The 110,525-nt window shown below is 38.9% G+C and overlaps 4 protein-coding genes across 11 annotated transcripts; 1 reads left to right on the forward strand and 3 right to left on the reverse strand.

Moving 5' to 3' along the window:
• Window positions 1-594: 594 nt before the first annotated feature.
• On the reverse strand, window positions 595-25,125 carry LOC111568090 (solute carrier family 2, facilitated glucose transporter member 1-like). 3 transcript variants are annotated; one of them, XM_023269565.3, is made up of 13 exons: window positions 24,975-25,125; window positions 24,701-24,762; window positions 22,570-23,093; window positions 22,193-22,296; window positions 16,035-16,136; window positions 14,593-14,753; window positions 12,288-12,528; window positions 11,147-11,309; window positions 9,322-9,509; window positions 8,634-8,738; window positions 8,443-8,541; window positions 6,970-7,173; window positions 595-5,836 (listed from the first exon to the last, which is right to left on the reverse strand). In XM_023269565.3, the coding sequence occupies exons 4-13, from the start codon at window positions 22,202-22,204 to the stop codon at window positions 5,492-5,494; spliced, it is 1,620 nt and encodes a 539-aa protein (XP_023125333.2). In that variant the 5' UTR covers window positions 22,205-22,296; window positions 22,570-23,093; window positions 24,701-24,762; window positions 24,975-25,125; the 3' UTR covers window positions 595-5,491. The 3 variants fall into 3 exon arrangements, with proteins under 3 accessions (XP_023125333.2, XP_054873915.1, XP_035803728.2); XM_055017940.1 differs by having other exon boundaries at window positions 22,476-23,093; XM_035947835.2 differs by lacking the exons at window positions 22,193-22,296; window positions 22,570-23,093; window positions 24,701-24,762; window positions 24,975-25,125 and adding an exon at window positions 20,423-20,441.
• Window positions 25,126-25,150: 25 nt separating this feature from the next.
• On the reverse strand, window positions 25,151-31,303 carry LOC111568112 (cytochrome c oxidase subunit 6B1-like). The gene is made up of 4 exons (XM_035947836.2): window positions 31,159-31,303; window positions 29,570-29,695; window positions 26,995-27,095; window positions 25,151-25,307 (listed from the first exon to the last, which is right to left on the reverse strand). Exons 2-4 carry the CDS (start codon window positions 29,673-29,675, stop codon window positions 25,254-25,256), a joined length of 261 nt encoding a protein of 86 aa, XP_035803729.1. The 5' UTR covers window positions 29,676-29,695; window positions 31,159-31,303; the 3' UTR covers window positions 25,151-25,253.
• A 10,531-nt stretch (window positions 31,304-41,834) lies between these two features.
• On the reverse strand, window positions 41,835-67,653 carry LOC111568098 (GATA zinc finger domain-containing protein 14-like). 3 transcript variants are annotated; one of them, XR_004847264.2, is made up of 7 exons: window positions 67,554-67,653; window positions 54,725-56,014; window positions 49,191-50,034; window positions 47,355-47,605; window positions 45,119-45,298; window positions 42,774-44,016; window positions 41,835-42,692 (listed from the first exon to the last, which is right to left on the reverse strand). XR_004847264.2 is itself a non-coding variant. In XM_023269579.3 (6 exons), the coding sequence occupies exons 2-6, from the start codon at window positions 55,550-55,552 to the stop codon at window positions 43,786-43,788; spliced, it is 2,313 nt and encodes a 770-aa protein (XP_023125347.2). In that variant the 5' UTR covers window positions 55,553-56,014; window positions 67,554-67,653; the 3' UTR covers window positions 41,835-43,785. The 3 variants fall into 3 exon arrangements, 2 of the variants coding, with proteins under 2 accessions (XP_023125347.2, XP_035803718.1); XM_023269579.3 differs by having other exon boundaries at window positions 41,835-43,995; XM_035947825.2 differs by having other exon boundaries at window positions 41,835-44,016.
• A 19,961-nt stretch (window positions 67,654-87,614) lies between these two features.
• Window positions 87,615-109,538, forward strand: LOC111568113 (voltage-dependent calcium channel gamma-6 subunit-like). Of its 4 annotated transcripts, none has more exons than XM_023269596.3 (7): window positions 87,615-87,742; window positions 95,247-95,910; window positions 97,180-97,290; window positions 97,547-97,655; window positions 101,080-101,154; window positions 105,892-106,029; window positions 106,994-109,538. In XM_023269596.3, exons 2-7 carry the CDS (start codon window positions 95,701-95,703, stop codon window positions 107,212-107,214), a joined length of 864 nt encoding a protein of 287 aa, XP_023125364.1. In that variant the 5' UTR covers window positions 87,615-87,742; window positions 95,247-95,700; the 3' UTR covers window positions 107,215-109,538. The 4 variants fall into 4 exon arrangements, with proteins under 4 accessions (XP_023125364.1, XP_023125366.1, XP_023125365.1 ...); XM_023269598.3 differs by having other exon boundaries at window positions 87,661-87,742; window positions 95,732-95,910; XM_023269597.3 differs by lacking the exon at window positions 87,615-87,742 and adding an exon at window positions 87,958-88,232.
• The last annotated feature ends 987 nt before the right edge of the window (window positions 109,539-110,525 follow it).

Here is a 110,525-nt window from a genome sequence, read left to right on the forward strand (position 1 = left end):
TTGGGTAATACTAGCCAAAGTGAAGGCGACCTTTCCAGCATAGTCTGAAATTTGAATCGGAGGAGCAAAGATTTTGTTTTAAAATGACACAATAAAGACATTTATCACATCAAGTTTATTACTGACTTTGACCTTTGTCCTTTTTATCTTTTGTTACATTTTTAAAAAAGGAAAAGGAAATACTTTTTTGTTCAGCACTTCAGAATTTCAGTATACTTTCAAAAACTTGTAGGATCTTTTTTTAAAAGAAGGACAAAATCTGCAAAGCTGAAGCTAAAATATTCTAATTTTTAGTCCCACATATATGCAAAGTTCCAAAAAACCTGGAGCCATAGTTTCCCACAATGCCTTGTAACATCTTGGTTAAAACTTGGTAAATACACACGTCTTTTAAACTCAGTGTCTCCAGTTTGGAACAGCTTTCTGTATACATCTGCATATTTATTTAAGACTCCACAGGGACAAGAGATATGTTTGGAACAACTGACGTATCATTTCTAAGGTGATGGTTAATATTCACTGCAAATCTTTTCTTCCTGATCAGTGAAACGTGTCCTAAATTCACATAAATGGGGGAATAATCCATTCACACTGTTTGTAGTTACATGATGAATATTTTATTCAACAACATTTTATCAGCTATGTACAGTACAAAGAAAAGTCAGCTGGGGTGCATCACTGCTGTGGCACAGAGAAATGTTAAAAATCACAGATATTCCTGCAGAATCGCCTCCTCAGTTTATTTCTAAACTGATTAACTTTGCAATTAAAGCCCCCCAAACATCATGGAAATTGATTTAGGCTTATTTTCGCTGCCCCTGAAACAGCAAAACATACAGATGGTGGCTGTTATGACTCCAGTCGCTGCACTTTAATCACAATAATTCACCTTAATTCAAACATACAAACTGCAGATGTCAATGAAATGCACTAGGAAGCCCTGGAAAATTCTCCCTTTTTCTCTTTTTCTCACTGATTTGAGTTACTTCAAGATAAAAAAAAATCTCAGTGTTTCAGGCTGAATGACCCGATGTGTGATTTCTGACACGTCTCCCACAGCGAAGCAAAGGGAAGCTTTCTCACAAACACACACACTGATTAACAGTCTAAACATGAGTGAGGCACGAAGAGCTGACTTACAGTACATGATACTCAGAGATCTATTTACACAGCAGGAACACAGAAACACAGACAGAACAAAAGACAGCAGTACAAGCACATTAATATCATTATAACATCCAAATCTGTGACATTTTATCATCAACTCCAAAGCTGCTGATTCGATACAGTTTGGATTTTTTACTGAGAAACCTGTAAGTAAAAAAAGGCAGCAGCGTTATCATTGAAATTTGTATTTAAAGATGTAAATTTCAGCTGCAGTCGGGTCGAAATTTGTCAGTAAAAATGCACCCGTTTGGAATTTACTCCACGACTGTTGCTAGGTAACGCGACCCGGTAGTAACAGATGCTAGCGGTTGCCACGGCAATGTCATCACAGCCAATTTTCCTGAATTTTACAAACTCAACAACTACAATCTGACGAGGCACACAGATGAAAACACACGGCAGCGACTGAGAGAAATGAAAGAGAACAGTGACGTTCAGACAGAAAACCACCATGTGCACCCCAACACACAAAGTAAAAACAAAAAAAACACGTGTGTGGCCGTGAAAGTCAACATAGAAATAGTACTCTTTTTAAAAAATACATATTTACAAGGTAATACTTGGAACTCTACTATGTCTTTGTACAGAAAGTGGAGGGTTTGGTGCAGAAAGTAGCCGGCCATGGTGAGGAGCAGTGGGTCCACATGTTCCTTTTCAAATCCTTTCACATGCTTTTGTGATGCGCTGCAGTCGAATGGATGTTTTGTTTTTTAGAGACTGAACTCTTGTCCGAAGTGCAAACAAGGTTTTACTTGCAGTCCCTGACTCACTAGTAAATGGGCAGTTTTGCTAACATTCGCTTTGGAAAGATGGTTTCAACTACGGCTGCACAACAGTGGAAAAATACTGATGTGATGTTTTGTTTTCCTGCAATATACACTATATGTTGCAAAATGAAAAAGTGGAGGGGTTTTCAGCAGATGACTTGAATAAGTATTTGGAAGGAGTTGATCATTCTAAAGTGATTTTGGAGGGCAGTGCATCTGCATAGAAAGTAAAAGTTAATCTCAAAAAAGCCAGAAAAGCACTGTCAAAAGCATTCAGATTTGGTTTTGCACTCATCATATAGAGATTTGTGATGATTTAAATGCTCAAATAACTGATGTTGCATTTCTTTTTTGTGACCAAATCACCCTTCTCAGTGTTCCCTTACTGTTTCTTGCTCATTTTGCTGTCAACAAACTCTGTATCTTTAAATTAAGATACAAAAACCCTCTTATTAGAGCAAATTATGTTCTATTAAACAGATTTCTCTTGTAGATAAGTGATACAAATGGAGAAAAGTGCAAGTTTTCTTATGCTATCAAGCAGCAAAAATAGCTGTAGCATGATGTGTTTGAATGATTTGGCCTCAAGTTGAAACCAGATATTGTGCAGCCGTAGTGTGACCCAGAGGGAAAAACTTGAAATGTGACTGCAAAATCCAACCTTGCGTTTGTTTCAAGTCACCTCAGATAAAAGAACAGCACGAAACTCGGAGGTCTTTGAAACTGCTGACATCACAAAAGGCAAAGGTGCGTAACAGGAAGCATTTTAACTCCATATCAGACTCAGGCTTGGAAAAAAGTCAGTGTTAGTGTCATACTGAAGGTAGTGGTGAAGGTGAAGCACAGACAGAAGCTGGACCTTTACAGGAGAGACCGAAAACGACACCGAACACCAGCAGAGAGGAGCGAAAACCACCAACCTCCCTCAGTGCAAACACAGTACAGCAATACAGCGATACACATCACAGCCGAGACCCTCACTGTGACAAATATTCATCCTAACAAGCCTCCTCACAACAACAAACATCAGTAAACTGACTTATTTTCACATCTCAATCAGATCTCACATTAAAAATGACTTGTCAAGACGGACATTTGTCCATAAATAACACAAGAAAGTACAGAAATAAATATGTTCTCAATGTGCAGCATGGGTGAAAATAGCAATTTTTTTTCCAATAAACTACAGTAATCCAAGCAGTCACGACAGAATATAGAAAATAGACTTTGTGTCGTACACGTTTACACCACACACGTTCTGTACAGTGTTTGGATACATAAACCTGCGATGCTACACATGGCTAACTTCACAGACCCAAATGATGAAGCCAGAAACTCACCGGACACAGTCTGACTTTAAGATCCTACAGACAATTTTAAATTCATTCTCATCAATTTCCATGTGGAAACATAAAGTTTGCCAGAAGCTGCTGTCAAACAAAACAGCATCATTTTAGGTTTTATTATTTAGAAGTGGAGCATGAAGCAATAGAGATCATGTAATAACAAAAATATATTATTCATACAATGATGTGTCAGTGCATTTGGGCTTTCATTTAAAGGATTTTTAGAGATATTCTCTGGATTGGATGACAATGAAACATAATTAGGACAAAGTAGCAGATTAATCTCATGAGAAAAAAGTAGAATTTTGAAGGCAGATTGTAGTTTAGCTCTTTCTTAGCCAGTTTCTTCGTTTTTCTGCACTGTTTTCTGCAGAAATAAATCTATCCGGGTTAAATAAAGCCCATTTTCTTTAAGCTTCCAGAGTAAAACAACATTACGTTATCAGCCGGCGAACTTTAAAGGACAAATAAAATTCAATAAAATCCTAGACATGATGTCGGATGATCAACACAAAAGCTCTTCAGGTTTCTCAAATATTGTTTGTAGAACTAAAAGCTCAGTCTGTCCTTCTCAAATAGCTTCTGTCTAAACATCTAAATTAAGTGAAAAAAACACTTCAACTTCATTTCAAAATAAAAGCACGGCATGCATGCACTTTCAAAGGACACTCCGTTTTGATTGAACACAAAACTCACAGTACGTAGACGATTTTCTCCCATTTTAAGTAGCGATTTCTCCCTTTGTGAAAAATATAATGCAAAATATAATATTCCACTTTAACGACCCTTGACAGACTAATCTTACCCGTCGTTTCCACATTATTAGCACTTCCCCTTTAATTGCCTCGACCCACAATCAGCTCCTACAGAGTTCAAGCTGAAGATTCTACGTTGATTGCACATTTTACTCTAAGAATAGCTTTGTCAGATATACGTTCAGGTAAATACAGCTTGGATTATTAGCAGTCTGCTAGCTGGACATAAAGCGCTGCTCTAATGCTCACTTTGCTGCTCGTCTGGTTACAAAAATGCGTATAAACCTCTAAATCTCTGAGCTGCACTTGGAGTGATGCACGTTTTACTGCAAAACTGCTGGGCAAAGCTCTCTTTAAAGTCACTTTTCATACTTCTGGAAAGCACTAAAACTCTGAATTTGCTTTTTAACTATATACTCTGTACAGAAAATTAATTTCTATGATAATAAATACTATAATTTCCCCTTCAACCAAAAAAATAGACATTGCACGCTACCCTAGTGGATCTACATGTGTAAAACGATGTGGTAAAAACGTTTTTGTTTGCAGGCCACAGTCATTAGTCCTAAAATTTATAAGCTATATTCCTGATTTTACTAACCACCAGTACTTTATCAATAAAAAATAGCCTCCCAACACTACAGCAATGAGTGCTTTTGACCAAAGGTGGCGCCAAACCCATAAATAAAGATTTACTTGTGGATTACAGCTTTAACTACGGTAATAAATTGAGCAGAACCTGTAGCTGACATTTAAACAACCGCATCTGAGGTTACACAAGTTGCTAATTTAAGTTCAGGACTTTGGCATTTTCTAAAAGGCTCTCATGTTTCTCAGCTCATCATCACCAGCTGAAGGCAGAGCATGAATTAAAAATAATATCTTATTGTGATGAAAATACTTTGAGAAAACTTAACAGCAACGAACAGAACACAAACTACAACTAGAAAGTTCCATTGCACTATAATATCCACTTTAAAACAGGAATGTGTGAATTTAACAAACGTGGATGGTCACTATCCGTGTCACCTCGCTCACTGGAAGAAGTTTATGGAGACGCCTGTACACGTTCAGAAAAAGCTCCACCTCTGCAATAACGAACATTCCGCCTGTTTTCGCCTGATTCGAGAAGTGTGTCGCCCTGGTGACGGCCTGTGTTGAAAGCGACTCACCCTTTTAATGAGTGCAGCTGAATTCCGAGGAATGTAGCGTAGATTTAAACCGAGAGAGGATTTAAAAGAAGGAATCGTTTGAGATTTCACAGAAAATTAAAACCATGAAAGCGGAAAGCGTGACCTTTCAAAAGGTCAAACCATAGAAATGGATGACGCTGTTACTCTCTTATACGTAAAATGAACTCGCTTCTGTGGCTCCAAGTTGGTGAGAATTTACCATGTTTTGAAACCTCTGTGATCATTCCTTCGTTTAGAACCTCTTGCACTCACTAAACCTTCATCTACACCTGCTCTATGCTGGTTTTTGGTTCCAGAGGTGTGGTCTCGGTGGGAGGAGGCGGAGCTTCTGCTGCTGCCGCTGGTGGAGCTGCTGGTGGAGCTGCCGGTGGAGCCTCCACCAACGGGACTTTCTCTTTCACCGGCGAGGCAGGAAGTGCCACGGCGGTGCTGGCGCTGGCAGGAGGCTCCTCGGTGGACGAGGAGGCGGCGGGTGGAGCGCTGCCAAAGCTGCGGGCGATCTCGTCGAAGGTTTTTCCCTTCGTTTCTGGGACTTTGATGAAGGTGAAGATGAAGAAGATGATGAGGAAGGCGGTGAAGATGAGGAAGACCCAGGGCCCGCACAGTTCCTAAGTGGGTAAAAGAGTCAGAATTTCATCTTTGTGAAATGCAATCTAATGGAAAGCACTAAAACTCTGAATTCGTTTTATACAAAAATCAATGTTTAAAATAAGAAATACTGTAAAAAATTTCAGTTCAACTAGATAATTGACACTGGAAACTACCCTCCATGTGCAAAATGATGACACAAAAATATTTTCGTTTGCTGGCCACAGTCATAAGTTCTAAAATTGATAAGACACAGTGACAATTTTACCAACCTACAAACTTTTACATAAAAAAATCCCCTCCCAACACTACAGCAATGAGTGATTTTTAACCAAAGGTGGCACCAAACCCCAACTAAATAAAGACAAACTTTTGGATTACAGGTTTAACCATGTAACTAATTAATTTACCAGGACCTGTAGCTGCAACTTGCTAATGTTTGCAGATTTTCATCTTTCAAAAAAAGAAAAGTGAAATTTAGTAGGATCTAATTTAAAGATTTTGCACCACTGCAGGGCAAATCTCACTTTAAACTCACTTTACGTGTTTCTGGAAAGTATTAAAGCTCTGAATTTGCTTCATAACTAGATATTCTTTACAAAAATCAATTTCTAAGGTAATAAATAACATCATTATTTTCCCTTCAACAAAAAAACATTGCGTGTTACCTTAGTGGATAAATAATTAGATTAATTATAGAAATTAATTATAATGTATAAACAATCGGGTAAATCTGATTTTGTTTGCAGGCCACAGTCATTAGTCCGAAAATTTAAAAGCTAGTGACAATTTTGCCAGCCTCCAAAACTTTTTTTTAATAAAAAAGAACAATCTGACACCAAAGCAATGAGTGGTTTTGACCAAAGATGGCGCCAAACTCCGACTAAATAAAGATAAACTTGTGAATAACTGCTTTAATCATGTAGCTAATAAATTTAGCAGAACCTGTAGCTGCTGGTTGCAACTTGCTAATTGTTGCGGAATTTCATCAAAATGAGAAAAGAAAAAATCTAATGGGATGTAATTTAAAGATTTTGCATAAAGAACGTCACAAAAGGTAAAATCAAACCAACACAGAAGAGTTCTAAAGAGTATAAAAAAAGAGAAAGGATAAGATGAGAAGTGTAAACCAGGACCACTATTCCTCCCTCACCTCAAGCTTGGGGAAGCTCATTCCAACCAGGAAGTTGGCCGTCCAGTTGCAGCAGCCGGCCACAGCCATGGCGGCCGGGCGGGGCCCCTGGGAGAACAGCTCGGCCACAATGAACCACGGGATTGGACCGGGGCCCAACTCAAACATAGCCACAAACAACATGACAGCGATGATGGCCATGTAGCTCATAGCGGGGACGTGTTTCTGCTCAGACACAGAGAAAAACACCACGCAATGACTTATACTGCGATAATATAATATAATATAATATAATATAATATAATATAATATAATATAATATAATATAATATAATATAATATAATATAATATAATATAATATAATATAGTATAATATAATATAGTATAATATAATATAGTATAATATAATATAGTATAATTTAATATAATATAATATAATATAATATAATATAATATAATATAATATAATATAATATAATATAATATAATATAATATAATATAATATAATATAATATAATATAATATAATATAATATAATATAATATAATATAAGCAGGGTTTAAATTTCATGATAATCTCAGGGTTCGTCAGTGTCTGCAGCAATAACACAATTTCTCATCCACGGTTTAAAAAAGTAATAATGGAAAAACATAAGGAAAAGCATCGAGGCAGAAAAGATATGTTTAAAAACAGTTCAACATTCAAAAACTGTTTATAATTATGTAAAATAATTCTATTTTTAAGATGATTTAAATCCAGTGAAATGGTGTAATTTTACAGTCATACATTGTAAAGAACAAATTACTATTTGGAAAAGTACAGATATTTTTGATACAGTTTTGGCAATGATATGAATTAATTAAATTTAAATACATTTTCTCAGCGATTTTACTGGATCATCTGTAATTTAGTAAAACTGAGAAAATCTGTAAAATTACTATTCAATAGCAGCCATTTTTCTATCTTTGATATGCATATTTCTTCTTTCAACGATCTGTAAAATAATGATATTTGCTGCTAATTTTAATACAATAAAAATATGAGATTTTATAGTCAAATGCGGTAAAAGAACAAATTAGCATTTGTAAAAATAGAGATATTTGATGTGGATGTTTTTTTCCCATTTTTGTCTGTCTTTTGTGTATGGTTCATATAAATGAATGGTTTTCAGTTATTTTATTCCTTATTTTCTGTAAAATACACAAGTATTATTATTATATTATTGCATAAATTCTATAAATTTGTATTATATATTTATATATAAATACATATTTATTTAATATATTCAATAATAGTTATTATTATTATTATTATTATTATTATTATTATTATTATTATTATTATTATTATTATTATTATTATTATTATTATTATTATATTGGTAAGTAGGTAAGTTTTTTCCATGACTGTATATTGCATATAGTTTGTTATTTTTTAGTTTTTATTTTGTTGACAGGATCATTCTGCATCGTGTTCAACCCTCTGCACTGACCAGCAGCAGGGAGACAGTCATGAGCAGAGCGCTGATGGCCATCCCACCCAACCCCAGCAGGTGCAGCGTCCTTCGTCCTGCCTTCTCCACCAGGAAGAGCTGCAGGACACAGACAGGAAGGAATGATGTGCTGCTGAATGCACGTTAACACGAGCAGGAAAAAGAAAAACAAACATGTCGACGTCACTCACGGAAACGACGGTGAAGACGGTGTTGACGATGCCGGCTCCGATGGTGGCGTAGATGGGCTGTTTGACGCCAGCGGAGTCAAAGATCCCTGTGGAGTAGTAAAACACCTGAGGGATGGAGAAAGGATGAAAAAGAAAAGATGAGGGATCTGATATTAAATATTGTAGAATAATATTTGTATACATATTTCATAAGTCATTTTCTTGACTGCCTCCAGCTCTTATAAACTAATATTTCTAACAGAAGCTGTGCTGCTCTCAGTAAAAATCAACCCAAATATCCACGAAATATAGCTAGACTGTATTTTATGGTAATGCTACCAGTGATGATCCTCCATATAGAGACTGGATCAGTTTGATACAGAATTTGATGCTTGGAATGGGATTTGATGGTCCACAGTGAAATCTAAAATGTGCAAACGCAAGTGTTCAGAACTTCCAGGGATTGTTCCAAGTGCAGCAGGAGCACTGGGAGCAGAGTATCGCTGGAGATGAAGGGGATGGTGGCCAAATTTAAACCAGCTAGGGTTTTGGATTGTATGTGTAAGCATGATATTTGGTGATTGCGTTGCGGATATTTTTAATCCTAACCACAGAAAGAGTAGCTGTTGCCAAGGCAACAACTCATGGGGATTGAAACTAACTAACTAACAGTGAACTTGTGTGTGTGTGCAGCCTGCTGCTGACTCACAGCGTTGATTCCCGACAGCTGCTGGGAGAGCTGCAGCATGACGGCGATGAGGAGAGGCTGCCGGTACGCCGCCGAGCGGAACAGCTCAGCAATGGTCACCTTCTTCTCCATGGCCATCTTGGCGCTCTCCTCCTTCATCTCCTGCAGATCTTTGCTCACATCCTCAGTGCCGCGCAGACGCACCAGTGCTGTCAACAGGAAACAGACAGGATGTATGATCGATTACAGGAGTAGAGTGACTCGGGTTTGGTGCATAAATCCAAGTTTTTGGTAGTTTAGTGACAAGAAAATCATGCAAAAGAAAACACAGGGCTTTCCATAGAGGAGCAACAGTCACTACAGAGTCACAGAAACTATGAAAGCACAACAGAGCAGCTTAGAACTCTTTAGCGCGTGCAACACTTTTCTGTTGGAATTGATTTCATTATCCAGAAATCTGAGCCACAGCGGCTTCAACTGCTGATTCCGAAACCCATATTTGTTTATGTTTGTGTCAGATAAGAGTTCTGAAGGAGAAAGAGGTCAGAGCCTTGATAGGCTTCGTGTTGAACCAGTGCCAGAATTTGCAATCTGTTCCAGGACTCTTTGATCCAAAGCATCGTCCTGACTCACCTGATCCCACCACTGGATATCTGGAATTGCTTCGTTCTTTATGTGTCTGCTTTGCTATCTTTTTTCCTCTCTTTTCTCCCTCGTTTTTTTTACCGTGTTCACAGGTGTTATTAATACTGTAAAACTGGCGGCTCTACATACTGTAGATATTCAGCTGCTTACATTTTTACAACCTGCAGCTCTTCACATCAACTCTAGAAAGATGTTTTGTCATGCTGAATGCATCTGTTCTCTGTAGACTGTTCATGAGCCATGCTGCACTGATTTTATTGATGCAGTATGTTTTATGTTCCTCTCAGTCTCTAGTTTGTTTCCAAACTTCTCTCATCTCGTCTTTGTGGAAACTCAGCCTGCAGTTCACCTGAAAATTCTCAGTTGAGTTGGTCATGGCTTTTTAGTGGGACTGAGAAATACAGATTTCTTAGTTTTTTACATAATCTCATGCAACCCTTTTTTCTGGAGCATAAAATACGCAAATAAAATGATTTTGATGAAATAATGCAATTTTAAGATTAGATTTGGTTAACTTTGTCAACCAATGGCATACTGCAGATGAGTAGCGAGGAAAAATGAAAGTCCAATCATTCAGTTTTAATAGTTTCTGGCTGATAAATGCTGTCATTTTGGTGACTTTCTTCAAACTGATGGCAGTAGTACTACTGTCAGTATGACTGTCAGTACTAACCGTAACTGTGTTTGCTATAGAAACAGTAAAAGTAGCAGTAGTTTTAGCAGTAGCTGTGGTAGTAGCAGCGATAGTAGCAATAGTTCCAGTAAGTTCTGCAGCAGTATTTGCACTAGTGATAGTTATGTGTAGAAGTAGGAGTCATAAAGTAACAGTACCAGCAGAATGGATGAGTATTGTCAGTCATTGCAGCAACAATAGCATCAGAAATGGCTATAATAATGTAGAAATAGTAGTGATACTACGTATAATTGTAGCAGTAGGGTTGATAATTAGTCAGTTTTAAATTGAACTCATGAACTAAAAAAATGCAACGAGCAAATCTTTAAACTGTGTGTCAGTGATTATAGAAATTCCTGCTGTTAGATGGTATTTTATGAAGTGACGCTCCATCACGTTTGAATTTTTTTTCCACAGAGAATACTGAATTGAACTAAAAAATAACTATATCGCAAATCAAATCACAACATCTATCAGAAAAATCCCACTGACATATTTTCATGATTTGTTCAGCAGTGTGGGTGGTACCTTTGCGTGCCTGCTCCTCCTGTTTCAGGTTGATGAGGAGGAACCGGGGGCTCTCAGGGCAGAAAGGCAGCAGGATGCACTGCAGCACAGCGGGGGCCACAGTGAGGGCCAGCAGCAGGGGCCACAGCTTATCTGAGCCCAGCAGAGCCTCCAGACCGAAGATCTAAGCAGCAGTAACACAACAGGAGGGTCACAGTCACAGCAGGGCATGATCATTTTTAAGGCCTCTTGGGGTTTAACTGTGTCCTTCAACCAGCCTGAACACAACCTGACATCCTCTGGTAGGTCGTTCTGAAGTAGGAACTAAAGGTGACACGAATTTTTCTCAGCTGCAGAATGATCAAGGATCAAAGACTCAAACTCAACTTTAAAAACTCATTATTTTAGACTTGCTGTTTTTTTAATTGGTTTTATCACTAGTTTTAATATTTGTCATTGTAATAATTTTGTCCTTTTGTTGCCATATTTACTCTTAAGTTCTCTGTAACTTGTTTTGGAAATTGCTACATTAAGAAAAGACCTATTAGTAACTCTCTGGGGTGAATGTATAATTGCAGGACTTTTTGGAACATAGCTGACAGGTATCATAGTTGACATTTTAGCTGTTTTCAGGCCTATAACCAAACACCACATGGCATTTTACAGAAAGATTCTTCAAAATATTATATATACAACTGAGTAAAATTGAAAGTTATTTATAAAGATATTGTAGTAAACCTGTTGATTACTTTCTATTAAATAAGTCAGAAAGCCTTGGAGTCTGGCCAGTCTTTTCTTCAGGAGGAAATGACATCATGTGGAGCAGGTCATGTGATCTGGAATTAACACACTTCCTGGAGAGGTGTTTTTGTAACGGGGAACTTTTTTTTTTTTTTTTGGTTACAGTTTCTGGTTGAAAAATTGTGTCATTTTAGTGACATGCTTTTAGACCACATGCATTTCAAACCCAACAGCAGGTTATGGCATTTAGAAGATTTAAAATCTGTATAATCAATAATAACGTATCAGTTTTGTTTAAACCTGTTCCAGTTAATTACATTAGAAGAATTCTGTGAGAAATTCAGTGAGTATTTCTGGTTGCTGATCTCAAGATGTAAGAATCTCACATTCCCAGAGTGAAACTGCTTGTAAAGCTGCTGACCTGTGCGATCAGGATGCCCACGACCACGCCGAGCTGGTGCAGAGTGCCGAAAGCTCCGCGGAGTGGTGTCGGTGACACCTCGCCCACATACATGGGAGTCAGGCCGGTAAACAGGCCACAGAACAGGCCGATGACCAGCCGACCGGCGATCACCATCTCATAGGAGGAGCAGATGGTGGAGAAGCCCATGAGGAGGCCTCCAATCACTGCCAGGGAGTTCACCAGGAACATGGAGCGACGCCTGGGAGGGAGGAGGGGAAAGAAACAGAGCATGAGCTGTCAACAGTATCTTTCTAGACATACTATTTGCAGATTTAATGAATGCAGTTCAGTGGAGCAGTGATTAAGTTCAATGCTGTTTCTTTCTGAAGGATGGAATAAAAGAAATTGCTTTCTGCAAGATTATCACTTTTGAACTCAACTAAAATGACATTCAAATTTTTTTTCCCATTAAAATAATCCCTTCCTGTCTTAAAATTGTTTGGATGTACTTCAGTTGCTTCCTCTAGGAATGTGCAGCTCTATCAGTATCCTCCTGAGAACTGAGGGGAAAAAAAGTATCTTTCACTTTAACATTTTGGGGGATTTCCTGACTTTTTGGAGCTAAAACAACAACTCACAATATAGAAATTGTTTTAGTTTAGAAAAACAAAAAAAGCAACGCTTCAAAATCAAAACAGGCTGACAAGAAAACAAGAATTTCAATCCATTTTCTAATGAAACTTTACCACTCACGTTATGTTGCGGGTCAAATTGGCCCATTTTAAAGTAAAACAAAACTAAACAAAAAAAGATTGTTCAAATTATTTTTCAGTATGAAACTTCTTCTGCTAATCAGCATATAGCATGAAAATGGTTCATTTCACATGTTGTGAAACTGGTGCAATGTTTGTCTGCTTCTCCTGACACTTTTGAGAAAAGATGTGACTTTCCCAGTTGTACTTAGCACCTGGATGCATGGACAAAATTTAGACATAGGAAACTGGTATTAAAGGAACTCTTATATGATATGAATGTTACAGAAATGCATGCCCTGCCCAGCATAAAGGCTAGAGGAAAAGATAACCAGTGAAACTAAACTATGTACCTTGTCAAACAAACAGAAATGTGAAAAAAAACAGTAGTTTGGTGCTTAATGTTTGTACAAAGCCAGACCAGCCTTTTCACCCTAACGCCAGCCTTAATGCTAAGCTGAGCTACTTGCCTAATCTGTTAAAATCTTAAAATCTAAGTAAAGCTTAAAAAAAACAAGTGTTTCCACTGTGAGCTCTTGAGTGTTTTCAGGTGGATAGTGAAACTTAGAGGCAAATGGAGAAATGACAGAACAACTCTGGGGAACATTAGAGCTGACTTCCAGTCAGACAAACTCCATTAACAGTAACGGCTTGTCATGTTTCATCTGAGTCACACAGGAAACACACAGAGCCATTATAACCCTCCGTACAACCAAAACCTGCCGATGGGATAGAAAGGGATGTTATCTTCCCCAAAATGTCACCATTTATAGGCCAGAATCCACAATCCCTGAACTCATCTGTGATGTGCAGTTTTGTTAGGAAAACTCGAATCTGAAAATCATGATATTTCCTCAAAATCACCTTATTCTGCATGTCTTATTTAAAAATTCATAAAAAATAAACCATTTACTCTAAACAGATTCTGTAAAAACTAAAAAATTCTGTGTGGCTTGGTCAAACCTTGAAGCCATTATTGACTCAGCTGTGACCAACAGTCGCATTACAAAAATTCTTCAGGTGAACTGCAGGCTGTGTTAGCACATACAAAGCAAGGCCACAATTGTGTTTGTTACTGGTAGCGGTGGTGGTATTATTGTTGGTAGCTGGAAAAAATGTTGTATATGTTGATTCCATTTTTTTAAATTCAATTTTTGTAGAATAAATAATCAAATAAATTCAACCTCAGGTTTTCTTTTTTCTTTTTTAAGGATTTATGGCATTTTAAGTATGTCATACTGCACAAAATATATTTTGGAGTTCTTTATAGTTATGGTTGTGCTGTTTTCATAGAGATGCAGGACTTTAAATATGCAGTGAAAAAGAATCACACAGTGAGTAAAAATGTAAAAGAAGCAAAAAAACACACAGAACTTGCTTGGAGTTCAGAAGGGTAAAGCAAAATGACATTCAAAATAAAGAAATCCTGCTGTGATATTCAATATGTTCAGAAAAACTGAAACTTCAGACACGATGATCGAATCCAAAAGCTTCTATTTAAAGATGATCGTGAGAAAAACAAAAGTTTCTGGTTGTATCGTATGATGACACCAACAAATCTCACGTCCTACCTGCCAAATTGGTTGGCCATGACACCGACGCTGAAGGAGCCCACCATGCCGCCCACACTGAAGATGGCGACAGCAACACTCCAGACGATGGTCTGGACGCCCTGGCTGATGGGCTCGCCATAACGCTCCATCCAGGTATCATTGAAGAAGGATCGCAGTTTCTGAGATGGAAGACAGGGGAGAAAATGAAAAAAATGAAAGTGAAATAAGACGACAGATGGCTTTCTCGCTGGGGTTAATACAAAAGGAGAACCAGAAACTAATGGTCTGGGCTTAACATGAAGACTCAACGCAGAAAGAAAAAGCTAGTCTGACTCTGTCCTTAGTCTGCACTGGGCACGAGGTGGGACAGCAGAGGTAAAGACAGTGGAGGTGTAATGGGTAGTGCTGGAAACCAAAGGCCAGGTTGTGTTGAAACACAAAGTTTATGTTCCATAAAACAGTACATGTCATAGTCTTGGATGTAAAGCTGATGGGAGACATTTACAATATCAGCCCAATGACACAGATCCTTCTCCCTAATCTGCACAAATATTTTCATTCATGTCCAATACATTAAAAATGCCTTTTTTTGGCTTTTATCCCTACTAGATGTCACATAAAACAAGCACTTAAAATGCATTCAACTTCTAAGGCAAAATGTGAACTAAAAACAAGCTAGACACTGTACAGAGAGGTGCAGCTTCCTCTATTTTGTCCATAAGGGCATTCACAGATCAGATAAAATATGTCCTAATGCAAAAATGACACAAGCTGTCACACAAAGTGAACTACTGAATAGAAACGACAAAAACATCAACATGCAAAAACAATACTGAGGTCAAAAAAATCTCATAAAACTTCCCCATAACCACAAATTTTTGTTTTAAATGTACTTTTTTGTGCACAAGTCAAACATATGCAGACTGGCAGTTACTAAGCTAATAGAAACTAGATGTCTCCTCCTGCTTCATGCTAAGTTTAGCTAGTTCATACTGACTGGACAGATATGGCATGAAAAATACCAAAACGTAGCCACAATCTACTGCCAGTGGGATGAAAGGGATGTTATCTTACAATTTAAACTTTAAAAACAGGAAGAATTGTCAGACTTTCAACTTTCCGACAGTCCTTGAACTAATCAGCTGTGACGTGCTGCTCTGTTGGAACCCTTAACCAAATCTAAGCTTAACATTAAAACAATAAAAAATGTGACACAGCTCAGTTAGTTCAGTTTTCTGTCACCGAGAAGGAAAGAAAACAGAAAATATTTACATTTAAGAAGCTGCAGTCAGAGATTTTGGACATTTTATTTTAAAGAATTACTTAAAATGGTTGATTGAATGCCAATATAGTTGGTGTGTAACTTAATAGGCGACAACTAATCATTTAATCATTGCAGCCTTCATGCAAAGAGTTTCCATCCTGGCATCACATATAGAAACAACCCAGCTGGAACCAACCTGCTCTGGAGCGTTGATGACTCCGGTGTTGTAACCGAACTGCAGAGAGCCGATGACGGCGGTGGCCAGAGAGAACAGGAGGTAACCTGTTACCTGCTTTTCCTGGAGGCACAGAGAAGGGTAAATACAGAAGGAAAATGATTAGAAGAAGAATGGAGAAAGCAAACAGAAAACGGAGATAAGCATGGAGAGATAAGGAGATGGAAAGACAGACATAATAGACATGAAATCGGAGCTCGTAATGGGATTTTAGATCACTGCAGCAGACAGACAGATGTGAAAAAACGCCGACGCTGACGACAGACAGGCCAGTGACACACAAACATTTACATCAAACAGTGAACTCGTGATCACCCACACACCAATACTCATATTTTTGATTTTCTACACCTGCTACTATTACAGCTCTTCTACATATTTTTGTTGTATTTTCTGAAGTCTAAGTTTAAAACTAAGTAGCGTAGAAAATTGTAAAAGACAGAGGGATACACAACTGTTGGCAAATGTACCACATTTGTGCACTATTTTAGTGTCTTATCTACGCAGAGCAGCATCTTATTGATCAAGTGTTTATGTGACTGTGTTTGTCTTTCATGCAGCTAATCAGCTAAATGCTAATTCAATACTGAATCCGTCCACCTGCTCCTGCAGCAGAGCTGGATCCCATAATGCCTTCAATTTATCTCTTTAATGCAATCAGGGTGAGCGATACAGGATCTTCCATCATTACAATCAGATGTTAGAGACTCTTGTCCATCCTCAGTCAGACACGTGAGGAATAATGATGAGTTGTGCTTTGGTAACTTAAACGTTAACCATTATGTTTATTTATCTTTGATCAGAGCAGTCTCCTTCTTCTCGAATTTCAGTTTTTTTTTTACTTTGAAGAACAGTCTTATTAAACTGCTAATCAAGTGAGAAACACACACACCCCACTGAGGATAATTACGGTGTAACCACTTCCTCGCTCATTTCTGGATTAGCAGGGAGTTAGGAGGTCAAAGTTGTGACCGCTGGAACCACCACACTGAGCTTCAAAACTCAGCTGTTTGACTATTAGACTAGACGTTATGTTTGGCAGACACCCAACACTGCACATCATCAAGCATGGTGGTGGCATCATCATGATATATCATTATCATGTTTCCAGGCAGCAGGCCCTGGAAGGCTTGTAAGCCAAAGTAAATGCAAAGTACTGGGAAATCCTGGAGGACAATCTGATGCAGTCAGGAAGAGAACTGCGACTTGGGAGAAAATTTGACAGATGAGACAAAGCAAACAGCCAAAGCTACAGAAAAATGGTTTAAAGACAACAAGGTGAATGTTCTGGAGTGGCCAAGTTAGAGCCTAGACCTCCATCCAACTGAGAATTCGTGTCTGGACTGAAAAAGGGCTGTTCACTCACCATCCATGTGCATTTCAACTTGAGCTTGGGCAGTTTTGCAAAGAAGAATGGGACAAAACTGCAGAGTTCAGATGTGTGAGACTGATGGAGAGGTATTCATACAGGGTCAGTGCTATAGCTGTGGCCAAATATGCATCTACTAAATCACTTATTTTACATTATATGCTTTATTAATGGCCGTTGCTTTGTATAAATAAGTCAAAATAAGCCAAATTATGCTGGCCATGATTCAATGTTGAAAAGCAATAAAAGTGAAATAGTTCTATAAGCACCGTAGCAGTCAGAGGTCAATAACGGTCAACTTCATCAAACACCTCTTTACTTCTGTTAAACGTTCATTAATCGATCCTTCACATGAGATTCAGGTCAGGCTGGGTCACAGCAGCAGAAATTAGGCCACTGTGTCTTTGTTTGTGCTGATGTTGGTAATTCAGGCACACAGTCAGGAATAAAGAGACTCGCTGCTGACGGGGCAGAGCTGGCTGCTGTTATATGAGACGGTACGGAGATGTGGTCCGGCCTCAGGTGATCCGTCGCCCTTGGCAGCAACAATAACACAACGAGGTCAGAGGATATTAGCCTGCACTGCACTTCTCATTTTAGTCAGGGGGGCGTCGGCCAAACACCGCCAATCAGAGGCAGCACAAGAAGCAGGGACAGGAAGTGTTGTAAAGGTCAAAGTAGAATTATACAGCAGTGTGATTAGAAACTGCTCGGAAGATTTTATTTGACTTGTAAAGCATATAAAGTATAAGCAGCTCAGTGAGGACACATTGTCTTACAGTGTGTCAATACTGCACTATTTCATCCTCATTTCTCATCTCTGTACATATTGTAAATATTATTACTACTGTTCTATTATTATTTTATTTCTATTACTACGTCTATTGCTACATAAGTTGCTGTAACAATGTGAATTTCCCCTGGCATGGGGAGAAATCAAGGACTATCTTATCTTAATCTGATGGTAGAGTCAGTAATATTTAGCAGAAGATTTGACATACAGGCTTTTTATCCAGTTGATTTTGTCTTCAAACATTTCAGCAAATACATATTTCAGCCTGACATCGAGCCAATGAGCCATGAGATGAATCGTGATGCCTCTGAAGTAATAGATTATGCTGGTGTACGAAAATAACTGCAGCATCCTTTGGTAAAACACATTAATATGGAACTGACTAAAGGCACTAATATGCAGTTAATGAAAGGATGGATGGATGGATGGATGGATGGATGGATGGATGGATGGATGGATGGATGGATGGATGGATGGATGGATGGATGGATGGATGGATGGATAGATGGATAGATGGATAGATGGATAGATAGATAGATAGATAGATAGATAGATAGATAGATAGATGCTGATTTGCTGACTTTTCTGAAAGACAGAAAACTTTAACCAATAACTGCTTTTCCACGCAGAGCAGAACTTCACATATTTCATCTTTAAAATCAGTAAACTGCATCTGTAACTGCAAGGACAGGTTCCTGGAAGCTTTGACTGTACCTGACACAGGTAGTAAAGGTTCATAACTCAAAGTTTAGTGCAGTTCAGTGATTAGTTTGAACCTGAAATGAATTTCTGCGTGCAAAGCGTTGGGGAATTGAACACTTCAGACAGAATAAAACTGAACCTCCATCATCTGTCTGAAATAATCAGCATCACGTCAGTTAATTAACAGACAGAGGCAGAGAGAAAAGAGCCTCGAGCCGCACATAAGATCCAGATTAAACTCTGTGTGGTGTCTCACAATGCAGAAAACAACCCTCAACAGTCCCACAAAAGATACACACACCTCCTCCTCCTTCTATATTTACCCTAAAGTTCACCTTCCTCTTTCTCTCTGCCAGCGTCTGTGTCTGTCTCAGGTTTTTTTGTCAAGTCACAGTGACTCAGGAGAAATTGTAGGTCACATGACAAAACCCAAGCTGTCTCAGATGGGGATCGATAAGAAGGTCAGATATCAGGACAACTGCTTTTTGGCAACATTTTGACATTTATGATCAAAACCAGTGAATTACTGGAACACTGTGCTGCATGTCGGTGACAGATCCTAAATTCTAACCACTGAAATCCCTCTTAATCTTACGAATGTCGGATACTTTCTTTCCAAATGTGAGTGTTTTTGAACAGTTCACCTGAGCTAGACTAGGTCTGGAGTATCTTGTGCTCATTCTTGTAAACATGAGAAGGATTTTAAAGTCCCATTTTGTTTATACAAATCTTGGAAAACAGGTGACAGCGTTTGACAAGGCAAATAAATAACTGGTCTCCTAAAAACACCCTCAATAAGAAACTCCTGCAGCCTGTTGCAGCTCACACATTTGCTGAACAGATGCCGTGTTACTATAGCAACCGGTGTCCTGAGGGCGGCATCTGATCACATTGTCCTACAACGCACAAATCCGCTCTGATATATCGCATGATTGCAGATTTAACAACGCAAAGCAGATTTTTCCTTTTCATGTTTGCTGCACATGAAGACATTCACAACAACTGGAATGCAGCTGCTGTACAGCATGTTCTTTAACTCTGCTCTCTTACAAAACAAAATGTCTGCATTTGTTTGTCTTCAGCCTCCACCTCTCCATTCACCCAAGAGTGTCCACATCCCTGCCTCGTCCCCCTCCCTCTCCTTCCCTTATCTCCATGGCAACAGCCTGGAGGTGACAGTTTTATTGACACAGGCTGAAAGCAACCACAGAGCAGCACTCATGCACACATGCTCATAAACTAAGCTAACATTTCTGCTAATTGCACAGCAGCAACATGAACACAAACCGAGTAGCTGCAACATTAAAACCACCGATAGATTACGTGAGTCATCTTGTTACAACGTCCTGTTTGGAAATCTCGGCTCCTGCTTTCATGTGGATGTTTCTCTACCACCCACTGAAACTCCCTGATGGAACGAGAGATGGACTCAATACCAGACAGGCGTTATTGTAATGTTGTGGCTGATCGGCGACACACACTGACCTACATCTGCTCCCAGCCAGTTGACACCGTTTTCCTCTGGAAGAGTCAATCAACCGAACTTCTGAGTGAAAACATGAGGAAGGGTGAACGCAATGAGCTGTTTTCAGGAGCGAACTCAATACACAACAGGCTGTTTTTCTGTGCGTGAGGGTCAGATACTGACAAGCTGGTCAATATGTGATGTTAGAAATCAAGCACAATGGAGCAGGAGGAGGAATGTAGAGTTGTGCACCCAAGGGACACACAACTACACATAAGAGTGTAAATATATTAGTTGCTAAATGTGTGACGACGTACACATACCGTCTGGAGTCAAAGGGCAGAGTGTTAATATTGTTTAACGATTAATTTGGTCATATTAGTCGCCTTCCGCAACAAACTTGTCATGCTTTTGTTTTCTTTTTGAAATAACAGACTGAATTCAGATACTTCAGGGACACATTCAACAGTTTTTTCCTCAAATTTTTGCATCAAACAATTCTCAGAAGACAGCGAAAGCAATAAAAATGTATCTTTCTGTGAATAATTTAGAATATTTGTCAACATTGTCTTGATTTTCTTTTGAAATTAACATTTATTCTCCATTTTTGGGGTCAAATTTGGACAAAATTATCGCTAAAACTATACAAAAAAATTTGCATTATTAGTATTTTCGACTGGAAATTTGTACATAATATTACTGATTTCATTTTGTTGAACATGTTTGTTTCTTTTCTGGTGATGTGTGGGATTAGTCTGTAATAATGGATTTTCAGATTCAGAAAACTTGATTTGTCCCCAGGGAGCAATTAAAAAGACACGTAGAGCAGGCAGTGCAACAATGATGTAATAAAGAGAGGGATAAATATATATACAAATCTAGCAAGCAATACAAGAATAAAAATAAAAAAGAGAGAAATAAGACAAAAAACACAGCGTAAGTGACATACTAGTGCAAATATGTCATACATAGTGCAAACACGAATGAAAGGAGGTACAATACTTTCATTGGCATTTTATCAAAAACACCCCACAGTTTACTTTTCGTCCTCATTTGTTGCACCTGTTTCATTATTTTTCTACTCTGCTTAATGATTTCCTTCATTTCCCAGAGGTCCTCTGCACAAACCCCAGAGGATGAATGTAAAGGCATCAATAGGAGGATGCATCGATATGTGTACGTGCAGAAGGACATGCTCAGTGAGTGGAGAGATAAGTGTGTCTTTATAAACGCATCTTAGAGCTTAATTTCTATTGTTTACTCCAGATGCAGGAGCTAGAAGCTGTCTAAAAATACTTGTAACTCACTAGAGTGTCTAATTTGTTTTTACAGATGTAAATTAATCTATTTATTGGCAATATACTTCCTAAAAGAAATATAAAGACAAAAAAATAACAAAAAAATAGAACATTTAAACTCCCTTTCTGTGTCTTATTGTGAAATATCTTCATGAACACACAGGAGAAACTAAAGTCACACAAATGCAACATGTTCGTTTCCTCCCTCACTCCATTCCTACTGAACAAACGACAGCAGAAATGGCTCCATGAAACCCTCCAAACACACATGATGTTCTTTAACACACATCTGCAGCGCTCATGCGTGACTCACAGAGATATTATGGTATGTACACAGGACCATACTGCCCACACAGCTCAGCTCAGACAGCAACTACACTCCGCACACGTCACACTGCACAACTTGTTGCCACCATCATTCAGCTTTTTGGGGGGATTTCGTTAAAAAAAATGGATATGAGTCACAAGAGAAAAAGAAATAAAATCACTCACTTGGCCCTCCATGTTGTAGTTAGATGATCACAGGGCAAAGAAAGGATCTGGGCAGCTTCAAGTGCTGGTTAAATCTTGCAGGACCCGCCCGCCGGCGCTGAAAGCTGCAAGAAAAGGAACGCACCTCGTTAGGCGCTGTCCGTGGTACCGAGCCGGCTCTGCACACAGGACACGACCGCGTCCCCTGCTTCTCCTCCACGAAACCGACCTCCAGCATCCAACCTCATACCTTTCACACAACACACTTGAGGCTAAGAAGTAGGTGAAATAATTAAATGTTCACCTTTGGAGGCTGGAGTAGGTCAAACTGGAGGAAGGAGCAGATTTACAGCCCCCCAAAAAGACGCCCAAATCTGCGCACATTAAAGGACACTCACTTGTCGTGACTGCGGAGGCGCACAAAGAAAACCCTCCCGGAGCTGCAGAGGTCGGAGCTTTTTTTGCAGCAGAGCCTCCCTCCTTGTCTTATAGAATCATCCGGGAGCGGCGAGGAGAACCGCACGTACCCGCACGTACTTGTTTTTATTATTTTTTTCCCCTGATCCACCAATGAGAGACTGGAAACGCTGGGATGCCGTGACGTGACTCCGCCCCTCCGATTTTTACGCGCAGAGACTCATGACCGCCGTGCATCATCACCGCATCACCGCGTCCCGGGAGGCAAAAGGCGGCGTCTGTATCCTGTTATGGTCGCAGGATTCATTCAGTTGACGAAAAAATGTGGGCGCATGCGCAGATAAAGGGAGGGAGGGAGGGGTGGATCGTGAACCTCCCTCACGTCCTCAATGCCTCCTGTCCTCCTCGCCTTCCCATGATGCCTCTCGACGTCGACCTTGACAGAAACCGCTGGATGCTGCGGATGCTGATGCAACGCGGCCCGTTACCAGGGTAATGGAGGATGCTGGAGAGAGAGAGAGAGAGAGAGAGAGAGAGAGAAAGAGAGGACCGCACACAGTTTTAATGGAGATCACGTCTCTAATTAATGCACACATTGCAGTTCTCTCAGTCTGGTGATTTCCTCGTGACACAAAAAAAAGTCAGCTGCCCCCACGTCATGCAGGTTTGTGTAGAATGATGACGCAATGAGTTGAACGTGTTTCTAATCTGACTCAGTGAGTATAAAAAGCTCTGCAGTGCACGAGGCCACTGCAGCTCCACCGACACTCATCATGGAGATCGTTCAGTTCCATTTGGTCAGAAATAAAGGCTTCATTTCAGGATTTACAGTCAGTGTGGAGGAGATGTTGTTAAAATGCCCAGAAAAATAAATAAATAATTAAATAAATAAATAAATAAAAATCTGAGCTAAATGCAGCAACTAGATGAACCCTGGAATGAGATGGTTTCCTCAAATTTCACTCCCATGATTTGTATCTTATATAGTGACATTTTTGAGCGACTTGCACCTCTTATTGTTTCATCTATGCCATTCTATTACATTTTTAACATACTTTTGCATTAATTATTCAGTTGCCAACCTAATCACTGATATATATATATATATATATATATATATATATATGTATATATATATATTATATATTTTATATATATATATATATATATATATATATATATATATATATATATATATATATATATATATATATACACACACATATATCTTTACAGGATTTTGCCCTTTTGTTTTACTTTTTTCCCTCTATAAAATTACAGACATCTTGAACTTGAATCTGTTTTAATTTAGATGGACCGTTGAACTCAGGCTTCAACATACTGTATTTCTATTCGATACAATTAGTGACATTTATATGTTCAGAAATGTGTCACCAGAAACTGAAGTTGAATCTTTTATAGCTGAATTTGAATTGCTCAACTTGAATGATTTTACTAAAAACTTGAATTTGTATTTCTGAGATTCAAACTGAATCCCAGTAAACTTGAAACTGAATGTATAATGTTCTGAACTGGAATTAAGCTGCTATAAATTATACTTGTTGCTCAATGAAAATTCTGCTCTGTGCATTTCAGTTTTCACAATTCAGATTCAGTTCTTAAAATTCAGATTCGGATTCAAATTTCTACCCAAGAGACTGACAGAAAAAGAAGTGCATCATGTCAAAATGGACCAAAATCTCTGAGGAATGTTTTCAACAACTTGTTGACAGTATGTCAGGAAGAATTAAGGCAGTTCTGAAGGTAAAAGGGGATCCAACCTTTTACTAGCAAGGTGAACCTAATAAAGTAGCCAGCGAGCGTATTTACATAAATATAAATCATTTATCATTCTCAATTATATCCATCATCTAGTGACCGATTTCATTGTCTTTACAGATGCAAATATAAAAAACTAAAAGTACATATGATCTCATCTAAAATTAGGGCCAGAAAATGTATTTTAATTACAGAAAATTATTTTTATGAAATAGATGTACTATTTTTTGCAGTGTGTTGGAACAAATAATCTTTATTCCCCTATTTTAAAAGGAATGGAGGGGATTTAATAAAACATTACATGCTGCGTTTAGATTTTTATTCAGTACATACCATCAAGATCTGTGTTGTCTTGCCAGGCTGCCAGTGTGAATAAAGGTGGACTTAACCACTTCCTGATTAAGAGAACAGATTAATATTTAATATCTTACAACATGCAGTCTGTGCACCGTGCAGACTGTTGGCAACAAGCAGAGTCTACAGAGTTTAATCACCTGAGTAATGGTAAATGGTCTACATTTATACAGAGCGCTTTTTGATGCGTTTCTCATTCAAAAATTCACACAAGTGCACATAAAGGAGCTACTGGGCAGGTTCACCATCTTACCCGAGGACGTTACATCTGTACATGTGGACAGGAGGTGACGCAGATCAATCCACCAACTCTGCTCCTGGTAGAAAACCTCTCAGCTACCTGAGCTACAGTCGCCCCAAAATCAAGGAATCATAGTAAAAAGTAAATAAGTTAAAAACAACTGTAAATCAGGAGAGGTACAACAGGGATCACAGTAAAATTAGATCATTTATTTAGTTGCTTCAGTGCATAATTATGGGAATGTTTCACATTTAGAGTAAGATGAAGAAAGATAAGGAGAGAAATGTTTTTTCAAATCTTCCCGGGAAAATTTCCTGCCTCCAGCTGGTCGTTCCATTTCTGGACCTGCAGAAAAAAAGTAGAGAAACGGAGAGAAATTCAGTCATGGATAAAATTAAAATGTGAAATTAATACATGATATAATGTTGTTGTGGTTTCTTTTAAATGTGCAGCTGACAGATGACAAACTGTGATTTGAGACAAAGAGAAACATGACAGTTCAGAACTACAAGCAGTTTGTTTTTTCTGGCTCATTTTTCACTGCAACATAAAGTCCTGCACCTCTGTGGAAAATTATAAAAAAAGAAAAAACACAGTTGAATTTCACTCATTATTTTACAAAAACTGAAGTACATTTCCAAGTGCCCACAGGTGTTGACGATACTGGAAAGAAGTCACTCTACATGTTATAAATATTTTAATACTTTCAGCCAAAAACTCAAACTCAGAGTGTTGTTTATAACTGAGGCACTAATGTCTTCTCAGATTGTTTTTTACAGAATCTGGTTATTTTTTGAGACATATAATGTGGTCCCTCGTCCCTCCGGTCTGATGTATAGAAGGCTACACATCATACACGTCTTTTAACGTTTATTTGCTCTTCGGGAAGCCAACACCGTGAAAACTATGAAAATAAACGACATATAAACATTTCAGAAATACACAAAGTTTCACAAATATGTCTCTAATTAGACGGATTCCAAAAAGTCTTTCAAGCTAGTTTTTTGTCGTTAGACGGGTCCCACATGCTAGATTGCAATAACACTGTATTAAATCAGCCATACAACGCACTTCAACAAATCATGGCAACAAATATGAAACTAAATAAAACTCATAGGTCATGTCTTTTCTTCTCTGGTAATGTAGACATTTTCCCTCTGTAGCCGTACTGCATTACCCATAATCCCACACGTGACTCTGCACTAAACCCTGGTCATGCGATTTGTTTCATATTACATCAAATGAACATTGCAAAACAGCTTTTTTAAGCCAAACATCAGTTTTTAAAGATATACATTTACCTTTCTTAACATCCTATTTATTTGCAGTTGTAATTAGTTTTAATTAACCTCTTGAACTCAAACATTTATGAAATGAGGACAAAACACAACCACCAACTGGAAACCAGAAATTCCAAAATTACTGTCTTTTGGACAGTTACAGCCATTATTGTGGTTCACGTTAGTGTTACAGTGTTTGTGTTATGTTGTTTTTTTTGTTGTTTAGTCATCCGAGTTATTTTTTTGGTTAAGTGTTTTGTTGTCAGGACCATGAGTGTGAAGTGTTGTGTGTTTGACGACTTCCTGCCACATGTTCTATAGTTCTGCTCTCTGTGCGTTTCAAAATAAAAGCATCTGCCACTTGCAGAGTGCATAAAAGGCAGCTTTCCTTTCTCCAGAGTTGTTCTTCAACTCGTCAAATAATAAATATATATAAATAACTATATACCGCAAAACCCTTGGATATAGCGAAAAATCCAGTGCGAAAAGTGAATATGGCGAGGGACCACTAAAGAACAATTTTGATCAAATACCATGATTTCACGCTAAGATTTGGGGAATTTTCCTGACTAAACAGCAAATTACAGACATCTAGTTCAAGGTTAACATGCCTTTATAAACCAGGTTTTGGGGTTCAGCAGGTTAAAATGTGAAATCGATCACTATTCAAACTTTAAATATTGATGATACAGTTTGGACATGGTGTGGACATGTCCTGGTTGTTGGTATTAAGTTGTATTCAGTGTTCCTACCCAGCCGATGGGACAGAGGCTCTTGTAGACCCTCTGGTACCACTCGCAGGGAGTCGTGTCCTGACCTTTCTCTGTCAGAGCTTTGTTACATCTGTGGAAGTCTGTCAAGAGATGGAAGAAAGTCAACAGGCAGCAGAGACAAACAGAGTCTTTAGCTCATCTATAAAGGCTGCATCCACACTCATATACTGTCATTTTAAAACTCACAACTTTTGCTGTGTTGGAAATGGAAAAAACTGCTGAAAAACTGCCTGTTTCAACACCGGGGCGGCGTTTTTGTGTGAGCAGGCAGACAAAGACGTTTTGCAAAACAATTGGCTGTATTTGTCTGAACATGCACTTCCCTGAACAATGATTCTTGTATCATGCAACTGTCCTTCAGAAGAACACAAAGACATCACATCGACTAGCAGACGTTAATTCAGCATAGATCAGGGGTGTCAAACTCATTCTAGTCCAGGGGACACATTCAGTCCAGTCTGATCTCCAGTGGACCGGACCAGTAAAATCACAGCATAAGAACCTAGAAATAACCACAACTCCTAATGGGTCCTTTGTTTTAGTGCAAAAAAGTACATTCTGAAAATGTTCACATTAAAGAAATTATCTTTTTACAAAAGTAAAAAGGATTTTACTTCATAATCAAAACGACAAGTCAGATAAAATTCAGACAAAAAAACAAAAACAAGACAAAATATAACAAAAATGAGACACAGAATGACCAAATGAGACAAACGCCAAATAAAACAAAAACTTTGACAAAAAAGTTACAAAGCGACAAAAAAATGGACACAAACGAGACAAAAAAATGACAAGAAACGAGAAAACGCCAAAAAATGGACATAAAATTAAAGCAAGACAAAAAGGAAACGACACACAAAACAACGAATAAAGCAAAACACAACATGACAAAAATATGATGAAAAACACAAGTGAGACAAAAAGGAAACACACAATGACAAAAATGAAAAAACAAAATGACAAAAGCATGAGACAAACGACAAAGGTCAGACAAAAAAAAGACAAAAAAACCCCCAATAAAAACAAGACAAAATAATACAAAAATGAGACACAAAATGGCAAAAGAACAATGAACAATCTAGTATTTTACTTTCTGATCTAAACAACTTGTCATGGTCTAGAAATGATTGTAAATTTATAGTTTTACTAATTTAAAATCTGGCCGGATTGGACCCTCTGGAGGACCGCTTTTGGCCGGTGGACCGCATGTTGGACACCCCTGGTGTACATGAATTTCAAGTGCTTTCCTTGATGTCTCTGCTAGCAGCTGTTGTGCAGTTAAGAAAGTTCTGCTGCTCTACTTTTCACCATTGCTGTTGTTCTTCTGTAGCATTTCCTGCTTCATGTTCACACTAGAGTCCAGTGTGTTCATATGCACAAAGATTATTTCCCAATTTTAGCAAAAAGCTCATCTGAATGTATCACTTAAGTTTTAAAAATGTTTTAAAATGAAAATGTGTCAGTGTGGATGCAGCCTAAAACTGCAAAAAATATTCAGTTGCCACTAGTTAAATATAGTCAATATGATGCTTAAATTCAGTAAGAAATTAAAATTTAATACCACTTCTGACCGACAATTAACATCCTTTAGACTGCAACATGCAATCATGCTAGCATGGAATTGGGCTTAGAGTGTAATATCACAGAGATACGTGGATTTTTTTTAATCAAAGACACTGAAATAAGATGTTAAAAAGCCATGCTGAGAACTTTGCAGAACAGAGCATTGAAAAGAACAGTTCTGATGAACATTAAAGATGAAAAAAAAAAAAACACTAAAAACTGGACTTAGAAGGAAGACTGAGAAGGAAACAGAATCGTAATGTGGCTGCTAAACTAAGAGATGATGCAGAACACCTTCAAAAGATCAAACTTTACACACACATTCAACAATGTAGGAAGTACGACTTTCATTTGATATAATGCAGACATGGAGCAGCTTTGATTTACACACCAAGTCCAAGTAAACTGAACCAATTTGATATTTTTAGTAGGTGTTTGTCAAGTTTCACAGCCACCCACATTACTCTTTTAATTAAGATTACTCTGCTGAGGAAAAATATACAAGAATATATGCAGAGACAAACTCTTAAAGTATTAAATCAAAACATTTCCAGATGAAGATCAAGTAGTTTCAGCTCAACAAATCCTGCAGGACACTATTGGAAATGCTCAGTAGAAATGACAGTGGCGCCAAATAGCTTATGTGAGAACAGAAAAGAGAGTTAAGATGAGAAAAAAAGCGAGTGAGTGTTGATGAAGGCTGAAGGTATCAGTTCAGCCTTCCAGCTGCATTTCTTCCATTCACACATTCAGAAGCACGAACACAAAGGAGCCAAACGTGGTGAAAAGCGAAGAGACCCAGGCGGAGCTTTAGAGAGAAACAAATCACAAAACCTGCGTTCATCTTTACCTGCTTTGGCTAAAAGTTCAGGTTGGACTCGAGGAAACTTCCCAGTATCGTTCTGACACAACAAAACATGAGAGTACCACATAAATACAGACATTACATGTGTGTGTTTGAGGAAAGCGTGAGGCAGCTTGTCGTGCTTACCCAGGTAGTTCTGGAAACAGTTGCGGGTCTGGTTGGTGTTGGGGAAACGGGCGTCAAACGGAGCTGTCCTGTAGTTCTTCAGCTTCTCCTCAATCACGTCGGACATCTTTCCAGCTGCTGGGGGATCTGCACAGGATCAAAAACAACTCGTCACCGAGATGACAACACAACCAATAAATGCCAGAAATGCAAACCTTCATAGAAAACTGAGTAGTAAATGGACAGATCAAAGCAGGGGTGTCAAACATGCGGCCCGCGGGCCAAAAACGGCTCTCCAGATGGTCCAATTCGGCCCGCAGCACGACTTTGTGAAGTGTACAAATGACAGAAATGACATTAACTGCAATTTGTAAAACTATAAATTTAAAATTATTCTTAGACCATGACAAGTTGTTTACATCACATATTGTGTAATCTTGCACATTACAAGGTAAATAAACTGCACATTCGTCCACAATGTAAATACTTCAGTTCTTTTTTTAAATGCTACTCTTACTGTATACTGACTACAACACAACACTTGTTTTTTTTAATCTTTTTTTTGAACATTCTCTACTGGTCAGTGTCAACTGTGAAGCACCAAAACACCAGGTTAAATTCCTGGTGAAAGCCTACTTGGCTATAAAACTGATTCTGGTTCTAAGAAGTGCATTTTATGTGAAGTTTGAGGGGATTGTTTCGTAGATTACATGGGACACAGCAGAAAAATCTGTATTACAACCAGGTCTGCAACTGATGAGGATTAATCTGTCATTTATTTTCTGGGTTAATCAATGACTTGTTTGGTCTCTAAAAACCCAGAAAATGGCGGAAATTGTCAATCAGTGTTTTTTTAAACCCCATGAAGACAAATGCAACCCAAAGATATTCAGTTTGCTGTCATAGAGGACAGAAACCAGAAATTGTTCACATTTAAGAAGCTGCAATAATAGAACTGACTTTTTCTTTTATAAAAAAACAAAAGAACTCAAAGCTGGCAATTAATTTAACATCTAAAAATTATTATTTGATTCATTGTTGCAGCTGTGATTGCAGGAGAAGACATGAACATCCCTAAAATACACTGCAGGGCAGTGAATAGCAAATGACACAATACTCTACATTTTGCTATTTTTTCAAGTCTTTTTGCTCCACAAGTTCCTGTGATGTTTGCCGAATTTTTAAAAAGATCACAGTGATTCGTAAGGTGTTCAGTTCTGATCTACGAGGTGGTTATTTAGCGATAACACAAAAAATACTGAAAAATAGCAGCTTTTCTATTGGAGTTCGGTACACAGACAGACGACGGGTCTAAATTGATATTGAAAGTCGTTATCTCACGACTCGGTGTGTTCAGTTAGCTCCGTTTGGGAAAAATAAAATTAATACCTGTTCAAAATGAAGACTACAGTATGTTTAGAGCTGTAAATACTGAATTACTGTGAGTTAATATTAATCCGGTTTAGCTGTAAATGGATGTTAGCTCATGAAGTTGCAGATATTTGAAGACACATAAATGAAAAAAGGCTGACAGATTTAAAACTAATCATTAACGACGCGGTAATGAATGAGAAAACTGCGCTTTTAAGAAATAAAAAAGGACAGTTTACCTGTGACAGAAAATCCGCTATAATCTCAACTTCCGGTTCTGAAGGGTCGCTAGCTCGCAAAGCATGACGGGAAACTGAGGCAGCGCCGCGTAGTGTTTATTTAGACACCTGGTGGACGAACTGAGGAACTGCAGCTCCACACTGAGCAGCGAGCAGGACAGTCAGTCTGAGGCTAAAATAAATAGAATAAATGAGTTTAACGCAAAACATTTGAATATTACAAATCATACATCATCTCACCTGCTTGAAAATTGAGCATTAAAGTTCATTCTAGCCCTGGAAAGACTAGTTTGACAAAGAAATCTTACACAAATTTCACAGAGGGATAGTAAATATTTGCAACATTTATTCATGCAGAAGAAAAAGCACTAATCTCCATCCTGACTGTAAAAAACATGCATAATGTCTACATCAACTCACACATAAAGTAATATTTTGTGTACTGCCCATAGTATTATTGTGAAAAAACAAAACACTGTCATTTTTGGGATAATTTCAGTTTTTAACAATGACTTAACCACCTCATAACTGTGATATATGGAGAAAAATATTTGACTGGAGCCCATTTTAATTAAATTTAAAATAATTGACATTTAAAAAATGATAAATTATAATTATATTGTAGATAATTGGAGTAAAAATCTAGGAATGGGGAAAAAAAAGAGAAAATAAATCACCAGTTTGAATTTTTCCTCTTTGTAGTTCAGTAGACATGATTTCTTTGAGTATTTTCATACACACATTTATATATTAATGATGATAGAAAATGTCCTTATGCCTTTAATATTCATATATCTGTTTCATACTTCAGTGCATTTTCCACATATTTTCCCTCCTTGTGAATTTATATTAACCTCCTAATCCATCCATCCATCCATCCATCCATTATCTATACACTGCTTAATCCTCACTAGGGTCATGGGGGGCTGGAGTCTATCCCAGCTGACTCAGGTGAAGGCAGGGGACACCCTAGACAGGTCACCAGTCTGTCACAGGGCTACATACAGAGACAAACAATCACTCTCACATTCACACCTACGGGCAATTTAGAATGATCAATTAACCTCAGCATATTTTTGGACTGTGGGAGGAAGCCGGAGTACCCGGAGAAAACCCACGCATGCACAGGGAGAACATGCAAACTCCATGCAGAAAGATCCCGGGAAAGCCGGGACGTGAACCAGGGATCTTCTAGCTGCAAGGGGTAAGTGCTAACCACTACACCACTGTGCAGCCCCCTCCTAATCTATTTGTGCCATTTTCTCTTCTAGGTTAAATCTAATTTCTCGAGTCTGATCTCCCTTTTTTATTTTTACAAACATATTCTTTATATTTAAACCATAAGAAGCATTTGCTGTGACTCTTTAAGCCTCTTTTGAACGACTACAAGCTTCAGGAGAAGAGGTCTGCTGGTTCGTCACCTCCTGAGCCCTGTTTGTCCCCTCTTCAACCCTCCTCATCGTCATCCTGTCATCATCCTCATGTGTTCTGCACTTTACTTCCACAGAAACACCTGAGAAACAAGACAGAAAATGCCACTTTATTTGTCGGTCAAAGTTGCAATTCCTTCTCTTTTTCTTTCTAAGTTGTGAGTTATTTTTTATAGGTATCAAATCAAGGACGAACCGTCTTCCATGTTACAGTAAAACAGTGAAAAACAAAACCTGAGTTGACCCGAGGCGCCGGCTGCTCCTGCAGACATCTCCATATTTCAGACAGGTCTTAAATCTATTCTTAACCTCTGCTTCTGATGCTGTGTGTCTGCTGTGTGAGTCCAAGTGTGTGTGTGTGCGTCCTAACGGCTCCTGTATCAGGAAGAGCATCTCAAATGTTTTACAACTGGACAGATGCAGAATATATCATCAATGAGGTTCCATGTAAGGCACATAAATACGAAGAAAAATAAGAAGAGAGAACCATCAAACGCCCTGGTGGGGTTGAAAGGCATTTTATCTTAATGACACCATTTATAGGCCAAAAACTGTAAAAAAACAGAGAGTTGTTGCATGATTATTGAACTAATTCTCTGTGATGTGTTGTTTTATTGGAAAACTTGACAAAAATTAACTTTAACGTTGTCATATTTAATCCAAATCACTTTATTCTACATGTATCATTAGAATTTTCACCAAAACGATTCTACAACAAACAAACTAAAATTCTCCACTCATCATGCAACCATGAAGCCAATAATGATTCAGTTATGACCAATGATTACGTGGCAAAAATTCAGCTGAACTGCAGGATGTGTTTACACCAGGGATGTCAAACTCATAGTTCAGGGGCCACATTCAGCCCAATTTGTCCCCAGTGGACCGGACCAGTAAAATCACAGCATAATAACCTATAAATAACCCCAACTCCAAATGCTTCCCTCTGTTTTAGTGCAAAAAAAAGCGAATTCTGACAAAAAAAAGGACAAAAAAACCCAACAAAAACAAGACAAAATATTACAAAAATGAGACACAAAATGACACGAAACAAAACAAAAAAATTTGACAAAAAGCTACAAAGCGACAAAAAATTAACACAAATGAGACAAAAAATGACAAAAAAAAGAAATGAGATAACAAATTGACAAAAAACACAAGGAAACAAAAATGACAAAAACATGAGACAAATGACAAAAGTCAGACAAAAAAACCCCAACAAAATCAAGAAAAAATGACAAAAGAACAATGAACAATCTAGTATTTTACTTTCTGATCCAAAGAACTTGTCATGGTCTAGAAATTATTTTAAATTTATAGTTTTACTAGTTTACAATCTGGAATTTTTACACTCTGAAGGCCGGATTGGACCCTCTGGAGGACCGCTTTTGGCCCACGGGCCGCATGTTTGACAGCCCTGATTTACACAGACCAGAGACATTGTAAGCCCAGAAACAAATTCAAAATGTAAAATATCTCCTGCACAATAATACTGCACAGAAGACATTTCTGAGCTCGTCATGGTTGTGCTGTTTCCATAGAGGTTTAGGACTTTTAATTCCAGTGAAAAATGAGGCAACAGCAACTAAAAATGAGGGGAAAAAGAGGTTTCTAGTGATGTTATCTCTAATATAATGACTAAAAATTAAACTACATGTGATTAATCAATGAAAAATTCAAAAAAAAAATCTGCCTAAACAGGCATACAGAGCAGTGTGTATAAGTGTTGGTTGTACCTGCTCCTCTTATGTCCTGATCGTGGCCACAGCGCCCCCTGGTGTCATGTTCTGGTCCTGGCTGCTGGTCCTGGCTGAGGAGGAAACGTTTTCCTCTCTGAGGCATCCAGCCAGCCGGTCATGGCCTGTATCTTTCTCTGAGTGAAGAAAACAGAGAGGGAGAGAAAAGGACGGGGTTGAAATAATTTCTCCTCAGAGTTTGTTTTAATCTGCTTCAAGCTCTAAATGACCTTTTCACAGCAGAAATGCCACGCTGGGGTCAATTTTCTGCACTGATTTGAAAACTCTGAGCCATGAAAACAGACCGATATGACTGTTTTTTGCTATTGCATGCATGAATTATTCACTCTCAGATATTAAAACAAAACACTAGGACCTTCAAACATTTTGAACAAAAGAATTTTGGTTTTGATTGAGTGAAACTACTCTAATTCCTGCACATTTGTTTAAGAATGCCGGTGCCAATTATAGTGATTCCACTGTATTTTATTATACTCAAGAGCTTGTTTATTTGGTACATATAGTTCAAAGCAACATAGTCTAACAGCACTACAATAAATCCTAACATTAAGGTTCTACTGTTCAGTTTTGCAGTTGCTGATTTAACTGTATGATCATTTGAGGATGTTATTTGTGATTCAGTCTTCTGAATCCAGAACTCACAGTTCAAACCTTCATGCCTGAGCTGTTCGTAGATCAATATGCAAATAAAAGCTGCTTTAATAAACATCCATCCTGGCAGCCAGTTAGTCCCAAAATATACAAAACTCAAACTAAAGTTCCAGCACATTTGTACTTACATGCTTGGCCTTCTTTTATTTAACATTCAAAATCTTCTAAAGTCAAACTTTAACATCAAAGCAGCGTCAAACTAAAACTATACTTGCATCATTTCTGACCAGTTTGTCTTGAAAAGATAAAAATCTGAAATGGTTCCATAACACTAATGCTAAAGATGATAAGGAAATCTAAAAAACAAAACAAACAAAAAAAAAACAGTCATGGAAATGTTTTCTTCTAAACTTTTTTATGACCTTTTAAGTTTAAATCAGTTTAGATAACACAAGACTGTGTTTGAAACATAAATAACAGCAGTAACCTCACTGTTAGAACTTTACTGGTTTTTACTGGTCATTTGTCAATTATTCTGCACCTCATTTTGATAGTTCTAATTGTCTAAAATTTCAATCATCTGCTGGACAAAGTATTTAAAACACTACACATCTACAAACAAGATGTTTACTTCGCTTTTGTTTCAAACAGAAGCATAGAAGTCACAACAAACTAAAACCAGCCTGACTGAGACAATTTTACTGTAATTTCCTGCTGATCAAAGTACAACTTTTCCGGCTCATCTATATTTTGGCAATGCAAAAGTACCAGCATACTGTAATTCACTCAAACACATCGTAAGTTTTGAATGACAGAAAAAAAAGTTGTGCTGTATGAAGTAACAAATGAGGATTGTCTCAATAAATGTCATTTTGTTCATACAGATAAGATAAAGATAAAGATAAAGTTCTTTATTTCTCCCCACTCCAGGGGAAATTTACATTGTTACAGCAGTTTTATTTACAATATATACAAGGGTGGCAAAATTTTTAACAGAAAAAATAAAAATAAAAATAAAGTTTAAAAGTGCAGAGATGTGCAGTGCAAGAATGTCAGTGCAAATTTTATGGTTTGGGGTGGTAATGATGTAGTGCTTTTAAATTTCTCTTTGTTTAAAAAAAAGTTGAAAAACTTTAAATCATCCACACCAGAACATTTTAACATTTTAGATTCTGTCAAAGATGACAAAAGCCGTGGAGGTAAACACAAAGAGAGGCTTTGAAAAACATTCATATATAAACTATAACAGGGTCATGAAAAAAATGGGGTTGCTAAAAAAAAAAACCTTCATTGCTTGAGGGCTAAAGCTTTCTGTAGAGCAAAGTTTAAAAAACAGCAACAACAACAACAACTGTCAGTCTCCACAGAGGATTCTGTCACTGTGCCCCATAAAAGCAGAGCTCCAAAAAGCCTCTACGAATGAAAAAGAACTCTTAATCTTTTGACATTCATTTCATTTTTAGACATTCTTTTTATGATGCATTTGTGAATTATGTGTATTTATTTGTTGTAGTTCAGATAAGGTGCCTGACCGTTTAATAGAAATTGAAAATAGAGGCAAGATATTTGATATTTGCCTTGTTTTATGGTTCTGCTTCATTGTTTAAAATAAAAGCACTTGACAATGCTGCTTGTTCTACCTGCTGTTCTTTAAAAAGTCCCATTTAGTGAGCTGGGAATCCAGATTTAACAATCTCAAAAAGTTTATATCTAGACCAAGGAGACTGAATCCAGTGTTGCTTTGAAAAACTGCTGCAAAACTAACACTGAAATTGCTCTCTGAACAAACAAAAAAAGTCCAAATATTCCAACATGTCTTCACTCTAACGCTCTAATAAAGTCTAAACACACCAGCAGTAGTGGTACAACAGTACTGGTTCAGAGTAGGATACTGGGAGAACTGGTTGAGTATCTCCCTTCTGTTTCCTGCATAGCTGACTGGAACTGAAACACAAAAGTGATCTAAACTGCTGTGGCAGCAAACACACACACACATCAGAAGCACAGAAAATTACATAGACAATGTCCCATCACCCGTTTCCATGGATACAGGATAATAAAGGAAACAAAGTAGACTGACAAAGGTGAAGAAAAAAAGATGAGAGCATTCAAAAAGAACACAATCCTCTCTGTAAACCTTCAAATGAAGACATTCATTCTAAAATAATTAGAGAAATCTGAATTTATGATGAACCAACGGCACCAAAACTCTATGAAAACCACCAAGTGATCGGTTTCATTCCAGTTTAAGCTTTTAAAACACTATTAAGAGCTTTAAGACAACAAATCTTATACACTGAGCCATTTTAATGTTAAGTTTGCTTTTCAAAAATGTGCAAAAGTAAGTAAACAGATGAGCATCAAAAGTAATAAACTGGAGGAGGAAGAAGTAGTCAGATCCTTTACAAAGGAAAGTTAAAATACTCCATTACAAGTACAAATTCTGCATGAATAATACAACTACAGTAAAAAACAAATAGCAGTAACATGTTCTTATATTGCACAAAAAGTCCTGGTTTAGTCCCTGTGAATGATATATAATTACACATGACATAATTAGGTGATCAGTAGTGAAGCATCAGTGTGTCAGCAGCTTGAAATACTTTCTATAAAAGGAAAGCAGATAAATCAGAGGGAGATGAAATGAGAAAAAGCAAGATGCTGCTTTCGGTTTTTAGTGAGATATTGGATCATCAGACTATAAACTGAAATTGAACTGTCAAAAATCCACTGTTTGCTGGAGATGTTAACTCAGACATCTGAAATGTGAGCAAAACTACACATAGCTTTTTAGAAGAAGCCACAATGGTTGGAAATTCCTGAGTTAACCTGCAAACCTCTATGGGATGCTTTTTAAAAGGTAGTCATATCATCCACTATGTCAAATCTGCATCTTAGAAAGCTGTTAAGAAAATGTAGAAAGTATACTACTACCCCCTGAGATGGATAAAATGAAAATATTCAAGTAAAGTACACAGTTCCTCGAAATCAAACTTAAGGACAGTAGCAGGTGGGCTGCTTTTGGCCCGCGGGCCACATGTTGGACACCCCTAATTTAAATAATGCAATTGGTCACTGACAAATAAAGGTCTAAAAGCTTTCTGGTGTTTTTTGAAAGAAAAAATCCATTCTAGTCTTTTAAATCTTGCTGCTAATTCGATGTTTTCATCCAACTCTGTAATTCTGTTGTCTGAGACGTTTATGAACTGTGGATTGTGATGCTTTCATACCTGCACACTGATGCGCAAGGATTTCTCTGTCAGCAGCTGCAGCTTTTTCTTCCCGTCTTCTTTTATTTTGAAGTCCACCAGCCTTTTATTTTGTCTCCACATCTTCCCACATTGCTGTACTTGATGTATCCATTTCCTGAGTTTTTATTTATCTTCAAATACTGGAGCTATTTTTCTGTCACACTTGGTTCTCTGGTGTTCATGCTGCCCTCTGCCTCCATACCAGCAGCTGAAAAGACATCCACTGACCTTGTATGCCTGAACAATCTGAGCAACAAGAAACAACTGGGTAGCTTCCAGCTCACACCTGGAAGTGGAATCAGTCAGTTAAGAGCAAGTACCTGGAGGCTTGTCCGTATAAGATGGGGAAGAAGAGGGAAGAAGGGGAAGAGGGGGAAGAAAAAAAAGGGGAAAAAAGAACTGGATTGTTGTTCAAAATCCATCCACCACACATGAGCCGCATGCTTCAGTCCCACATAGTGCTGCCACAAATGTGTATCAATCCTCCACGTAAAGTAGTCCCCCAACATGTGCCCTACTTCCTGCTGTCTGGGTCACATTTACTGAAAACCACACTGAGCTGGACTTCCATATTGTTGGTGTGGGAGTTTAAATAAAGACAAACCAAAAAAAAATAAAAAAAAATACCAGCTTCATCCTGATCTGACTTGTAAATATTTCATCTCATGTAAACTATTCTTAAAATTGAAATATCAAGAGATTTCTGTATTTATGCACTAAGTTTTTATTGATTGATTCTTTTGTCTATGTTGCTTTTTAATACACAACACTGATCTAACCTGTGATGACATGGGCCTACCATAATTATTTTAAGCAGAGCAGACAGAAGTAGTACACAGATCAGCATTTTGTTTTGCACGTATATGAATGTGTTAGATTCTGCAGGTGTACCGACATGGACAGATTCATGTATTTCACCACTTGCCAGCTACAACTTTTATGCTTCAAACCTATTCTGACAAAGTTCTGCAAAATTCTTCTAATGTTTCCAGCTGGAAGTTTTCTTGTAGTTGTCAAGATGTTCTTCTTAGAGGTGGGTTAACCAAAGATTCTCCTATAACGTTTGGTGATGACACTGTTCGACTCCGAACTGAACACTGTAATGACAACTTTCTTCCTTTTGTCATGTAACGCTGTGGAACATTGAGGGAAGTCGATTCTACAGTGTGTTCCCTCAACAACGTCCCCAAAACATCCTCAGATCATTGTAGCCAAATGTTCCACTTCTGTAAATATATCTCAGTATAGGAACATTTTATAAAGAATGTTTTGATCTTAGAAATGTTTTCCAAATGTTGCACTGAGAATATTCTTTCTATGTTTTCATTGTGGAAACGTCTTATAGAAGAACATTCTATAATGTTCCACCTTTAATACATGACATTACAGGGACGTTAATAAAACGTTCTGTATAAAAAACAAAGCAAACAAATATAAAACAAACATCTGAGACTTGGAGAACATCTGGAAAACATGTTCTGAATGTTGTTTGAGAACTTTGTTTGCTTTGTTATTATGGACTGTTGAGGGAACATTTTATAAACTCTCCAATATGTTCCCTCAACAACATCCCCAAAACATCCTCAGAACATTGCAGCTAAATGTTCCACCTCCGTTTTTATACAGTATCTCAGTACAGGAACACCTTCAAAAAAACATTCTGTCTTCTGACGCCTCGATTACATCTTCGAAATGTTTTCCAAATGTTGCATAGAGAACATCCTTTCTTTGTTATCACTGTGAAAACATCTTATAGAAGAATGTTCTATAATGTGTTCCTGTAAGAAAAAGGCTAAATGTTCCACCTTTAATATACATGTGTCACAGTACAGGAACGTTAATAAAACATTTTGTATAAAAACCAACGAACAAAAAACACCTGAGGCCTTGGAGACATCTGGAAAACATGTTCCTCCTTAGTCATCACGGAACATTGTGAAAATGTTTTTTAGAAGAAAGTTCTATAAGGTGTTACCTCAGCAGCATCCTCAGAACGTTGCAGGAGGAACAAATGTTCCAGCTTTGGTGATACATCACATTACAGAAATATTCGATTAAACTCATGTCAGGCCTCGAACACCCTGAAAACATTTTTTGGATATTGCTCTGAGAATGTTCCTCCTTTGTTATCATGGAACATAATTTGTGCTCTTGAGAACGTTTTCCAAACAGCCTCTGAATGTTGCAGCTAAAAGTCTCAGTTCACATCTAATCTGACGGGAACATTGTTGGAAATTATAAAAAACCTTAAAACATTCGTCGAACATCAAATTAAAACTTCACTTAATGAACATTGTGGAAACGTTCCCTGGTAGCTGACTTACCTCTAGCAGAATCCAGCCATGCAGAAAGTTTTATTTTAATTTTTGAAAGTTATTTGCTTCTAAGACTTCTGCTGCAGGCCTGTTTGTAGATTATTTCCAGTAACTGTGATGTTTCTTTTTTAAATGTCATGTTTTGAACACAACAAAAACAATTTGCTCTAATATTAGGGGATGAGGCGCTTCTTAAAACCTCAAATAAAACTCAAATTATCTGCATGGCCAGACGCCACTGAGGATTAGTAGGGAAAATGTATTATTATTTTGTAGGCATTGTTGTTGTTTGGAGAAAAAACATTTCAACTCATCGGTGCTTCCTCAAAGCAGCTCATTAATTAAGTCATTAGCGAACATAACGATGGCTTCAGCTCAACAGGAGTCTCCTAAAACTGACACAACCCATGCAAACAACTGATTTAGATGCAAAACAGGCAGAAATATAAAACATATAATTTCAAAAATCCACTTAAAGTACATAATTTTGATTTAAAGTGAAAAACCTTGACTATAAAAATGCATCTAAAAGTGTAGTGTAGCTTATTTTTCAATGTAGATGTTTCTTTTAACAGTTGCTCCATTATTTACTGCCAGTTTCATCTGATCTAGAATCAACACCATGAGATTTTAGGTTTTGCTGCATTGATGCATAATTATCCTATGTGATACTGTTTCTCAGTCACTGAAAACATCTAATTCCCAATAAGAGGCACAAAAGAGCAGCTCAGTGTTCCTCTGTTCTCTGTTTGATGTTGAATTATAAGCTGTGTGTCAAACAAAAATGAAAAAAATGGATCCTCTGCAGTGGTACATAAAGCAGAACTGGGTCTGACAACCAAACTGGTCATCATTTATCACTGATTTATCCAATATTTTAAAATTAAACAAAGATATTCACATTTGCACAATGAAAAAACTAACCAACTAACTAACCCTGTTAGGGAACCACAGGTTTGTATTTAACTAACTATATAGGGGTTGATGTTCAATTTCCAACAAGAAAGATGGAGGTGTATCTGCATTTGACATGATCTTATTTTTTAGAATTTTATTTGCATTTTTTCTGCCTTGTTAGACTCTTCATGTATTTATGTCAGCGTATTTGCATTCTCTAATTATCTAATTAGCTCCACCTCCCCCACACAGGACTCAAATTGTGTATTTGTAAACAACAGATTGTGCGGTGATGAATCCGCTCAGCCTGCTGTGTGTTTGTGTGATCGGTACGCAGATATTCGATGGTTAAAATGCGTCTTATTTTGAACAATATAATAAGTTCATCAATACTAAACAGTGTAAAATGACTAAATGAATGAGTTTGTAGCCTGGTTTGAATTCATAAAATATTTTAAATAGTTTTATTCAAAATTTCTGACATATTTACACATACTTTACAGCATTTATAGTGCATTTTCTTCCTCTTTCAAGTTTTACAATTTTACAAGTTTATAGTTTTGGCTTACACATGAGGGAGGGACTGTTGATTGAACACATCGCAATACTTTATATATTTACAGCCAAAGACACGAGAATAAACAAACAAAATCCCCTATTAAACGTTAAACTGTACACCAAAGGCGAGGATAAGCAAGTCTTTATGTTAATGATGCATAAATTCACCTTACAAACTACACACTGAGGAGGTGTATAAAGTGAGGTCTAAGTAACAGAAAAAACGTACGTGCATTTGGCCCACTATCATGAGAGGAGAACAGGAGCATGGTTTCAACGTGTTGCTCGTCTTGGCATTCCAGTCAAAGAAACATTTTGCAGATATTTACAGCTGTAGCGTGACAACATTGTGGTCCTGATGCTGAGGGACTTTATCGTAATGGCAACAACAGACACCCCCCTTTTTCTTTTTTTTACCACCAGTAAGTTCAGTGCAGGGCAGTCTGAGTTTTACCTGGGGGGTTAGAAGAAGCGAATAAATATCAGTCAGTGTACGTCCAAAGATGTGCTTTACAAACAAACACAAGGTTAAATCAAGGTTAAGAAAGAGCTATGTACTTATTTACACTGTAAGAAATACAATAATAATTCCTTTTAATAGTTAAAAACAGACTATCTGGTATAATTTACATGTACAAAAAAAAAACCACCCCTCTGTTAGAAAAAAAGTGCCGCTACAAACAGTCTTTACGTCTTCAGCTTCTCCGAGTGTGTTCCTCTGTCGCGGTGTTTGAGCTGCTCGGAAATAGACAGGATCAGATCAGATGCTAAATCCCACTGTAAGCCAAGCGGTTGCCAAGGAGACATGAGCATTACCGTGATGGCACGTTGAGGGCTGGTTAACCTGCATCGGTGGCTCGTGGCTGTAACATCACGTCTGACATTGAGCCGCGTTGCTTCTTATGTAACAGCCCCTCTGACAGCTCACAAACAGAGAAAACACAAAGTGTGAAGCACATCCAGTCCTGCACTGATAAAACACATCACTCGCAGTCATGAGACACATAACACAAGTGTTGCATTCGCCTCAAAAGCATGTTTGATCTTCTTTCTACAAAAAAAGCCTGTTGTAGAGTTTTCAATATGAAATACTAATATAAAACCGTCTGCCAAAACCTCTGTGTGCAAAGTCCACATTGATACATTGAGCTAACGCTGCGCCAAATCTGACCTGCACTGTAAAAACGTCACGCAACAACATTCTCCTGTATCATAACAGAACTGCAAGCAGATACATGATTCAATGTGTGCAGTCATCTCCGCTGAGGTGTCTGTGTGGCTCGATTCGTAAGCTCTCCTGCGCTCCTCTAGTCACTCTTTCACCTCCTGCAATGTTTCTGTTGCTCACATACCAAACAAAACAAGCTGGCGCAGGCAAGTTAATGGCGAACAGCAACCTTTGGACCTGTTCTGATGGAAGGAAATCCTATTATGTGTGTTGGATCCCATGGAGTCATGACCACACAGCCGGTAAATCCAAAGCCCCGCGCTCTTTGGAGCCTTCAAAGCCGTCCTGCTCAGAGCGGCAGAGCGAAGAAGTGAGGGTGTAGGTGGAGAAGGCAGAGAGATCGGACGGGAATGGCAAAAAATATATAGAAATATATAGAAAAAAGAAAAGAACTCCTTGCTCTTGCCTGTTGCCAGCGGCTGACCTTGTATTATTAAAGTTCTGCAGCACAGAGATGAAATAAATGATTGCTCCATTCTTGATCCACGACCAAACGGTATTTTTCCATTCTCCAATCAATTCTTTTGACACAGGCATGTAATCGGTTAAATGGAAATGATGATCCTACAACTCCAGGGATGTGAGGTTCGATGTCCATCTTTAGTGGCAGGGGTCAAAATCGAGCTCGGTGAGGCCTCCGTGGAGCTCCACCACTTCCTCCGACCACGACATGACGTCACCGACGAAGTGGCCTCCGCAGGTCGCCTGGTTGTAGATCTCGTTGGACGTCAGGACTCTGGACCAGAACTGGAGATCCGACAGCTCCCCCACGAAGGACTGGGTGACGTCGAAGCGGCCTCCCATTGTGTCCTGTGGAGAGAAGAGACGAGACTGTGTCCAGGTTAAATATCTACCAAGGAATTATCAAGCAAAGTTGATTATAAAGATCTAACAACACCAAAACTAAAATAATAGTCACCTTGAGTAGAGGGAAGTTAACTTAACATTCAGGTTTGGATGAATCAGTAATGTGCTCGGATAAAGTTACACAACTAAAATATTTTGCTTAAAGTGGCAGTAAACAAGTTTTTTACTTTAGCTTTTGCTTTAAATCATTATGAATTAAATTTTGATTGCACAGTCTAATGGCTAATACAATAATAACAGCACTGAGGTTTTGATTGGTTCCCTACAAGTCTTGATTTCACTCTGCAATTCTGTTGGACACCGTGTACAAATTCTCAGAGGAACATGAAAGCTACATTTATGTCACAAGCAAAATGCATCTACAATAGCTCAACTAAAACAGAAACAGTGTTTCCCACTTTTCCCTTGTAGCTACGGTAAAGAAAGCCTCATCCGAAGAGGTATAAAAGGCACAGATTAAGAGTGATAGAAACCAAGGTCAAGCAAGACTGACCCTTGAGTTCTTGGATTCAAAACGGTTAAAAACCACCATTCAACTGGAATTGTTTCAACAGGATCCATAAGTAATAAAACTGGCCTACTTATTGATACAACAACATATTCGACTGCCTTTATGGTCGTTTCTTGCTTTGGACAGCAACCAGGCTGTTACAGGTTGTCATGTCCTTTATCATTTCATGAGTTGCTGACTATCCCATGTCCTCTGTTGTTGGCAGTACTGAGGCTCTGAGAAAAGCAGAAAGTGATCTAGTCTTGGCAATAGTGGCGGTTATGTTACTGGTATCACCAGCCGGAAAGATAAACTGCACTTATGCATAGAAATAAAACGCCTTCTTGGAGTTGCAAATATCTAAATATGTACTATTAAGTCTGATCTCCATACTATTGTAATGTCAGACCCTTTATAAGGTCATATTTGCATTTGAAGAAATCTGTCTGTTGTCTCTCATGGCTTCAGGCAAATGTAAATATTAGAGTTTAACAAGGAAAAGATAGTCCACATACATCCATTCTCTGTATGAAGCTGCAGTATCCATGCTGTCAGAAAGCATCCTGTTGGTCATACCTGTTCCTGACCCAGGATGAAAATCCCTCCTGGTTTGATGGGCTGCCAGGCTGAAAGGTTCTGCCCAGAGCCTTTCTTCACTCCATCCTGGTAGGCCTCCCAGATGCCGTCACGGGTCGACCACGTCACGCACACGTGATGCCACTTCCCGTCGGTCATGGTTATGGGCAGAGTCACCGCCTTGAGGTGAAGAGACACAGACAGGTAGACGGAGATGAATGAAAGAAGCAGGTATTCTGGAGATAATGAGCTCCAGACAAGGTAATTAGATGACCAGAACTTACATCTTGGGAAACATTGTTGGAGGAGTGACAACAAAAGTGCAGATTGTGATAGCCCCTTTCATATATGCTATATATAAATATATAAGTATTCACACAGCCTTACAAGCAGGTGCTCCCTAATGCTGGGGAAATGGATTAGTACAATATGAGAATCTCCATTCACTTCCCCCTCATTAACTCAAGAAAAATAATTAAAGACTGAGATTAATCTGCATTCTGAAGCTCATTGAACTGTGTCATTGATCGGTTCGATGACAGCCAACTGTGTCACTATGAGACAACAAACACGACAGTTTACTCCTCGTGGTAATGTCACTGCAACAGAAAATTAGGCCAATCCATTATAATAATCAGATTAATTGCTTTGTTGATTTGTTGAACTCGCTGCACACAGTACTGGGGCAAGGCGAACATCTGTCTTCCGTTTTGGGGAAACAGGTATCCGCCTTTCGGAGAATTAAAGATTAGGAGGCTAATAGACTAATTGAATAACTTGTGTGTCAACAATCTGTCACGGTAAACTTCTCGTTAGTGGGTAATACATTTCTGATGCAAATGCAAAACAAAAAGCACCCGCCTAGAGGAGCAAAAGGAACCTGAGAGTAGCTGTGTTATAACCTGACTAAAAGTAAACCATTCTCTGTCATTGTTTTCAGAGGTAAAACACAGCATGATTTTAAAATGAATTAACCTGAACATATTTGACTCAATTACACAAGCTTGAGCATATTCCATATTTTAGGAGAATAGTTCAGCTTTTCCAAGTCACTAGCAGGTTTAGGGACTGACATGTACATCTTTATTTAGATTATATGTAGTTCATAGTTACAAGTCAATCACAAAGGCAATTTTGAGTACTTTGGCGGGTGTTTATACATCTGTCCGCCTGGAGTTGTACTGGATTTGTGAATTTCAGGCTGAATTATTGTAATTTTTTATTATCAGGATGTCCTAGTAACTTGCCTCCTTACCCCAACCAGTCAAGGCAGATGAATACCCTGACTGAACCTGGTTCTGCAGGTTTGTTTCCCTTCCTAGTGAAGGGCAGTTTTCTTTTTCCCCACTGTTGCCAAATGGAACGAAACACTGGATTGGTTGGGTTTCTCTGTATATAAGGTCTTCACCTTACTATGTAAAGTGCCTTAAGATGACACATGTTGTGAATTGGAGCTGTTTAAATGAAATTTAAATTCACCCGAATTTTCTTAACGAGTAAAAATGCAGTGACAAGAGTTAATAGCCGTACAGGGGAAATCAAACTGAAGTCAGTTGAAAGAGCATCAGTTGAGTTGAGACGATCCATGGACCGTCCTGTGACAGCACCCACCAGTTACTAAAAACCGGCCATGCCTGTAGCTTTATGCCTTAACACAATTTAAACAAGTGAATTGCTTAAAAATGCACATCCTGTTGTCACGTATATGGAAATTAGTTGTAGAGACTGAATCCGTTTTTTGTACCAGGTTGTAAACATGCTTGTTTCTCATATAAAATTGGAGGGTTAATATATAATTGTGGGACTTTTTGTAACAGAGTTGATAGGTATCATAGTTGACATTTTTGCTGTTTTCAGGCCTAAAATCAACATGATCATAATGAACATAAAAACATTAGTTTTTTTACTTTTCATAAAAATGTATGCAGATATATCCCATGGACTTCAAAAGTCCCTCAATTATATATTGACCCTGGAGATTTTAATCTGGAGATCTATGGGGATTGACTTACTTTTGGAACGAGCCTCGATAGGACATTTGAGGAATGGAAGTTTTTAGTCTTTTCATGTTGGCTTAATTTGTAAGACCTGAACGTTGAACATGTAATATTTCATGACAAAACCCTGGTGATCCTGGACAGAAGCAGGAACTATTACAAAGGTTTCGAACACTTCGGTAAAAGTCTATATGTCTGTCTGTGGACAGATTTTGTTACACTGACTAGTATGCTGTTACCTTGTCATTAATTAGCAGCTCCATAGGGTTGGTGCCCCACTCCATAAGCACCAGCTCGTTAGCCTGCCCGGGGACGGCGTAGGAGAAGGGAGTACCGAGACCAGGACCTGCACCCGCCTTCAGCCACACACAGATAGTCAAGGCGAAGAGCTCGTTGACCACAGACCGCTTCATCCTGGCATACATGTAGTTGGTCCTCATGGGGAAGTCGAGTAGGAAAGCGTTGGGATTCTTGAGCTTCTTGTGGTTTCCTGGAGGGACCGAGAATGAATTAAGAACATGTACGGTCCTGGTCTGCTATCGTCTCCCTAAATGCTATTGTGGGATCATTTTAGTGGTTGTCATTTAGTTTTTTCTGATCAGCACTTATCCACTATCCTGCTATCCTCACCCCAACCCTCACTCTCACCCCAACTAGCTGAGGCAGATACCTTCCCTGAGCCTAGTTCTGTCAGGTTTTTTTCCCCTCCCTGTTTTAGGTTTTTCTTTGGTTCCTTTGCACCTTTGCTCATAGGGAATCCAAAAGCAACTTTGAATTGTTGGGCCCTCTGCTCTCTGCTGTCTGTACCTTACTATGTTCAGTGCTGTGAGATGACATATGTTGTGAATTTGCATTATATATATATAAAAAATTTAATTGAATTTTCCAACCATTTTACCACATGGAGTCTAATTTGTCACAAAAAAAAAATCTAGAAAAAAAAATTAAGATCTATAAATGCAGCCCACGGGTAATGGTGGGATGAAATAAAACAGTAGTTAATCAGAATTTTTTAAAAAACCCAAAATAATGCAATCACTTCATGCAATCTAAATGTAATCTCCAGGAATTTTAAACAGAAATGGATTCATAGTTGAATGATTAGTGATTAACACATAAACACAATGCCCTCTGTACAAGTCGGTGTTAATTAAATAAGCACTGTTCTGTTCAGATATAACTTAAAATTGGTTGTTTGCTTCATTTTGAATATGTGAACTGAGCTGAGTTTGTCTTTTCATCTGATAATTTTGCATTTGTGATTACATTCAAGAACCCACTGGTTTCCTCTAAATATATAGAATCCTCGTGATTGATAAAATTACTATGAAGATATTTCTACAGTCAATACAAAAAATATTCTCCTGTTTTTCCATCCTTTTACCATTTTACCAATGTGTAAAGTGGTATTTCTTCAACCAAACAACAGAGGTGATGTGGAAATGCTATAGTAAAAGGTTGGTTAGGGTTAGATGTAAAAACACATTTGTAAAACTTGGACAAAGATCACAGTTTAAATTAAAATACATACTTTGTTAAGGTTAGAGGACCTTCAGAAGTATTGCGTTGACCCATCCAGCCACCCCTACCTCCTCCATGTGCAGATTTTGTGGCTCTGCAAATTTGCACCCGTCATAAATATTACTACCACTAGAGGGCGTTGAAACTACCGTCTCAAATGACCACCAAGTAGAAGCTATTTCGACCAACAAATACTGGGTGAATTTTATAATTGGAGGCCGCCTCAGCTCAGAGTGGACGGCTAGACAGATCACTTTTGACAATGGCAGGATAAATGAGTCTTCAAAATAACAGGAAGTTGTAATTTTTTCACTTCATTTTTTAGTAAATCGTTTGCCTTTTTTGTGAATGAATGTATTCTGTCCTGCTCAAGTCTGCAGCTACAGTACGTATGTTTCCACTTGTATTATTTATGTTGTGTTGACATAAATCTGTTAAATTTTAGCATGAAGTCTTGGTTTATGGTCATGGAGAGGGTTGCAGTTAGGCCTGGATTGGTTATTGTTATGGTAAGTCTCCAGAAAACTAGCATAAGTCAATGGCTGTGTGCTTACCATGGTCACTGTTGCTGTGGTGCAGCTGGCTGAACACCGTTTCCAGCTTGCTGTGGCCGGCACCTTGCAGCCTCGTTTCTTTGCTGGTGAAGGGCAGTCGTCGCGCATGATGATCATCATAATGGTGGTCGTAGTCATGGTGGTTGTCATGGTGATCATCATGGTGGTCATCATGGTGTCCAGGTCCACGGTGATAGTCATGGTGATCGTCATGGTGATCATTGTGGTGGTCGTTATTGTGATCATTATGGTGGTCATAGTGGTGGTCGTCATGGTGATCATTATGGTGGTCGTCATGATGGTCATAGTGGTGGTCGTCATGGTGATCATTATGGTGGTCGTCATGATGGTCATAGTGGTGGTCGTTGTGGTGATCGTTATGGTGGTCATTGTGGCGATCGTTGTGATGACCATAGTGGTCATCGTGATGGTCGCCGTGGTGACTGTCACGGTGGCCGGAGTGGTGGTTGCCATGGTGACTACGATGCCTACCATGGCTCCAGTTGTGATGGCGGTCATAGTGGTGATCGTCATGACGACTGTGGTGCCTGCCGTGGTGGCTGTACCTGTGGGTACCGTAGTGGCTGCTGTGATGACTGCTGTGGTGGTTGTCATGGTGACCGGTACGGTGGTGGTCATCGTGGTGGTCATCGTGGTGGTCATCGTGGTGGTCATCGTGGTGGTTGTCATGGTGGCCGGTACCATGGTGGTCGTCGTGGTGGTTGCCGTGGTGGTCGTCATGGTGATCACTGTAGTAGCTGTGCAGTTGCTCCTCCAGAGCGTTGATCTTCCGCTGGAGGAGTTCTCTCAAGGAGCTGGAGTAGGAGCTGGAGGAGTTCCTGGCCTGCAGACACAGAAAAACACCAAATAAGCAAAACTATTTCTCACAGAGTGAAACATCATCTCCACTGAGTCAAACAAAATCAAATATTATCTTTAAAGAGTTAAAATCATGCTTGACTGGACAATTTTTTATGGAATAGATTTTTGTTTATGTAAGTGATGGAAATGTTTTATATATTGAAAACATCTATTACCTATTTCAGTGTTTGGCACCATTTGTTTAATTAAGTACTACTACTTTAATGTTAATACTCTTACACACATTAGTACAGTATTTATTTGATATAGTAGACCGGTCCGACCACAGAATTATTTTAATTATTTTAATCATCATCAGCATTATTATCTATATTATTGTCATTAGAACCGTCCATCATTTCCTGTGAAGATGTTTGAGTAGGGATGCTCATTTTGGCAAATAAAACTTTTAAAAAATCAATGGTGTATAAAAGAAACTCATTAATTAAGTGTAGTGAGGCCACTTGAAAAGCAAAATAAACGTACATTCAAAATAAAAGCATTGTATAGACACACACAGATGATAAAACGATCCCAGTAGAGGTGTCTGATCTTTCGGTTTGTGACTATGAATTCATTTCTAACAGCATCTTACATGAAACCGTTTCCAACATCAACAATGAAATTTATTGCTTCAGTCACATTCTGCAAAATGACCTTGAAGCAAATTTCTGCGATTAGACTAAAGAGCCAGAAGCCAGAAGTTCTTTGCAGCAGATTCAATAAAGTAGCATTATGGTTTGACATTTAAAGTTGCAGCAAGAATACTTTTCCATCATGTCCTCTCTTTCCTCTCCCTCACTCATCTTCATCTTCCTCACCAGCAAATCCGGCTTTGTTCCCTGCCAGCACACGCCACGATTAATAGCCTCGTCAGGGAGGATGAAGCTAATTGGAGGTGAGGCTGGCTAGCGCCCTTCGGTGCGTGGCCAGAGGCTGGCAGCGCAGACATCCTGTTGGAGGAGGGAGTGACCGAGGGTATATCCTGGCTCCTCTTCTGTTTTGTTTCACACCTTTGAGCGAGCCCGAAAGGGGATTTCTGGTGACACCTTCCCTGAACTCAGCCTGAGACCACCTGCACCAATAATGAGGCTTTCACAGGCCGGTGGGCAGCAGGGTTTTAGTCTTGCAAAGTGACACCGAGATCTAGAATAGTTTTAACCAGTGAGACAGCAGCTCTGCATGTGTGGCTTGTTTTGGATGCTGGAGAAGAGTTTTGAAAAATGCATTGCGGATAATGTCTACAAAATAGAGATGACAAATGTTCTGGAAAAGAAACTGAAACAGCTACAGAATCTCCCAGTAAACAGGGATCTGTTGAATTTTAGGTTAAAATTGAAAGATTTTTAAACATCTGGATCAGTGGTTCCCAATATTTCTGGCTTGTGACCTTTTAAAACAACACTTTAGTTTCCTCACCAAAGTAATTATGAGTTCCTTAAGCAAGCGGAGACATTTTTCAATTACATTCAAGAGACTAAAGAAGCAACTCTGTCTGGTAATCACAATTCTAGATTACATATAATATAACAGTTTCAACACTAGATTTAAACATTCAGTGAGGTTCTCAGCCCAGCTATAAATTCAACCTTTGTCCACCTTTTGACTCATAAATCACCAAAATGATGCTTACAAGATTACAGAAACTGCAGTAAGTGATTGAGGCTCTTGTCATGACTTTAACGTTAAGCCTACACAGACTACAGCTGCATTGAAATCCCATAAAAAGCTTATAGAAGTGTGACATTAAGTTAAAAGGCCAAAGACCAAACACAAAAGCACTCTGAACTTAAGCCGACGTAGACACCGACAAGACGCACGCTGGAGTTAACTGGAAAGTTTAACTTCCTTTAGCAATCTGCTAGAGGAAAAAAATAGGCAAAAGAAGGACTTTTTTTTGTCACTGTCATTCTGTCTGAATTCAATGACTGTTTATGCAGAGGAGCTGTCTCCCTCCACCATGTGACTGGTTGCACACAGGGGTTGTTTTAGGTCAAGGGTGAGAGCTAATCAACTTATAGTATCTTCCTGTTGGAGCTCAGCTTCAGCCACTGGTATCCAGGAGAGAGCCTGGGAGCCGGAACTACTCAGAGAGGACATTAACTTCCATGGCCTGGAGACAACAGTCAAACAGGTTTGATATTAGCTCTGTGGGTGGTGTGTGTCTGACTGGGGCTGGTGGGTGGTTTGTGATGTCTATGTGTGAGACGGGTTACCTCCAACTTTTAATTTCTGCTGTTTTTATGCTTTTAACACTCCAAAAATATCACTACAAATAACATTACTTTAAATATATCTACAAATATGTCTTTTTACTCACAAAAAGAAGCAAATCTAAACTGCACAGCACCCTATAGGTTGCCATCTTCTTTTTAGTACACCTCGCAGGCAGCTGATTCAGCGACTGAGCTTGTGACCCTCGATGACGCAGGATATGACCCCAATTAAGTCAAATCTTTGATAGGCTTTCACTTTCCCATTACAGAGTGTTTGAATTGTGCAGAATGTGCACCTCCTCCTGTTTACCCTTTTCACCTGAAACATCAGAGCTTTAATTACATCCACATGATGATTTTTGTATAAGTTTAAGAAAAGGTTGATTTACTCCCACTGCACGGTTTTCAGACTATAACTGAGAGCCCCTCGAGGGTATCTGAGACCACATATGATTGGTAATAAATTAAACATTATCTCAGAGATGGGTGAAGCTGGAGATAGGGCAGAGGCTCATGGCAGGTAGTCTATAAATGCATGTTTTAAAAGCTAATTCCTTAATTTCTTGGTTTGGCTGCTAAAATCCAACTTTCTTTTTAAAACAAATCACTGTGCATATAATATCGTTTACATATATTGTCTGATAGCTTTGGAAGATCCAACACTGCCACTAGTATACATGACCAATCAAAATAAAATGATTATTATTTAATGTCAGTAAGACTTTATACAGCCTTAAAAATGGATCTTAAAAGTGGATGTACAGTCCTGGGGATTTGCACTGAGGTGTGCACCACGTCAAAAAAGCCAAACTGTATTTTTCCAGGAGGCAGCACCCTTACAGTTTCCCATAAACTGAAGTTTGTACAAAAGATTAAACCAGCCACAAAACAATAAAGGAGAAACCGGTATCTATAATGCTTGGTTAATTGTAGAGATGCATTGAATAAGAGCCTAATTGAAGCATAACAAGAGCCCATCTATCAGTTCAGCTGTCCAAGTTTGTTGTCAGAACGGGATCCAAGTTTTACTTGTGCGTCCCAACATGTGTTCTGAAAGCCTCTACGTTACTGCCAACACCAACAAGACTGCCAACCTAATCCACCACCTTGATACCTTGTTTGTTCCTGCTCTCCGGTGTAAGCCACAAGAACTTACTGGAGGCAGGAGATATAGCCATTGATATAATGTTAAAAACTGCTGCTGAAATACGGCACATAATGTCCTGTACTGATGGTTAGGTTTAGGAACAAAACCAACTGGTTTTGACTTTGGAAAGATCAGAGTTCAGTAGCTCTAGGTAGTGTACACTAAGTAGTAAATGCTTTAAAGCTAGAATGCACAACTTTTACAGATAAATGTCCATTACACTGAGGCTCTTGATAAACGAGTTCACACAATGCTGGTTAAGCCTAGCATAACAGAGTTTTAAATCTGGTGTTTGTGGCCACATTTTCATGCTGTCACACAAGTACCAATACATTTTGCCACTGCCAGAATTAACTGCTTTGCAGTGGAGATGGAGGAGGCTGCAGCAACTATGGGTTGGTTGGATTGTATGGAAGAAAAACCTGGGAAGTGTCCTAGAAAAGATTCTAATGCAGAAGAAAAAGAAACACTGCATTCAGAGGAAGGATGACAATCTAAAAGAATGAATGCAATCAATGGAAAGGCAAATGTAAAAAGCATGTATTGACAGTGTTTGAGTCATTACTCTCACAGCCAGAAGAGGATAAAAGTTCTATACCTCAAGTTTAAAGTTAGAGGGCCGTAATAATCATAAAAGAAATAGCATTAGTTTGAAACAGGAAGCAAAAATTGGTCTCCGGCATTTTGTTTTCATCCACCCTAACCTCCTCACTTCATGGACTTTTTAACAGTGACACCTGCCTTCCTCTCTTGTTCAAGTCATTACCACGAGCACTATACAACTGGCTCAAGAGCATAAACAAAGCAAATATCCTCAAACTCAACTTAACAAAATTTAGCTTTGGGTTGTCTCATCAATACATATGTGACCAGTTTAATCTTCACCCGTTTCATGTCAAACACTGTGGAAAATACATGGAAGCAGTAGCAATAATTGCTTGATGCCAAACATCAAAAATGCCCTTTTCACTGTTTTTGGTACCACCAAAGCATTTCTTAAACCAGGTTACTTCAGGTTGAGTTATATCATAACAAAAATTATTTACATGCAGAGTGAAGGACAGGGTTTATACTGTAAAGGCACAAACCCATATAAACTATGCCCTTTCAGTTATGCTCATTTGTGTTCCCATCATGGAACAAAGAGCAGAATTTATTCCTGTTCCACTCTGCACGCAAGGCCTACTCTTTATTTTGAACTTTTGTTTATGTTCACCCATAAGTTTGGTGTTGGTTTTGGACTGTGCAAGGTGCAGTTAAAATGTTAAACCACCTTACAGTGACTCTTTTGCCTTTCATTTTGCACATACCTGCAAGCTCTCCAGCCTCTCCTTCAGGGTCTGCAGGGTTTTTCCGGTCTGTTCTGGTGAGAAGGAGCTGTGTTTGCTGTACGATGAGCCCTTCCCGTGGTGGGGGTCTGACCTGTGGCCGCCGTGGGAATAGTGGTGATCGTTGCTGTGGTATCCTGAAGGCCCGTGGTGCGACGAAGAAGGCGTATGATGAGTGCCATGTTGTCCGTGGTGGTCATGGTTGTCATGATGGTTGTCGTGATGGTTGTCGTGATGGTTGTCGTGATGGTTGTCGTGATGGTTGTCGTGGTGGGTGTCGTGGTGGGTGTCGTGGTGGGTGTCGTGGTGGGTGTCGTGGTGGTTGTTGTGGTGGCTGTCTTGATGACCGGTGCCGTGGTGACCCCCGAAGCCCTCGCACAAGGTGAGCTTGGCGGTTAGCTCTCGGATGGTCTCCCGCTGGTCCAGGATGGTTTCCTTCTGCCTCACGAGGCTCTCGCGCAGGTGCAAGATGGTGGCTTTGGCCTCGTCGGACATCATGACTCGCCGACTGTTGCCGTTGGGGCTGCTGCTTTGGCCGGTACTGCTCGGTCCGTGGGGCACGCTGGGTGGAGAATAGCAGCTGGGATCTGCCTCTGGGGGGATGGGAGTGCAAACGAACTTGGGGCTAATGCCATAGTCATATTCTATGCCAGGTAAACTACCTGCTGCTGCTGCACATGACAGGAAGTAATAGAAAATTAGAGGGCGAAGGGGGAAAAGCGGTAGGACCAATCCTAGAGTGGCTCCGACCCATTGCTGGTGCCTTGAGAACAAAGGCATGAGGCTTAGAAGACTATCGTCTCTGGCCATATTTGTTTGGAATCCAAGCTATTCCTCGACAACCGACAGTCCTCCCTGGCTTTAGTTTTCTTGTGACAAACACCATGAATGGAGGTCATTGGCGCTGGATTGAAGGGCGTTAGGGCAAAGCATGTCAACAAAACAACTGCAGATGAAATCTCCTCCACATAAATATCTTTCAGAGGACAAGCTCCAAGGGAGTATTCCAACAACACACAAAGGGTGCTGCCAAACTCTTTAGCAGTGTATCTTCAAATCATACAAGCTCTTTTGGCTCCATGGTGAGTTAACCGGCTGTGAAAGTTGATGGCTCCTGATAGCTTCCTCCACCGTCTCGGGGATGAGATGTTGGGCCACCGCCAGGCAGGTGATCCCTCTTGGCTCCAAGGACCTTCTCTGCTCGGCAGCTGAGAATAATCCTTTTAACTTCGGCTTCTAACCATCCATCAAATCCCAGACTGCCCTTACCTACTGGAGAGACAGAGGAAACAGATAAATAAAAGTAAACACCAAGATAGAAAGTCAAGGAGAATGAAGGCATAATGGAAACAAATGACTAATTGAAGCTTTGGCTAATGGCATTGAGGTTATTCAGTGTAATTTCTAATATGTAGCACAGATTATTTAACTTGCAACCAATAAGTACATCAAAACAAACAGATAAATGTGAAATAAATCATCATCTAGACCGTCAAGAGGAAAATTAGTGAGACTTAAACCAGACTTAACAGAAGAGAAACTGAGTCTAATTAAGAAATAAAGGCTTTCTGTTTCAGTAATTGTATTTGTGTCGTAGCTGTCTTGATCAATGCAAGTTTGAGGTCATCTGTCATAAAAATTTCAGCTCCAATTATCAAATCGCTGGTCCAAACAATTAGCATTTCTTCTCTGAGCCTATAAACCACAGTTGAGTGTTGCTAGGGCAGACAGGTAGACAGCACAGAGGGGGAGGCCAGTGGGGGGGTCCTCCAGGTTGCAGCAGGCCACAGAGTAATCAGATTACAGCCAATTAATGTGCCCCCAGAGCCACAGCCCATTCACACAATGAAAGCTGGTTTCCTCCTGTGGAGCTCATGAGTCAGAGCTCGCCTGTTCACGGTCTGACACTTTGATTGGTTGTTTAAAGTCAGCGCAGAGAGTCAAAGAGGAGGAAACATTTTGATGCTGGTGCTAAAATTAACAACCTATAACTTAACTAAACGTCCCTCAGTGCACATATCTGCATTGTTTTATTATATCTGGGAGTCCAACACAATTCCCATGAATATTTGTTGTACTTTTTTACATTATGGTGATAGAATATTGTGCACATGTTCCTACTTGGGTTTAACTTTATCCTCTTGCACACCGTAAAGGCTTGCAGTACTCCTCTGTGCAGTCAAAAATTCCCATCATAATCGCGATATTCTGCTTATTTATCAGGATTTCCTGGTTAGATACAATATAAATTGATGTAAATATGCCAGTAGAAGCAGCAGTCATGGAAATGCATATTTCTTTTGTCTGTTAATGAATGATTTTTGCAGGTTTGTACAAGAGCAATTGTTTCATACCAGATTCATCAGTGGAATGGATTTTACAGAGTGACACAGTGCAGCTGCAGTGTTATTATTTCATTAACATTAGCTGATTTATTAAATGTTTCCTGATGAGAAAGGAAAATGTATGATTTTTTTTTCTATCTGTGCAACAGCACAAGCTGCATCTCCTGCATGCTTGTTGGGGACCAGGCAAGGCTGAGAATTCAGGAGGCTGTTCCGTCTAAGCTTCTTACCTTTACAGCCTGTCACCAGTTCAAACACCCATGGCACCCATTAGGCACAAACACCTCAGGGTCAAGTACTGCCCTCTCTGTGACACTATCCTCTTTGGAGAAATGACGGCACTGGTTGTTTGAACACAACTCTGATGCTGTTTCAGTGCTAAAGAAGCAATAGTTTTGACCAAGGAGTTTTGGGAAATAGAAATTTCTTTGCTTTCTTGCCAAGAGTTAGAAGAGATCATCAAGTCTGTATAATAAATGCAAAACTTCCTCTACCTGCCTAATAGATTAGCATGAGGACTAGAAAGACATGTTATGATCTTGTCCAAAGGCAACAATATTAAAGATCATTATTTAGCTTGAGTTTTATTTGCACAAAAACCTAAGTGTAAAAATGACAAATTGTGAATGTTTTAGTGATTATTTGCTGGATCTTTTTCTAATGGAGTGGTGACTTTTTGAAGACAGGGCCCATGTATCATTTCGGCATGTGTTGAATAAACACTAGACATTCACTCCTTATCAATTTCCATCCATTTCTTCACTTTAATTCTTTAGATACACCCGGTGGGATATTTATATCACAGCAACTGTCTCACTCCCCATAATATCACATTGCTTTTTAATTCTCTGAACCCTGAGATGCTCTCTGAGGTGACAAAAAAGCAGGACTTGACGAGAACTTTGCAAGGTGCCATCACAGCAAACCAAACACACATTTCAAAATAGCAAAAAAGCACACAAATGAAAAGAGTGTTTTAAAATATTAAAAACGTATTTATATAAAATACGAACAATCTGGGTTGAAATTATGAAAATTTAATTGTGCAAAACATTTTCAAAACCCCTTCTGGATGGTCACAATTCCTGAGCAGGCACATTTTTTGAGTTAGAGGGCAAAGAACAACAACTCAAAGTTAGACTGTCAAAAACAAGCGATGTGAACAGTAAATCAAATTGTACAACATTAAACATCAGGAAAACTATGCCCACGTAATCCTATAGATGGTCACTGGGGTCTGGAGTCTATTCCAGCTAGTTGTTTTGTGAGAGGTGCAGTCCAGCCTTCACCAGTCGCTAAAGCTCATGACAGGCCCAACACAAAGAGAAACAACCATCGACACTCACAGCCGTTTAGAAAAAACAATGACATGCACTGAGAGAAAGCCAAGCACATGCAAACTCCACATAAACCCTCAGCAGGTTGAAACCCTGAACCTTCTTGCTATGAGGCAACATCACAAACTTTCAAATTTCCTTTGAAATATTCTTCATCAATGCATTTGACCAATTAGAATAATTGTAAACACACAAATCACTTTTAAAGAGAATTTCTCCTGATATTCAGACATCAACATTTATCATTTTATGGCCAAAGGTGAAAGTTTTTCATGGAAAACCTCTCCAAAACACAGCCTCTTAAACCCAAGAACAGACAGCCTGCTGTTCAAAGCATCCATTTCTTTGTAATAAACATGAGTTTTTAAAAAGTTAGTAAACTGAGTGCCTTTTAATGAAGCGTTCGGAGACGTACATGCAGCCACTCCTTAATCCAACAGTGAGCCCCGCTGTCTGATACTTAAGGACAAACTTAGTGGAGATTTAGGAGACATGATACCTGAGTGAGACACGTGGCGTCACACATGAGCATGAGCTAGCATGAGCTAGCATGAGCTAGCATGAGCTAGCATGAGCTAGCATGAGCTAGCATGAGCTAGCATGAGCTAGCATGAGCTAGCATGAGCTAGCATGAGCTAGCATGAGCTAGCATGAGCTAGCATGAGCTAGCATCAGCTAGCATCAGCTAGCATCAGCTAGCATCAGCTAGCATCACAGGAGCAGCGATGTTCAGCAGGGTTATTTTCATAGATTAAAGAAAAGAAGGTGACAGACTTTTGTAGGCACCACAGTGAGGATCCAAGATCTGCAGTTTTTCTGCATGATTTCAGTTCACATTTCATGCAGGATTAATGTGACAACTGTGTATTTTAAAAGGAAAAGTTAAAATCATCATGATTCTGAATTGGAAATCAGCATAATATACTATTATTATTATTACTATTTAATGTATCTTGAACCATTCTGTTGATTTGGAAGCAACTGATGGCTGACTTACATGTTGTTGGGTGAACTTTTAATATGCAGCTGCAAAACCTTGACTTGACTGAGTTAAGTGGATAAAATAAACTCAGTTTCATCCAAAATTATTACCTTTGTACGCTGATAATTGTAAAAAAAAAATGTGAAGAAAAAGGTGAAATCTTCAGCTGAATTTGAAATAAGTTTCCATGAAAGCATGTGTGCATAGATACAAAATAACATTAATTCATATTATACAGTATATATCACACTATATACATCTACTGTATATACTATATTATTAAGGAAATGACACTGATCAGCAGATCATATGCTGCAATTTTAACTTGTTCCAATTAGGTTTTGTAACATAATAATATTGTATAGTAGCATCATTTCCTAGTTTAATAAAAGAAAATCATTGAAATAAAGCTTAACATATGATTTCTGCCAAACGTTTATTCACACATTCCTTGTTGTTAACCCAGTAAAAGCGCTGTATAAGGCATGTTTGTCATACATGGGAACAAGTGCATTAAAAACCTATCATAAACAAATTACTACAAAAACTACCTTAATATTTGTATAAAACCTGTAAATATAGTAATATTCTAAGTAAAGCAGGCTTTCTATTTACATTCAATTGATGTACTAATTATAGATAATAATATACGAGACATTCACATGGGGAGATGAAACTAAAATCCCATGGTGCAGCTTTTGTCAGATTTCAAAAGTCTTATTTTTGAAAACAGGAGATATTTGTATATTTTTTAAATCCATTGTCATTTTCAGTCTACATTGGAGGTACAAAGTGACTGTTGAAGGTGTTGCCCATCCGGCTGATCTGATCATCTCATCTGCTCAGGTTTTCCTCAGCAGACTACGGATGGTGTTTCCCTCCTCTTCCTCCTGCTGCTGCTGCTGCTGCTGCTCCTCTCCAGGATGACAGACTAGTAGGATTGGTTGGATTTAATGCTATTTAACAAGGGATTGGCTGCAGGGTCCTGGTTTCGCCAGACCAAACTCAACCCACACCCACAAAGTCAGCTCATTGTTGTCACACGTGTCGCTGCAGAAGACAGACATGTGCGTAGAAGACAGTGGAGGCAGATGTTTTGTTTTGGACCTAAAGTTTGCTGCTTTTCCATAAGATTGCATCATGTTTTCATATGCTTTTGTTATTAGAATGAATATTTCCCAGCATTAAAGATGAGATTTTTTAGTAGGAATCCATTTTTAGGGGGGAAAGTGTTGATATGGTTTTGTGTTTACACTATAAAAGCTCTGAAAATGCCTAAAAGCGGCTGTATGGTTCATATAAAAGGAGTTTTTTGTGCACACAGCATCAAATTCCATGAACTGCTGTTTGCACGTGTGCATGGCCATCTTTTCAAACCCATTCCAGCCCCTTCCTCGGGTTAGCGCTCCAAGTTCAGCGGCCTTAACAAGCGTTCTCATCCTCCCTGCAGCTTAAAGACGCGCCTCCTCCCTTTAATTAACGGGCCCTGGTTTGACCTTCCTGCCTTCCCACCGCACGAGTCCATTGTCAGGTGCACCGGCAGGACCGTAACCTCAGCGTTCAGGTGAGTCGTCTGTCTGTCTGAATGTGACTGACGACAACACGGAGCAGTCAAGTAGCAGTTTTAGTAGTTGAAAGTCTTTAGACATCAAGTATCAGAGCTAAAACTCTTAGATTAGGGGTGTTAAACATGCGGCTTGAGGGCCAAAAACTGGCCCTGGAGAGGGTCCAATCCAGCCCACGGGGCGACTTTGTAAGGTGTAAAAATTCCAGGGAAGACATTAATAAGTTTGTAAAACTATTTTTATTCATTTATTTTTAATAATTTCTAAGTTGTTTTGATGTTAAAGTAAAATACTAGATTGTTCATTGTTCTTTTGTGTCTCATTTTTGTAATATTTTGTGTTGTTTTTTTGTCTGACTTTTGTCATTTGTCTCATGCTTTTGTCGTTTACTTTCTTGTTTTTGTCTTTTGTGTTTCCTTTTAGTTTCGCTTGTGTTTTTTGTCTTATTTTTGTCATTTTGTGTTTTTCTTTATTCATTGTTTTTGTGTATTGTTTTTGTCATTTTGTGTTTTTTGTCTCGCTTGTGCTAGTCTATTTTTTTGTCATTTCTCTTTGTTTCTCTCTCATCATTTTTTTGTCTAATTTTGTCGTTTGTCCATGTTTTTTTTATCACTTTCTAACTTTTTTGTCTAATTTTTTGTTTTGTTTCGTGTCATTTGTCTCATTTCTTTGTAATTTTATTTCTCTTTTTTGTGGTTTTGTGTCTAATTTTTCTAATAGTTTGTCTTTTAGGAGGGGCATCATGGCACCAAATAACTTAAAATGTGGCTTCTTATGGCTGATATTTTGCAGTCCTTGTTGCGTAAATTTGTAAATTTGGATCCATTCAGCAACAACAGTGACAGGTTTTGGTCCTTATTGCATCAGTCAAATATTAGGATTTGGAGAAAGAGCGAATCATAAAAAAATTAATTCTAAAATTAACATTTAGTCAAGAAGACTGGACATTCTGCAGAGCAAAAGAAAGGCTTTGGCCTACAGAACATTAAGCAGCATCAAGTGAAAAATATGAAACACTTCAATGTCTTAGAAATCCTTTCAGCTCCTCTTAAAGCTGCAGATTTAGTCTTATTTAACCAGTAAAGTATCATCAAGAATAAAAAAAAATGTATAGAATGGCTTACATGAATATGCAGAGTGATGATTAACTGCTATAAATTAAATGTAAGTTTTACTGCAATTAATTACAAACTGTAAAACAACCCATTTGTACAGTATGTAGATTCTATTAGCACAAAACCAAGTGTGAAAGTAAAGTGTCTGAGATATTCATTATGTTCTTATGCGTCTTTCATAATGAAACTTTAGCTTCAGTCTGCACAAGAAAAGCCCCAGAGTGCATTAATGGGCAAGAGTGAGTCATAAAAGTAATAGAAAACTCTGAGTGTGTCTCCTCAAAGTCCTCTTTCTGTCTGTACATCCTGATGAAAAGCTCCCATCTGTGCATCAGCAACAGTCCGACGTTACTTCCAACAAAGTCTGAGCTCTTTTCTTCACTGTCAATGGACTTGATGTTTTGTCTGGTTGCAGTTTTGAAGAGTTTTTGTTACTTTCAATCCACCATATGCTGTATAATATTGATTTAACCAGAGTTTAGACTGATAGAAGAATGTCTTGGGAACACAAAGGGTTTTTTTGTGAGGATTTTTTAGTTTTCTATCTTAGATCTTTGTAAGTTTGTGAAAATATTCATGGATATTGTTTGATTGTTCAGTCACTTGCTTGTAGGTAAATAAGGAGGACTTTGAGAGCTTTTTCCTTTACTGCACAGAAATTACTATTCTTTCTTCTATCTATTTGAGCAGATAAGCTTCAACTTTGCTGCAAGATATTTTCCACGTAGGAACATTTGTTGGAGATCTCTTGTTTGTGAGGTACAGTTGTAATTGAAAGTGTTTTTTAATCATGAAAACATCTCATTGTGAGGGCTTAAATTTAGAAAAACATTTGCTTGGAAGGACTTGGAGAACTTTTAGTTTTGATGAATGTTAGTTGCAGAAACTTTAAGCCTCAAGGACGTTTGGTTGAGGATTTATCTGGAAACAGTTTCCTTGTGAGGACTTGTAGTTCTGTGGAGCCTCCATTGTGAGGATTCATATGGCGCAAATCTTCATTTATGGAGATGTTTCACTTTTACAGCCTTTTGATACCAGAAAGTCGAAACCAAGGTCCATGTTTTTGTCATTTTTTACACATTTGTTCCAGCTAGTTTTGCAGGTATAGTTCGCTTGAGAACTTTACAAGACAAACCTACATCGTGTCGTCGTATTCTTATACTTGACACTGACAGATTTATACCCGCTATGCTGTGCAGGGTGTCACAAAAAGGAAATTTGTCCTTCTCATTGGTTGACACATTGCTTTTTCTCACTTCGTACACTGCTGCTACTGCTTTTTTTATCTTCAGGTGACATTGTTCTCTCATCCTTTCTGAAAATAAGGTTTTTCCAGTTGTCTTTTTATAATATTGCTGCACAAAATTTCAATTAAAAACTCTCACTCTGGTTGATTGCAACTTATTTTTCCTTTTCCTGGTTTGAGTGCAATAATATCCTGTAACTCGGCGAAAAATTCCAAACCAGCTAAAAACTGTTTTCACCCTAGAAATGAACTGGACTATGGTTCACTTTGAGGAAGCTTCTATTTGGTTTGTTTCGCACCTTTACTTTTGGTTTGGATCAAACAGAAAACTCCGAAGGTCAACACTAAATGACTTCAGTGTTCTCGTTTAGGACTCTGTCATTTTAGCTGTGGAGCGTTTTAGTTACGGGGATTATTAACTGAGGACTTTTTGTTGAGAGAAATTTGAGTTAAAGTGATGCTTTAATTCTGAGAATTTTTAGTTTTGAAGAGTTTAAGTTGTGAAAATATGGAAACATGTTAGTAGTCCTGAGTTTTCTCGATAAAGACTAAGTTGTGAGGATGACCAGTTTTAAGGTCTTTTAGTTGCTAAACTACTGACATTTTTCTTCACATTAGAAAGCGTTTGGCTCTTTCTGTTGGGAGGACTTTTAGTTGTAAAACTTTACATTGTTTGGTCTAAAGACTTTTTGTCATGAGGTCTTTTCTCTAGTAGGATTTTTAAATGTGACGACTTTTGGTTGTATCATTTCTGTTATAGGTTGCTAAAATCTGCGCTGCTTGTTGTGTCACCTTCTCCGTTTTAATGCAACGTGTTTTTTCCGTGCCTCAGTCACTTGTTGACCCTGTTCGATCAACCAATCAAAGCTGCACGGTGAAGAAACATGGTCTCATTTTTCAAAGCCCACATCTGCCACGCCTGTTGTTTGTCTTGATGTCAAAGTTTCTAGTTCACATTTCTGTAGCAAATCATTTCGAGACAAAACTCCTTTTTCAATCACTTCGTTCCAGGATAATGTCGCAGTGTTTAACCTTCTGCTTGATCAGTATTCTGTAATTAAAGTGTGCTGCTCAGTTACAATCACAGATAAAATATGTCATGCTAGTTTAACACCAGATACATATTCTCTGCACTTTACATTTGAATTATTGCTTCCACACTCCTCACTCTGACAGCCTAAATTACAGTTAACCAACCCTGGAGATACACTAGAACATGTCTGTGCTGTGTCTAAGAAGAAATCAGAACCAGCTGAGAGACAAACAAACACCACTAGCCAACGTGCCAAAGTGCCCACTCACACACTACAGCTTTCACTTTGAATCCAGTTCAATTAAAATCAACTGAAAAAGCCTAACGAAGAGCCACGGACGCCCCTTTTTGAACCTAATCCTGCCTCACATTTACAAAGCGACGCGCAATTACAGTCTGGAGCTGCTCGGGTCAACAGCCCTCTACTGCTGAGCCGCTAAGTGCCACGTGCACTGAGAGGCTTTGTCGCACCCTCGTACTTTTTAATTGAGTACATTTGGATGCCAGTAATTTGGTCTTTTTTTGTATTTTCACAAAAGTGTGGTCTTTTTAACTACAATTTAAACTGCAGGAGACAAAAGCCAGATTGTATGTCCATGACTGTGTGAAATTTAGATCCGCTCCTGTCACATTCACAGCAGAGAAACCAGAGAAGTGTGAATAAGTCATATCTGTTGTGTAGATTCTGCATTTTCAAGAAGAATAATCAGCCATGTGGTCATTTTGTTTGATATTCTTGATAGAACAATGAACACAGAACACATGTTTTGACATTCAAAAAGGTTCAAAAAGCAAAGTAGCCTGAGTAAACTGTCTTCAATACTTAAGAAAAGTTTTAGACCAACCCCTTTTATTAATCATTTTTGACATTTTTACTTGTCGTCTCATCTCTGTTGCTGTCTGTTTTGCACATAATGCAAGTTACAAAGACAAGCAAATGCAAAAAAAATATCATGTTTGACTCTACAAAAAGTCTAGATTTACAAGACCTGTGCTTTTCCAAGACTGAGTGGATAAATGGAACCCATGGTAACAAGAAAGGTGGACAAAAAAAAAGCAAGTGGTAAAGTTTGCTGTCTTTATAACTGTCCTGGTTTGGGGGAAGACAGAGGTCATCATATTAAGGCTCAACCTGAATTTACAGCGCAACAGCTTCATCACAGACCTCGCTCAGTGGGGTCGCCGTCGCCAGGCCAACTGGAAAATACTTGCAATGCCACAAAAAGCTCTGTGGCTCAAATGTCCAGAGTGAAAACACTGAGCAACTAATGTGACAATGCGCTGGCTTAGTGCAGGAGCTCATGGAGGGGGCACGCTGCAGGGAGCTCACCTCTCTCACCAAAAGATTTGGAGCCGCTGCAGAAGCAAAACTACAAGTCAAGAGTGTGAATTTTTGCTTTAATTTTAGCCACAACCAGTAAATTTTGTTGCTCTTTCCATTATATCACTCTGTGAAGCACTCCAGTTTAAAAGGCACTTGATGTGAAGTTGAGAACTACTCTGGATTTAGTTTTGTCTGAGAGCCACTCCTGTGTTGCAGGAAAGTGTGATAATGAAAAGATTTACAGCCTGATTTCCTCAATTTTAGACACAGTAAATGATTAATTTTCACTATAAAGGTGCATGTGATTTGCAGGATCAAGCCGGTAAAGTCAGACCATCTTCTCATCGCCGGAGAGCTGATCGATATTGAAAATAATCTGATTGTTTATCTTAATTCTCGTCCCTCAGTGACTCAGTGAAAGCAGCAGTCACGCTGGCCAACAGGTGGATGTCTGATCTGAAGGGTGACGGATGACTCTTGCATTTTGTTTGGCTTCTCTAAGCTGTCTCTGGCCTCGCTGCAGCTAATGAAGAGGAGGCAAACCAAGGTCTCAGCGCTGCACGTGGCCCTCAAGCCCATCAGCGCTGCACAGACGGCAGCAAACACTCAGCGGGAGGGAGGCAAACTTAAAGCAAACCGAGGTGGTGGAGAATAAAACACATGCATCTGAAATATTCACGGAAACCTCAATTCATGAGCAAAACAACCTTCTTGAGATACAACAGCCAGGAAAGTCACAGCCCCCTCAACGAATCTGAGGAAGTCTTTCACTTTTAAAATGCTGCAAATACAATAACATGCATTCATGTGCTGAACATCAGCAGCTCAAACATGACTTTAGCTGCACCTGATCTCAGTCATCAACACTGCAAAGGACATCAAACAAGGCTGAAGGCACATTCAGAGATGCTAACCAAGAAGTTATGCAATTAAATTCTAAAAAAATGTGTTCACAAATGTTACATTAGGGAGAAAATGTGTAGAAAATCAATCAAATTTACACACAAATGTGTAATTTGAACAAAAACAAGTACTAAAACCCTAAAATTAATCTAATATCAGTCACATTTATCCTCAATATCACTATCAATTATCCCTTGAACTTAATTCAATCAGAATTTTAAGTCATTGTAACGCAATTTCTTGTCAAAACTTGAGTTCAAGTCAGTCCAACACAAAACAAATCATTTCTGCACAGCTTGAAAAAGAACTAAATGAATTCAGCATCAGTATATATGATTCAGTTCAGTGTATGATGCGTTTTTAAGCAAACTTTCTGCTTATTTACTGACTGAATATACAGTTATTACATCTAACATGAAGCTAATTAGTTTTAAAGCAGAAAAAGCACAAAACACCAAACACAAATGAGACAATCTATGTTTTTGCGTGACAGTGTATCGTCCTTCAGTTACATCTGTTTATCTTAGCCTTTAGTTCACTGATTTCACAGTGAATTCAGATTGCTATATCCAGTAGAAATGCAGCGCTGTGTTAAATATACAGTCTCTACATACAGCAGCACATAAGCTGACTGAACCGGGTCACGTGTGGCCTTCTGAGAAAATCCGTATATTTGCATTACATAACTGAAATGAAACGCATCTTATACCCACAATATTGAAATAAGAGGAAAATGAGCTTCCTTAAGATGGTTTGGTGAAATAACATCCCTTCATCGGGTCTGCTGGAGCCTTTTCCAGCTCACCTGTCAACAAACCGCCTGACGAGCTCACCTCCGGATGCTGTTTCTACTTGATTGAATAACTCACATGAGAGCTGAATTCAGAATTTGCTCATTTTCTGGTCTGAGTTTTTGGAAATGGTGGATAATTTTGCAGGAAAGTAACAAAACTTTTCTTACCTGCCTGCGAGTTTGAAGTCCTCAAGCTGGTTAGTCCATTCAGTGCACTGATCAGCTTGAGGAGGATTGGCTTTAGGTGGATAATTTTAACACACACTGCCTCTCTCTAGCTCTCTCTCTCCCTCTCTCTCTGTCTTATGCACACACACCTCTATGTTGAGTCGCACTAAGATGACTGATCATCTTATTTGGGAACTATTTTGGAGACTTTACTGCATTACTGTGCTTCAACAAATAACTCCTAACTCGAAAAATTCTAAGAAAGTTGAAGATTTCTCAGCGGTATTTGGTGTAACAGCAGCAAAAGGAGGACTTTATATTTAAAAAAGGAGATTTTCTTTCTTTGATTATTCTTTAAAACGTCACTTTTTGTAAACATATTTGTGTGCCTTCGGTAAAAAGTGAACACTTGCTGTTTAACCCTGTATCTGGGTCAAATTGTACTTGAATTCACTCCAGTCCCTTTGGCATGGCAGATCTTTCAAACTGAAGATTAAGTTGAGCTAAAAGCCTTGATCCGGCCCCCACCGATCTGAAACACACCCACCTATTTACAAAATCAAGTGCCTGGCAGAAGATTCAGACTGGAAAAGTCCCATAGACCTAATTGGCTGATTGACAGACCTACTAATAGTGTCACCACAACAACAAAAACAGGAACGCAGCAACAATACCAGCTTTGTTTAGTAGAGCAGGTGGTTAATAGATAATCCATGAGGTAAAGTGTCACACTACTGTGGTTTTAATACTCCCAATGCCTTTGTTTTATGTCATTCCTCATCTACCTGCCCTTCTTTCCTCTCTGCTGTCAGATTTGTAATGATTAATAAAGACAAAGGCCAAAACAACGCTCAGAAAAAGGTAGAAGTACACACCTATCAGCTCAATGCAGCAGGACTTGGTGCTGGAGGTTTTGTGGCAGATCAGAAAGTCTGCAAGTAATCAGAAAAGACAGTTTAGAAAGTGGCCAAGATGCTGAAGGAACAGGTGGACCTGTTTAAGATGATTGCCAAGAAGAAGAAGAGAAGACTTACAAAGATGAGACATAAAAGCAGCAGCACAGTTAGTCATCAGAGCAGCACTAAACACTGGACACAACTGCACTCAGGGAGGTTAAAGGTTGGAAAACTGGTCATAAAAGTGCAAGATTTAGTTGAAGATAGATGGAAAAGCAGAAAAGGCATCAGTGTAGGACTGGGGGTCGTGTTCTACGAAGGTAGTTCCTCATATCCTGGGTATCTTTTGTTATCTGGCCTCAGCGGTCTCATGAAACTGGTTATCAACTCAAAAAGCCAACAAGATTTCTGAACGTGCACGAGTGTGTTTACATGAAAGAGGTCAGCGCCAGATGTCCAATCACAAACATGGACCAGTCTACACATTCATGAAGGTTTTATTGCTGAGGATGCCTTCACACACAAGAAAAACTAACGTGTCCTTTTAGTGCATAGCTGTAAACTGTGATGTATAGATTATAGAAAGTCAGTAGACGGGAAATGTTACAAGACAAACAGCAAATGGAATCAAGGAATTAAGAGTCACATAAGGTAACAGGAACATTTCCAGTGTGTTTGCATTTCTTTTAACCATTCACAATCATAAGTCCATGATGCAGCAGTGTTGTCCCTGCAAAACAGGAACAGGTTTTGGTGGAACAAGCCTGTGTTATTGCATGATCCAAATCTTCATCAAAACGTAAACATTCTGGGAGGGTTGCAGCTTAGGGGACTATAACATGCAGACAGCAAAAGAGGAAATGTAAGCCTTACTCCTGCAGTCAGTGTTGCCAGACCTCACGATAGAAGCAACCAGCTCTATGGAAACAAGCCCAAAAAAGCCCAACAGCTGAACTGCCATATTTTATAAATGAGAGGCCTCTCCATAACAGTATAAATAAGAACAGTATAATAATAATTTAAATTTTAAAACTCTGATTAAAATAAAAGGTAAATGCATTATGCATAAGCAACAGTAAAAAAAACTTTGAATAGCTCATTTCTGACAGGCTATGTAAGTGGCTATAATTAGCTCATTTGTTTGTTTTGTGTCTTTTGAATCTTAGAAAAAGGTGAATGGTAGTGAAGTGGAATGATGGTCCTGCCTTCAGCTGCCCCTCGTGGCTTATGGTCACTTGTCCTTGCCAGCATTTTCCTTGAATCTTTGTGATAGTGGTTGTGTTTGGAGTTGTGTTGCTATGTTTTGTGTTTGTTGTTTTACTCACCTGCAAAGCAAATTTCCCTCAGGGGACAATAAAGATAACTGAATTGAATTTGTAGTGGTGAAACCAATGTCTGTTAGCCTCATGGACTTTTTTAGTTATTTTTTGGCCGTGTTCAGCTTTATTGACAGCGAGAGAGAGAGAGAGAGAGAGAGAGAGGAAAGTAGGGAGAGAACCTGCAGCAAAGGGCTGGACTCGAACCCATGGCTGCTACTTTTGGGTCACCTGTTTAACCTGTTGAGCTACTGGAGTGCAGCGTTTTTTTGTGCTTTTCGTTGCCAACATGCTGTTTTAAATCTGCATGGTTAGCACGTATCTCACATTTACAAATCGACAGAAAGCCTTTGAGTTATCTTCCACCAGAAGTCGGATCCAGTCTTTCAATGCGCTCTCTTTCTTCCACTCTTTACTGTATTTTTTGTCATATGTCCCCCACTTTTCCCGCTCTTTGTCACCGTCTTTCTCGGCGTTGTTGTGCATGTTTGTGAGTGTGGGTGGGGCAGTAGCCAAAAAACAGGAGAGCGGATGGGTCCTGTAAAAGGACAAACTAATGTGTTTTGCTTTATTGTGGAGAACCGGGAGAGAATCAGGAGGCATTGATACAGGTGACTGATGAGATTTGCAAGTGACTTTTCAGAAAAACAAGCCCCAAGTCACTCATAATAAGCAGACTTGCCAACTGTGCCTGCAGTCTACATCTGATGCAGGAAAAAAAAAGCAGGTTCAAAAAAGGTGCAAATCACTGTGACCTATAACACGACCTGAAACACATCTTTCAGTGACTCCCCAGCACACCAAATCTCTTCACTGAACATTTGGTGGAATAAAGCAGCCAGAGAGCAGCTGGAGGCTCTGACTGAAGGACACAGTGTTAATATGTTCATGTCAGATCATGTTGTCTGGCCACTGACTGCAGTCTGTTGCTGTTCACATGTAGGTGGACAGCAATAGTGGTAGTAAGAACAAAAGTGTGAAAGTTAAGTGAGTCCAGGAAAAAAACAGTAAGTGAGCAGAAAGTGAAGCAGGTCCTGTGTCTGCGCTGGATTCTGGTCTATTTTCTGAACCGTGTGGGTGTCGAAAAAGCTTTTTTGTTTCCTCTCCTTCGATGGATTTCTCCTTGTGTGATTTTGAACACTGGTAGCTCTGCAAGAAAGCTCTTTATATCTGTTGGAGACTCTCTTAAATACTGCAGAGCTTTTTAACTCAGCAGTAAAAGTTAGAAGCAGCACGCGACGCATCAAACTGATCCAGTTATGTGAGAAATGTCGAAAAAATGTAGAAAAAAAAACATAGAAAGATATTTCAAATCAAAAAACCCTACAATGTGGCAATCAGTCAAGTAAGAACAAAAAATAGTTCACAATCCCAATTAGGAAAATAGGTTTCAGATTTTTTAATATTTTTGGAATCTTGGCACAAAGATATAGATAACATAGAGCTTCTGAAATGATAGAACTAGTTGAATTATCAACATATTTTCTTATTTCTTTTGCTCTACCAACAGCTGCTTCCCATTATTTTCATTACTGATTAATCTATTTCCTCGATTAACTGTTAGCCAGGAAAAATGCTGGCATTTTTGCTTAATGCTCGTGTCGTCCTGCGGGTCAAAAGTGACCCGGTTTAAAGTTTGAAAATGTGAAAAATATATATATTTTCACAGTGAAACTTCTGATGTCCACATTTTCAACATTTTTGGGAAATCTTTGAACATTTTTTGGTTGAAAAAAAGAAATGTTAAGAATGTTTCTTAAAAACATTCACATAAAAATCAACCAAAATCCAGCAAAATTTGCTGGATTTTGGTTGATTTTTATGTGAATGTTGTTAAAGAAAATATTAGAAGTTTTACTGATATATATGGAATCACTTTAGATATTTTTAGGATTTTTTTGCAAGATTTTTACTCATTTTTTGAAAATATTTACAAGAATTTTCTTGTAAAATTTGGGGGATTTCTTTTAAATAAAAATTTTAAGGGAAACTTTTAAGGAATTATTGGAATTTTCTTCCTGAAGGTTTTGCAAATTTTCAGAAATTTGGGGAATTTTTTGCTGAGTTTTTGGATTTTTTTCAGACAAGGAAACTATATTTTTTGGTGCCCATGAATGAGGACAACAGGGGGTTAATAAATGACTCATATGATAATGAATATAGTTAACAGATTCTTTCATCTTTGTCCTTTTAGAATGAAGCTAAACTCCTGCTTGAATGTTTTTTTGCAAATAATCTTTTAATCTGATTTCAATCTGCCCTGTTTTGTTTGCAAACAGGCCTTCAGGCAAAAACTACATTCTGATTCTATTTTGGAAATAATTTGACCCAGTTTCTTTGTATGTGTGTTTAAGATGGAACTCACTACCTGCACTGGAAGTCATTTTACAGAACAATGAGATCAATATCACTTTCTCAATAGTATGTGCAATGTCAGTCGCTATATCATGTACAATTTTTCATTTGCATGAGAAATATTACTTCACTGCTTCAGTAACATTGCCAGCATCACGTCTTATTTTTAGTTTGTGTTATTTTAGTTTATTTAAATTCATTTTATTTTGTAATGCATCATACTTCTAATTGCTTATATTCTGCTGTGATTTTTTTCTTAGCAATATCTCACAATTTACCTCAGTGAATACACATCTTTCAGATTTTTTCTGTATTTTTGAAAAACAACATCAATCAAATTAGAAACACAGAAATTGAATTTACGTGTTTCATAAAAACTAAGATTTAAACCCTTTAACTTTGAACAGCCATTAAATTTCCATTACATTTTGAAATATTGTTTAAATACATTTGTAAAATTTCAATTTCACAAATATTTTCTTTTCATTTAATAGAAGAAACTGGTAAATTCAAGTTGCATACTGTGAATATATATTTCTAAAATTAGATAAAATTATGGACAGAATAAGTCGTGATAAGTCTGTAATTTCTACAATTTGTAAAAATACAATTTCTTTCTTTCTTTTATTGTTATATGTAATGTTATTGCTTTTACAAATGGAAATAATGTTCATTAAATTCACATTTGATGATGGAAAATAGCAGTTTTTAGTTTTTATGAGATGGCTATTATCTGATAGATTGTTTTTTCTTGCTCTTCTTCTGACTAGTATTTACAGCTCTGGTCTCCCGAAGAGACCTGCTGTGAAAATGTTAAAGAAATTAACACGTTCATCTCACTTGCACTAATAAATGTCAGCAGTTCTGCTTGACTTCAGGAGGTTCTCCATCAGTCATGTTCAGGTTCTACAGTGGCCACCGGTAAATTTTAAGGATTCCATGAAGGTCTGGACTTTTCCTCAGCCTAAGCATGTTTCATAAGCCTGTTTCAGGTTGACCTCATAAACCTGCGGAGGCTAAATCCAGGTCTTTTTCCCTGCTCTGACCCCTGATTATTCTGCTTCTGAGACAGCAGCCATCCGCTTAAATGTTATTATTGCCACCTTCTGATCAGATCATCATGGTTAAAGCTTGCTATGGTTTGTTCTATAGATAGAAACTTGTCCTAAAAATATGGAAAAGTGGAGCTAAAAACAACCAAGTCTCAGGCTCTAATTGGTTTTGTCAATCACTCATGTACAAGAAATAGAGAGTGGAGCTATTTTCTGACAAATTGGAGCAGGGGAAATGATTTGTTGCTGCAATTTCTTACCAAAAGTTTGGCTTCATATTGTCTCTAAAGCTGCTTAAGAGGTACACACCTTGCAAATATTCAAAACTACAACATTTTTCTACAGGTACTTTGAGATTTTATAGAGAAATAACTTAATTTACAGGCATAATTGTGATTTTTTTGGTTTAGAATTGTTGCTTTACTGATGAATAATATTGATTTTAAATCTTATTTTGTAGGTTTTTATTTTGGAAGAACAATTCTTCAATGTTTTAAACTTCCTCTTCAGGGTTTTAAAGTGAAAACACTACACTACAAATGATTGAATTCACTCATCGTCACAGTTTTACTCATTTGTTACAAAGTTTAAAAGCTATGATGTGAGGAGGATAATACAATATATTCAATACTACATGCATCTTACTGTGAAATAAAGTTTTCTGCAGCCCCACAGTTTCCCTCATAAAGTTATTAAAGGTACAGACCTGTGGTGATAATTTAATTTCCTAAAAAGCTGTAAAAAGTCAATAGATCACGTGTCTCAGATGTTGTAAAGCCGAGATTTGTTTAGAAAGTGTCGGTAATCTTCTAAGTTTCTTAGAGCCAAAAGGTTATTAACCCGAACCACAACAAACCCACCCTGAATCGTTTCCTTAACAGGCTTTAAACACCGCAAACCGTTTAAGTCGGTCACGGTGCAGAAAGCCTCTTTGTGTTGTTTCTTTTTATAAACTTCTCAAAGGATTTCAATGAGAGCCGAGGGCCGTGATCTGCTGCTGCTGCACGGATCACTTTTTTAGTGTTTCCAAACTGTCTGTAAACTCACATGAGAGACGACAAACAAGCGTAGCTGCTGGAAATACTTCACTAACTTCAAACCCTCCTCAAGTTCTGCTTCAAAAAAAAAAAAAAAAAAAAAAAAAAACCTAACAAAAAAAAAACCCAAGAAAAACTGATGAGATAAACTGAAGACAAAACTATATGGTTCTGCAAAGAGGAGCTGAAACAATCTGTATATTAATGAGGAAAAAAAGGTATTGTTGTTTTCAACCTCTTCTGCTATGGAAGAATAATAATAAAAAATACGTTTATTTATTTTACTCTTTTAAAAAACAAGGGTTTCAAAAGTGTTTTGACAGACAAAAAGCAAAAGCGGGGTACCCTGAAGCCAAAATGACAACAGAAAGGCAGACAGTGAAGTGGAATGATGATAAAAATACACCAAAAACACAATATGTCAATATTAATACATAGAAATAAAACAATAAAACCAATCTAAAAAACTTAAAAGGCAATTTAATAGACAGCGTCACATAAAAGCAAGTCTATGAAAATGTTTTTTAAGATGTGATTTAAAGGAAGTCACATTCTGAAAAACGTTATCTACTAAGCTGAGGGGCCATGATTGTGAAAACGTCTTCCGACCCAGAAGAGCTGCAAAAATTATCAGTAAAATCCAAAAATCTATTTTAAAGTGTAAAGGGAGTTGATGTAGAGAAACAAGAATTGTGTTTATGTGATGTTGTCTGCTGAAACCAGTAAAAACTGCTGCGTTCCAAATGAGTGACGTTTGGTTGATGCTAGAAAGGAGGGAGCTGCAGTCTGAACAGCACCTTTTATAGTCTGTGATGTAATATTTCCTATTAAAGCTGCAATATTAACTAATATTTAACCATCATATTTATTACTGTGCCCTGAAAGGTGTAAATGCTGTTTATTGATGGTTAATACAATTAGTATTTCTGTAGAAAACTACTAGAAGTGTTTTGTTTATAGTATAGTACAGTAAGTTTTCTTTGAGTGTATATCTATCTATATCTATACCTACCTACCTACCTACCTATTTATCTGAGGCGTGAAAACATTTGTATAATCTGGATATTATTCCAGAGCAATGGAGCATTTTAAATGTCAAAATCACAGTCTATCAGGTTCATTTAACTGTAAGAAGCTAAACTGTGATCCAGTGAAGAAGAATATACTACTTTTAAACAGTAGCCACCAAATTAGACAAACAGATGTATATTTTTTTTACTAACACTCATTAATTGGTTGCAGTTTGGACACCTGCAAACTCAGATCCTCGACCACATTTCACGTCTACTTAGGATGAACACAGCTCAGTGTCAGCCTGGCTGAGGTTACTTTGATATTCCTAAAGAAAGACTAAAGAAACACTCTTCAGTTCACTTAAATGACAAAAATAGTGCAGCTGGTGGAATTTGGCTTGTAGCAACACCAATATAGCAAGATAACCTATTAAATACTGTCCACATATTGTTAGAGTCACATCACAATGATGTAGAATTAATGTGCATGTTCAAGGTTCATACTGCAGGTGGGAAAAACCTGCTTCCAAATCACATGTACACATTAGATTGGTTTCAGCATCTTTAATCCTTCCACCAAACACCATCAGACACATATCCACCAGCTTCTGCTCATAGTTTAACTTTTCTGTAATTACTGCCACTGACACTGAGAATAATGAATTATCAGAGCTGGACTTGAAATAATTACACTAGTTTTCTAACAGACAGCAGGTAGTTGAGTGCCGGCTATTTTTACATGCTGGCTGTATTTTCACTTTCTTTCGAGTGCTGTTGAATGATAGATGTCAGGAAATTATTTTATTCCCAAATGTATTCATGGCAGAATGAAACAAAGCTCTTCATGTGGTAAAAGCGTTTCAGTCAGTGTAGGACTGACAGACACACAATAGTTTTCAGAATGAGATAAGCACATATTAAAACACAACCACACAGGAGTGAAACTATGAATAAATTTGAATATTTCGCTTCAAACTGTGGATTAGAAAACTTTAGGGTCTGATAAAACATTTGAGTGACGCCTCAGGAGCTCCAGCCGTAACTGTACAAATAGCCTTATGTAACCTGGAGGAGTTGAGCTGTTAGATAAGTGAGGCAGACGACGTGGGACTCAACTGGAAGGTTTTTGAATAAATGTTCAGCTGTTTGATGGGCAACTTGTGAAAACTGTATTGAAATTTGGTGTTTGTATCTTGTTGCTGATGTTAACAGAGTTTGTGAGGTTTTAAGAAACAAAATCCATAATTATGATCAACTATAGGATTAGATGATATTTGCACAGCTTCCTTTTGCTTCACCACACACTAATGAACACAAATGAGCCAGATTTTTTGCTTTTCCTCAGTGGTTATTTATTATATCTAATTTTACTGATAGATTTTATAAAAGCTTTATCATGTTTTCTGCTTTCAGACTTTTGGTTTTGCCTATTTTATACCACATACATGCCAAGCAGAAGGCCGGGGCATAGAAAGAATAAAAACCTTTCAATTTTTATTTAATTTCCAGTGAAGTCTGCAGGGTGTTTTATTTTGAAAAATTACTAGATCGTCAGTCTAACCCCTGACATAAAATAATCAATAACAAACGTCTCTGGAGAGATTTGAAAGGAGGAAGAGATTCGATGCTGAGACAAGATAAAAAAATAAATACATATTTAGCAATAAAATGTAATTTTATTGGTTTAGGACACTATTTCATGCTGTGTCAAGAATGCATATCCTTTATTTTTCTTTTTACACAGTTTTATTTTCAGTTTTTCTCTTCAAATTGGACTATGTGTTCTCCAAAAAATTATGTTCCTGTACAACTAAACTGTGTTTTTAAATTACATTTTGAAAGAAATAGATGTTCTAACAAATTCTACCATTTTAATCATTACATCTTTGCCATTTGTTGTGTTTCTTACAGTCATCCCCTTTCAGCTAACCAAACCTGCTTAGAACATTTTCACTTCACTTTCAACATGGTCCAAGTCTAAACTCCATGCATTAACAGTTAGACATGGACAAGCGACATATCATTAGTTGTGTGAAGAGATTTTAAGACTTTGTCCACATTTAAACACCTTCCTCATTCACTTTGTTCTACAAATTCACATCTATTACCAATGTAACGATGAAGACACGTTAATCTGAGTTTGCAGCATCAGGATCCATGGAAGCAAGAGAGTTTTATGTGCATTTATGCATGAAACAACTACAGTCCACTGTTGTTGTCAGGGAGAGTTCAGGTAAGCACCCAGACACCAGACAAGCAGGTGGAAGTAACAGTTAACAAAGTCAGAGAAGCAAACGGACGATGCCAAAAGTCCAGTAAAATTCTAAACTAAGAGTCCAAAGAATAACCAAAGTAACTAAACTGTAGAAAAGCAAAAAATCCAAAAGCAAAAACACAACACTGATGAATGTGAGGAGGACAAGCAGGAAGTCAAGCTGGAACACAATGCAGCAGGCGATCAAGTGGAAAACAGGAAGGTAATCCTGGAGACGGAACCGAGTTTCAAACAGAAAGACCAAACAGCAGAAACAACAGTAAGGACTGGCCGAGAATAAAGGAAGATTTTAAACTATATAAAACAGGGAACTAACGGTGAGACAAAGAGACAAATGTGAAACTATCAGGCAATCAGAAAGGTAGGAAGTAAAATCGAAACAGACACACAAGGAGAAGGATTTTATAAAATAAAGCAGCAAATAGGCAAACAAAATTCAAGACCAAGACAGTTCTGTCCCTTGATGTATTGTCCAGTTTTGCATCTATGACAAATATTCTTTTAGCCCAGTGGTTCACAGTAACAGTGACCTTCTTTCTGTCACTTTAACAGATGGATGAAATTATGTATTTTACACTGTGAAAACTAGTATTTACGCTCAACAAAAATAACTGTTTGCATCAGTCCTTTTGAGTTAGGATAACTTCAAATGAAATTGTTTAACCAAGAAGGTATGTTGAGCAAAGGAAATTAGTTTTTCCTCTACAATCAAAAGTATTTTAAATTACGACTGGTAGCATAACACTTTTAAAAAAAAGTTTCAAGGACGAAAAATGGAGAAAAATTAAGCCGGGCCTATTCAATTGGTGGCCCGCGGGCCCCTCACAACTGGCCCACCCCCCAATGACCCCTTTCCAACCATCTAAAGCAGCCCTATTCAACTAGCGGCTCGCGGGCCACATGCGGCCCGAAAGCAACCCTCGAGACGACAAGTTCTTACAAAAATTCCAACATTATTGCGAACATTGAATGCAACAGTTGCCGTAACCTAGCAACTAACCCACAATGCACTGTGTTGAGGAGACGCATTTGAAAAGTTAACATTAGCAGTTCTATACAGGTGAAAATAGCAGCATGTCTTTTTCTATCCTGAAACGACAAATCGGCGAGGAAAACCGTCGGTTTAATCCTGGGTGGACTGACAAGTATTTATTTATTTACCCCCAAGTCCGAACGCCAAACCAATGCGTTTACTCTGCAACGAGTGCTTTGCAGCGCTGAAAGATTATCATGTCCGAAGACACCACGTTGGAAAAACATGCCGCGTTTCGGACAAACTTTCCCGAGGGATGTCGTGAGAGAGCGGCTATAATTCAGAGTTTGACTGCATCTTACAACCGGAGCTGTACTACTATGAAGCGGACCTGCACAGCTCAGGAAAGGGCCACGAAAAAGAGGCCGTTCACAGACTCAGAAACTGTGAAGGACTGCATGTTGGCTGTCGTGGATGAAGTTTTACCGGACGATAAAGTTAAGACGAGCGTGACATCTGCTATCAAACAGGTCTGACACGTCAACACATTCTCGCCACAGATGTCTTCGAGACATGGTAAGTGCAACAAAGCAGCGTGCTGTAGCAGACACTAAAGGTAGTTTTATGTATTTATGTGACTATTTTATGTTCACTTATAAGTTTAATATTAAGAAAGACATTTTGTTTTGACAGTTATTTCACTTAGTTGCACTTTATTATGCACTTTGATGTCAGCTTTACTTCGTTTCAAAGGGATAGTAACTATCACTGTGCCTACTGTTTATTTTTTTTGATTATATGCACTGAAGATGCGACTGTCTCAGATGAGACCAAATATGGACAGGGACAAACTCTGTTTTTTGTTATTTCAAAAGAAGAAAAATGTCTCAAGTTTTGAAAAGTTACTGTTAACCAAATTACTTTTTAATGCACTTTCAGATGTAACCAAAACAAAAGATGGTGTTTCTAATCGGCACGTAGTTTTTATGTTCATATACACCTTAACCTGTGCTTATATTTACCTATCAAAATGTGTTGAAGTTGTGTGTTTGAAATGTAAAATTTAAAGAAGCAGTATTTCAGCACAGGTTTAGTTTAAGTACTGCTCTTCTATTGTGTTTATGTCCTTTTGGATGTGGCAATACGTTAATAAACATCCAGTGTGTTTGTTATCTGTTTGTGTTTATTTTAAATGCTTAACTTTGCTCACTGTCTACTAAAAACGTCCAGCCCACCTCATGTTTTTAGTCTGAAAATCCGGCCCCAGTGAATTTTTAATTGAATAGCTCTGAATTAAGCTATCAGGCCAATTTAAGTAATTTATCTCATGTTAAATTTTGTCTTAAAGTTTTGCACATTAAGTTGGTGTAATTATCAGTGTTATTGTGTCAACACCACTCACCAAAATAACGTTTGCAGCTCTAAAGGTTTATCCAGATCAGTAAATTAGAACATGTATATTGTAATCATGTATTAAATTAAGTGGTGGTGACAGGTCATCTGAATTAAGTGCATGACTTCTCAGTTCTATCAAAATAAAAGTTGATATTTTCATGTCAGTTATTGACCACCAAAGAGTCAGAGCCTGTCTGAAGTCTGACTGGTCTCCACAATAAACAGACTGGTGATAATTTTCTTCAAAGAAAGAATAAGTTGATACCTTTAAAAGTCTCCACTCTGTGCGCGTTTAGCAAGCTTTTAGTGGAGATAAAAGCTGAGCGGTATGACAAATTAAATAGCAAAGCAAAGTGATCCCTTTGCGTGTTTAGTTCTGCTATGATCACCGGAACACACCATGAAGAAACTGCAATAGAATTTACAAATGAGGATTTGGACCTGCGGGTCATCGCTGACGCAGATGGATGATTAGGTCTAATTGTCATTGATACAGTAACAAGTGAAGATGGAGAAGAGACAGTGAACAGATGAATAACACAGTCACAGAGAGCATGAAGAACAAAGAGAACAGACTGTGTGCTGGAAATGTTGTGTTTGTGTGCATCTGCCTCCTTCTATACATCATGAGTCATAATTGAGGGGGATCAGGGAGAAAGGCGAGCTTGATTAGACACATCAGCTGGCTGCCATCATCTGTTTTTTTCTTCTTCCTGAAAACAAGTTTGCTTCCCAAACTGTTATATCTTTCTTCCTGCTCTTCTTTTGATGGTAGTCTTCTCATCACTACACCAGCATCTGCCTGAACTCATAGAGGCACAAGCTACTTCCAGTTTCAGTGATTCAGTCACCGGACATAGCGCTGCTCTAACATGAAGAGCTTCTTTCTTTGGAAATGAACGGATAAAATATATGTATCCTATTTACATCAAGCTAGCTGAACTTTAGTTATACATATGCAAGTAATGAAATAGTGTTGCATTGTTGATAAATCTGTCGATCATTTTCCAGATTAATCAATTAGTTGTTTGATCTATAAAATGTCAGAAAATCATTGTGTTCCAAAGCCAAAGATAACATCTTCAAATGTCCTGCATTGTCCATAACCCAAAGATATTGAGTTTGCTATTATAGAGGAAAAAAGAAACCAGAAAATATTAACATTTAAGAAGCTGGAATCATACAATTTTGGCCCTTTTTGCTTAGAAAGATGAAATGATCAACCACAACAGGAAGCAATGATTCCACTCAACACTCCAAAACAAACTTGGATCAAGATGAAAGCATTTAAATATTAGAGCAATATTGTCATTATAAACTACCATAGTATAAGGTATAAACATAGAGAATATTAATACAAAACAGCACCGCTCAGAGTAACAAATGACATTTTAATGAGCTGGACTGCAGTGTGGCTTTTGAGACGATGGGATGACAAAGTTCTCGTAAACAGACAAAATACTGTTAACGATTTTGGTTCTTCCAACAGTCCTCATGTCATGTGGCATCCCACAAGGCTCAGATCTTGGCCCCATTTTGTTCAGTTTGTATCTGTTGCCCTTCAGCCATACTTTTGTCTTAAATGTTAGCTGTGTCAGAAATTATTCAGAAAAGGAGCCTTCAACTACTAGGAAGCTCATTACGTCTTTTAGAAAGAGTCAAAAATCATCTAAAGAGAGTGTAAAAACTTTTTGGGGGGAAACTGGGGAAGTGTATAACTTCTGATGTGATTATTCCAAATGTTAGTTGGCACAACTCAAGGCCAAATTAAATCACTGAAAAACATCTTGATGGTGATTTAAAGCCAAGTGCACTGGAATTCCCTTATAAACCAACAAAAATCATGTTGACATTCAGTATTAATACCAAGGCCAATATATAACTGAGGGACTTTTGAAATCCATGGGATATGTCTTGCATACATTTTTATTAAAAGTAAAAAAAAAAAAAAAAAAACGAATGTTTTTTATGTTCATTATGATCATGTCTTCACAAATTCAATAATTATTATGGAAACAATCATTTATTAATCAAAAATGACTGGATAACAATAAATGTCAACTAAGTAACCGTCCCAATTTAATAACAACCACCTTCTATTTAGCTAAACAATAATAAAATGAGCTGATTCAGAAATTATTTTGATTGTGTTCTTTGTATTAAGCTGAGATAATCATGACAGATACTTCTTTTCTGGCAATATATCAAATTTTATATGGAAAATAACAAATTGTATCTGTGTCTGAGAAATCACTTTCCACTAAGTTACCCATTACAAAAACACCAGATCACATGACCTGCTCCACATGATGTCATTTCCTCCTGAAGAAAAGGCTGGTCAGACTCCAAGGCTTTCTGACTTATTTAATATAAAGTAGTGTGTGAGTCAAGTGTGGCTTTATCGCATGTCAACAAGTTTACTACAATACCTTTATAACTTCCAATTTTACTCAATATTTAGAAGAACCTTTCTCTAAAAATGCCATGTGGTGTTTGGTTATAGGCGGGCATGCTGATTTTAGGCCTGAAAACGGCAAAAATGTCAACGATGATACTTGTCAATTACGTTACAAAAAGTCCCACAATTATGCATTGACCCTGCTATAATTATGTCCACCTTTAAACTGCAGCTATGGTAGAAAGCTATGAGCACATACCTGCCTCTAGAGACGGGAGAAGTTTCTGCTTGATCTTTATGACAACAGGCAGCAGGTGTTGCTGTGGTAGAATTCCTCAGTCTGCAAACATGAACTTGGATGAGCGCATCATCCCCAGCAGGCCATACATCCAATCCTCTCACCCATTTGTGTTGGTGTAATCTCATCAGACCTCACTGCAACACATAAGTTCAAGGTTCAGGGTCCTAACTCGTTGCATGCCAGAAGGATCAGAGCGGCTTAGTTTCACACCTTGAATGCCTTTACCAGGTAGTGCCACCTCATGGTCACTACACTCACTACTGCTGCACCGGGGACATACATGGATGGACTTAGAATTACGTTTTCCCTTTAAGATTACATTTACTTCATTAAAAACTAATACAATGGCTGCAAAGTGGGAGCAAACCTGAAGGTCACAGGTACATATGCTGCGATTGGCTGGGTGAACTGGGAGTAGAAAGTGAATGTATAATCAAATTGTCCTTGAGCAAAGCACCCATGCAGCTTTCAGAAGGCTGTGAAGTCACCTCCTTCTGTTTAAAAAAAGGGTGAAATAAAAAAGTGAGGAAGGTCAAGAAGTACTGGATTTTCAGGTGACTTTTAAACACAAAAGGAAGTCTAGTAGTAGTAAATTCACTTATTTTCTTTCCGTACATTTCTGGTGGACTGTTTATGCTGTGTGAATGACTCTATGCAAGGATTTTTCCTTGAATAAATCATCGGGTGAAATGTATTTTTTATATTTACAGGCAGCGAATGAAGACATCCATACCACGGTCATAAGAGTTTCGGACGAATATTAGCCGGAACGAAAACGAAAATTTGAAATGATGTATTTTCATAATTTTAACCTCCTTAGCTCTATTCGTACAGGATTCATATTACCTGGGGGTCTCTGGTAATTTGTGCATTACCCCCTCATCTGTGTTTCTTGGAGTGCATTTGCACGGAATAAGCAAAGTCTGTATTTTACTGGAATTTACTGACATTACAGCCCGAATATGATGTCAAATCTGTGCACGTCCAAACATCAGCTGTTCAGGCTAGGTTTATGGAAAGCTTGTGGTTCGGGTTAAAATGATCACTTTTAACGTGGTATGTAGTCGTCATGGCAACAGTCAATATGTCATCCATCTCTATATCCTCCCAGATTTCCCTCTTCTTGTTGATCTGATTTTGCCGTTTCTGTGAATGCTCCATAGGCCTGTTGTGTATCGGCCTACTGCTGCATTTGCTCCTAAATTGCTGTCAATGATTTCCACCACACCCTCCAGAATTCAACCATGAAAGAGGTAGAAAAAAACAACTAAAATACCCCCCAATCACTGACATGCAGATTCACACGGGACTAGTATTACCACAGGACGTCATGTTTGGTGAAATATGGGAGGGAATTTATGGTGGAATTTTTACTTTACAAATTTCAGACATGGAGCATTCACATGGGATTAAGATCACAGACATCCTCCACAATTATTACAAAATTACCATTGGTCCCGAGGAAATACTGATCCTGTGTCGATAGTACATTTAACATCAAATCTATGCCCCTTCTTGTAAGCAAGACTTACTATTCAACCATTAAAATAAGCGTTAACTAGTGATGAAGCAGTATTTTAGTAGAAATGATGGCTAAAAAATTTGCATGGATCCGTTCATAACTGAGCTGCTCTGCATGAGTCTCCATCGTCCACCTCAGCATGCTTTGCATTTTAATTTGGCTCCTGCTGTCTGAGCTGCTGTCTCGTCTCCCTGTCTGTCCACCGTCCTCTGGTTCCTCCCTGTCCTCCCACTTCTTCTTGTCTTTTACTTTGCCGTCTTTTTCTCTCCCTAACATGAAGCCCTCCATCTTTGTCAGTCTCTTTCTGTCTGACCTTCTTGCTTTTGCCATTTATCACCATGCCAGGCACATCTGACTGCAGTATTCTTTCTCTCTCTCTCTGGCTTTCTCAGGCAGCAGGAGGACCAGGCACTTACTGACCCTCTGATTAGATGGATGGAAAATGGATTAAACAAACATTTTTAACAATGTGCAAAGCCAGTGAGTTACAGTATATATTTGAGGGACTGCTAGGTGTTATATAGAGGCCTTCTCAAAGTTTTTTTTACATAATGTCTTCTACACTGTGTCCATGATTCCAACTCAAGGGTCCTCAGAGCAAAATAGAAATTATCTGGTCGCTGGATTTGACTATCATGAGCAGTAATGCTTTAGTTAAGCTCTTACATTTTCAGCACAATATTCCTAATGCTCACATCAGGATTATCACACCCATGGCAAACAAAGCCCTTTGGTCACATGGCACTAATGGGATATTTCACTTGTACAAAAATTAAAACACTGTGCTTAGTTCTCTGCCAGTTACACAAATCTGACAGCCCGACAGCATTGTGGTTAGTTAGTGGCGCCGAATGGCACAGTAAAAGTGCTTTGGGATCCGTCCTTCTTCTGCTTATCCAGTGTTGGGTCGTGGTGGCAGCAGGCTAATCAGGGCGTTCCAGACGTCCCTCTCTATGGCAGTCTTTTCCATTTTGTCTTGGAGGATCTCGAGCTGTTTCCAGGCCAAATGAGATATATAATCTCTGCAGTGAGTTCTGGATCTACCCCAGAACTTTGTCCCAAAGAAAGGTGCCCTGAAGATACCCTAATCAGATCCAAAAACTGCCTCAGTTGGTTCCTTTTGACACAAAGGAGCAACAACTCTAATTTGAGCTCCCTCCAGATGTCCAACCTCTTCATCCTCTCTAAGGCTGAGCTCAGGCACCCTACAGAGGAAACTCATTCTTTCTGTCTAAACCTAGAACTCATAGATGAGGGTTGGACTGATGACAGACTAGTAGATCAAGAGTTTTGTCTTCTGGCTCAGCTCCTTCTTAATTACGAAGTCCTGGTGCAACACTCGTATTACTGCTGAGGCTGCCCACCTGTACCAACAGGTGAAGGGACTTGGGTGCCCTGAAAGTAGTTAGCACTGTCACCTCACAGAAGGCACTGGGTGTTAATCCAGTCTTGGGATCTTTCTGTGTGGAGTTTGCATGTTCTCCCTGTACTTATGGGGGTTCTCAGTGGGTACTCCAGCTTCCTCCCACAGTCCAAAGGCATGCTGAGGTTAATTTTAAATTGTCTGTAGGCATGAATGTGAGTGTGTTTGGTTGTCTGTGTCTATGTGTTGGCCCTGCGATAGTGTACCCATAGGATGGAAGATAATATATGACAATGACAGCTAGCTGGATGTAGTTTGCTATCGATGGTACAAAAAGGGGGTTAGAATGAGTTCGACTAAAGCTTTGCACGGCTTAGTTGGAAACTTGGATCTTTCTCCAACTTCACCCTCATTACTTCTGTGTCACTATGAAAGCATTGCTGCATGTCACAGCTGGCAGAACTAAGCATCTAAGTTATGCTGCATCATCACTCAGCCGCCCAGCCAAAGGATGTCCCGAGGGCACTTTCTTCACTGACAGACTGGAAAAAGCTGAAGATGTCACTGATGTGTGGAAATATCATCAAGCTACATTGCTAAGGACTTTTTATCATATGTCCTTTTGGAACTCCTGTGGTCAGAACTCTCACAAAGGTTAAGGCCCTGCTTTAACAAGGCTTGCAAGTTCCTGCAGTAGAGAGATGGGGTGTTCTTCAGCTGCATGAAGGTGATGTCTCAGCTGCTTAATGCAACTACGGAGCATCGAGTTGAGGTCCAACCAGATTCCACAACTGCATGGCTTATATCTTGCCTTAAACATTTTTAGAAACGCATCTTGCTGAACTCGCGAATGAAGATAAAGTTTCTGAGCAACGTTGTTCGTGTTTAAAATCCATTAGCAGAGAACTTCCAAGTGAAATGTTGTCTAATTAGATGAAACCAGTGTTTGTGCAGCTGTAGGGGGCTGAATCCTGGGTTGATTCCCGTTGAAGAGCACCTGTCAGTCATCTATCATACCCCCATCAAGTGTCTGGTGCTGGGAAACGGTGCGAGAATGCCCCTGTGGATGGACATGCACCATTATGCTTTAAAATGAGACGTAGAATGAAGGCATTTTGATGTAATCTTAGATTTTGTTAGGTTTTCCAACAGAATTGTACCATTGGAAAGTTGAAAATCTGATGTTTTTTTGCTTGTTCGTAGTGTTTTTTTGTTCATTTTGGTGATCTGTTTAAACCAAAACCTGATCCACTGTTGGGTTTTGGGATTCAGAGTGTTAAGGAGCAACGCTATAAGCTTTTCAAGTAGATTAATTCTCAGACTTATAACTGATGTTAAAACTTAGAGAGATGTTTCAAATACAACAGACAAAAAGGATAAAGTGCTGCACTGCCCACGTCAGCAGGCAGCGGGTATCAGGTTTTCACTCTCCGGTGGAATCAAGCACAGGGCTCCAACATCCGACCACGTGAGCCATCCGTCAGCAGTGTTACTTGTTTTCGAGGTGTTGAATCTACGATTCCCTCTTCAATCAGCAGGATCGTAGTGGTGGCCGCAGACATGAGCCTCACAGCCAGGGTCGAGCTCACACAAGCCCCCCGCTGCAGCCCTTTCCCCTGGGTTGGCTTTAATGTCATTAACAGGTGGGGGGCAAAAATAGACGGAGAAGACGCACACACAAACACACACACACGCAGGCTTACACTCAGTTAAGGAGATGAGAGTTGAGTGTGCGCACTGTGACACATTTTCACGCAAGAGCATTTTAAAGCCGAGAAACTCATCCAGCACGACTGTCCGTGTTAGCGTAAACAAACAGATTCACTTACAGAAGCTACAGTGTGACGGCATAGCTCACACACGCACGCACACACACGCACACATGCACACACACACTTTAGGCATTTGGCTATGGGAACACACACACACTGGCCTGCAAACTAATACGAAGGACTGCACATGCACACACACAAATATGTAACCTGCAACTCTATACTTACGTCTACACAGATACACACACACACTACTCACACAGACACACACACTACTTACATAGACACAAATGTGCATATTTAGCTGATGCTCTTTTTCATATCCACCTCCAAACACATGCACACGCTCCAACCCTCCACTCCCTCCAAACGTAACACTAAGCTACTTGGACCCTCCACCCCCTCTTTTTTTATTTTTCTCTCCCTCCCCACCTCACCCGTTTCACTTCTCCCCCTCTGCTCACTCCCTCTCCCAGCCTCACCTCCGTCACTCCGAGCAGAGCTGCACACACAAAAAGCAGGTCAGCAACTTGTTAATATCATTGTTGTGATATTTGTGAAGCGAGCTGCCGAGTGAAGCACGTGTTCAAGAGGGGGAAAAATAAAACTAACGTGTCTAACTTGAGCATTATATTGTTGTGGCTGCTGGGGGGGTCTATTCTTGGTGGGGGGAGGGTTGGGTTGAGCCCGTGGTTAGGGTGGAATAAAGCTGAACTGGCTTCCTCAACCGTTGCCTGTACAGAGTGTTTATGGAGTCCAGTTTGCTGTTTGCGTGATACAACACAGAGACGTTCTGCCGGGTGCCGATTCCATTTTGGCTTATTTTTGGAGACAGTAAGACAGGGTTTGGTAACTTGTTGAAGGGTGTCTGCTCACAGCTGCTGTAATGAGTTTCTTCCTTGTGCCGCTGCGTTTCCACTCTGTCCAATTGGAAGCCTTATAAGGAGAGCCGTGATCACTGTTGATGAGTAAGGACGGCAGAGTTTGAACTTTCCTTATTCTTCCGACCAGGTATCCTGACACTTTGACAACAGCTGACTTTTTGAACCACTAACATACATTTTAAATCACCTAAGCTGCACTGACAGGTGTGAATGCTGTTGCTTTATATATATGTAAACTCATAATGCCTCATTTTCATCCCTGTCTGTTTGACAAACTGCATGTACTTTGATGTAAAATATACTTTTTTGCTTGTCATTTTCACACTGTAATGAGGTGTCAGTAATAAGATAAATTATATAATAACAAAAACATCAAAGAGAGGAGTGTAATCAATATTTTCAGAGTTTTTTCAGAGTAATTAACTAGGAAAGATGCAGTTTTGTTCTTTAGTCAGATGCTTGCACCTGCGAAGAACTGGATAATTTTATTACATATTTCTGGTGAACCTTACCATAAAACTGCAAAATATGTGGTATTACAGCTACTACTGTATCAGTATTCATGAAACTAGCAGAAGCTACAGGGGTACCATGCAATCTGAAGCATCAGTACTGCATTAAGTGCCTGTACTAATGTGTGCTTTGAGGTAATGGATGTTTAAATATGTCTGTAATGTGGTAATTTAGCACTAATTAATCATTACCTGATACCGTAATCATGCTACCAGTTCTTCTTAAAGGTACTTTTTCAGTTTGAATTGTCTTATTCATTTGAATAATGAACTCTTTAATCATTTACTACACTGCAAGGGATATATGTCGTTTTCATAGATATTCTGTCTTCCACACTGAAGATTAATAATTTAATACTAAAATTAATTTGATGTTTTGCAAGAAATGCATCAGACAACTCAAAGGGTACGCGGAAAGTGACGTCAGAGAATCGGTAATACATTTGTAATTCGAAAATGGGAAAAAAAATCTAAGAAAAAACTGATTTGTTCCATGTTTTGAAACCAAAAACATAAAAACTGCCTGATGTGTCAAGAGAAGAAACAACAAACAAAACAAAAACTATCAAAAGGCAGCCCAGGTTTTGTTATTGATAATTCCTTTAAAATTCTTATTAAAAATTACAAATGAGAAATGAAATCACAAATTTGCAAAACCAAAATTGGAGCAAACAGACTAATTGATTTTGGTTGAAAATGGGGGGGGGGGGGGGATGACAGCAAACCAACGTGACTTCTGTATTTGGCTTTAATTTAGCCTATGTGCTTTTGTTCCATTTCTGAAAAAGTTTTTCCATTTCTGGTTGTGAATCAAAGTTGTGAGTCAAAGAGCAAACTTATGTTTTTTGTTTTTTTTTTTAAATTATTTTAAATCACAAATCAAGTCCTGACTGTCCAATGATATCCAGGAGGATGTGTCCACTACCGAGGCCGATGCCCTAATTTTAATGAAAGCGATCTGAATTTAAAATTTAATTGCCTCTTTTGATGTTTCACCTCATCAAGTTTAATAAAAGTCATCTTTGTAGTTTTCGGATAAGTCTGTTGACAAATAGAAAAATAGCACTGACAACAGGAAAAAGAACTTCTACAGGCTGGACTATGTGACTGATGTTTTTAAATGAAGCTTACTGAATGTATTAGTGGTTCAGAATCCAAATAATGTTAAATTACTTCTTGTACAGTTGGTCATTGGACTTGAAGCCTCTAACAGTCTAACATTTTTTTAATTAAAAGTTAAAAAAATATTTTTTTTATCTTCATTATGATCATGTTTGCAAATTCCACAATTATTTATTATGGAAACAATCACTTAGTAATAAAAAAACTGGATATCACTAAAATGTCAACTAAATAACCGTCCCAATTTAATACCAACCACCTTCTAATGAGCTGAACAATAATAAAATGAGCTGATTCAGAAATAGTTTTGATTCTGTTCTTTTCATTAAGTTGAGATAATCATGACAGATAATTCTTTTTTGGCAATATATTAAATTTTAAGCGGAAAATTACAAATTGTATCTGTGTCCGAGAAATCACTTTCCACTAAGTTCCCCATAATAAAAACACCTCTCCAGGAAGTGTGTTAATTCCAGATCACATGACCTGCTCCACATGATGTCATTTCCTCCTGAAGAAAAGACTGGCCAGACTCCAAGGCTTTCTGACTTATTTAATATAAAGTAGTCAACAGGTTTACTGCAATATCTTTAGAAATAACTTTCAATTTTACTCAGTTGTATATATAATATTTAGAAGAGTCTTTCTCTAAAATGCCCTGTGGTGTTTGGTTATAGGCGGCCATGTTGATTTAAGGCCTGAAAACAGCAAAAATGCCAACTATGATACAAAAAGTCCTGCAATTCTGTATTGACCTTGTGATGCCGTAGATGCAACACTACTGCAGCAGAACTGTGTTTAAACCTGCATTAAAACTTGTATCCTTAATTAAGAACTCAAACACAACAAAAACTGTTCAGATTTTGAAGCTACTAATGAGATGTGCACGAATGACAGACTTCCCCTGCACATCTCTGGATCATTTCATATTTCATGCGCTGTTTTGGACTATTATCTCCATTTGGTGAACCTGCCTGAAAACTCTGCAGCTTGTTAACAAGTCGGAGGCTGAAGTGAGAGAGAAGTTTCCTCCCCGGGGAACGCGTTCATTTTTTACTAACAAGAGGGAGGACTGCATGTCACGTCTGTTGTCACCACATCCGGGTGGAACGCGACAGGACAGCTGCTCCATTCTGCCAACAGACACAAAGCGTTTAAGATTTAGATCAGCAGCAATGCGTCCGTGAGACTCAGAGTTTCTCAGAACGTATAATTGGTTGAGGCTCGGATACGATGAGTGTTTTTGTGCCGCTGAGGTACCACAAAGCATCTCAGAATAGACAGTAGCTTATGATTGCAGTATGCTGACTGTTTGCTGTATGTGCTCGCTGTCGCATAACATCTCAGAATAGATCATTGATTGCGATACCACTATGCTAAGTGCTTTTTCATTGCCTGATTAAAAAACAGAACAGAGCACAGATTTCTACTGTTTGTGAAGATCTCCACAGTTTCTGAATGCTGGACATAGGTTGAACTTTTGTGACAGTTTTAGAATTGGTTTGTTTATGTTTTGCCTGAAAAGTCTCCTATTTGTTTAGCGCATTTAAAACAGCTGTTGAGCCAAAGTGCTTTCCAATAGAGCAGTAAGATTATTATAAATTTACCTAAAAGATTAAATATTAAGACCCTATGATTTTGTGCACTATATGTATATTCACAATGTTAAAAAAGAAGTATTTTTAAAACAGTTTTTAGCTGTACTTTTGTTTTACTGTTACTTTACAGATAAAAAATTATTTAAAAAAATCTTGGAATTTAGCTTTAATTTACATGTTAACCATAAAAAAATCCAGGCCTGTAAATGACGTCCACATCAAAACATTAGTTTTTTTTTTTTTACAACCTTTGAGTATAAAATATACGTTCTATTGTAAATAAATATCTATTTTACAGATATTTTCTTTTATTTGTCAAAAAAAGGTAAATCAATTTGTAACTATTATTTAAGATTTTCTGTGCTTTGTTATAAAAATCAATAATTTATCTGCTGTCTGTAAAAAAAAAAAAAAAAAGACTGAAAGCTGTACAGAACTAATGTCCAAGTTAAAAATCTGTATTTTTACTGATAGTATTTCTTCCTTTTACAATGTGACCATAAATTTTACATTTTATATCATTTAAATCAGCTAAATGTAATTATCTTACATATATCTATTATTTAAACTGTGTTTACTGGTTTTGAATGTTACAGTATTTCAGTTTTTTTTAAATGTAATTTTACAGTACCCTTGTTGCCAGATTTTCAGTTTTTTTTTTCTTTTACAATTTTAAATACATCAAAATTAGGACCATACAATGTCATACACTATACCAAATTACCTGACTGATTTTAAAATGAATGTTAACACCCCACAGCATTATAAATGAAAAACAACACAAATCCAAAGCTTCCTGATGAACATGCATATTGGAATTTTTGGAACCTGTAAATCTTTTACATTCAAGATTTTAGAAATTAGTCTAAGAATTTAGGTTTCATTCCTCATTGACATTATTTGGCAGATGCCTTCCAGAAGCAAAAAGACACGAGTGAGTTGTTACTGGAGGTTATGTGTGTCCACTGAAAATGAAAAGCTATTTTTGAATCAATTAACAGCTAAGTGTAACAGTTTCACAGTTACTTCGACCTTATTGACACCTGCTATTAACGCGAGACATTATCTGCATAATGACATCTGACCTCAGATATAAATAACCCTCTGGTTGACTTGAAATTTTTGCCCACATTATGATCATACCTCACTCTGATAATGAGATGTTCTGTCAAAGAGCACGATGAGTTCCAGGTCAAAGAAATAGCGGTGCTGTATGTGCCTGACTTATTTTCCTTTGCAGTACTCCAGGGGTGGTTTGTACTTTTCGTCAGGAGGTCGACTTTTTCCGTGTGTGCGACCTGACTGATATCTGATCACAGTACATGCCATTGTAACTTTAGCTCCTGATAAACCTGTTCTCTGTTTATATGTTTGCTTGATCTCAAATATCTTGGCTGATGTTGTTGAAAGATGTGTGTAGTAGCTCAGCTCACCTCAACCTAACAAACCTCTGCACAAATAAACATCATATAGAACATGTGTCATATTTACAGTATAATGTGCTGCTCAGAGGAACATCATCACTCACCTATACTGGTCCGATCAGTCCTGCTCAACCTTCCAGCATTTTTTTTTAGCTTGTTGCTTTGTTTTTCCAGCCCACAAACTTCGCTCTGATCGACAGTGTTTCCACTTTCTCCAATAAACTGACTATGTCCTTCCTATCCAACACACGGTGAACATTGAAACTAGTGACTGACCAGCAAACAGAGGCTGCATTCCAAATCAGACTTTCCCCCCTTTCAGTAGCTGCTTTTACAAAGTACATTCCGCTGCATGCAGTATGTGTATCAGGACATGCTAATATTTGACCATCTCAGTGGCTTAAGCTTCTTTATATTTGTGCAAGACATCATGCCATTTGTGGCATAACTGCACAGAGGACTGTGGGTCAGATAGGTCATAAAGCATGCTGATTACAAACTGGAAAATTTGATTGATGTAGCAGGACATTCTTGTATTTCTGGTATACCGCATTGGATAGTCTGTGTATTGGGACACACCAAGTCTTCTTCCTGCATACTGTATAGTATGGCATCCATGGTGGAGCATTTAGCAGCGAAAGCCAAACTCATGCTACAGGAGTTTCAGGTTGATTCCCCCCAATTTACACTCCAACAGTTACCAGAAAAATCTGGTCTGGGATCTTGGTCCGAACCGATGTTGGTCCAGATTATTTGTGTGAGATCCAGTCTGAAACATCCTGAACTATTTGCCAACTCTTTGAAGCCGTCTCAACAGTATCAAACATGTTCAGTGTCTCTGAGTTATGATGGATATGATTATTACGCTACTGTCCAGAGCAGCAGGCACTGTAGCCAAGCAATGCTAAACAATCTAGCCCTGACGTTAGTTACATTAAAACAGATAGAAGTCTCACATGAAGAATAGACAAACCACTATAACCACATTTCCTCAATCATGTGATCATCCAGATTGGTTTATCCTTCTGTATGTTATTTTTTTGCATTTTTGAAAAGTATTACCAGCATTACATCAAGTTCTTGCATCACAGTCTCTATTTTGTTTCCATGTGCTTCCCCATGAGTCCACATGAGGTGGTGCTCAGCTCGCTGACCGCTCCATCTGATGTCATAGTTTTACTATCATCCTGTAGTGAGATGCACTGCTATTTTCCAATCTTGTAGTGTGAACAAGTCTGAGAATGTAGATACAATGATACAACCTAATTTCTAAATCTGTGAGCCCAGATTGAGAGACAGAGTTGGTGGAAACTAGTCCTTAAAACAGTGGTAGAGGAGGATGAAGAAGGGTAAGAAGGGAGGAAGGATGCTGGGTGGAGCTGGACCACAATTTAGCAAACCTACCTGGGGAGTATCATCCCAGCAACTGTTATATTAAACATGGACTACCGCCTCAGTTATACACGGGAACACACTAAATTATAAGTTATTTAGTTAGTGGTGTATTGGCTAAGCAGACTTGGGCTCGTTCAGCAGCATCCACATTACACAAAGGCAGAAAAAGCTCAGCCAAACAGACACCAGTATCACGAGGCAAACAAATGCACCTTAATCATCGTGAGAGCAACTGTAATGTAAGCAATTTCCCTGTGGTAATCAATCATATTTCTGATGCTCTTTAAAGCAGCCAGTAACCTTAAAACAGCCCAGACGACATCTCCTACCTGAGAGTCACATGTGGGATCCAGGAACCAGAAACAAACAGCAGCCATGACGCCACAAGTGTTTTAAATACCCTCAATCAGGGGCGGGGCCATGGGAGGAGTCAACCCGATTCTTTGGTGGTGTGTTCAAGCTCTATCAGGAAATACCAAACCTGCACAATGAGCACGAGTGAAATTTGCAGTCAACACCACGGTTGAGCACTTCCACCTTGACACTGCAGCTTACTGATGACAATTTCAAAAATACCCAAGGATTCAGACATACTATTCTGTCAGCTTGCAAGGTGGAGATTTCTGCAACATTTTTCTTCTTCAGAATTGTCTGATTCACTCCAGTATCACAGTTTTACAGTCTTTGAACAGAGTCGTGGGTGAGCTGGTGTGCTCAAGCAGTGGAGGGTTGGGTTTAATGAGGCAGACACTCCATAGATCTGCAAATTCCAGAAGAAGCAACAATGCAGAGTCACATCTCAGACATTTAAAGTCAGGAAGGGATTATTTTCATGGAAAAAAAATATAAATGTGTAACTTTGATACACAGAGAGGGATTTTTAGGGGTTTTGTCTACAACTGGCATATCCGAAGAAGGAGGTTTAATACTGCGTTATGTCTCACTCTGCAAAAGCCTGTTCTTATTAAGTTTTCTGTGATGGAACTTGTGTAAAACTGTACAAGAAAAGCCTCTGTTTACTGTGATATTGACTCTACATAATATTAATCGCCTTTACTTTGTCCTGCTTCCTTTCCTTTCTCATCTGTAGGGGTTTTTCCTTCACTCAGTCCTGACATCTACCTCAGCAGATAGATTTTTCTGTGCACCTTCTATACTCTGTGATTTTTTTTTCTCATGATGATTCATTTATTAGTTTTGTATCTGACGTCTAAGGCACCATTTTTTCTCAGACTTTTTCTGAAGAGAAGGCTGATTCCTGCTTTATCCTGCTGAAGTTTTCAAAGACATTTTATGTTTAGTTTCTTTTAATAAGGTTTAGAGGTTTTCTCAGAAACACCTGCACAATAATATTGCACTTTGTCTTCCGCTGTTTATCATTGCTTTCTTTTTGGGAACAAACTGAGAGCACACAAAAAAAAACCTTCTTAATCTTTTTCCACGTCTGTAATTTTTCTCCTGTGGATATTTAATCGAGGCACAGCAAGTTTGGCCTCCAAACTGAACCCAGCTGGCTGCCTTGGCCATTTTCTGTTTAGTTGAAAATGTGGTCTACGTTTTTTGTGGCTGATGAAGAGGGCCGTACGATGGGCCCGGGGACGGCAGGGACGGCTGGAGGCGGTGCAGCAGGAGGACCAGCTCAGGGTGCTGGAGGTCTGGCCGGCCTGATGAGTGGACGCAGCACGTTCGGTGGAAACAAACGGCGCCGGACGACGTCGACGGGACACGCCATGAGCGAGGCCCAGGAGGGAAAGGTGACTGGTTTTATACGGTGTCAGTGTGTGTTCTGCCTGCAGCTGCATGAAGACAACTAATGGAAACAATCAATCATACACCTGCTTTTTCAGCTGAAACCAGACTGATCCACAGTGCACGAACAGAAGATCAGATGAATGGCTTCTGATGTTCGGGAATAAAAATAAAACAAAGAAAATATTGTATCCAACATTACACAAGTAATTCTGGACAAAAAAATGAATGTAAAAATGTATCTTAAAAGAGCATTTCCTTTTTCAGTGACAGTGGTATTGCAAATATTGACCAAACTCTCAAAAATGAATCCTGTTTAAGGAGGTTTTCTCTCACATTGTGACTTCTTTGACAACCCAGATTCTTCCTTGTCTGCCCCACAGACAAGCAAGTATTTTCAAGACATCAATTGCAATCCTTGGACATTAAGCAGAGAAAGTTTAAATGTAGTCTATAGGTGTTAAGTGGGGTTGCAGTCACTTTGAGGTCATCTTCTGACACACTTAGACAAACATTACTTCTGCCCATCTGTACCAAAACAACTATTCATTCTAAACCTAACTCTTAAGAAATGAAAACTTAACATCTTCATGTTGTTTCTTTCTTCTGTTCTTGGATCAGTGATCTTAAGACTAAAATTTGCAGGTCAGCAACTCAACAAAATTGTGTACTTACCAACAACAACTTGTGTTGTAGTGATGTAGAGGTGGCCAGTTAGAACAGTGAAAAAATGTAGGGTTGCTCTTAGATGGAAGAGGCAGGAGAGGTCTTGTTCAATAAATTGACCTAGACTTTTTTTAGTTTTAGGATATATATTGATGTCACTGCTGTTCATTGTAGAGCGAATGTCCATTTTTGATGGTGGGATGTGCTTTCGAATTGGGTAAATGTATACAGGCTGTGAGACTAATCCCGTGACAGTTCATGGTCTCTGATTGGATTTATCTAAGGAAGTGTTTGCTTATCTGTCTGACATCTACATGAGTTTCCTCTTTACCCTAAATTTATACAGGTACTAGTGGTGTTTCCAATACTTGGAGAGGAATCTTAACCTCACACTACCAGAAATAATACTAGAGGAATCATTCCGTTCATTTATTTCACAGTCCTGAGCCAATTTGGACTTATAATGAAAGCATGCCATAGGGAAAATTGCCATGAGAAAATTGAGTCTTTGAGTCCTTAAGGTGAAAGGTACAAACACAATTCAGTAACAGAATTCTTTGAAAATCATGAAATAGCTCATAATGTTTTTGATTGTTTTCTGTTACCAGATCAAACTGGCGTTCTTCGTGGCCATCGTGGGTGTGGTCCTGACGGTCCTCGGGGTCGGTACAGAGTTCTGGGTGGAGCTGGCACCGCCGAAGAGTTTCTACAACAACCAGGTGAAACACAAACACATCAAACTCAGGACTTGTGGTGTTATTTTCACCAACACACTGAAGTGACAGGGTGTCTTGGATGTTATTAATCGGCCCGGGGAGGTTTTCTGCAGCACAGAAAACACCGAAACAATAGTCAACTAAACTGTAATTTCCTTTAAGAAATGAAATGCTGTTTCTTCCATGAAGCTAAAAAAAAAAACTATGATAGATGACAAAGAATATTACAAAGAAAAACTGTATGGTTTTGGTTTTGCAGACATGTCTGACAGCTCACTATGGCCTATGGAAGGGCTGCACCAAGACCCTGTGGGTGGCTGATATCGACCCAGAGAGGGAGAGCTGTGGACCTGCTGAACTGCCTGGAGGTGACTCACTGTTTCACCGCCTGGTTGGGTGGAAGTCTGTATGGCTTTTTATGATGGCTGACCGGTCTGTTGGAGGAAGGGGAGTATGAGCTGGTGATTGACAGACCAACTGGCTGACTGGACATTTGTCAAAGTGCCGACATTGTTGGATGGCTCAGTTTGAGGGCATGAGTTAGCATGAATGAGTGGTCTACCTGACTTTCTGGCAAGACAAATGATGCTTGGCTCGGTTTTTGATGGCTGGCAAAGCTGAAGAGTCTGGCTGACTAACTGGCTGAGTCATTGTTACATAGTCGGAGTGAAATGGTTTTGTTTTTAGGTCAGGTGAGAGGATGCATGGACAATAATGTCAGCTATTCAAATTTAAGCTGTGTTCAGATATGCGGTTTTAATGCATTTAGTTGCAATATTTAGTTGCCATTGATTAAAGTCCCACTAAGGTCAGACGCCAACTTTGCAAGAGAAAACTGTCCAAGGCACCAATACGCTAAATAAGTATTTCACAAAACAGGCAGGCAAAGCATAATGTTCCATCTGGACACCATCATTCCAGTTGCAAATTGCTGAGTATTTACAGTTTTTCTGAACTTCTAATTTCAAGTACAAGAACAACTAACAGAAATAAGATGGGTCTTTATGATCTAAAAGACATTTGGACAACTAAACTGGACTTTCCTCGGTCAAGTGAGGCAAAAAGCACGCTAAAGCTATTTGCAGTGCGGCTCCCCTGTTCGTGACTCACCTGTATGAACTCCCCTCTTTGAAGAATGATTCACATAAACAGCAAAACAGACAGACTGGGGAGTCCACAGAGACCAGCCGTGTGTGTTCGTCATCGGTTTCAGAGCAGATATAGGTTTGATTCTCATCAAAACAAGAGAGAAAGTTTCTCCAGGTTGCTGTCTCAGTGGATAAATGAGGTTGCAGTTCACTGTGGGATTTTTCAAACAGACATTGACAGAAAAAGGTTAGGAAACACTCACTTGAAGCATGTGATTAGACTATTTATTAGATACTGAAGCATTTTCCTGTGGTATTTCTTATTTGAAACTATTTTTGCATTATCATGATTGATTTTCCAGATGATCTTGTGCGGTTGGTATCCAACTATATGGTGGTTAAATATCTCCGTTTTGGTTCACCATGGTTAATTTGCAAATAGAAGTCACCAAAAGCCATGCACAGGTGCATTTTGACAAATAATGAGGACAACTTAGGCCAGACGATTCCAACAGTTTCATCCTTCGAGCCTGATGGATGCACTTGGCTTCTAAAATCCCACCCTCTTCTCGCTTGAATCGCTCTCTAAGGATTTATTGCATTGAGGTGATGCATACATCAAATGAAACCACAGACTTTGACCTTTCTAACAAGAGCAGGTGTTTGCTTGTGCACTGAAGAGTCAGAGAGAAAAATGATTGAGAATTTACATGAAATTTAATCACAGTTATAATCTGCATACACCTCCACACCCATTACTCTTGGTCTTTGGCTCTGATAAGAGCTGAAAAATAAAGGTTGTGAAGTTACACTGAAAGTAGCTTAAGGTAATAGTGGATAAGCTCAGATTACACACTAGATTATTAAAGACAATTACAATTTTTTTTATACCTAAAATCATTACTTAGCTCAGTGACAAAGCAATATATAATCAAAAAGGACATATATTTAGGCAGAACTTTGACCTCAAAAGTAAATAAAAAAGATTTTATATGTTCTGGCTCATGTCTGAGAAAGTAATCAGCCTAAAATGGGTAAAAATCATGTCTTCTTGTCTGATTAAGTACTTGTAATCAATGGACTTTCATCATAATTGTACCACTGCTTTCCTGAGGGGATGATGCTGTTGACATGTTCTGTGGTCAGTGAGAGGAAAGTTCAATTACTGTCTAACCGGTCAGCTGCAGCGACCTCTTATTTGTAGATGGGATTTGAATTTTGTGGATTGGGATTTGAGCGCAGCAGTTCTTCGCTGACTGTGGGGAGAAAAAACAAAGTGGAGAGCTCTGAGGATGAGCCTTTGATCACACTAATTAAGAGTGATGTGTGTGCCTGTTTTGCTTGCTCGCGTTCTCAAATGTGAACAGGGAACAGATAGAGGTGTCACAATCTATTTGACGGCCAAACTCTAATTACTGTAACACATCATCAGGACAGCAGAATACAAATCGTGCAGAAAGCATCGGATTGCCACCTTGAGCTTGTCATTGACGTTCATGGCCGATTATGTTTGATGGAGAATAATTGAAACTAAAGTGTAAAGGGAGGGAACGTTAGAGAGGCAGAGAGACGGGGCTCCTTGAATCTCAATAGGATGCTCATTCAGATTGTCTCATCTGAATTGTCTAATCACACATTATAAAGGAATAAACGACTACTTTTAAAAATACAGATTTTTGATGTGGACAACATGTAAATTCATACATTTTTCCCCTATGATTTATTTTATTATTTCTAATCTAACAAAGGGAAAATTTTTAAATGAACAGTGAAAATAAGTATGTACAAATTTTAGTCCTTATACATGATTTTTTCTTTCAATTAATCGCAAAAAATTTATAAAAATATTTTGACTTTTTTTTTGCTGATTTAAAGACTGTAAAAACAATGTAATGCCTTGGATAATATGCAGACAACAAATTAAAATTTGTCAAGCTACAGATTTGGGAATGTTATTTATATTTTTGGCCTGTTTCATCCTTTTTTTAAACCTTTAACATGTAAATGAATACTTCTGTGAATTTACTAATTATTATCTGTAAATAAACAACTAAAATCTGTTAAATAACATTTAAAAAAATTCTTTTAAGTACATATTTTTTTAAAAAAAGCTAATGACTGTAAAATAATGTTATTTTTTGCTGATTTGAATACAGTAAAAATAGTGTGATTTCAAGCATGAACAAACAAATTGTCTTTTGTAAAAATATAGATGTTTGACGTGGATGTTGTATATCTTGTTTTGGCCCATTGTTTTACTATGAATATATAATTAATACATTTTTTCTCCCTGTATTTTTACTAGTTCTTTTCTGCCAACAAAACAGGGAAAATTAGTAAAATAACAGTTTAAAAAATTATGTATGATTTTTCCTGAATACACTGAAATTTATGACAATAAAAAGTAAATACATGTAAAATAACCACATTTTTTGTCTTTTAAAACACTGTAAAAATAGTGTAGTTTCATGGTTAGACATACAATAACAAATTATTTCTAAAAATAAAAATTTTTGAAATGATTTGAAATCTTATATCTATTAGCTGGAATTTAACCAGGGAAAATATGCAGAATAATAGTAAATATTATGAATAATTTACAGCAAAAAACTGGGGGAAAAAAACTATTAAATGACCTGTCGTTATTGATGTTTGTCTCACTTTCAGTTTCTGTTTCTCTTCTTCCATCTTGTTCCTCCTGCAGAATCAAACTGCACCTACTTCAAGTTTTTCACCACCGGGGAAAACGCTGTGATGTTTCAGAAGACAACACAGAAGAGTGAGTAATGCACCTCTAATGCCTCTCTTGGTCCACCTTAACTGCAGAATCACACCTTCCTTCATCCCTCGTCTTCTGCTCGACTCCTCCCTCTCTCCCTCTGCCCTCGTTGCCCCTTCTCCTTCCTCTGCCCTCGTTGCCCCTTCTCCTTCCTCTGCCCTCGTTGCCCCTTCTCCTTCCTCTGGCCTCGTTGCCCCTTCTCCTTCCTCTGCCCTCGTTGCCCCTTCTCCTTCCTCTGCCCTCGTTGCCCCTTCTCCTTCCTCTGCCCTCGTTGCCCCTTCTCCTTCCTCTGCCCTCGTTGCCCCTTCTCCTTCCTCTGCCCTCGTTGCCCCTTCTCCTTCCTCTGCCCTCGTTGCCCCTTCTCCTTCCTCTGCCCTCGTTGCCCCTTCTCCTTCCTCTGCCCTCGTTGCCCCTTCTCCTTCCTCTGCCCTCGTTGCCCCTTCTCCTTCCTCTGCCCTCGTTGCCCCTTCTCTTTCCTCTGCCCTCGTTGCCCCTTCTCCTTCCTCTGCCCTCGTTGCCCCTTCTCCTTCCTCTGCCCTCGTTGCCCCTTCTCCTTCCTCTGCCCTCGTTGCCCCTTCTCCTTCCTCTGCCCTCGTTGCCCCTTCTCCTTCCTCTGCCCTCGTTGCCCCTTCTCCTTCCTCTGCCCTCGTTGCCCCTTCTCCTTCCTCTGCCCTCGTTGCCCCTTCTCCTTCCTCTGCCCTCGTTGCCCCTTCTCCTTCCTCTGCCCTCGTTGCCCCTTCTCCTTCCTCTGCCCTCGTTGCCCCTTCTCCTTCCTCTGCCCTCGTTGCCCCTTCTCCTTCCTCTGCCCTCGTTGCCCCTTCTCCTTCCTCTGCCCTCGTTGCCCCTTCTCCTTCCTCTGCCCTCGTTGCCCCTTCTCTTTCCTCTGCCCTCGTTGCCCCTTCTCCTTCCTCTGCCCTCGTTGCCCCTTCTCTTTCCTCTGCCCTCGTTGCCCCTTCTCCTTCCTCTGCCCTCGTTGCCCCTTCTCCTTCCTCTGCCCTCGTTGCCCCTTCTCCTTCCTCTGCCCTCGTTGCCCCTTCTCCTTCCTCTGGCCTCGTTGCCCCTTCTCCTTCCTCTGCCCTCGTTGCCCCTTCTCCTTCCTCTGCCCTCGTTGCCCCTTCTCTGCCCTCGTTGCCCCTTCTCCTTCCTCTGCCCTCGTTGCCCCTTCTCCTTCCTCTTCCCTCGTTGCCCCTTCTCCTTCCTCTGCCCTCGTTGCCCCTTCTCCTTCCTCTGCCCTCGTTGCCCCTTCTCCTTCCTCTGCCCTCGTTGCCCCTTCTCCTTCCTCTGCCCTCGTTGCCCCTTCTCCTTCCTCTGCCCTCGTTGCCCCTTCTCTTTCCTCTGCCCTCGTTGCCCCTTCTCCTTCCTCTGCCCTCGTTGCCCCTTCTCCTTCCTCTGCCCTCGTTGCCCCTTCTCTTTCCTCTGCCCTCGTTACCCCTTCTCCTTCCTCTGCCCTCGTTGCCCCTTCTCTTTCCTCTGCCCTCGTTGCCCCTTCTCCTTCCTCTGCCCTCGTTGCCCCTTCTCCTTCCTCTGCCCTCGTTGCCCCTTCTCTTTCCTCTGCCCTCGTTGCCCCTTCTCCTTCCTCTGCCCTCGTTGCCCCTTCTCCTTCCTCTGCCCTCGTTGCCCCTTCTCTGCCCTCGTTGCCCCTTCTCTGCCCTCGTTGCCCCTTCTCCTTCCTCTGCCCTCGTTGCCCCTTCTCCTTCCTCTTCCCTCGTTGCCCCTTCTCCTTCCTCTGCCCTCGTTGCCCCTTCTCCTTCCTCTGCCCTCGTTGCCCCTTCTCCTTCCTCTGCCCTCGTTGCCCCTTCTCCTTCCTCTGCCCTCGTTGCCCCTTCTCCTTCCTCTGCCCTCGTTGCCCCTTCTCTTTCCTCTGCCCTCGTTGCCCCTTCTCCTTCCTCTGCCCTCGTTGCCCCTTCTCCTTCCTCTGCCCTCGTTGCCCCTTCTCCTTCCTCTGCCCTCGTTGCCCCTTCTCCTTCCTCTGCCCTCGTTGCCCCTTCTCTTTCCTCTGCCCTCGTTGCCCCTTCTCCTTCCTCTGCCCTCGTTGCCCCTTCTCTTTCCTCTGCCCTCGTTGCCCCTTCTCCTTCCTCTGCCCTCGTTGCCCCTTCTCCTTCCTCTGCCCTCGTTGCCCCTTCTCCTTCCTCTGCCCTCGTTGCCCCTTCTCCTTCCTCTGCCCTCGTTGCCCCTTCTCCTTCCTCTGCCCTCGTTGCCCCTTCTCCTTCCTCTGCCCTCGTTGCCCCTTCTCCTTCCTCTGCCCTCGTTGCCCCTTCTCCTTCCTCTGCCCTCGTTGCCCCTTCTCCTTCCTCTGCCCTCGTTGCCCCTTCTCCTTCCTCTGCCCTCGTTGCCCCTTCTCCTTCCTCTGCCCTCGTTGCCCCTTCTCCTTCCTCTGCCCTCGTTGCCCCTTCTCCTTCCTCTGCCCTCGTTGCCCCTTCTCCTTCCTCTGCCCTCGTTGCCCCTTCTCTTTCCTCTGCCCTCGTTGCCCCTTCTCCTTCCTCTGCCCTCGTTGCCCCTTCTCCTTCCTCTGCCCTCGTTGCCCCTTCTCCTTCCTCTGCCCTCGTTGCCCCTTCTCCTTCCTCTGCCCTTGCTTCAGTCTTTCTCTTCCATCGTCCATCCCTTCACCTCCTCACCACGCTCTTTCAGGTTGGCTATTGTCTGCCCTGGGAGTGTTTGAAATGTATTCCGCCTACGCTGCGTTCAAGTGTCTCTGAGCTGCAGTCTAACCTCTCATTTTGCTGGCAGCTTCATAATGTATTAAGATCACACGGTGCCATACGCTGAGTGAAGAAAGACAGACGTACATAAAATCTTATTGTTTGCTGGTGCCACATCGCTGTCACACCGCAGGCCTCAACGTAGTGATTTAATAAATACAGGCAAGAGGATGTAAAATAATGTACTAGGAGTGCAACTGAAGAAAGCCTCATTCATCCAAATCGTTAATGACCGAAGAACTGCAGCGACTTTTATGTCCTCGTGTTGAACAATCCTTAGCGGAAGGCCTGAACAAGAATGACCTTCTGAGAAACAGCAGATCTTAAAGCCGCAAAGGTAGAATATGTTTGATTCCAAAATGGATTTAGCAACAGCAAAACTTCTCATAAGACATGTGTGGATTCTTAAAATATGTTTTCTCCAGATGTTTCAGTCCTTACAGTCTGAATATTTCATGGTTAAGTAATAAAAGTTGTTTCATTTGTATGAATTTTCCCTGTATTTGACTATTCATGTTTTCAATCGATTCATGTATAGAGAGACAGGTGTGTGTAGTTAGTTTCATTTCATTTCTCGCTTGAAATCATACTAGGAGGGCTGTATAATTACATTTTTCATGTTTTTTAGTGTGCTGCAGCTTTAAAAAGAAATCAAACGATCTTACATTTTGAGCTACATGTATTAAATGTGAACCTGTTAGCCCATATTTACTGAACTGTAAAGCAGAAATTCTCAAAAATTTTGAACACTGGAGCTGTGATTTGTTTCCCCGATCAAAACAAACAACATACAGAAGCAACTGCATCATTTCTGTAGGAATTTCTCTCCAGTCTGAACTGTGACACTGGTACCATTAGCAAACTCCTGCTAAGAAATTCTTGCATACTGAATTGGTAAAACAGGCCCCTGGTTTGATTTTTTTTCCTATTCACACCATTTCAAAATGTTTTAAGTATCATCTTGCTCATGCATTACACAACCCCACTACTCCCTACTACAGACTCACACTATGCTGCAGCCACTCAGCCATTCTAATCACACATGGAAGTGTGCAAATGAAAAAGTCGCGTCTTTTAAGCTTCTGAAGGCAAGTGGCTGCTACAAACCTGTCTGCTGACTTTTACACATGAATAATGTTTTTTTTTTTAAATAACTAAATGGCACCATTTATCAAGCAGAAACTGTAAAAGCCTGAAAATTGTCAGATGATCTCTGAACCAATCATCCGGGACATGATGTTCCATCAGGAAAATTATTCAGATCTAAGCTTAAAATCATGATATTTCATCAAAATCACTTTCTTACTCTCTTTGGAAAATGCACAAAAATAAATTCTATGCAGTAATCAGAACATATAAAAAACTTACTGTGGACTTCATTAAAAGGGACCAAGACTTTTCCTTCATCCTCTGAACCCCAAAACCCACCAGTAAAATAAATAAATTAAAAAAAGAGAAAGTTTTCCTTTTTATGTATTCTTTATATTTCCACATTTATTTATTTATTTATTTCTCTTTATATTTACATATTTATTTCCACATTTATTTATTTATTTATTTATATTTTATTGTGGCACTCCTGTGATTCCATAGATAGTGAGAGGTATATTTCTGGAAATAGTGAAAAACCATAGGGCTTCCCAGATTAGATGTTTTTTTTAAGGTAAAAACTGAAAAATTTCCAGGTCGGAAACATATTAAATTATCAAAAGCCAAAATATTATGCTTTGTTTTCCTTACCCAGTGATAAATTTCTCACAGAAGACTTTTCTTTCTTTTTGATCTCTTTACTTCTAGTCAAGGTTGTGCTGTTTCCATAGAGGTGCAGGACTTTCATTTGCAGTTAAAAATTAGCCCTCAAAAACAATGTGACAGGAGCATAAAATGCCCAGAAGCTATCTAAAGTTCAGAGACACTCATATATACAAATCAAAACTATACAACTACTTGTGATTCACACCTACCAAAAAACAACTGGCTCCTACCACAGTGGCTGCTTTTGCACACTTAAACTTGTTGCTGTTTTTCTCCCCTGTAGACCTGAACGTGGCAGCAGCCATGTTGGCCATGTTCAGCCTGTTCCTGATGGTGATGGGAGCCATCTGCATCACCATGTCCCTCAGTAAAGAGATCCTGTTCTTCCTCAAGCCAGCATCCGTCTGCTTCATCCTGTCAGGTCAGTAAAGGTGGCAGCAGCGACTACAACACGGGTGTCAAACATGAGGCCCGCGGGCCAAAACCAGCCCTCCAGAGGGTCCAATCCGGTCCTCCAGAGGGTCCAATCCGGTCCTCCAGAGGGTCCAATCCGGTCCTCAAGAGGGTCCAATCCGGTCCTCCAGAGGGTCCAATCCGGTCCTCCAGAGGGTCCAATCCAACCCTCAAAGTGTAAAAATTCAGGAGAAGACATTAACTGGAGATTGTAAATTAGTAAAACTAGAAATTTAAAATAATTTCTAGACCATGACAAGTTGTTTGGATCATAAAGTAAAATACTAGATTGTTCATTGTTCTTTGTCATTCTCTGTCTCATTTTTGTAATGTTTTGTCTTGTTTTTGTTGTCTAACTTTTATCGTTTGTCTCATATTTTTGTCATTTTGTTTCTCAATTTTGTCATTTTGTTTCTCATTTTTGTCATTTTGTGTTTCCTTTTTGTCTCGCTTTTGTTTTTTGTCTCATTTTTGTCATTTTGTGTTTTGCTTTATTCATTGTTTTAGGTATCATTTTTGTCATATTGTTTTCATGCTTTTGTAATTTTTGTCTTGTTTGTCCATTTTTGTAACTTTTTTGTCAAATGTTTTGCCACTTTTTTTGTCTCCTGTCTGTGTCTCATTTTTTGTCATTTTGTTTCTGGCTTATTTTATTGTTTTGTTGTATTCTTACTTATTTTTCTGAAGACATTTCAGGTTTTTCGTGATGTTTTGTATAAAGATAATTCCTTAAATGTGAACATTTTTGCACTAAAACAAAGGAAAAATTTGGAGTTGTCATTATTTATCGGTTATTGCGCTGTGGTTTTACTGGTCCGGACCACTGGAGATCAGACTGGGTTGAATGTGGAACCTGAACTAAATGAGTTTGACACCCCTGGACTAGAAGATCTCTGAGTAAGTTCTTGACCTCACCAACCTGTCCTCCACAGGTGTCCTGGTGCTCCTGTCCCTCATGGTCTTCCACCAGTCCGTCCTGGCATTCCTGGCCAGCGACCACATGGTTCCCCTCCACCACGAGCTCTCCTGGTCGGTGTCGTGCATCGGCTGTGCGGGGGCCGTCCTCATCGTGGGTGGGGTCCTCTTCCTGCTGCTGGCGCTGCCCTACAGCCCCTGGCAGAAGTGCCTCCCTCACAAGGACAGCGGCAGCTAGTGGCCAGGAGGCGACGGTGCACTTGATCCGCCCCGCCCTGGAGGAGGAAGGGAGGGTGCAGAGAGGTGAGGATGTTTCCCAGAGATGTCTTAGTGGAGAGATTGCTTTTTGAAATGTCGACCTAAAGGAATTACAAGCCTGCTAATGGGAGAGTCGCTGGCACTTCCTGTGCTTTAATTACTGCACTGAGCAAAGACACAACACATACCCGTCTCTTTCCAATGCAGTATTGTTATTTAGGATAAAATACCTTCTGGATTCTGGATGTCTCAGTGTTTGATCAGTACATTTTAATTAAAGTCTCATATTTCTAATAATGTTGAAGTCTATTTATATAACCGCATATGGAAACAGCTCCAAATACAAATAAAATGCACTTTCCTATAAGGTGGCGATCTTAATGCTCAGATGTGTGTGGGGAACACTTCTGTATTGTCTTACTAATTAACCAGCAGGGTTTGGAGGCAATTTACTGGAATTTAATTGAATAAATTAACAATCCTTGATAAGAAAATGTATCATTCAGTGAAGTCCTTTGCATAAAAACAGTTTTCTTCTAAATACTACCTATTTCAGTCCCATATAAACTCATTGTTAAGCAATACTGAACAGAAACACTAGATTAAATGGTGTAGCAGCTTAAACATCACAAAGTGATTTAAGTCTCTGGTTTGAATGTCAGTTTAATGAAACATCTATCTACCCTCATTTATCACCAGTAACTAATTTATGTTGGTTTTCATGGAATGTCTGTGAGCTGAATGTGCAGACAGGAGGGTCACTCCATATAAAATCTACCAAATCTGAAAAAGTTCCCACCTGACCAGATATTTAATGAAATTACATAAAAGTTTCCAGTCATACTATGAATATTTTCCAAATTAGAGGCCCCTGAAGTAAATAGATTCAAATAGAAATGTCATGCTTTTAAACTGGTGTTATTTTTTCCATCTTGAAAACAGCATTTTGAGGACTCTTAACTTCATAAGTACAGGAGATAGACACATGGAGAGACATTAGAGTTCTGTTAAAAACTGCTACCAAGCTAATATTACATCCACTCCAGGTGCCACAATCTATTGACAAAAATCACGTTTTTCTTCTATAACCAACTTTGACCATCAGCATCATGGATTATATCATCATTGCAGAGAAGACTTTAGGAAAGTGCATTGTGGGTAAAATTTCAATGGTCATATTTCCGCTGAATTACCAGAAAACAGATAACAATTCTAGTGTAACAATACTTGTTTCTACTACTCTATGTATGATGATATTGTAACTATGCTAAATACTAAGTTATGAGAACTCAAAAATGCTGGAAAAATAACATAAAATTAAAAAGTGTAAAATATCAACCCACCACTATTCTGTAATTATGAAAATATTCATAGTATGAAGGTAAAATTTTTCATGGCTTGATTAAACATACAAACATTATTGTAAATTTTTTAAAAATCAGTTGATTCTGAGGCCATCAGGTGGAAGCTACTGATTGATTTTAGGTCGGGAGTTTAATGAATCCCCAAGTCAAGATTTTTCAAATTGTATATTAATTGTGTCTGTTTATATTCTAGGAAAGTTCATGTTCATAAATGGGCTAAGTTGCAATTTTACTGTCCTGAGCATACAACAGGTAAATGTTAACTTCACTGCTGACATCTTCCCCATTTTGTTCTGTAGCAGCCTCCTCTCTGCTCAGGTAACAACAGTCCAAAGCACAAACTTCCTTCTTGAACACAACAGTATATTGACCTCCAGTCTGAGCCTCATATAAGAAACTAGTTTATTCTCAGTGATGTGTAAAACAACAGCATAAAAAGCTTTTTTTTGTTTGTTTGTCCTCCAAATGCCTTCCCTTGTGCAGAGCCGCCTTTTTGATTGTCTATGCTTTATTTTTTGTTGATCTGTGTATATTAAGAGTGTATATTAAGACATTAATTAGAACTGCATCACCTGTATAGCCACATGCTGATAATGCAACAGAACACGACTCGTCTTCATCCCATGCATTGTTTAGTGGCTGCATACCTGGTAAGAAGGGTATATTTTCAATGAATGTAGATGTTATGCAAGCAGAAAAACATGATAAAGATATAAAGATTTATAGTGGAGTAGAAGCTACACGGTGTTAAATCAGCTAGAAGTGTGAGCCGCTGCCATGTTTTTACCTCCAGTGTTTTTTGCGGATGATTTATGTTAGAACAAAGTGCCTGCTGTGCCTGAATGGAAGGTGAACCATCTCTGCAACTTTTTTGAACTGAATCGATTGAGTATGAATGAGTTCATTTTATTATTAAACATGACATGAATATTTAATGTCACCCTTTCTCCTGTTCCATTTCTCTCCCATTCTGCACTCCAGACACATTCTCTGCTTACAGTCGCTGCCTCCTCAATGGCTGCTTTTATCAACCAGCCCCACTTTGCACCTCATGGTGAAAATGACTGCGTTATCTGGCAACACACTGCTTTTAATACATTCTCTTTTGGCTTCTTGTTTACTGGAATTTCATTAGTTTTAAATGTTACACATAATTTGTGGGAGTTTAATGAGCTATTGGTGATGCTCGAAACAATAGTTTGGAAAGGTTGAACATTTTATTCAAAAAACTTAAGTGCGGAAATGAAATCCAAACTCCATTTAGAGCTTTGGCACATTAACACAAACACACTGACTGTTTTGATTTGTGGACTTGTTAAAAGGTAAATGGTGAATCTTAGAGGGTTTACACAAACAAAATTGACTCGTTTTGTGCTTCCATGCGATGTAGCTATGGACTGTCTCAAAAATGATGCTCTGCATTCTGATTTATTTCTTGAATGCATCTCTCTCTAAAAAGGTAAAACTGAGATGTAGTAGAAAACATTTCAAATTTAAAAGAGCCTCAAAGTCCACATGAAAGTGGAGAATTAGTCTGCAACAGATTTGGTTTTAACTCCTTGTTCGTATCATGGTTGCATCATGCAGTAGGACTTCCACTCAGGAGGCTTGAGTTTGACTCCTGTGTGGAACCATCATCGTTAGACTTCAGTTGCATTTTCACTTTCTGTTTGGTTAGATTTTGGAAAATATCATGGTTTGGGTGTAAAAATGACCCCAAAAGTAAAGACTGTGCTGTTGTAGGAGGCATTCCTAGTTTGAAAGAGCCACAAAGTCCACTTTAGGAATTGGAGGGAAAAGAGTTTGCTAGTGTTTGCCTCCTGTGTGGAACCGTTATTCTTAGACTTCAGTTTCATTTTTACTGGCTGCTTAGCTGAGTTTAGAAAATATGTGGGTTAAAATACAACCTTTTCACTGCATGTTGGAA

This window comes from Amphiprion ocellaris, chromosome 15 (genome assembly GCF_022539595.1).
Source record: "Amphiprion ocellaris isolate individual 3 ecotype Okinawa chromosome 15, ASM2253959v1, whole genome shotgun sequence".
Classification (NCBI taxonomy): Eukaryota; Metazoa; Chordata; class Actinopteri; family Pomacentridae; genus Amphiprion; species Amphiprion ocellaris.

Excerpts from the sequence above, each read along its gene's own strand:
- LOC111568090 (XM_023269565.3), bottom strand. Across the intron at positions 11,310-12,287 it reads TGGGCATCCTGATCGCACAG|ATCTTCGGTCTGGAGGCTCT; the intron begins GTCAGCAGCTTT and ends ACTGCTGCTTAG. Across the intron at positions 8,739-9,321 it reads AGCTGTCGGGAATCAACGCT|GTGTTTTACTACTCCACAGG; the intron begins GTGAGTCAGCAG and ends TCCATCCCTCAG.
- LOC111568112 (XM_035947836.2), bottom strand. The coding sequence starts at position 29,675 with ATGTCCGACGTGATTGAGGAGAAGCTGAAGAACTACAGGACAGCTCCG. Across the intron at positions 27,096-29,569 it reads CTGTTTCCAGAACTACCTGG|ACTTCCACAGATGTAACAAA; the intron begins GTAAGCACGACA and ends ATCTCTTGACAG. Across the intron at positions 25,308-26,994 it reads GCCTCTGTCCCATCGGCTGG|GTCCAGAAATGGAACGACCA; the intron begins GTAGGAACACTG and ends TTTTTTCTGCAG.
- LOC111568098 (XM_035947825.2), bottom strand. The coding sequence starts at position 55,552 with ATGGCCAGAGACGATAGTCTTCTAAGCCTCATGCCTTTGTTCTCAAGG. Across the intron at positions 47,606-49,190 it reads CCACAGCAACAGTGACCATG|GAAACCACAAGAAGCTCAAG; the intron begins GTAAGCACACAG and ends CGGTCCCTCCAG. Across the intron at positions 45,299-47,354 it reads AGCTGCTAATTAATGACAAG|GCGGTGACTCTGCCCATAAC; the intron begins GTAACAGCATAC and ends CTTCACCTCAAG.
- LOC111568113 (XM_023269596.3), top strand. The coding sequence starts at position 95,701 with ATGTGGTCTACGTTTTTTGTGGCTGATGAAGAGGGCCGTACGATGGGC. Across the intron at positions 97,291-97,546 it reads AGAGTTTCTACAACAACCAG|ACATGTCTGACAGCTCACTA; the intron begins GTGAAACACAAA and ends TTGGTTTTGCAG. Across the intron at positions 106,030-106,993 it reads CGTCTGCTTCATCCTGTCAG|GTGTCCTGGTGCTCCTGTCC; the intron begins GTCAGTAAAGGT and ends TGTCCTCCACAG.